The sequence below is a fragment of the Falco biarmicus genome, chromosome 8 (genome assembly GCF_023638135.1).
Source record: "Falco biarmicus isolate bFalBia1 chromosome 8, bFalBia1.pri, whole genome shotgun sequence".
In the NCBI taxonomy this organism is placed as follows: domain Eukaryota; kingdom Metazoa; phylum Chordata; class Aves; order Falconiformes; family Falconidae; genus Falco; species Falco biarmicus.
Window position 1 is genome coordinate 23,934,598 of NC_079295.1, and position 108,488 is coordinate 24,043,085.

Sequence of the window (108,488 nt, forward strand, 5' to 3'; positions counted from 1 at the left end):
AATCTTCTTGGCATTAGTACTTGCCAAAAGAATTAGACGATACCATACATTGGTTTTCAAATGAGATTTTAAAGAGAATGCTACAACAGTTCCTTATGGAGGTCCAGTAATGTTTATTAGAACGGATGACATTGCAGCAACAATTACCAGCTGTAATTATTCTAATATACAATCAGCTACAATGGTCTTCTATAGATTCAGCTATAGTTGAATCATCTCATGCCTTTCCTACATTGGAGTTTCATTACATTTTAGAAGATGCAGTCACCTAATGGTTTTCCCCAAGAAGTATCTGGTTGGAAACATGAAGTTCTTTTGTACTTAAACCGAGGCTACACACTGAAAGCAGAAAGTTACCCAACCCTGAGTGCCGGAATAGCCAGTACACAAAGGAATTTGTTAACCTTCTTCCTCACCTGGGAAGTGGCCAAACAATTTGAGGAGCGTGACAACAGAAGTGGACTGTCAAAAGAGAAAACAGGTCAGAGCTTTACGTAAGGTCTTCAGTAGGATTGCTCTTGAGATTCTTCTTACTGATCAATTTGTTGAACACCTTCTCTTTGAAAACTGGACCATGGGAAATCCATCTGACTCATCAGTGATTAATTTTTTGTCTAAGAAACATACACAGATTAGTGGGGTGTGCCTGATAATGGCATGTGGTTATTCAGGGTGTGAACCACCACTAGGGTCTGTCAAAACAGGCAGCTTCAGGGTTATTCAATCTCTATTGAAGAAGCAGAAAATAAAAGCAGAAGAAAATATTCAAGAAGCACAGTACAAATGAGAAAGGTGTACAGGGAGAAGCAAAATGTTATTGACGTACAGTATCTGTATTGTACCGTGTACAGTAATATTCTAAACAATGTTCATATTATGAATCGTATTAACATAGAATGGTCAATTATAATATTTTTTCCAGATGTGTGATGTCAGAACTAGTCAGGGCAAGGACATTTATACTAGAATGCAATGTTCTACTCTTTTCCTATTAAAAAAAAAGGTATAAATGCTTTGTCATTGGCTGTTTTTCCACTTCTGTTAAGCACTGGCCAAAGCATCACCTGCATAAGGAGCTGTTTGGCTGCGCAGTGCCATCCCCCGGCCCCACGGGCAGGGCGCTCCGTGCTGGCACGGCTGAGGAGCGCGGACCGCCGGGTCCGCTGGCTGGACGCTGGGAAGGGGCAGCTTGTCACGCAGAACAGACTGAAGTGCCGTCACGCTCCGAGAGCAAACTGAAGATCCAGCTGACACCGCTCCTAGCACGGTAGTTAGTCACCCGTGGCGTGGGCAGGTCACGCTGTGCCTCAGCCGCCGCAGGCATCCGCGGGGCGCAGCGCTGGTCCCTGCGGCCGGGGCGGGGGGCGAGCCCAGGGGGGCTGATTTAGTAGCTTCATTAATGTTCAAATCACCATAGCTGTTTCCAACATGTTCTGGTCAGGGTGATGATGCAGAGAAAATGGTTCTCTGGCCAGCGCAAGACACACACCCGGGACAAGTCCCCGGCGCGCTCGACGACAGGGACAGGGTGACCCGGCTTGGTGGCTGCGCTTTTTTCCTGAGGGCGCTGGATCACACCGCGGGGTCTGGCCGCCCCGGCCGGCTCTCCCCACCTGCGGGGATTTCGGCCCGCGCCCTGGTGGCTGGAATGGGGAAGGGCCGAGCCCGTGGCGGCCGCCGAGACGCTTCGCTCGGGGAGAGGAAAATTCCAGCCGGGAGGAGCGGCCCTGCCCCCGCTGGCCGCTGACAGCCCGCGGCCGGGGCCGAGCGGAGTCCCCGCACGGGCCGGGCGGCCGCTGGAGGGGGAGCCGGTGTGTGGAGGCGGGTGGGCGGGCGGGGCTGGGACGGGAACAGGGAGTCTCTGTTCCTCCGCGGGTGCCCGCAGCGGGGAAGGTTCCGCGTTTCAAGTTTCTCGCCACGAAGTTTTTGTGGTGTTTTGGTTTTCTTTGGTGTTGGGTTTTTTTTTTTTGGGGGGGTTTCCCCCTCCGCCCAAGGTGCGGCTTGGCGAGCGGCCGCCCCGGCGCAGGCAGCTCAGCGAGGCCCCGTGCGCGGCCGCCCCCCCGGGAAGGCGCCCCAGGGCCGCGCCGTGAGCAGCGGGGCATGCCCGGGCTCGGGGGCGAGGCGGTGCCGGAGCGGGGCCGTCTCCCTCAGCCCGCCCCGAGCAGGTGAGGCGGGGAGCCGAGGCGCTGTGCGGGCGGATCCCAGCGGCTGCGCCCGCCCTGCCCCGGGAGCCGACCTGCGCTCGCTCAGCCGCCGGCATGGACGGCAGCGCTCCGCAGGCGGCCGCCCCGCCGCCCGCAGGGTAAGCGCAGCTCGCCGCAGGGTGGGGGCGCGGGCAGGCCGGGAGCGCGGGGGTCGGGTGAGGTGAGGTGCGAGGGGCAGCTCGGGGCGCGGAGGCGCGGCCGGCCGGGAGCGCGGCGTCGGGGCGGCGGCCCGGGGCGCTCGGCGGCCGCCTGGCGCGGCCGGGCCAGTGCGTGCGTGCCCCTGCCCCGGCGGCGGGAGCCAGGCGGCGGCACCGGGAGCGGAGGCAGGTGGAGCAGCGCGACCGTTAAACGGCTGCCGGCGCGGCGGGCGCAGACAGGCAGAGCGCCGCCCCGCGCCTCGACGGCACGTCGGCTGGGTCCCCTGGCCGGGAACGGGCTCTCCGGCGGGACGAGGCCGCGGGACGCGCCCGCCGAGTCTCCGGCGCCCTCCTCGGCGGTGCCCGGGTGAGCAGCGGCGTGTGCGGCTGCGGGCGGCAGCATCGGGCTCGCCCCTGGCCGCGGGCATTTCCGCAGGGACGAGCCGCGACCCGCCCGCCGGCGCCGCCGTCCGGGGCCTCTGCCGGGCTGCGGTTCGCCAGCAGCCGCTAGCGTCGTACCCCGCCGCCCCGCCGTGTCCGTGTGTGCGGGACGCGCCCGCCGGGCCCTCCGCAAGGTGTGCGAGTGCTGGCGGCGGCGGCCCCGGGCGAGCGGGGTGCTGTGCTGCTCGGGCAGCTGCCTGCGCGGGGGGCGTGCGTGGAATAAACAAGCAGGATCTGTTAGGAAAAGTAAAAGGGTTGTTTTGTTTGCTTTTAAATGTTAGACTCCTCTGAGGAGTTGCTTATAATCTGTCAGAAAATGTAACTTCAAAGAATGTGTTTTTATATCTAACCTGCCCCCTTTTCCGGACCAGGAGGAGGAGGGTGGCTTCCCACGAAGCATTCAAGTATGTGTGAAGAAAATTAATCCACTCCATAACTTCAGAAGCAAGTTGAGGGATTCAAAATACTATTTCTGGAGTTACCTGTAAATAGAAGGGGCGAAATACATGGTGACTGTATTTCTTTAACACCAAGATTTTTTGGAAGCTTCTATATTATATGCAAAAGTATTAATTGGATTTCTGACCAAGTGACTGCAGGGCAGGCGGGTGTACCTGGTGGTGGGTCAGGTCCCTGTGGTGTTTGCAGTAGCTATCAGTTCGGATGGGAGCTGTGGCTGTAGGGAATGTGGAAGGCTCATGGAGGAGTGGGATTTATTCGCGTAGGGCCTTGTGGAAGTGCCACATTCACGTATGGCCATTGAGAAATAAAGTGGATATTGACTGAATGGCTAAAACAGCACGTTTTGGAAGTCCGCAGTTTTACTTGTGGGCAGGGGCATGAAAACAAGCACAAAAGCACAATTAAGATTTTGGTTGTTCTGACAGTTTCTCTAGGCCTGTTGCTTGCCATGAAGCTGTTGGTTACGCTGGATTTTGGCTGCTGCTTGACTTACTAAGTCAGGAAAAATAGTTTGTTCCCTTAATGTGACTTCAAGCATCTGTCAGCATTCACGTCTCTGTTCTAAAAAAACACGTAGCTAACAGCAGTGCTCCTTTGCATTAGTCCTGCAGATATATTTTCAGGCCTTTTATCATCTGTTCCTATGTAATTTGGTACTTAGGAAATCAGTTTACCATTCCTTTTTTGTTACAACAGGAGTTCTTTATTGGCAGTCTTAATTATTTCCTGAAGATAGGCTCATTTGCTCATCGAAACGCTGGATCTGAGGAAAAAAATCTGGATATACCAGCAAAAACGGCAACTCCCAGTTTACTGAAAATGATCCACAGATATGTTTTTGAAGAGTAAGCAGTACTGTAATTCTCTCCCTGAGACGATAGGAAAAATTGTGCAATCTGGGAAGAATTTCAGTTGAAATAGCAATTTTCTTTAAATGTATTACCAAATGATGTGACAGTGCGGTATATCTCTTAACTTGTCTAGCCAGGTGGAGAATGCTGTTAATCCACAGCTGAAAGGTGTTTACCAGTGAATGTGTTCTTAAATCACAGTTTGGAGATATGTGGTGTAATTACTGATAACTCTTCACAGCTTAAAAGTCTATTTATGCTAACTGCCAAGAAGGCCAGAGGCGTTAAAGGTGTTTTGTGAGTTTTCAAGGATTGATGTTTATTTAGCCTTGGAACTTCTATATAACCTAATAATCGGTGGCTCTTCAATGTAGAATTTTGTTATCAGTTCTATGGCGACAAGCTTTGGGAAAGGATCCTGTAATTATATGTGAAAGACAATTTTTTTTGCATGCAGAATTATGCTGTCCTATTGAAAAATTGTTTATTAAAACTGGGTGTGGATAAAAATGTTTACTTGAATTTGGGGAAAAATATGCCAGTGCGATTTGCACTGTACAAACAAGGTAAATCAGTGAAGATTTATTAAAAACAGTCTCCGCTGGATATTTTTTTTTTTAATAGGGTGAATAGAAGGTGTGCCCAGTAACTAACTGGAATTTTTGTGGAATATAGTGAATAGGAGGTGTGCCCAGTAACTGGCTGGACATCCCACATAGTTTCTTCTGGTAGCAGAAGAAACTTGGCTGGACCTACTTTTAGGCATTTTATAGCTCATCTATCTTGCCCTGAGTCTGGGCAGCACTCATAATTCTGTGCTCCTGCTAGGCCAGTGACACAGTCTGCTCCTGTTCGTCACAGAGCTGAATTGGCTTTATGTATTGGCTGCATTACAGGATGATAGGAAAATGTGTGGTTTAATACTTTAAAAAAAATAATGGCTGTGGTTGGTATCCTACCTTTTGAATACAGTTTTCCTGCTGTTGCTGGATAGCAATCATGTACCCTGGAGTAAAAAATTTTTACTTTATCGAGTAGATTTCACTACATGATACAGGCTTTTATGATGAACTGCATTGTAAATTAATATGCTGTTAAAATATTGGAGCAGATACGGATTTCGGTAAATGGACAGTTGGTTTCCTTTGAAATATTAGAATGCACATTGAGGTTTGCTTTTAATTCAACTCTAATCAGTTCCTGATAATTTTACATTATTTCATTTGTTCCTTTAAATCACATTTAAAGCTGTATGCTTACTTTCAGAATAACGGCTTCTGGCCTGCTTTACCTAAGCAAAATCCCTTTGTTTTGTCATTTTCTTTTTGTGTCTGATGAAATCTTGCTTAGGAGATACAGCTGGTCTCAAGGGGCTGAAGATCAAGATGGTTGGGGTGGGGAGGGGGCAGAGCCCAACTGAGCTTTGGTTGTTAGCTTACTGTGAGAAACACTCCTTGTGTGTTTTCCTGCTCCTGTTCCCTGGTTGCTTGGCCCAGTGAATGTATGTGAAAAGTTTAATAAGATCAGGAGAGAAGTCTTTTTTCCATGGTTAGGGCTGTGTCAGGAATTGAGAGATGTTTTCAGAAAGAAAAGAAATTTATCTTTTCTCTTGTGTGTGTAACTGTTGAGTTTTTATCAAATTATTTCCATCAGAATATGGATCTCTGAAGACATCAGCTGTGGCTGTGTTAAGAAGTATCAAGCATCAAGCTTAGAATGTTGAGGTGAGCTCTCTTTTTCACGTTGTTGGATGAGCGAGTTCACAACGTTAGCCACAGGTTTGTTCAAGTAAAAGTGAAAGTCCTCCCTGTCCTGGAGTGTGGGATGGGACAGAAGGTGTAGAAATAACTTCAAACCAAGCATTGTATTGCCAAGCCACAGGAGCAGACTGTGTGTGTGTGTGTCTGAATTTGCTCAGTTTGGTGAAATTTAGGTCAGGGCTAAAACTACGTCTTTTTACCTTGCAATGAATTAGCTGTTGCTACTGCTCTGTATACTATGTTATTGTATACACTTACTTATGAACAAATGCAAGACCTTTTGTGCTTGTGGTTAGCACTATCTAGGATCAGAAGTCAGGCTGGGATGGGTCTAACAAGTAGTCTAAACTTAGATGTGCTTTATCTCTTAGACTGAGGAATTCAGGATAAATAATTTGCTCATTTTTTCTCAGCCCCATGACCCTGATGAAGATCAACTAACTGAGCAATAACAAAATGGAAAGAACTTTGAGTATTTGTGACCAGAGTTTGCTGCATGTTTGAAATGGGGAGTTAGCCACTTCATGGGTGGATGCCCATCAAGAGCCACTTGAATGCTAATCATTCCAGGGGGTAATTTGCCAGCTGAGTTCTGAACATATATGTAATACTTTGAGGTGATTATGTTGTTCTTTTTAATGTATCTGCCTTAACCAAGGCAACGTCAAACAGTTACATGACACAGAGGTGCCATGAACTGAATGTTGAGTTTAAAAACTGGTCTGATTACTCAGATTTTGTCAAGTCTGAAGTCATAGCTGTGTGCCTATGGAGTAGTCAGTGGTAATGTTCACTGTTGGAGCGTGTTGCTGTGGGAATGAGATCAAGGAAACATCAGGGGGTTGAGGAATGTGGATACTAGGGTGAAAAAATGTGTGGGAGGGTAATACACAAATAGAGAAATCAGCAGAGTTATTTCAAAGCTTTGTCCAAGTCTGATGATATTTTGTGAAAAGCAAAAGTGAGAGCTAGTTGGTGAGGTATCAGAGGCATGTGGGGGGGAAGAAGTGCTTGAGACTGGAAGGTGGGTTTCAGTGTTGTCTTAGGACAGGCTCTTTGTGTTGTTACTAGAGGTTTTTTTGTTTGTTTTTTTGTGGTGGTTTTTTTTTTTTTTTTGTGAACTTTAAAGGAGACTACAGTGCTTATGTAAACCTGAAGATCAGCGTTTGTGTTGAGTAGGTGCATCTGTGTTGGGTGGAAGAAGAAAAGAGCCCATTGTAGAGGACTAGAAGCTTAGATTCCAGAGGAAACTGAAGATTTTGACAGGATTCCTGTCCTTTGACAAATAAATTAACTCACTAGGGATATTTTGGTCACAAATAAATGGTTTCTCCTGTAATCTGGCGTAACAAAAAAAACCCCCAAAAACCCAACCCCTCCCCCCCAAAAAAAAACACCCAAACAAACATATAAATAGCTCTCCCTTCATGAAGTCCAGTACTGCTTCTGACTTCCTTGACTGTAGCTTGGAAGAAAGTTTCTTCTAGCTTGACTGCTGTTGTTTCTAGCTATGGCTCTTGTAATTTTGTGTATGCTGGGGGCAGCAGGTGCCAAGTTATCCAACAGTCATTTGAGTTGCAACAATGTTACACTGCTCAACTAAATATTTTTGTTTTTCTAGCAATTAACAAGTCAATATGATCAGTTGCTCTGTTAATGTAGCCGGGTACAAGGAATGCTGGGTGTTCTCTTTTATGGCTGCTTGCAAGTTAAAACAGATCTGATTGTGGCGTGCTTTGCACCTGGCTCTTGCTTCCCCCACAGCTGACCTGCTGCTCTGATTTAAGTTCACACAGCGCTCTGCTGTTGGAGAAGGAGTTGCTCTTTACTATGAGTATTTGCTGTCACTATATACTACTTTAAAACTCAGAGCTGACGTCAAGGTGTTCGAGGATGACAAGAAGCCAAGATGTTGGCTCCTAGGCTCCTGTAGTGTTCTGTGGCCATGCCCAGCATTAGCACAATGAAGAGGAAACTCTGACAGTGCAGCATGCGACAATGGAGAGTTCAAGGGGGAAAACCACCCCTGCTGTTTTGAGCTGTAACAAGCAGCTAAAAAGTTGAGGTTTCACCTGAATTCTTTCCTGAGGTAAGGTCCCACAATGAAAAATGCAACTCTTTGTATGAAATTAAACTTAAACATTTATTAACTGGAGTTCCAGTAGATGCGTTCTGGCTTGAAATCTGCATGGTGATGGGCTAGTAGATAAAAGTGCATTTTTTTCATAGTTTAAGAAATGTTTTTTTTTTTATGCATGAGAAGTGGAATACCATGTGAATCTTTACAGAATTGGGAATTCCTGGATTAGTTTTTCATTTGCTAGAATGTTTTCCAGTTCAGAAGGGGCATGTACATTTATGTGTGTCTTTTGGTGGTTGTAAATGATTAAAGTGCTGTGGGTGGTTGAAGGATGGATCCCTAATCTATCTATGAAATATGTCCCTTGGGAGCTTGCATATATGTCGACTGAGATGCAAGACTAGGGTTGTCAGGATTGCTATTTTCAGTTAAAGAAAATAGAGCACGTGAATATTTTTAGCTAGGCATAAGCTTTCTTCCATGAGAAAGCATCAGTTTTCTTGGAAGCTTTAGTTTTACAGAGGTTTTCATTAAAGAAATAGCTCCCAAGCTGGACTTTCTTATCTGTATTTTAAAAACCCTTTCTGCACATTTCTTTGACTTTTATTTCTCTTCTGGAAATATAGCTACTTGGTTTGGAAAACACAGATAAATCTCATTTAAAAACAGACAAGCAAGCAAACCAACCTCTCCTCCTCCCCAAACAATGCAAACAATTGCTCTGTGCTAGAAATGTCATGAGCTTGAATTTTTCTCAAATACCAACAATGGTACAGTTTTGTTCTTTGTCCTATATCTCTCCTATGAAGTGATATGGTCTTAATTAAAAAAAAACACCACCACCACTCTGCCTCAAAATAGCAGCATTAGAAATGTGGATATCCTTCTTTAAAATAAGATTTCCTTTAAATTCAATATTCCTGAATATTGATTTACTGTTTTAAAAATCTTGTTATTTTCATGGGCCTTGGTTTCCCATTGGGAATTAATTTTTCATTTTGGTACTTTACATGGCTTTCATGTCAGACCTTCAGGTGGATTTTCTTCCAAAGACTAAGGCTCTGTACATGAGTTTTTAGCAGGTAACTTTTAAATGTTTTGCTATGGGTAAGGCATAAGCATCTATTTCAGTTGTCCCTATAATACAATTATTGACAAAGTTGCCTGAAGGGACTGCTTTTTCTATTATTTTTGAAAAATTGATTTTTTTTCATTATATGTTGCATCCAATTTGACATTATTTTTTTTCCTAGGTTGATGTGCTGGGGGCTGAATAAAGTGAGTTAAATAAGAATGTCCAAGGATAAGGGACCATCAGTAGGGTAGCAGTGCAAACTTTGGGTTACTGTTGCCCAGATGCTTTTCATGTGTAGGTATCAGGGGAATTAGAAGGACAAGAGGGAAGAATACAGTTTGACAAACTTGGCATTTGTCATTTATTATTTTGCCGTGTGTTTAAGTATCATTGTATTGCTCTTGACTTTTGTAAAACCCAGCGCAGTCCCTTCTGTACTGTCAAACTAGACTGACTAAACAACTGGATGTAATGCTGCAGGTAGAAGTTAATCTACTACTGAGGTGTCTGTTGTTTGACTATTCTTGTGACAGAAATGCTGAAAGCATTTTTTACTTGGGAGGAATAATGTTTTGCCTTTCAATCTAGTAAAAGAAATAAAGGAGCCAAAATGTCTGTTAGTTAGAAAGTTAAGAAAACAAATGTTTATAACTCATTGTGCTCAGTTGTAACCCCTTCAGGCAAAAATGACGTACATCTTTCTTCGGTAGGAGCTGTGGACTTAAACCTTTTGTTCTTTTCATTAAAAATGCATGTTGTGCAGAATTAAATATGAAACCATTCTGGTTTTGAGAGCATAAAAACTATTTGCATGGATGGATTTTTGTGTGTGTGTGTGTGTGGTTTGGTTTGTTTGTTTTTTTTTTCTTTTTTAGTTCTTCAGTTTGAAAGACAAACAAGGCCCAGAGTGGAATTTCTGATGATTTTCAGGAGTTTGATTGTGTAAAATCACAAATTCAAGCCATAACAGAAATCTGGGCTTTGACTCCTTTTGATTTTTAGTTCAGAAACTTTTAATTCCTCAAAAAACATGTACCACTATGTTGTCCCTAGGTTCTCAAACTTTCATTTCTGAAGAGTTATTGCTTTCTCCATTTATTCTATGAAGTCTCCAGACTCAAACTTTTCTGTATCCTCTGCTGGTCTCTGATTCATGGTCTCTCGCTTCCCCTTGCCTGCAGTTGTGATCCTTTCCTTCCACCCACACTACAAAGCAGCCTTAGTAATTCCATCCTTGGCACCCTCCTTGAGCTATTTTTACCTCATTCAGTTTTTAAAGTACTCACTACTTGGAGAAAGTCCTGTTTTGCTGAATCCTAAACTTTGATGTGCTACTGCTTCTTTCCTAAAAACCTTTCTCCGTAGATCATGCTTAGGAACTTTGACGAATTTTAACCGTTCCTAAGGCACCTTAACTGTAGTGGTTTTGCAGATTTGGAAGGCAAGGTGGACTTTCTCCATTGCTTCATTGTTGGCAGATACTCTGGAAGACAACACTTGGGTTTTGGGTGGGTGTTTGGTTTTAGTTTTGTTTGTTTTTTTTCTCTTTATGAGGGGTAGTAGATTTCTTCCTCCTATTACCTTAAACTGTTTTGAAGTGCATGACCCAGTCCTTAAACTCTTTCATAGACTCCTTCTATTTCTAGCTTTTTGGATTCTGTTTTTTCACGTTCTTTTAAATTTTGAGATTTAAAAAGAACCTGGCCCTTCACATTGGTCCTTCCATCTTTTTTTTTTTTTTTTTTTCCTGTGTCCCATTGTGCCTGTATCTGATTTCTCTTCCCCTGACTTCATGCTGAAACTATAGAGTTGTCTTTTCATAAATGTGGCTTTGTGTTTAAATATTATGTATCGTGTTTTACCTAGGTTAATACATCTTATTCCCTTGTATTTACATGGGCGTGGAGGCTATTTTTGCTACAGCATTTAAGGGGTGAAGGGCTTCGCAGGCCCTTTCATATAAAGCTTTAAGGAGGGGTCATTGGCTGTCTTTGCAGTTTTTGTCTGCTTGCTTATCTGTGGTTGATGCCTTAGACATCACAGGACTTGGAGCTGAGATCTTAAGGCAGCAGTGATAGCTAGAGACATGAAATAGGGTTTATTTTATTATTTTTCTACTTTCAACTAAATCAGAGTTTACTTACAACTTTGTTGTGACAGTAGCAGTAATTTTCTTAATGTATTAAATGCTGTCCTTCCTCGGAGTTGTATATATTGATGTCTGCATGACAGGTTATCAGGACATTTGTTGTAGAAGTGAACTGATGGAGCGGAGTCAGATGTGTCTTTCTTCCTTCAGCTCCTTAATGCTTCTCTCTTGTTTCTTTTCGGTTAGTTGACTGGGTTTTTTTTGGGAGGTGGTGAGAGGGCTCTGTTTTGCTAACAGATGATATGTACAGGGATCAGAGGATTTTGGAATCTGGGTAACTTTTGGGGTTTGTTTTGATTGCTCTTCTGCAGTGTAGGGCACATATTCCCCCCTCCCCGTAGGTATCGTTGACCTTGACATGTCAGATAATGCTTCTTCAATTTTATAGAAGAGCAAGGTGAAAATCTAGAAGGTATGGAAACCCAAAGCATTTTATAAGCGCTTCTTCACAGCTGATTGTCGATAGTGAGTGGGATAGGAGAGAATCTGAAGTAGCTTATTTTGGAAAAGTAATAAGGATCTGACATCACTGTCTGAACTGTTGGAATCTCTGTCTTATTTCTAAGCATCTTTCTTTGACTGTTCTCATATTTCCACTGCCCAAACATTCTTACAAACTTTCCAGTCATCCTCCCAAAATACACTGCTGTAATGCCTCTTTATCCATAAATCTCAAATGAATAAAGGAGGAGGAGAGAAACGCAATGAATTGTAAATGTTAAATGAAACCTTAAAAACATACAGTGATTTAATTTGGGAAAAAAAAGGGGTTGGTGCTATGATAATTTTAGAAATAGTCAAATCAATAGATTTTTATTTTTACTTTTTGATGGTGTTCTTTAAGATACTGCTTATAGGCTTCTGTCTCTTTTTCTTCCTGCTTGTACTTACCAAAAGTTTTCCTGGATTCTGTAGCTCCAATATGTAAAGCCTGCCAGCTAACGGGTTTACAGGATTTTTTTTTTTTTTCCTAACGACTGTTTGCCAGCACTTAATCCAGTATAAGTTTTTATGGTAGAATTGAGAATGTTTGGAAATAATGACACATAACATAAATGCTGAAATTTCATCCTGTACAACGCCAAGCAGTATTTTATACGCTTTGACTGTAGATGAAGATATTTTAAAATTACTTGGTACCCTGAGTGGTCTTGTGGAAAGATCTGTATGGTGTCTGTCAAAGCTCTGCCCCTCTGCAGAAGAGACAGATGTCCTGCATGCTGTCTCCGCTAGAGATGAAGAACTGGATTTTCCTTCACATTTCCTGAATGAAATCTGTCCACACTCTGACAAGCTGATGCTGCCTCTTCCTGCTCATGGTGCAGAGATCCGTAGTAGGAAATGAAGTGCTCAGTGAATTATTTTGTAAATAAATATTTGTCAGAGTCACTTGGAAGAACTTTAGCAACTTAAGATAGAAATACCCTTGCAAAATCCTACCCTGACTGAGAAATGTGCGGTTAGTTTGTCAACAGCATGCTCTCAAGAGAGGAAAGATGGTTGAGTGTCTGAAGAGTTTTGCTACGTGTAAAAAAAAGCTCCAGGATTAGAAATAATCATTTCATGAGGTTTTAACTTTAATTAAAAAGAAAAAAAAAATAGTCTGGAATGCTCTATCTACGGTTACTGGCCTTTCCCGCATCCTGTCACATCGTGTTTCACCTCTCAGTCATACACTGAGAGTGTTTCCTTGAGTCAGCTTGTGGTATCATGTGAATAAATGCTCAGTGTGGTAGGAAGATCTCCAGTCTGTTTGTGAAAGAGCTCGTTGTACTTTATCAAAGGTAGGAAGAGATAGCTAAACATGGCATAACATTTGTTGAAATTGTGAAAATGCAGTTATTAAGCTTAACCCATTAAAAAAAATTTGGCTTCTGACACTAAAATGAGAACCATCAGAAAACATGAATCACATCCTCAAACTGACGTCACTGTACCAGTATTATGTACTGTTGTGTTTTTCTGTGGCTTTGATTAACAAATATTTTCAGTTAAATATTGAAGTGGCAGCGAGAAATAAGTAGTTTGGTGACTTTAACGAGAAAGACTGATTCATTCAGAGATCTGGTGCTGGAGCTGGATAGGAATGTTCACTTTCTCCCCCCCCCCCCCCCCCCCCCCCCCCGTTTTTTTTTCTCCATATTTTTTTTTTTAACAGTAGTAGAATAATTAACAGAGGTTGCATAACTATCTCCTTGGATAATCTAGGTGGAAGGAAGTTTTAGTGTCTGCTTCTGAGTAGGTTTGTGGCTGCTGTTGAGCTGGTGGAATGTTTGTTGCAGCTTGGAGAAGTCAAGCTGTTTGTAATCACAGAAATACACAGAGGTAATTCCTTTTTCTCTTTTTAAGGTAAGGCAATGCTTTTGTTGCTTTAGGCCCTCTTCCCTTGCCTGTATTCACCTTAGGATATTCTTTTAGTTTGGGGATGTTTTTGAAGTGTCGGCTTTGAATTTCTGGATCCGAAGAAAGTCTTTCTGCTTTAAGCTAGCGCTGTTGGTAGTGACTTTATATCCATGTAATAACATGACAATGACCAGATTTTTTATAGTTTTTATGTGTGTCAAAAGAACAGCCGGATGGCCATCAGCCACAACTTGAATTTCTTCTCTGATGTGAAGCCAGAGCTTTCCATGGTTTTCCTCCTTTGGGTGATGTTCGAAACCCAACCCTTACTTGCTGAGAGAAAGAAAATGTGGCACTTAGGAGAGGTCAGTGGGGTTTTGGATTACTGGCATTTAGAGTTTTACTGGGTATAGTGAGGGTGGACCTTTCAATTTCACAGAGTTTGCAGCTGAATTTTAATGCTCTCTTGTTTGTGTCTCTTTCTGCTTCTATCATCTGTGTAGATAGCTGCCCGTGAGCTTTTTTTTCCAGATTCACGGACTCCTCTGCTTTTCAGCACGCGAACTTTAGTTTTATAACAACATTCTGTGAAGCACTGACCGACTGCAGTTAAGTTTGGGGAAATTTGAACAAATTTTGAAGACATTTTGTCAAATGAACTATCTGTAGCTTGTCCCTGGCATAGCTTCTACCACTGAGGATGAGAGCTGAAACTTTGGTCTAGCTGATCTACACACCTTGTCACTGAAGCTTCTGTTGCTGTAGCTGTGTTGGTGGTAATTTTGCCTATTCTTTACCCCACCACCCCACCTCCAGGCCTTTTTTGCCCACTGTAGACAAATTCAAGGTTCTCAAGTGCCCTTTAATCAGGGTCAATACTTTCTAATTAAGAAGTTTGCACTATATTGGTGTTAGTAATTGCCTTTTTGTTTCCACTGGCATTCTGCTGGAGTGCTACTTACCACTTGCTTGAAGGTAAATCAGTAAAAAATGTGGGTGACATAACTAGCGAAGCATAGCTCATTTCATAAGTTTTTAGTGACTTAATGTATTCAACAAGCAATGTTTTCTTCTAAAACTGTTTTGAACAAGTACAGTGGTTAACAGTTAAGCAGTCTTGGTCTTTTTCTAAAGTATGACAACATGTCAATGGCATGTTCATGAGTTACTGCATGGTTACAGAATAGGAGCGTGTAAATCAAAATGCGATTTGGCTGGTAGGAATGTGGAGAATACTGGATTTCTGACAATATTCTGACTGTTGTGATGGCACAGGAGAAGTATGAAATATTTGAAATAATCTGAGAGGTATCTAATAAAAAAAAAAATCAATACATACATTCTTTTAAGCATTTTACAGAGATTCTGTGTTATACCCAGGGAGCACTTACAGAAATAGTTTCAGATCTCAGGAATGTGTGTGTGTGTTTTAAGGGCTTTATGAGATTTTACAGCTTAGATCATTCTTGCAGTATTTCTGTCCTTTCCTCTGAAAACCATAAAGTAAGAAAATCCTCTTCCTCTGAGTTTTCTTTGGAGTTTTTAAATGACTTCCTGGGTGGGAGAATATTACTTTTTTTTTAGTTAATATTTATAAACTAAGTCACATTGTTTCAAAGCACTTTGGCTACTTCTATATACTCTGTAGATCGGGTAGGTACCATATTAGAATTTTCAGAAGGAAAGACCCAGAAAGTTTGAAATGCTGCTAAATTGGAGGGTGCCCTCTCCCATAATGAGAAGGCGCTCAGTTATAGGAACTCTGATAAATAAAGCCTGTAGACTAACTGCCCATCTGTACTTTTAAGATGAAAACAGGATGTTGGTTGTATTGCTGGAGGACTACTGTATAAATCAAAGGATATGCTATTATTTCTGGGTAAGGAAGCTGTACTCCCTTAGAGTAGTTCTGTATATAAAAGAATGGTAATTGCCATGCTTATCAAGGACTGGCAGCTCTCCTTTGCTAATTGTGACCTGGTGAATCCACCTCTTGTTCATGACTTAGAACAAAACGTTGCCAGTTATTTTAATCCCCTATTCAATAGGACAAAGAGAATGTGGTTATTTTTATCTCTTTATGGTTCCTTAGATTATACAAATAGAAAACCCCTTTCCTCTATTCAAGCCAAAGGTGGTTTACCAAGAGGGATGTGGGTCGTTTCCCCAGTGCCCGTTAAATCCTGCCAGTTCAAGTTGTGTCCACTTAGTCATGTCACCTGGAAGTGGCCACGTGGCTTTCTCCCCTCGCTGATGTCTGATTATTTCCTTCTGCTAATTGTGGTGGTTTTTTTTGTTTGTTTGTTTTATTATTATTCACTTCTAGCCCCTTTACATTTTTGTTTGATAGGCTAAGCTGTTTTTTGTTTATTCTCAGAAGGAGCACTTCTCTGCACCTGTTGCGCTCTGTGTGCTGTTGTACTGTTCCTCAATGCCGACTAGAATGATGTTGCCTTTAACTTTCTTTTTAAAATCGATTTTATAGTTAAACCACAAGAAGTTTGTATGCTTCTAACCATTTTATCCAAATACACTTTCTCTCTTTAGGAAGGAAATGTGTCAGATTACTTTTCTGCTTTTGTTTTCCACCAGCTTATTTTTCTTTTTCAGAGAAATCATAGAACTGTTTGGGTTGGAAGAGACCTTTGAAGATCATCTAGTCCAGCCCCCAAGGTAGATCTGCAGTACACTGTAGGATAGTCTAGATTGTTATTTAAGAAATGTAAGTTTTTCTTAGGCAGAAGTAGCTGAATCTGGAACAACAATAAGTGCATGGATAAATGTTAAATTGATGATCCTGTAATATTACATGTGTTTTTATAGAAAAATTTTTGGGATGAGTCCTCAAAATGAGAACTGTTTTGGTAGAGTCATTTTAGCATAGGTGTTTACACTGGTTAGTATAGAGCTGTCAGCCTCTCAGTATTTGTACTCAAGTGCAGAGTTAGCCTCCCTGCAGTAAGACTCCTGACCGTGAATCAAATTTGAAACAAGCCCATGCTGCTGATGCCTAGATGGTAGAGGAACGGCCTGATAAGAAAGTGAGAAGGTGGCAATGGTAAGTCAGTTGTGCAGGACTGTAAAGGAAAGCAGACACGCTTCACTCCTGAAAGAATCTTCACTCTGGAAGCCTTACATCATAAACTTAATATTGTTTTAATATTGATTTTACATTATACTGACTTATAAATTAATCTTTCAGATTCATAATTTTCATGAAGTTTGATATTCAGAGTGACTTTTCTGTTGTTCACTATCGCTTATCTACAGTTCCCTGAAGTTCTGTGAAAGATGTTGCAGGAGCTGTTCAGGCTCACGTAACAGGTCATTGTAATACCTAAGGAAAAATATGCCTATAATGTAATGTTCTGAAAGATGTTTCAGTTTTGTTCAGATGGTAACGCATTTGCAATAGCAGCTTCTTTAAAGGGCTACATAGTGCTGTTATTTTGGAACACTACTCATTACTCCTATAAATTTTTGCAGCTGAGAGAACTGGTTGTGTTAGGTTAAACAAGCTACACACCCCGTGGTTGAGCTGTTTTCTGAATCACACTTACATGGCCACAGATACCTATTGGAACACTTTCTGTCATTTTTTTTAACATAAATGCTGATGGAATAACTTCAGATTTAAAACTGGAATATAATTATGCCAATATCAATTAACAGATATATTTTTGAAGAAGTAAGGCCTCGCTAATCTGCTGCTTTCTGCTTTTTCACAGGGGTGGATTAGGAGGCAGGAGTCTCAAAATCTCGAATTTATTTCACGTCTATACTAAATAGTTATAGGAATTAATCAGGAGTGAAGTCTTTTTGTTGAAACACAATGAGTTCTGTAGTAGAGATTGAATCGTATCAGAGGTACTTGGGAGGATACCGTATGACATGTAGAGATATGGGATTTCTATGGAGGGAGAACCTTTTCTGAGGCCACAGACTAGTTTATATGAAAACATATTTATCAGTTATCAGATGACTTAATGTTTGCAGTCGTTCATCAGATAAGAGTGGCTACTGATTTAGGGTAGACCAGTGATTTTGAAAATGCATGTGACTTTTTAGTAGTCGTGCCTGTGGTCATTAAAAATAAATCTTAAATTTTAGCTGTTCGTATAAACACATGGCATTCTTTAACAGGCCAGAAGCATGGTTATTGGGAGACATGCTGTGGAATTACCCTGATGTGACCTTTAACTGGTGGATTTGAAAAGCATTAAGCATTATTTGAACTGGTCCAGTACTCTGAAGGCCCCTTAATTATACTGCCAGTGTTATTTTCCTTAAAACTTCCAATGAAGGGGAATGTGTTCTGGAGTGCTTGTCTCAGTTATGCACTCACAGTTTTCACTGTGCAGGTTGTATTGTACCTTAAAATGGTTTTGATTTGTTTGTTTTTTAAAATTTTAAGCTAGTATCACAACTTTTCACCCACAAAGCAAATAGCTGTTGCTTTTGATTAGTAACTTAAACCTTGGCAAGTATGTAAATTCCTCAGCAGGGCACTGGTCTTGAAGAGCTACTTAGGTTCCAGTGAGAAATCTTTTGAACAGATTGCTTTAGAACATGTGATTTTTATTTATTTTTTTAAACTTTTTTCCTGCTTCTGTACTACATTATCTGCACTGATTTACTTCTTTCCTCCAGGAAACACATTTGCATTAAAGATCCGGTCTTCTGTTTATTTTGTTCCTGCTGCTTTTTGCTTCCATGGGGTCCTCTTTGACCTTACAATTAACAGAAAAATAACTGTTATCCTGGGAATTAGATCAAGAAGAAATTAAGTACAAGGGGCTGATGAATTCTGATGAATTCTTTCACTAATCAAGCTTCCATTTTGACATGCAAAGATCCTCAATTATAAAAATAAATAAAAAGGTTAAAAAAATACTCTTAAGGAGCACATTTTTATAGCGTCTCTAGTGTTTGCTGGAGGGCTTTACAAGTCAGGGATACCACAGGTTTCTATTGTTACACGTTGGCTTTGTCAGCAGAAAAATTCGAGTATATTTGCTGGAAGGTGCTCTATCCTGGCCTGAGCCATTTTTTATTTATCTGATCTGTTTTGGCTAATTGCCTTCTGGGTAGAGTATTTGCATTGTACTGTAGTGTTTCATTGGCCCAGCTGATATAGCCCGACTTGTATTTTAAATTGATCTGCAGATATAAGGGTTCTTGCTGCAGTTATGCAATACTGAAAGAGTAGTAAGTGTAAGAGATCAGATCGCTCAGTATGCTTTCAAGCTTAATCATGTACAGCAAATCCATTGAAAGAACATTGATAGTTCTGAGGTCTGCTTTGTTTGTTACTTTATATCATATTATGTTGTTATAACTATTTTGGAGATAAGACTGGTGAGAGATAAAACTGGCATATCAAAGAATTGAAAGGGTTGATTGCAACGTTGTCTGCTTAATGTCTCTTTAAATGGCTAGGCTTGGTAATTTGTCTGATTTGAACCTAATAGTGTCAGGTTCGAAAGCAAAGGATGTCAAGAAGGGAAGGAGATGATTTACATCCTTTAGCTTCAATAAGTAGGAGATTCAGATTGGAGTTTTGCTGTACGATATTCAAATTTTTCAGAAAGAGCTACATGATAAAACAGCATGGGGTACCAAGGCCTGCAACTGGATTCTTTGGCAACAAGGCTTCTATGTACGTTTTCCAAAATGTAGGAAAGGGTCTACTCTGTGTTGGCAAACAGCCAGTTTCTTTCAGGATCTACCTGAGTTTTACAATGTACTTGCTTGTTTAAAAAAGCCAAAAACCTTCAGGCTAGTGTCATAAACATGTTCTACTGTACATCCTCAGACTGGACTCTCTTGCTACATACTCAGACTAACCTTAAATTCTGGTTAGAAGACCAGAGGTAACAATACCAAACCCTAGCATTGGTGAATATGTGGAGTTTTGTTTCATTGTGCTGATGAAATTACTCTATCCATTCTTCCATCCATCTGTGTTTGTTTGTGCCATATAAGCAAGAGTATGTTTTGCTGGTGAAAGGATCTAATTCTAAATACTACTAGAATCACTGTTTACTTGTTCGACTCGTTCTGTTGATTTATATGTGCTTACATATACTTATATATGAGCACTCACTGACAGTTTTTGAGTTCAAGCATTTTCCTCTGTGTTATAGAGCTTCATCTTTCAAGTTCTGCTATTTTCAGATAACAATGTTGTATATCTTGTCACTGTTGGTAGTTGCCAACAGTAGAAATAATCTGCCAAATGTTAAAATAATGCTGATTACACACTTTTCTTAACACAATGCCTAAAGAAAGCTAATTGTCTTGAATTATAAGTACGTAAACCGGTATGCTCAGTATACATATTCTTCAGGAATCTGTGGTTACAGCTGTCACTGACCACAGCACGGAGCTACACATAAGCTCAAGAAGAGTAGCACATTGTTCTAGTTTCAATTTTTGTTCTTGTTCACTTCCAGCCCCCTCACATAAGAAGTGCGGCTGGCTGGGACTTCCAGCCAGCGTTACCCAGTGCGATGTTGTGGGTTTACCCACTACGAGCAAGCAGGGACAATTTCCTGTCTTCTTTAAAAAAGAAAATCAAAGTAATATGAACAGGAGTGGACTCTATGATCTTAAGGTTTTTTTCCAACCTAAATGATTCTATGATTCTGTCTTTTCCATCACTAGTCACCTAGCTGCATCACTTGGCATCAGTTGTGATAATGTTATGCAGCCATGTAATGGGCTGAAAAAGACCAGAGGAAAGATAGAGAAATGATAGCTTGGCCTAGCTGTAAACTTCATCTTTCCATTTTTCTCAGACACTTAATGTCATTGTTACGGTTCTTAGCTTTTGACAGCTGCCTGGTATCCTTATTAGCCACCTTTGACCCCAGAAGGCTAGTGGTATCAAATATTTTAAAAGAGTGCTGAATCATACTTAAACTTATGGTTTAAATAAATGCTTCATGTTATCTGCAGTGTTACTGTGACAGATGTGTCCCCTGTTCAACCATGTTTCACATCAGCGGATAAGGAGAAAATAGAATTATGAGACTAAAAATGATGCTGAGCTTGAGGAATTGTGTGACTGCACACACAGGAATAGTGAGTGCACTGGTGCAAAGTGTTTTATGAACAACCATTATTTAGTTGTGTTAATTTTTTTGGTTTCTTAGAAAACCGATTCAGCCAGGTTGTTGTGAGTAGTTAGAAGGTATGGCCTAGGAATTCGTACCGTGATTAGCAGCGGGATCCAGTGAGACTGTCTAGCCAGTGGCTGGTCCTTGGATATAGAAGATCATGAAAGGTTGGTGGACCTTATGAAGAGGAGGAGGGTGCAGACATCCAGAATCACATTGTCTGTTTCCTCTGTTTACCTACTGCAGTCCCCAATTTGACAGTTGAATTCTGGTACCTCCTAACAGTAAGTTATAGCTTGTTCGGTCCTCTATACTTACCTGAAGTGACAAATAAAGCTGTAGCTTATCTTTCTGATCCCTTCTGTGTGTATGAGTCAATGCTAAACCAACTTTGTCTAATAAACTCAATTTGTGGCTGTTCTAGCACTTTCAACACAAAACCACTTACATATTATGATAGCTGCAGTTACATGATTATATCTGTTTTCCATGCATGTTCACTCCCTGGTTCTAATGAAATTATTAAAGAAGTCTTTGTGTATGCAGGCTATGTTTCAAAACTGAGCAGAAATCCAGGAGTGGAAATACCTTTTTTGATCCATTATGTAATCTTGATAGCTGTTATTAATCTCCCTTTTAAGTAGATGATTAAAATACATCTATTTCCACTAGAAAAATGGGGAAAGCTTGCATGAGTTTTAGTCGTATGTCAGCAAATGACAGAGACAAGATTGTTGTAGTGTGATATGGTTTCTACAACATAGTTTTTGGACTCCTCCTGGGAGTGATCTGATGATAATTGTCACCTGTCAAAACTTTCTGATTTGGCAGAATTTGTACTCATAAGATACTCCTGGTACTGTTCAGCGAAACAGGAGCATTGTATGATTTTTAGCTTATGCTGTCAAGCATACCATACTAGCAATACAGATATTTTTGTCTTGTCTGGATTTTTTTTTGATGATGCAGTAATTGGTTGTTCTTTTAAAGGAAGACATTTGTGTTCCAAAAACAAATGACACACGCAGCTGTGTAGCCAAGTGACCTAGAGAAAATGAGTTCCCATGATCTATGTGTATGTGCAAGTGATGGGGACCAGAGCTTGTTCTTTGTCCAGTAGTTCAGTTGTGCATGGCCTCAAGGGAATATGTGGCAGTGTTCCTTGTACTATTAACTTTCTGTGGGAATGTAAGAATGTGTCTCACAGTGCTGGCTAGGAGTAGTTGTGTGGAGTATTTTGTTTCGCTGTTTTAAATTTGTTTTCTACATTGCTGTGGGTTGTATAGAAATTTGGGCTATATATTGATTCCACTTTTGAGGAAGAGCATAAGATTGTGTGATACTGTAGATGTTATTAATTGGATATAAATGACTTGCATGGCAATGAGAAAAACTATGCAGCCATTTGATTTTTGTTCTTTTATGTTCTTGAACAAATACTTGTGTTAAAGGATATTTGAAAAATGAAGGGAACTGTTTAGTCGTCTGCGTAAGTAAATAGATATGAAGTTCTCAGATACCCAAGATGTGAAAATACAGGGGTTTTTTTGTTTGTTTGTTCCACAGTGGATGAGACAGGAATAGGATTGGCAGAATCCTTTCTTTGGTATTTAATTTTTGGGAGTTAATTTTAGTATTTCTTTTTTTTCTTTTTAAGAAAAAAAAGTGTGTTTGTATATAACATCTCATCTAGAATTGAAAAGTTTGTAATAGCAGATCATAGACAAAGTGCTGTTCAAGTTACTAAAGACCAACTAGGTAAGCTTAATGCATTGGTTAGTTTTGGAGTTATGATTAGCAACTTGATTATTGGTAATATGATTAGCGATTTAATTGCATAGGGTTACTAGTGCCATCCTGAGGCGTTATTCTAAACTTGTGCAAAATATGTACAAATAACTATGAACACTTCTCTGCCGTAAGGAAATGGAAAAACAAGAAAACAGAACTCAAACAGAAGACATGCTAGTTACTACTTCCATATACCTTATTACACACAGCTTTCTCAGAAGCTATACTTTTAAGGGTATGGCCTTAATGAGCAAAGTACCTGCTTCCTCAGTTTGTCTAGTTCCATTTAGCTTTCCATGAATAATGGTATAGGTGGCAATAAAAGTGGACATAAAACCTATTTGAGGCACTATATGAGATTGTATCCAGTGTATCTTTTAAGCTTAAATAATTAATTTTATTTAGAATGGACCTCACTTTCGTTAGTTGCATCAGCACATGACCTTGCTGTGTTACATGTAAACAGTGTCATAGTTGATGTAACTGATGAACTGGGAAGTTACTGTATGAAGTGGTGAAAGTATAGTTACTCACTGTCTACAGGCAAACGCTTCAGCAGAAGCCCCTGCTTTCCAACCCAAACAGAGAAAATAATAATAGCTAAATCTTTTCAGTAGTAAGTATTTCCCCCTGTGTTTTGTTGGTGGTTTTTTTTGTCTCTTAAATACTTTTCTACTAAATATATGGTTTTTAAGAAATGCTGACTCCAGGCATTGAGGTTTTGATACCAAAATCAATATATTTTACCAGGTTACTAACTTGTTAATTTAGTATTGGTCAGGCACATGTTCTGAAACCATTTATTGGAATGTAGAATGCTTCAGTATACGAGACAGTAAAATACGTCAATAATATGCTCAAATCAAATTTGCAGAGCTTTGGACATCAGTACTAGTATATCATCATCTGCCCTATCCAATGTTAAAGTACCCACTATCTTGTCGCATTTCTTTGTCAATATATTAATATCATGCTATTTAAAAACAAAATAATTTCCACATACAAACAGTTTAAAAAATACAAGCACCGATCTTGTAGTGGAAAGAATGGTTTATAGTTTCTTGGCAGTTGAAACAACTACCAATCCACTCTTGAACTTATGTCTGAGGGATTAAAACTTTCTGTGTTTTAGAATTCTTGCCCTCTGGGGTAAGAATAATGACAGCAGGTGAATTGGTGTTCTAATTTATAATATGATGCAACTGAACTAAAATACAACTTTTTGCTTATTTTAATTTATTTTTAGAAACATGGACAAGGAAGACTGTTACTGTTCATACCTTCAGACTGAAAACTTAAAATGATCTAGGACTTCAAGAGACTAAAAAGGTCATGCATAGTCATTTATTATCTGTTAGTTTAAAATCTACTGAAATATCAGGTTTATACCTTGAAGGAACCTTTTGTTTTATAAAGTGGAAAGTAACTGTTGCAATCTTGGATGACCTCCAAATCTCCTTTGAAAATCAGTTTCTTCATTAAATGAACGGGAGTAGGTTTTCTTGCAAATGTTTTTGCTTTTAACTCAAATGCCAGGGATTTGAAATTTGGGGGAGAAGCTACCAACAAAGCAGATTAAATAGACTGCTAAGTCTAGCTTTGAAATACTGCTGTAGTAAGTCTTCTGTTTTGGATAGAATGTTGTTTCTTTTATACATGAGAATGAAAATGTTTTAAAAAGGATGTGGTAGGGCTGAATGTAGTATTAAGGCTTTTTCACAGACATTCATTCATTTTCTCATAAGTTAATACTGTCTGTCCTTTCAGAGGAGAACTGTTTAGAGATTTTGCCATCTCAACTTTGATAAAAAGTTGTGGTGTGAAGCAAATTCTTTATTTTTTTATGAAAATGCACATGCTTTATGCAGATTTTTTCTTAATTCATTTCAGAATGAACTGACAACCCCCAAATATGTATCAATTATTAGAGCACCTTTACAACAGCGTTCTTGTGTTCATGTTCTTAAATACCATTTAATGAATTTGTAAAATCTCCTGGTATCTCTGCAGTAGAGTACCTTTTTTAAGATGTGATTCATATTCCAGGGATGTTTGTGGCTGGACAATGCAATGCTTGAAAAACTAATGAACCAGTCTGCTGCTTTATACAGATGGGATTAGATATGCTCTGATTTGCCTGGAAAAGAGTAAGAAGCCAAATAGTTTCACAATATAGCCTACCTGCAGTGCCACCCTGTGGCTTTTATTTTCATGGCTTCTCTTAAAACTAAGCAGTTTCTGTTCCCTCATCCCCAGCTGGAAGATTACTTGTGAACTTCTAAACTCTCTGTATTCGTGACTGCAGACCTGGTCTAACCAGGACAGTACAGCACATTTCTTTGCCTAACTTTTGTGAGATGGCATTATTTTTGTCCCTGCTGAAACCTGCTTAGATGGAGAACCAGAAAGAGGATTCCTGAGCAATATTGGTTCATTTATGTACTGCATCAAATTGCTAAGCAATGGATGGTTTGGTCATTGAAATGGAAAGATCACATTGGAGCTGGAAAGCAAAAAATGTGTCAATTCACAGTAGTAACTTGAAGGAGCGTGTTAACTGGTCTCATCTGTTCCAGCAGTGCTACGTATGCATATGGTTTATTTCCAAGTAGTCAGTTTTCTAGAAAGATGGTTTCATTTTAAAATTAGACTGTCTAGGTAGATGCAGCATTTCTTATGGAGATAGTTGATATTATTTTGCATTCAAGACATCTGCATTTTTGTTGACTTTAACTGAAGGATGTCAGAGGGACTTTGCTCTTAAAAGCAGCATTATGCTTTGAGGGATATGTTGTGCTTTGCCTTGCACCATTTTGAAGAGTTGCTCAAATCCTGGTGGGGTAGGTACCTTCAGGTTTAAGACTGTGGTTTTCATGTATAGAAAGTAATACAATGTTGAGGATATTTCATGCCAAGTAAATATATAGGAGGGAACTTTCCAGCACTTCACCTGCCTGGCCTGCCTTGAAGAGCAGAACCTCTTTTCTTCCTCACAGCCAGCTTAGTTTTAGCACCATCTCTGGATGAAAGGCAGGGTTTTTCCTGTCGGTCTTTTCTTCCTGCCTTTCTGGCAGGGAACAGAACAGACTTTCTTGCCCCTTCTGCTTACGTGGCAGCAGTAACATCATCATTGAGTGCAGGTGTTGGCAGCAGCTCCCTGTCATACCTCTGCAGCCCACACTGTCCCCAGTGTACCAAAACCTGACGGGACACTCCCTAGTCCAAGGAGAGTGTTTGGCTACATTTTTGAGTGTTTAAAATAGGTGCTTTTAATGTTTGAAGAGTTTTTATTGTAATGCTTTGAACATGCTTTCAGTATTTTCTTGCTACAGAAGTAGTTACTTCATGAAATAAACTTTCTATGGTTTCGTTGCTCTGCTGCTGCTGCCTCAGTTTCCTGGCTTTTGCAGCGCACCCGCTGCCTGCCGCGGGGCTACCCGTGCTGCGTGGAGGCTGGGCCAGTGACTAAGGGGACAAGTCGAGTCTGGGCTAGCAAAGCCTTGGTATGTGTTAATAGGGCACTTCTGGACTTTGGCATCTTCACTAAGATCTTTCTATTTTTCTATAATAAAAATGTAAAATGCGAGAGCATGGTGAGTATCAAGCTGTGTATCTAATGTGTGTAGGCTTTGTCTGATGAGCAGATGCTTACATCCACGTTTGTGTCCCAATTGCAGAAGTTACATGTGGCCTTTTCTAGAAAGTGAGTATTTCTTTTTCTGCGTTTCATATATCTTGCTTGTAAACAGTAAGTAGAGGCATGTGAATGTGGGCTCTGAGTTCTTCCAGAATCTTAAAGCCAGCAGTAGAAATATCTGGTACCACAGTCCGTACCTGTAGACTGTACTGTTTGTTATGTGGGGTTGGAAAGTCTTACATAGTGAGAATTAAAAATGGATTTCTTTTTCCAGTGTGGGAGAAGGATTTCCATTCTTTGGCAAGTGTTGCTCTTTTTTAATTATTTTAATCTGAATGCAGTGTCTAAGCAAAATGTTGAACAAAAGGCTTTAAAATAGTTAAAATGCTGTACTTTATTTTTATAAAACAGTTTTAAGTGGTTTAATGCTTGCAATTAAAAAGATGCTTTTGGAAGCCTGGATTTCTAGGTAGTAGCAACTAAAGTTAGAAGATGTGGATATGAGGGAAAGTCACAGAGACATTTTCAATTGCTTGTCTTTAATTAGGAAGCTTGTTTGCTGCTTTTGCCACACATCAGGTTTCTGTAGTATTGGGCAAGTGTAAACTAAAGTGTCAGTGATTTGAGGTAGTTATTGCAGAATCTCTTCAGGCTGCTGTAAACTGCAATGGAAGGAACAAGTTCATGTACTTTAGATCTTGGGTTTTGTTCAGTGGGTGTTTTTTCAAATGACTCAAATGTAAGTCACGGACAATTCTGATTACTCTTTATTAAAACAGAAAACAGAATACAAAAGCGTACATATACATGTACATTCTTGTGTATCACAGGTCCTGGCTTGAGTCCTTCCTTTGTTAGGATTTTGGCTAGCAAGATGCCTCACTTCATACCCTAGATCACAAAAAGACTGCAGTTTTATTTTAAGAAAATGCATTTAAAACATTGCACTTGGTGTGATTCAAGTTCTGGTAAGACTTCAGTGTTGTGAATAAAAGCCTTTTGGTGTCTGTGATGGCACCTCATTTCATTGGGAAAGAAAATCTGTACTCGCTGTTGTGAAAGTGAAATTCATGACCTTGCCGTATGCTCTTCCATGTCTTTTTAATAGGTACCTTTATTTATATCTTTCTTTATAAAAATATTTAAACAGTTGTCACATGAGCTCATCTATAAAACTGTCTTATCTTTAGGAAGCTTTATGAAAAGATGCTTTCTGATTTTTATGGACAATCCACAAGGGGAGGGGAAAAAAAACAAAACAAAAAATCCCGCCCCCCCCCCGTTGGTATATGCTATTCCTTCAGTTCTTTGATACGCTAACTGGGACTGTTTGATAGAAAAAAAATATATGGCAGAAATAGCCACCTAAAATAACTGTTTGTCTTTCTGTTGAAGGCTTGCAGAGTTTACAGGGTTAAAGTAGAACACTGAAACATAAAAACTTGGTGTATTGTATGCCTAAGTTTAGAAGTAGATAATATTGGCTAAGCAGACCAAAAGTTCTGTGGCTGGTATATTGCTCTACAATAATGTAATGTGATTTTAGCAGCCCATCAAGAAAACGTTTGTGAACTTGCTATGGCATAGGAGGCCTCTTACTGTATATGTCAATATTTTCCTTTTTCTCTCCCCCCCCTCCCTTTTTTTTTTTTTTTTTTTTTGGTCCAGCAGAACTCAGCTTTGTGGAACTGTGCTGTTGGCATTTCTTCTTTCCTCCTGCTTTCATTCATTTTGTTCTTTGTAAGCTTTCTCATTTGACAGGATTTCAGTATTTGCACTCCATACAAATAGAAGTGTTTGAATACTTATATCACCTTTTTTTTAATCTTTTCGGAGTCAGTAGAAAATAAAGCTGACAGTCCTGCTCTGCGAAGAGCTTATAAGAACTTGGGATGTTTTAACATACAACATATTGTTAAGCATCTGTTTTGTACTGTTGCACAGAGGAGATGGTCTGTACAAGTAGCATATAGCACTGTGTGATGAGCTGTACACCCATGCAGTATAGGGTGTTGTACCTAGTTTCTAGAATATCTGGTTCATCTAGTAGCAATTTCAAGGAGTCTATGAGCTTCTGTTGTGGTAGCACAAGGAAGGTTTCCACATTCAAGTAGGTGTTCCAGCAAAATATTAGAATGGTGGAAGATGAAACGTGAGCTCGATAAATTTTTGCTGATGCAAAATATGGATTTTTTTTTTTTCCCTACATGATAGCTCATGGCAAGAGCATTTTTCTAGGATTAGACTGGAATATAAAATAAAATAAAATACAATATAAAAATAAAAAAGTAAATTCCCCATTACTAGAACATCTGTAATAGAGATTGAGTATGACTAGAACAATTGCACTTCTGAATATTACTCTAGGGTTATGGTTTGAAGCAGACAAAACTGAACTTGAGCCTTTTCTTTTTTAATTTTAAATCATAATGGTGCAAATAGCACTTTCAGGGTGCTAACCTGTTAAGTTTCATCGTCTTGGAGATATTTTAAACTGTTTTGTTAATGGTACCATACCATCTCTGCTATATTGAGAACGAAGCCTGTATTTTGGAAGACATTTTCTTCTCTTTTCTTCAACGTTATTTGAGCTTTCTTCTTTTGAATGCTAGAGAGAAATCCCAAACAAGCTTCCCCTCCAGAAGCTGGTGTGGTACACTCCCAGTTTAGTTGTCTGTGATACTGATTCCAAAGATAGGTGCTTATTTGAATTAAGAAGTTTGTGTGTGTGCCTATTATGTAAGAAGGAACACTTATTTTTCTTCCTCATTCCTGTCTTATGGGTAGTAGGGTACCTGAGGCATGTTCTTTCCCACATGCCATCTTTGCAACCGTGAACTATTGCTGCCCAGATGATGTCTTACCCCTTTGGAACACAGGCCCTCCTGTAAATAAATTTCAGTGCCTGTAAAAGAAACTTAGGTCTAAATGATTTGATATCATCATTAAAAAGGAGGGTTTTTCATTACAAATTTTAGTATTGATCCCAGTGTGATTAACTGTATAATTTTTCCATTGTCTCATGTTTACTTCAGTTTGAGGAAGTACCCGAAACTTGCATGACAAAGTTATAACTGTAGAATAATGTTTGCTTTTGTTCTTTTTTCTATTGTTTTGGTTTTTTTTTCTTTCTTTGTAATTTATCATCTGATAAGCACAGGAACTCAAAAGATGGAGAACGCCACCACTTACATAGTTCTGAAGAACAGAGTGGGGGAGTGCTGGATGAAGCAAACACAAGGTGTCCTTGCTTCACAAACTGTTTAGCATTGAAATATTGCAATTATTTTTAACTTTTCATTTTAGGAGAAGAGTGAGTGTTACTGAACTTGAGCAGAGGTACAGATTTTTAAAAACAGGATTATACTACGTGTAAACATTCAGAACAATGTAGTCTTAAACCTACATCTGAAGTCCTTACAGCAACAGTGTCATAAAAAGATCCATCAAAGTACAGTCTATTCAGTAAAGGAATGGATGTGATTATGAAAACTTGTATGTGAAAGTGGATCTGAGAGTTTCCAAATTAAAGCATGGGATTTTCCACAAGAAAATCATTGTGGGAGCTTTATTTTCTCTGTCATTTTTTATTTTTTATTAACTTCCTAGGCCTCTGAGCGTTTTTTAAGGAAGCGCAGTAACTGTTTGGAACTGTAGTTCTCGGATCTCCAAGAGCACTGCGTGTGTTTTTTGCTTGTCTGTTTTTGGGTACATTTGATTGTGGAATCCCATAGTGACATTTTAGTGTTCCAGAAAGTCTTTGTTGTGCGCAGCTACTGCTTCTGCTGGTTAAGGACGATAATACTGTTTCAGTTCTCCTTAATGTTGTATAAATAAATTAAGAAGAAATGGGAGGGCTCCAGAAACTTACAGAATAGTCATAATAATCATGTGTTTGTTAAATAATAAGGTGTTTGTTAGAAAATCCGAATTCTGTTTCCCTGCGGTTCTCTGTCGTAAGTGATTTTGAGGGCTTAAAAGCTACTTTTGGCATTACAATTTTTGAATTGTTGTATGCGGTCCCTTTTTAACTATGTAACTTCAGTCACAGGTCAAGTTCTCCACATTATGCTCCTCTTTTGTGATGGCTTGGCAGTAGCTGTCCTCTTTTCAACCTCTAGCACCGCAAAAAAGCGGTACGGTTGTTTCCCTTGGTCTGTGCCTGGTAACCTGCTATGTTCTTGCTTGTACCGGAGTGCTGCGTTTTCTCGGTGTCGATTTTTGGTGATGGCAGTTAAAGAAAAAACCCAACAATAATATTCAGTAGTTTTGGGGACCTGGTTCTGCCATGCTACCGGTTTCCTTGTGCCATAGCACCATGTGGGTATCAGTTACGGGGCGTGGGTAGGGCTCTGTGCCGCAGCGGGAGTCCTGCAGCATGTGGTGCCATCAGTTAGTAACCAGCGTGTGGATTGCTAAACCCCAGAGGGCTTTTAGCTGTGAATACCACATCCTTCACTACTATTTTAATCATACTGTTTAATTTACAGTTAATGTGATGTCTGTGTTAAAGCAGCAGCTTTGTTTACAGAAATAACCGGAGTACAAGATTTGCGGTGATTCTTTTTTTTTCTTTTCTTTTTTTCTCTTTCTAGATCCCAGATTTAGTGATACCTTGGTGTGCTGCTAAGCATACGTCGTATTTGAAGCTTTTGTGGAGGATTATAAACTGGGATTAAAAAAACCCCAGGAATTATTTAAGCATTAACCAATGATATTATAATAACTTTGTAGCAATAGGCCAAGAGTTGTTGATCCTAGCTTTTCTGTAGTGTTCCATGTAATGCATGTTTGAAGAATTCTGTAAGTGTAAGTTAGTATCTCTAAAATAAAACAAGCTGAAACTTCCCAGGGGCAGCTGAATTAGGCCTGTTCATGGCTTTCCTGCCTACACACTCCACTAAATAAAATAATTCAGTTGTTCCACAAACAGAGGGAGGGTTATAAAGGTAGCTTTACTGTGACATCAGATCTTTCTGGAGAGCTTTCCCAGAAATGTGAATATAGTAATTATATGATTAAACAATAAGGAAACTTTTTGGGTTGTGCACTTCCTCAGGCTATTAACCTAACCACTAATTAACCAACAGGAAATTCCAGACCTGAAAGTTTCATTATTGCTATGCTAAACTGTGAAAATATAAGTGTGCTAATGAGGATTTCATTATAGCCATCTGTAGCTTGTTTTTAAATTGTGTCAAAGTAGGAAAAACATAATATACCATCTGTTACCTAGCCATATCAAGTTGACATGAAAAATATTAGAAAAAAAAAATAATCCCCCTGTTGGTAACCTCATTTGTCTCTTATTTCTTATATTTTATTTGTGGCAACCATGAGTGCCATGGCAGTACTACAACCATAGTAATGTGTTTCTTACCCCTTAAAGGATGTATTTTGTTTAGTTTCCAATGTCTATGTTGTAATTTCAATATTTGGGGAGATAGAGGTGTTAACTTCCCAAAATGGTACTTTCTAGGCAATTAAGACCCCTCAGTTTCAGTGTCATATTCTCAAATATGTCTGAATTGCTAGAAATCAGCAGCTGAGGATTGTCTTGCCATTTACAGTTCTTTTTGGCTTTAAGTATATAAAAACTTCTGGATTAGTATTCTCTCTTTCTCCAAATAGTGAATGTGAATTGAAGCTTCTTGCTTTCATCAGACGCTGGAGGTTTTGCTGCTCCTTTTACCTTAACCCTTGTGTTACTCTATGGAGCTTAATCCATACAGAATTTTTTAAGTCTCTTGATTTGGTTCTCTTTGACCTTAAAAAGGAGGGAAGTTGTAATGTATTACACGCATGTGCCAAGAACTATTATGGATTCTTAATTGTCAGATGTTTGTAGTTATAATGCAAGTCGAGCCTTAGGTGAGGAGGAGATGGTGGTCGTGTGGAAAAAGTTACAAAACCTGCTCTTGGGAAGAAGGCTGGCATAGAAGAAAATACTAAAACAGCTGTGGGGCAGTGGGGCAGATCCTTAGCAGCTGAGATGAAATATGACTAGGTAAGATCATAAAAGTGCTAACGTTTGTATATTACCTGTTGTGCTGAGAAGAGAAAGCAGTGGTCTGTGATGTGAAAATGAGGATGAAAGGTTGTAATTGAGATAGCAAGGTGGAGAGGTCTCGCAGCAGTTTAAGGGAAGTCACGCTGTGGACAGGCAGCCCAAAAGGTGGGCTTGTCCTTTTGTCCCCAAAAGTTTTCTGAGTAGGCACTCTCTTTCTGTACTGAATTTGCACAGCAGCTAGGACAGCTTTGGTGGGGGCTCTTAAGAACTACCTCAGTATTCAAGATAAACTCTATGTTTGGTGGCTGAACTTACAAACAAAGTCTGGTTTTCTGCAGATTGTGATGCAACAAGAACACTTAGAATAAAATAAGGAACTCTGATATATCAGTATAATACAGTGTAAATGTCTTAATGCTGTAAAAATATAAAAAGAATCTAAGTGCTGTGCTGACTAACTGAATGAGGAAAAGTCAGCTGGCAGTCTTCCTGGTCCTTCAAAAGCTTTTGCTAGTCTCTAACCTAAAGCCTTGTAGGAAAATTGAAGAAACATGACGTAAGATGGTAGACCTTGCATAGCTAAATAATTTGCCCCAAAATAAGAACCAGAGGTATGGGAAACTGCCTACTATGAAAGTGAGGGAGGCCACCTTGGAGTTCCACAGGGATCTATGCTGGAACTCATAGTTCAACATGTTAATAATCTAAAAAAGCGGCTGAATGACAGTTTGGTGACAGTAAACATTTATTATACATAGTAATGAGAGGAGACATGACTCTGAAGACTTGCAGAAGGATTTTGCAAAAATAAACAGATAATAAAATGATACTAAATTCACTTCAGATAAATTTAATACAAATCAGTTTGCCATGTGTATTAGTAAAGGAACAGAGAAGAAAAGAGAGAAAACATGATTAGGTCACTGTATCTAAATCTATAATGACATTACAGCACGCAGTTCTGGTCTGCCATGTCCAAAAGGAAATAGCAGAACCAGAGAAGGTTCAGAGAGGGTTGACAGGGATGGTCAAAGGTGTGATACAGTTTCCATATAAAGGACATAACGACGTGGGCTCTTGGCTCATGTTCTTACATTCGCCATTTGTACATGTACCAGTTTGTTGTGTTCTAGCCGTTCCAAGTAAGTAAAAGGAGAACATACAACAGAATTGTCTAATGTTGCTGCATAAAATCCTCAAACCAATGTTAAATAATGGAAAAATAATTGCCTGCCTTAATGTTGAGTGATTATACAATTGATAATCAACTTTTGTTGTTGATGTGTGACTTGCATAAGAAAAACAAGTTCTTGGTCTGCTTCCAAGCCATTTGGAAGCCTCTTGTCTATGCTCTCTTCTCCAGTTCTTTTTGATAGAACGAAAACTATTTGCCTCTCCCTGGAGACTTGAATGTGTTGATCCATCACAGATAAGATGTCATCTCAGTAGGTACAAAGGAACTGAAGAAAAGGAGTATTTAATAAAGCAGCAATTTAATCTGGAAGAATGCCTATTTTTAGTCTAGTAATCCAGGTTTCCTGCTATTATTGCTGCTTTCAGACTTTAGTTTCTCATGGATATTATTTTTTTTTTTTAAATAAATAATTACTGTTTCAGGGTTAGATTAAATATCAGATAGTTTTAAAAAATAGTCTTTTGTTTATAACAATAGAGACAATAGGTTCAAAGAGCTCCCAACTTTACAGATGTGTCCATATTGGGGTTTTTTAAAAAACAGATAGTAACTCTGACCAGCTTTTCCATATGCAGATAATGGATACATACCTGTTGAGTTCTAACAGCCTATTGGGCTTCTAGAGTTTGGTGGGTGGTTTTTTTTTTTTTCCCTGCAATGCAGAAATACTTGATGCTCTGAGAAATCACAGACAAGTGAATCTGAAAGTATTAAAGATCTAAAAACGAATATTGGGAAGCTTTTGTTTTACTGCCCTCACTAGTATGCAAATCTTTGTATCCTTTTGGTCTTGGAAGCAATTCTGTGAATTAAAGAGCATGAAACCTCTGTACTAAAAATGTGACCTATACAGGGACCTTTTTAGAAAGTGTTTTGTATTTATCGCTATAGTGGCAATGTGTCTGGCAAAATTAGATTGTTTACTTCTTTTAAAACATACACACAAGAAATAAAAGAAATTCCATGTTTATGATCTGTTCACATGCATTCCACTTTGCTGCTGATACTAGTCAGTTGATGATTCCTTTTTAGGGAATGTTTGCTAATACAGCAATGCCAAGATGAGTAATTTAAGTAGATGCATTATGGAAAAACGAGAAGCATTTTAATATGCTAATCCTAAAGAAATTCTAACAGAACATTTTAATTCCATTCCCTTCGATGATGCATTGGTAGGTTTGTTTTTTTTTCCTCCAATGCCCTGTCTAAGCTCTCATCCCACCCCATCTTTTAAAACTCCACATTTTATGTTTCACAAGTTTTCTAGGAAGTTACAAAAAAGAATAAAATAGTAGTAGCCTATGTTGAGTGATATCGGTGGGGGGAAAAAGTAACCTCTGTAAGATGCAGGGGAAATAGCCAGGTACATACTTGTAGAAATGGAAAACATTTCCTTTCTTGCCTTTCAGGTTATCTGAAGTGTTGGGCACTTGCTTATTGTGGTCAATAGTATTACACTCCATTGGTGACTCTCTGAATGAAAAGCACATGATTTTTCAACAGTGATAAAATTACTGCTTAATATGTGAAAGCCATAAGAAGGGAATTGTAAGTAGATAGTGTGTAAGATTTATTACCTCAGGATACCAGGAGGACAAAAAATAAATCAGATATTTTTTTATTGTGACTATAAGTTGATTATTTCTAGCTACAGCCCTTAGACCCAGATAGTAATTAATGCTTCCAAGTGGAATTCCTGAATGTTTTGTCCTGTTCAGGACACACTAGCCATAGGGAATGTGTTGGTATTTTAGACAACATCGATACCCTGTCTGCACTGAAACTTTTATTACTGGTGGTCTAGTCCTGCAAGCTTGGCTGCATCTGTGTTATGGCTGTCCCCAGCTTTTTAAGCAATTGAAATTGCTTCAAGGATTTCTGTGCTTGTATTCTTAACTCGGAGTTTGGTCGCAGAGTGCAGTTGACTTGGAACACAACCAACTGATCTGATGGTTTCATTCAGCCTTGTGTTAGGTAAAACAAGAGTTAGATTCCTGACTTGTCTGACATAATGCGGGATGAATGCTGGTGACGAGACTTCTCAGGTAAAGAGGCTATATAAGGAATGGTCAGTAACTTCGCTGAGCACATGCACACTCGTGCAGGTGTTACCCTCTCACTGAAGTGGTCACCAAGCCACTTTGAAATACTGTGCCCTGATCCCAATCCAGAAGCAACATTTACCAGTGATAGAGTCCTGCAGGTTGTTGCTGTTGATGGTAGTGCGTTAACTGCATCCCTTCTCGGTCCCTGAGCAGACTTAATTGTAAGCAGGCCTCCCATGACTGTATGCGTTAGGTTTGACTTTGGGAAGAGGTAACTGAAGTGAGAATTGCTTTTAAGCAGCTTCTGTTTTTAATTGACAGTGAGGTCAAGCTTCTATAAATTACCCTACTTTCAACCACTGCTAAGTTGTTTTTTTGTTTTCTGGATAGCATAAATACTGTACTTCTGTTTGTGAAATTGATTTGTCAGGATCTTAAGCTTCAATAATTTTGTAGGTAGTACTGATGATCAAATTAACTGGATGTAAGTGGGAATTTGCCTCTGCTATTCCACTGCTCACTAAACTTTGCCTTCCTGAACTGTTTAGCCGGGTGTCTTACAGACAGAGAAATAGGGAAGGCTAAAAAGCATCAAGGGAAGGAAGAGTGCTAATTCTAAAACTTCCCATTGAAGTTGTTTTGCAAAAATGAGTGCAGAATACAGGATTGGTTTCTTTGTATGGTATAAAGCCACAGAAGACATAACAAAGCTACTTAATACTCTTTTGAATTGGCTGAAGTAGGTATGTCAGGATTAAGGGCTATACAAATCTCTAGATGTACTCTGTAGGCCGTTTGGTCAGGTGGTGGGATTATAAATAGGTAGGCTTACTGATGTCACCAGCAGCAGAAGGGAACAACAGTGAGCTTGCCATGCACACGCACACTCCGTCCCTTCTACCTACATATGCTATTGAGAGAAATTCACTTGATTTTAATGGAGAAGAAAAACCTGTGTTATTTTGGAGGTAAGCAGAAAAGTAGTGTAATCAGTTGTAGCTGTTCTTCCCTCTCCTTGTGTGGATGATCAGCAGAATGGCTGCAGAGCAATACTTGTGTAGGTATAACACAATAACAATAATTTTGTTTGCTATACATGGATAAAACTTTGACCTGCAGAACTGTTTTGGTTGCTGTACATGGGTTTCTGGATGCGTTTGTTGATGTGAAGTGACACATATTTTACAAGACTAAGAATGCAGATGTTGGTGTTTACACAGCGTTTCCTTGCTGCTCTGGTTGAACTTAGGGTCCTAACACCTGCTGTGAGGAAAAATATTTACCAATAATTACATATCTGCAGCAGCATTTAAGTCATTGTTTTTTGAGGAAAGGGAGAATTTGGGTGTAAGGCAGAACATAAATTGCCAGAACTCATAGGCCTGCAAAAAGAAGGAAGAATTAATGTCTGTTGTCCTGTTTTCAGGTAAAGTATGTAATTTTTGTACACCAAGTTATGAAGGCTTTTTTTTTAATCCCATTTCTGGCTCAAAGATGAGGATGTATAAAGACCTAAAAATTTATCACTGCAGATGGACTACTGAAATTTCAGTGGTGCATTTCTGAGTATAGAGGCTGTTGCATGTTTTATTTTGAGTTGATGATGGGGGGCCTAGAAGCTCAAATGAGGTTACTGAGATTATTTTAAATGAGAAATGTTGTTATTTCATGCAGACTGTAAGGCTTTTCCGACTTTGTCTTTCATCTGATTTTGATCTAAAATTTTGCTTGGAAAAGAAACATTACTTGTTTGTAGTAACCTGTAAAAGTCAACGCCTTTAATGTTTAATATAGTAGAGTCCTTGCTGTGTATTCTGTGTATTTCTTGAATATTATATATCACTTATCATGGAAAGCATTTAATCAAATTGGTAGTACCTAAACAGACTAAATCCCTGAATAGCAGCAGAATGCCAAGATGCACTTTGCTTACCGTAACAAAGAAGGAATTTAAGAAATCTTGTTCCGTTGTACCTCTTGTAAAAGTCAGTACTTTCTGGCACTGAATTGTATGTTAATATATGTTAACAACTCAGCAGGGAAAAATACCGGGTGTAAACCTGTGACAGTGAAATTTGAAAAGGGTGGGGGGGTGAATACAGGAGCGAAGTGCAGCAGTTAGAGCAAATGATTCATCAGCATAGTTGTAGAGGAGTTTCTCTACGTTCCCCAGAGCAGACTGCTGCTGCTGATTATAATCACTATAAAGGTTAGTAAGAAGTATGCTTTTCCCTTTCCTAAAGAATTTTTTCCTACTTTATAGTTAATGCTGAAGTCCTGTACCCTTTTTTCAGAAAGAGCAGAGGCTTTCTGACAGAAGTAATGGGTCATCCAGAATAGCTCTTGTGTTAGAACCATCGTGCAGGGAGCCAGCTTTCTTTGAAGGAGTATCTTCTTTCTTCCTTGCCTATTGCAAGAATCCAGTAAGAAATGAGTCTAGGGGATGTAGAGTGTGCAGAAGAAAGTGGAGAAGGGGGCTAAGAATAGCTCTTGTATGTAGAAGGGGATGAGTTTGGGGAGGAAGCAGCATCCATTTGGGGCCCTGAACTGGCAGCCAGTGGGGGAGCTGAAGTAGGTAGGACAAAGGGCAGGGAGCTTCCACTACCGGCGAGAGCAGAGGTGCTTGTGATAACTGTTGGTCGTCTTACGCTGTGAAGAGAGCTCGCATAGAACTTCTGGCTGTGCTCTGTACCCATCACCCCTCACACAGTGCATAAGATATCAGGCTTGGGCTCCAGCACAGTGCTGACATGTGAGGAGGTACCAAATGCGACCCTGTTCCTGAAGGTACGAGGATTTCCCACTTTGGTTTCTGAGGAGGATGCAGGGAGGGGAGTGGGTGTTGAGGAAGAAGCTGTGAAAGATGGGCAGGAGAATGTGGTGGCACGTAGGTACACAAAGCATTTGTTCTTCGTTCTGGAAGAAGTGTTAGCTTGAGATGCTCAGTGCTTTTGTTGGGGGAACTAAAGCTACGTTGGTCGTACTCCAGGAGAAACCTCTTTATTACATTTTGGCTTTCAGGATATTGGCTGCCAAGATGCCTCTCTTGCAATCTAGTAATATAAATGCTTGGTTTAGTACAATTTCTTAGCCTGAACTTTTTCATTTTCTGTCCTGTAATGATCTAGGGTACATTATTTGCTGATGTAGTTGTGTAGGAATTCTCTGTCCATTCTTCATGTGTCACACAGCATCTGTGTGCATATATATATAATTTATTTTTTAAGCTTCTTGTTCAGGATGGGAAAATTTCAGTGCTTCCCATTCCCTTCCAGTGCTTAATGTCGTGTCTGTTCTCCAATTTACTAAACCCTTCTATTTCTTGGTTATGCAAACATACAAAACATTTTGAAGTGTTACCCAACTAGGTAGCTAAAGGACGTAACTGCAAAGAGCAAACTCCCGAATGGCTGAAGAGCTTTCTACAAGGGAAAAAGCTTGTTCTGTTCCAGACACCTGCATGAAAAACAGAAATTAGCTGCAGCGCTCTCCAAACTTACCTTGCTGCGCTTGTCTCAATTATTATTCCTGTATCTGAATCTTGAGTTGGGAAAGGGAACTGCTGCAGTTGAACTCAACCTTCTATAGCAGCTTAAAGGAAGAGGGAGCGAAGTTTGTCTTCCCTGTTGTTACTGCAGAGCTTCCTAGCTGCAGTCCTGCATTATTTTATCTATTATCTACCCACACCAACACCCACGTATCTATATTTGAGGTATGTGTGTATGTGAGGAAAACGGGAAGGGTCTTTCCTGGCTGCAGGGGTACTGAGTGGCTCTGCTTTTATTTTTCTTACCTTTCCCAACCTATAAATGCATCCAGTGCCTGCCTCCAGTGTTACATCTGAAAAATGATTTTGGATAGGAGAGAAAAGCAGCAGCAGAAAAGCTTGGATAAATTGCCAATTCTGACCTCTACTGATGTTCAAAATAGAGCTGAAAAAGCCATGAGCAGAGTCAGGTGTTTCATCTGCAGGCTTTGAAAAGACGGTGGTGTTACACCTGCTTTCATGACTAGGAGATAATGGCCAGAAGGGCAGATTCAGATTTTGTTCTGTTTGAGAGCCCTTAATTGAACTTTTCTTACTGGTCATGGGAGAAGAACATCTGTATGAGCATCCTTTTATAGCAGCTCTTGAAAAAGGTTTGAAGGTTTGTTCCTAGTGGAGGTAACATATGTTTGTTTGAGTTTTAAGCATTTGTTAGATTTATTAGTGTATCAAAGGTTAAGCTCCCCCTTCCAGTTCAAGCTGCTCTTTGTTTTCTTTTCCTGTTTATTCAGCCAGTTATATATTACTCAATTACTGTTACAGATTTACTGCTTTCTCTTCCCTGCTGCCTTTCTATCAGGCTGTTTTGATAACTGTAAATAAAGGCTAAGCAGGTCATATGAAGTTTTATTAGTTTTGAATGTCATTCAAGTTTTTTGCACTTTCTTTTGGTAGCAAATCTACATTATTTTTTACATTTTATACTTCATGAAGAGGTTGCAAATAGCTGTAAGTATCTGCTTACTGCAGAGCTATGTTGCATGTGGATATGCCAAGCTTCTATTTGTATTTTATGTTAGCCCTATTTACTTCAGAAGTCTATGTTCTTAACCTCCTTAGAAGTAACATCGGTGGAACTGCTTTTCCACTACACCTCTTCTTTTTGTTTGGGTATTTACTTAAGGAGGAAAAAGAAATACTTGCTTTGGCACAACAGAATGTGCTGTAAGGGAACATTTTTATTGGAACATGTTTCTATAATTTCTCAGTAATAATAGTAAACTTTATGCTATTTTGTAGCGTGAAGTATTTTTTTATCCTCTGTTGCCTGCTAGGATTCTGAGCTCTTGGCTGTCTTCCTAACAGTGAGGCAATTCTTACGCCTAGAGAGGAACTATGTTTTGTTGAATGGTGTGAGACAGCACCAACTCGGTGGTGCTCTGTGCTCAAAAGCTTGGGTAGTCTTTGGGGTGTTTTAAGTGAGCTAGAAAAGGTCATCGTGATAATAGTTAAGATTTCGCTTTGAAGGGCAATGAATTATTTTTCTAGGAAAGTTTAAAATTTGTATTTGATGTAATTTACATGTTTATGCTGGAGTTGGTGCCCTATAATGCTAGGAGGGGCACAATTAAAAACATGCCTGTACTGTACAGATTTGTGTTTACATTGCTGCTGAATCACCCCTTTCTAGTAAGGGAAAAAGTTGCATGAATGATGGCTTGAATACAGTCTCTTCTGTTTTAAAGACTGCCACTGCCATGGGGACAGACAATCAGACGGGCAAGTGTCTGTTCCAAATGGTCTGGAGGGAACTGAAGGATTCATTTGCTGCTTTCTCGCTTTTAGTGTGAAAAAGACATCCAAAGATTCCATTAAGCTTTCACCTTACTGTCATGGTTACCATCCCAGTCCCGTGATTTATTTCTCGCTAGGATAAGACTTTTTAAAAAATTCTTTTCTTCAGAGCTATGAGGCTAGTTAGGGGGGGTTTTACACATCCCAATGACTAGGAAAAGCTTTTCCCTAGGAAGAGTTTTGAAAACATGCCTTGATTCCAGGGATGCCTTATTTTCTTGATCCAATTTATTTATGGAAAGAGAGTGGAAATGCAGGTATTTTACATTTTTTGCTTTGGTTGTAGCAGTCATCTGAATATAGGCAGAAGTAAGAGAACATCTGCATAAGATTTGTTGCTTTCTGGAACCTCACTGAGTAAACCCATGGAGATAATCTTCAAAGATCAATTTATTAATAATCTCATCACCTATAACATTACTACTGGCTTGTGAGGTGGTGTATTAGTTACACAACATGTTTTTGTGTTGGGAGAGCTGTTTACCCAGTGCGTTATTTCTAGTACAATCTTACCCAGTATTTTTAAAATATCAGTATTATTTGCAATATTGGTCTCCTTTCAGCCCTGGGAGTCTGTATAGAGAAGTGCACTGTGAAATACTCCATTATCAAAAAAGATTTAGAAATTGTTCATGCTTGTTCCTCTACCTGTAAATTGAGCTTAAAATGTGGTTCTGAACCTTGGGGTTTTTGTACCTAGTGAGCCACCTGCTAGACACAATATCTATACAATATAAACTCAGAATCCCCCTCAATAACTAAGTGAATGAACATATAACCTGAAAACTCGTATTTCTCTATGGAGCAGCTACAGCAAATATTTTCCCTTTTTGTCCTACATGTATCATAAGCCTGGTTTGAAGGGGTAACCCAAGAGTGGACAGTGCTTGACCATCATTGATCCATACCTTGATGTTAACATCCAGCTGGTGCTTTTATAGTAGAAACAGATAGACGGTGTACCAAACGGGTGAGACTGATCTAGATATGAAAGCCTAGTATCAAGGCTGGTAGGCATGCTATATAGATGTTATGAGGCTGGTACATTAGGTACTTGGTCTGCTTAATGTTAAGGAAAAATATCAGAATACCACAGTACGTTAAAACTAACTTAAAAGTAACCTTTTTTGCACCACTTCTGGCAACCCAACTTTTGTGTAGAAGTCTGTATGCCTGGTAATAACTTAGTCAAAGTGAACAGAACGTGACATTTCAACTAGCCAAAATTCAGTTAAAAATCATTATTCTAAGTTCCACAAAAAAGAGGTGCCTTTCATGAGCAACAGCAAACTATTTTTTGAGCACGATATTTAAACATTACCTTGTCATATATTCAGTCAGCTCTAAAAATAAAAACCTAGTAATTTTCAGGAGCTGTAGGGAAATAAATTCAGTGTAAATTCTCATTTATTGAACTGGTATCAGAAATCAGTAGGCCTACTAAATTTTAAAAACCGTAGGTGATTACAAGTTAGAGACTCTGGAAGTCTTCAGATAAATATTAAATGTTTTGATTTATCTTAGTGTAAGAACGCCAGGTGTGGTGAAAAAGCCCCATTAGCAATAAAATTAGATAGTTCTTAGATTAATTTTATGTTTATAGTCCCATTTGGGTCTCTGTTATTACAAAACATCAGCCACAGACCTATGAAAGAAGTTCGGATGTCTGGTTAGAGAGTGGGAAGAAGTGTTTCCAGTTTAGAAACTGCTCGTTATGGTCTGCTGATACTTTAAAAACAAAATTGTAAGTCTTCTAATATGTGGAAAAAATCTTACTGTTTTAGAATAGCTTTTCTGTCATGTACCAGAAGTTGTTTGGTCTTAAGGATTGTGATTAAGAAAACTGTATTGTTTTAAGACCCTCATTAAAAGATGAATGTGGACAGCGGATTAAAGCGTTAGAGAAGAAAGCAACGTACTGCTGGAGGGGTCTCTTTTCTGTGATCCAAATGCAGTTATGTGAAAACAGAGTAATCGGTGTCCAGAGGAAGACACGATATTATCAATTTTGTGATTAATTTTTTTTTTTTTGAGATTCTTGGAAAGCAGTGCTGGAATTGAAAGCAAAATCTGAATGTGCCATTCAAGACTACCTTCTATGTTTCATTTTATTTTCTTTACATAAGAAAAATTTGGACTGTTTTATGTAAAAAGGGAGGAATAAAGAAATTTGGTGTATATGTACAGCCATAGATCTTAAGCAAAGATAAAGATTCATACTGCGTGTAATGATTGTATACCTATTTCACATATTACAAAAAGGTGAGTCAAAGCTGGGAGTGGTTGTGATGCTTTTGGTGCCTGCCATACTGTGGTACTCGCTTGAGATGAGATGTCTGGACTCTTCAGTTCTGTTTTTACAACAAAGCTACTACAACCACGAAAAAGCGGTCTGTTTTTTTCCCTTTACATTTTCAGCATTTTAGTTTGTTTGTTTGGCTTGCTTGGTTTCTCTAGCCTATAGTTTATTTCAAGCTTAGTTCTTGATCTCCGTGGAGGTTGTTGTGATTTGCTTTCCCAGTTTATCTGAGAGTTTTTCCTTGTTCAGATGTTTGTTTGTCTTACTCTCTCAGTGCAAGAACTGAACACACTATGGACTCTACCAGCAGGCAGGAACTTCACCTGAAGAAAGGATATGTATTCACAAATGGCAGCTGCTTAAATTGAACCATTGCATGGGCTTCTGCTGTAAACCCTACACTGAGGGTAGTTTTCAGGAGTTGCCTCAATTCTGTATCTTCATGCCCTCCTCAAGGCGGGAACTCTGGGTCTGAGGAGCAAAGCCTGCTTGTCGACTGTTAGTTCTGTGAGTTTGTCTTCATAGCCTAATGTGCTTAGCAGGTTGTAAAGTGTCTTGATCATTTCACATACCTCTACTGCATGGTGCCCATGGCCTGCTATGGAATGGTCACGGTATGACTTCTGTTTTGTAGCAGCTTTAGGGCAAACCAGCACTGAGCATCTGGAACTGACAAGAGTGACTGACGAAAACAGAACGAGGAGTGGAGGTGGTGTATTAGTCTCTGAATGGTTTGTTTGGTGTTCTTTATCTCAGAGGTTTTCTTTCATTAGGAGGTGCTCTTAAAAGCATACTCTTCTGCAATAATTATTCTCAATTAGATTTGGCTTGCAGTCTTATTTGGAGGAGTATTAGAGATAAAATTGGGACAATGCAACTTTAAAGGTAGCAGAAGGTGAGTAAATTTAGGTACTTCTCATTTCAAGCCCTGATCAGAGGACCTAAGCAGTGAACTGTAATTTGCCAATGGGTATGCCATAACATAAAATGTGTTGTATAGAGCAACTGTATTTTCTCTAAAATGTTAAGATATGTGCTTGCAGTAACTGTGCACATACGCCATTGTAGCTAGATGCAGTGTGACATTGTTGACTTTAACTGATTTTGTGCAATGTTTCCACATAATGATGAACAGATAATTTAGGAACATGGGAATTTTCTGCTCTTTGCTAATAGCACACAGGAAAATACAAACTTGTATATTGTAGGATGTGAGCTATTAAGTAAGGTTTTGTTTTTAAATACAGATTTGTAATGAAAATATGTATCTTGTTACACATTACTCCTTGTTAAATTCTGTGTTTTCACTGATCTCTAGATTTGTTTTCCTTTAAGAGACTAGATGCCAAATATCAGATCACAGACAGGAAAAAAAGCTTCACATGCATAGAAGATAAATCCTGTGCTCATATGTAGGCTATTTTGCTGCACCAGTGGGTATAGGGGTGGGAAGAGTAACAGTCCTATTTCTTGAGTATGTTAATTTTGGTCTATCACGAGGTTATGCAGAGTGTCTTTACAACACCTGTCTCTATAGCTACTATAACTACAAAAGCCATATATTCCAGTTCCCAGGCTAAAAGAAAAATTCTCCATGTGGAATACGTATGTCAATGCTATTGTTAGTATTCAGATTAAGAGCAATAAGGATGAAAATAAGAATGAAAATTGCATTCACTAAAGGAAAGAAAACAAAAATATTCATGCTTGTACTGCAGATGAAACCGACCTTTCAGACTGGCCCATAAACAATAGACACTTATTTTAAATACTCAGTTTTTCATGTGTTTGATTATGTAATTATAAAGTCCCAGTTTGGGAGCTCTGCCTTGCAAACTAACTTAATGTGGTTTACTGAATATTTATGTCTTAAAAATACTTGCCCTCTATTTTTCTTCTTCTTTTTATTTATTTATTTTTAATATAGAAGTTATCGATACATATGCCCTGAAATATATATAGCTGATTTTTTGAGTGACTTGCCTTGATAACTTCAGTCATTTGCTGGACCATGGTGAGCAGATCAGATAGTAATGCTGCAGGTGTTGTCTCCAAGCTTTTCCCTAGCAAGTAGTGTTTGATTTTGAAGATGTGCAGTGGTGGTGCTATGAAACCATAATCCCTGAAGAAGGAACTGAAGAAACAGGAGGAAAGCTGGTGCTTCCATGGTCTTTGTTTAGTGTAGAAGACAAATTTGTTCTGTGAGTATTAAAGATGAGTATTGGGCTGGGAATGCTTATAGGCAAAATTAGGTTTAAATATTTTTTTATAACTGTTGACCAAAACTGATGTATTATTGTAAACAATGGTAATTATTGTGCTTAATGTGGGTTTGAACCCTTGTTAGCTGTTCCTTGGTTGATTTGCGAGGTTTTCGCTGTGTGCTATAATGGTGTAGCAGCATTACTGTAATAATGGAGAAAGCATTATAATAATTGCTTGGGGTGAGAGGTCAAAGGCAAGAAAGAGCTAGAAGAATTTTATTTCAGTGGCCTTTTTCCTCTTGTGATGTGATCTTAGAAGAACTTGATCCTTTTCTGACTTTGAGAATATAATGAAGTACTGCTCGTACTTTTGGCATACATAATTTTGTAAAGTTTGATACAAAAGAATGTGTAGTTGCTCATTGCATAAACCAATGCTCTTCATGATGCCATAAGTCAAATTAACAAATAAATCTATCTGTTTTGCAGTAGAAGGTGTATAATGAATTTTTTCAGTACCTGAGAGATGACTGAATTTCAGGTGATGGTTCCTTATGACCTTTGCTGTCCTGGGTGATTGCTATAGAAAACTTGAGAGATGGTGAGGGGACTGTCAAGCTGTCTTTGTATAGCGTCTCATGTAATTGTGTTCAAAATGGGAAGTGTTGTAAACGTTAGTATTTCTTGATGCCAAGATTTGAAGAGGTAGATTTTTTTTTTTTTAAAAATGCTGTAGTCTTTGGTTATTTACAAATCTGGCAGATAATTTCCTCTCTTTTTTCCCTCTATTTTTTTTTGGGGGGGGGGAAGTGATCCTTATCAAAAGGAAATGCTTGCAATAACTGGAACATCCAGGTCACCGTCAGTTCAAGTATTTCTCATTATTTTAAAGTGTATTTGTCTAGTTACTGATGGTTAAAAATATACTGCTTGTAACTTTCTAACAGGAATTTTTTGAAAATCAAATAAATAGAAGTTTTATTTATTTACTGTGCTGGACCTTTATTTTAAAAAGGGCTTCCACACATTCAGATCTCTGACACTATTATTTCGTTTGGCAAGCAGGAAATACGCTGAGATACAGCAATGACACTTTATTCTGTAGAATTGGGATCTGAAGCACATAAAATGTTGACTTCATGGCCTTGCATTTGATTTTAAAAGATTTATTGTTTTTCTTAACAAAATAATGAACTCTTCTACCTGTATTTGGCTGAAAGAATTACTTAATGTCTTTACAGAAACTGTATTTTGTCACAAAGACTGGTGGGAATTGCAAGTAGGACTTCAGAAATTTAAATTTCTAAGCAATATAAATCAAATACCTTGGGAACAATATAATCTCACAAGATGAGGGCTAGCTGAAAGTCTTGGTATAAGCAGTGGGCTCCAGGTGCACTATTACAAGGGAAATAAAAACTCTGCCCAGGCTGCACCAGCTTGTGTCTGTGGGACCCTGTGAGAGTGCTGCGGGTGTCCCTTTGGTTGCCTTTTTCAGGCCAAGCAAGAATCAGAGAAGAAAGATTCTATTTACTGCTTTCCTGCTTTGTTTTAAGCAATGGATTAAACAGAAGATGACATTCAGGCTGTTAAAGCATAATACGTAAGTGGGATTGTTTATCTGGTGATAAACTGTGGAGAGCACATCCCTTCAGTTGAGTTGAGATTGGCAGTTTTAATGCCTGGTGTAGGGAAGGTCAGGCTGGTGACGGGGCTGGACCCTATGGAGATAAGGAATGAGTGAGGACCCGCATTGTATAGGATACTGCAGCACGATCTCCAGAGGAGTTCTTATTATGAGCTGTGGCTTTATTTGGTTACAATTTCTCTTTTAACTCCATGTCAGAGCTAAATAAATTGGACTTTGATTCTCCCTGCAGCTTTCCTGTAGTTCTGTAGTAGCAACGAAAAGAAATAGTATGATTTTGGTTTTTCTAACTCCTCGTAATGTTTACTTTGAAAATTAGAATAGGTCTGCTTAGCTCCTTGCACACCTGGAAGTTATCTGAACATCAAAGGTGCTGTGAACGAGACCATTTACTGAACCTCTTTTTTCTGACCTCTGAAGTGTTGTTTTTATACGATTAGGAATTTATACTCTTTGTTATGGTTGTATTCTGTATTGCTAGAAATCATGAGTTTTCTTTTCAGGAGAAAAAACTGTCTTAACCACTCTGTCTTTTTAGCAGCTCTCTTGGTTTGCCAAGTATCTGGTAGAGGTGAAGAGGCAAAAGAGAACTGGGCTTTTGTTTGTTTGTTCTTTACAATGGATAAGTGTTTGAAATTACAGCATACTCGGAGTTACTTGGATAATGCTGGTTTTATTTTTTGAATAAAATGCCATGTGGAGGATGCCTTTGTCAGAGAAATCATTTGTGTCATCTTCATGGAGGCCCCAAAATGCAAAAGAGGAGGAGAGGGTTTGTAGGTTAAAACTACCCCTGCAAGTGTATTTCCACTGTCCTGTTGCTTGCTGCTTTTGATTTGCACCTGTAGATGTAATCATGGTAAACCTGGATTTTTCTTGCTGCCCAGTACCAGCTGTGGGGCACAGGAGGTGCAGGCCTTCTGTGGCAAGACAGAGACACAAACTCAAGAAACAAAAAAGCTGTAAGACCAAATGTAAATACTTTGAGCTCAGAATGAGACATGAGTGAATTGGTAGAAAATGAAGTAGAGAGACACACAGCATCTGGAAACAAAATGAATGTATTGGCATCCCTGTTGTTTAATAAGGGTTTGCCAAAAGCTCAGTGTAACTTCTGAGAAAGTATACTTGGAGATTTTTCCTCCTTTGTGTGGGGTGGGAAATGTTAGCATAACTAACCATATAAGAACACCCAGACGTGCTAGAGATGGGCAGGGTGCATAGCTCTGCGGTGGTGTGTGTGGGGATTCAGCTGACCTCACTAGCAGACTGACCCCACGTGTTGTGTGTTCTTTGTAAGTACATGCAACCTCAGCTATTTAGCTGTTGCACATGAGTTTTGACAGGAGTATTTTATTGGTTCTAGCTCTCTACAGTGTAAGTTAGTGTACAAATAGAGCTGCATTTTACTGATGTGGACCATGCACGTATTGCCGTGTGTGATTAAGCACTCACCAATGATTATGGAGCTCCAGCAATGAAATTGCAGTCAGCTGCTTAATGGAAAGTAGAGGCCACTGGCATTTGCAAACAAATCTCTGTGGCATGTACTCTTCAAAGATTAAAATCTGAATTCAGACGTGATAAATACCTTTTAACAGTTGTTTGAAATCACTTAAAGATATAAGAATGAGTAAAAAAGGGGAAAAGCAGTAGTGACTCACTTTGGGTTTAGATTTTTTTTTTTTAATTCATGTCATACGGTAAGGATTTTTTTGTTGTGGGTTTGGTTTTGTTTGTTTGGGTTTTTTTTAAGGTTTTATTGATGCTTTGTATTGGCTAATAGTTCTTTTTGGTAGTTATATGAAAGCTAAAAATCACACAGAAAAAAAACCAAATGAGGGAGGAGTAAAGAGTTTGATTCATACATTTTGCAATGTTCATGTAACCCAGAAACAACCCAACCAAGCTGCTGTAGAGACAAAAGTTAAATTTGCAGCTAAGGCCATACATCTTGAATTGTATGCAGAATGCACCAAAAACCTAATTTAAAACATTCATAGAGAGGAGGTATCAATTTTGATGGCAAATTCTCATTCAGTGTGTGTGGAGGTCTGTGAGCACTCCCGATCAGTCTGAGAGGCTGTGAATAGTTAATTATTCAGCTCGGAGTTCTGAAGTTCAAAACTCTAAGCACTTTCAGCAACGGATCGGTCATGTGAAGTCTCATTACACAGTCGTCTTTTGCAGTGCTGCTCTGGACCTTGTTTGCTCTTCATTGTGAGTGACTTTAAACTTTTTAATTTTCCCAGGGAAGATGTGTGTTTCGAATTGTTAGATCTAATTGTTGTTCTTATTGCTAGATCTTTTGTTTCAATTCTGTAGGACAATTATAGAAGTTAATTTATTTTGTTACATTTAAAGTAAACAGACTTTGGTACAGCTCCAGAATCTAAATTGCCAGCGTATTTTTTGAACCTTTGTGCGTTACGTTTGAAATGTATTTTGAATTTTGGTGAATGTGGTTCCATTCAAGCCTTTTAAAAGAATGGATAAAAAATTTAAAAGTTCTCATGAGGTAATGTGTCTCTGTGGTGTGGTTTTGGTTTTGTTTCTAATACTGAAATTCTTAATAATAGTAGCTATTCGTTGTGGCAATATCAGTGAATTGTGTAAAGTTATTTGAGTAAGAGGGAATGCCGGACTATATGTTGTAAGAAGTGATAGTCCTGCCTTCAGATTTTACTGTAACATAAACATATTTAAGAGATGTAGAAAGTTTTCCTTTTATACCATTTTGGATTTTTTTTTTTTTTTTAAAGTGAAATGAGTGAAACCTATTTAGTGGTCACTCTGCATTCAGGAGTATACTGGTTTTTCTGTAAGATGGGAAAGGATAGTGAGAAAATTAAAATAGGAAATCAGCTTTTGTGAGCGGAAAATACAAAAGCATATTATGACTGAAATGCCAAGAAGTATTACAACACAGCAGTATTGGTTATACTGTTGTTTTATTACTGTATAGAATTAAATAGACTACAGCTGGTACGATTTGTTGGAATGATTTTAATAATCAAAAGAAAAAATTTGGGGAGGAAAAGTGTGATTATTCCCTCTCCTATCCATGCTATATATTAAACCTACTGTCAGTGCCATGTGGCTTCATAATGCATAGTACAGTGTTTCTGTTTATACTAATCCATTAAATCTGTTTGGAGAACACACAAACAGGTCTTTGCATAAGTCGAGGGAAAACAAAATAATTTACCTTTTTTAAGATATATTAAAAAAAACATTTCTGTTTGGGGTTTGGTTTATTTGGGTCTCTTTTTTTTTTTAATATATATATATATATATACACATAATGGATACCTTAGCCTGTTGTATCTTCTGTCACCACTGATAGTGTTTAAAATATTCTGTCATCCCTTCCTTGCAAATATCACTTACACAGTCCGGGTGAAAAGAATGAATTGTGATTCATTCCTGTTCTGACATTTGTTCGCTGGTATGGAATCATATATATAAAAACATACTTGACTTCTAATATTCATCCATTTATTTCAGAAGAAAATCTAAAGCGCCACCGCCTCCATCTGAAACAAAGCCCATTGCTGTTTCTCCGTTTGATAAGACGGAATCAGCCAACCTCATAATGGAACAGAAAGAGGATGTGGTTGATAAAGATATTGAACTATCCGTGGTCCTGCCAGGAGATGTGATCAAGTATACTACAGTAAATGGGAGGTAAGTTACACGCAATGACATTTTTTTGTTTAATCTTCTTTTCTTGCTACAATTTACTGCAACCTTCACCCAGGTTTTAATCACTCAGTAAAATGCAGGAGTTGTGCAAGCCTGAACATCGAGTGCGTCCAAAGAATGGCAATGAAGCTGGTGAAGGGTCTAGGGAAAAAGACCTATGAGGAGCGGCTGAGGGAACTGGGGTGGTTTAGCCTGGAGAAAAGGAGGGTCAGGGGAGACCTTATCATTCTCTACAACTGCCTGAAAGGAGATTGTAGTGAGGTGGGTGTCAGTCTCTTCTCCCAGAGAAGAACAGACAGAACAAGTGGAAATGGCCTCAGGTTGCACCAGAGGAGGTTTAGGTTGGATATTAGGAAAAATTTCTTTGCTGGAAGGGCTGTCAAGCATTGGAACAGGCTGCCCAGGGAAGTAGTGGAGTCACCATCCCTGGAGGTATTTAGAAGATGTGCAGATGTGGTGCTTAGGGACATGGTTTAGTGGTGGACTTGGCAGTGTTAGACTCTATGACCTTTAAATGTCTTTTTCCAACCTAAATGATTCTATGATTTTACTATGATTTTTGGGTAGGTGTGGAAACATACACATTTATCTGCCTTTTGGGAAGACTGTATTTTGAGATTCAGAAATTCCGTATGGCACCTATCAGGATGTATAGCCATACCGGTTGTTCTTTCTAGTCACTCCACATCTCTAGAAAAATATTGGTTTGTGTGAGTCACTGAATTTTCCCATGTGTTTTCCCTGTTAGACTTAAGGATGAGTTCTCGCATCCTATTTGGGTACAGTCATGTGTTTGGTACTTGCTCAGCAGTGCAACCTATAGACTACTAGCAGTCCTAAAAGAAGGTGTCATCACTTCAGGCAAGATCTATAATGCCTCAAGGAAATAGTTTCTAGCTGCAACTTCGGAAAAATTATTTTTTAACAAATATATTTTGCTTAATTTGGTTTTGATCTGAAATATATATTTCAGTCTGCTAATTGGTATTATACATTGTGTGTATAACTCAAGTCACCTTTAGCTGGGAAAGATGTGGACATTGACTGGTGAGGTGAAATCGTAAATCCTGGGACTTAAAATGTTATATTAATTATCATAGCAGGTCTACTAAGAAGGCTCCTATGCAAGTCCTTGTATGGATCAGAACAATTAGGATGCCAGTTTGTTGCTTTTCTAAGCTGAAATAAAGAAAACTATTTGTATGTGTGCTTGTGTTAGTGTATTGCCAGTGTCTTTGCAACTGAAAGCAAGCAGGCTGATTTGTTTTATCTGTTCATTCAAACCAGGTAATGTAAGTGTGTAGTTACACCTGCTTCACTTCTTAATGAGCGATAAAGTCTGGCTTGAGCCTGTTTGCATGTTTTGTCATTTGCTAGAGTTCATGAGGTCATTGCTTAGACATCAAATACCAGCTTGTTCACAAGAGCTGCAGTGGAGGAACTTTTGTGGATCCTCACACACACACCCTCCTACACACCCTGACCTACACACCACCTGTGATTTTCAGGATAACTTAACTCTGAGGTTATATTTCTCAAAAGAAATTATCTGAAGTAATTGATGCCACTATGATGCTTTATGGTATTCTTGCTAGTGTGTTTGCAGCAAGGAATATTGCTGTCTGTAAATGTGATGCATCACTCTTTTTTTTAAATTTCTTAAAGGTGAGACTCCATCTGTACACTGTCAGGCACTTCTTTTAGCTTCCTTTGCCCACACTTAGGAGTACTGTGTGCCCTCTGTATTGCTTTACTAAGAACAAAGTGCCAGAAAGGAACGTTGTATGTATCTTCACTCGGTCAAATTATGTTGTGTATAATTACCCAGTGTTCATGACAGGCCCTAGGCTTATCAGGAGTTGCACACATTTCCCAATCAGTTTTATTATCCCACAGTTACTGGTTTTTTTTTTTCACAATCAAGGTACTCTATGTGGTTAATCACATAAATGGCTCTTTTGCAAATAAGATCCTATATTAGCACTGCTAGGCTCCCTCAGAATGAGAGCAAATACTGTGCAGGACCTGCAGCTCGCTGTGAAATGTACTTCAAACTAGTTTTGCTCTGTCTAGAAATGACATACAGATAAATTGCTAATTTGTCTCTTTCCTGTTCATAATCAGGGATGAGCAGCTTCAGAGCTCCTGAGGAGAGAATACCTTATTTAAATCTCATACTAGAAAAAGCAAAACTGTCAGTTTCTATAGCCATGTGCTCAAATGTCATAGTCCCCTAGAAGAAACTTCTCTAGTGTTCTCAGATAAAACTGTGTTGGCTTGCTCCCTGATTTGGCATAGTGGATAGCAAGAGCTACGTAGAACAAAGCAAGGTGTTATGTAGATGAATATCCCAAGTGGGCAGAAGTAGGCAGAAGAAGATCAGAATGAAATCCAAAAGGGGTTTTAGAGAAAAAGATTACAAGAGAGAATAATTTTTGATCCTTGATTTGATCTATAAAACTAAAGCAAAAACTGAGAGACTTAAAAAAGGAAGGAGGACTGAAATAGCACATTTCTCATTCTGAAACTTCAGGCAGGGGTGGATTCTTTTATTTAAGCCTGGGCATCAATTTGTATTTTGTATTAGTTGGTGATAGTGATTCGATTAATCTGCTAGGAGAGTGCAAATGGCACTGCAGATTCTTATCACCAGGATTCCTGGGAGGGAGCTCAGGCAAACAGTTATTTAAAACCAACCAACTCCCCCAAAAACACAGTAGGAGCAATGAGTGGTAGGAAGTGAAGGTATGTTGCTGCTCATGGTAAGGAATAAATGAAGCTGCCTTTTTTTTTTTTTTTTTTTTTTTTAAGTGGGAGTGTATTTCAGAGTGAAGTTTCTGTTTCTTCTTCATTGGTTCTAAATACAGCATAAGGCTGAAGAATTTTCTGTAGCCAAAGAAAAAAAATAGCCTGAAGTATTTTATTTAGCAGTCTGATCATAAGTTAGTTTCTTGTTTTCCCACAAGGAAGAGATGCAGAGTTTGAGAAAGTTTTCTTGAGATTAATTAGTTTCAGTTGTATGCATAAGTAAATTAATGTAGAGATTTCAAGGGCCAATATGTTAGTGATGTGCATTTTATTTGGAAATTGTGTCAAACATAGTTTTGCAGGGTAGTATGTTTAGGGCTTCAGTTTCAGACACCTTCCTGAGAGACCTTAGCTTTGCTGAGTTTGTTTCTTAGAGACCTTTGTGTGTTTCTATTTGATCCATTCTTGAGTATTTTCAGTCATTAGGGTATTCTTAATAAACTGTTGATTTACTCCGTATAGCTAGCTAGTGAATAACAAGCTTTGTGGTGTTGCCCTACTTTTCAAAGCCTATTGTACTTACGTTTGTTACTAACAAATTCGGGGGGGATTGGTGATGTTTTTTTGTTGTTGTTCTCCATGAAAATAAATGTCTTTTTCTCTTTAGAGAGTAGGATTAGTAAATATTTTGCAAGGAAGGCCATGAAGCCATAGGCTTACATGATCAGAGTTCTATAGAAAGCCACACTGTGTATAGGTTGGTTTCTTCTCTACTCCCCCAGCCCCATTCCATCCCTACCTAGGAATACTTCTGGTGGCTTCTCAGTTTTGTTTGTTCAGTGGTGCTTACAGTGAGTCTCGTGATAGCAAGACCTTGCTTCGAAAGTTTGACTGTGTAAGAATCTCACCTTAAAAAAACAAAGTAGCAAATATCTAACCCTTGTTTTTGGAAAGCAGTGTAGGAATTTGGTGCATTTTTTCCTTTAAACAATTAATCCAGTAGTTGAAGTGACACCTTTCACTGTTGGTTACAAACATGACATGGTTTGAGACATTCTACGCGAAGGTTCATCATTTAACTATCAACTGATGTAATGAGAGGCTGCTATTAGCTTAGGCAGGTAGGAGTGACCAGAGGAAAACAGATGAGAGGTGGAGGGGTGCAGAAACATGTACGTAAATTTATGATCAGAGGTTTCCAGAAAACTAGGTAATGTAATGAAGCTAAAGAAATTGCAAATAAAGATTTTACTGAAATTAAAGGAAGACAAGTAGGTGGTGAACTCAGAGACAGCTGATGGCTACTTCTTTGCGTTTTACTAAATATTAATTATGGAAGTCATTAAATTTGCTGTGATACATGTATTCCTCTACCTGCAATCCTTGAAGCCTTTAGCAGAAAATAGTCTTACAAGTTTTGGAGGATGTGATTTCAAAAAGAGATTGCTTTTGGTACCACTGTAGGAATATCTGTCTAAAGCAGTTGTTAAAAGTGTCTTGGCCTCCAGTGGAGGGGGGGAATTTAAAATCTAGCATCCTCCAGTCAAGCAGGTAATTTCTGGAAGTACCAGCAGAAAGCAAATTTGCACTGAATCGCTGTTTTCATGTACTAATTTGCATGTACCTGTCTGTTTGTGAGCAGCTATGTTTCTTGCTTATCGTTCTGTCACTTCTTGTGACTGTGCTTAATGTGAGGGCTTGCCCCTGTCATCGTGGTGCATTTCCACAGGACGGCTTTTGGCAATCTTTGCGTGTGAATTCTCGTCCTGGTCATCTTTATTGTTCTTACCCTTTTCCAATAACTGAAGGCCAGAGTAAGGGCAGCTTTTAAAGCTAGTCAGTGTATAAAAATGCACCAGAAAAAAAGTAATGGGTAACCTATTGGACAGGCTGATAACCAGAAAGGTCACTGCAGAAGTGGTGTCTGCTGTCTGCGCTGGCTCCCTCCTCCCCTCCCCTGCTCTGCCCCACTGTGAAGTGGGGGAATGACATTCTCTGCATTTGCAGCTTCGTTCTTGTTAGGGTGAGATGGATGTACTTGTTCTATTATGGGTTAGGCTAGAGTAGTTCCTTCTTTCTTCTAACTGGAGCATGTTGTGATATGTGTGAGAGAAGAATTGAAATAAACTCTCTGGTTTAGCTATGTCTGCAGTGCTCAGTGTTTTTCTCACGGTATTCCTCAAACTGATACATATCACCTAGACAAAGGCACAGGAATATATTACATTCTTCTATACCTCTTCAGACCATCTGATAGCTGCTTTTTTGACACCTTGGAGCATTATTTCTATATGGTTTTTTTGTTTTATTGTTCCTTTCCTCCTGCCTTTGTCTCCTGAGGCAAGTATTCTGCCACTTAAGTAGGTAGAAAGTTCCCTCTGAGAAAAAAAAAGAAGTAACAGGTCTGCAGTACCTTTATCTGTCACCTTTCCAACTCTTTCCGTCTTCTGGAGGTGCAGCATGTACACCAGAGAGTCCAGCCCTGCTTCTAGTAATCAGAAGACAATTTGCTTAAAGACTGCTTGTTCTTTAAGACCAGGTGAAAGCAGACATTATATTCTACTATATATAATTTTATATATATGTATATATATATAAAATTAAAGGGGGCGTGGGGAGAACAACACAGCGTGCACAGTAATTTCTAATGCTGAGTCATTCTTAATTCTTTTTACAGAACTGTATCATATGAAAAGTCTGGTTTAACTTCCTACTTAATAAAGGTATTCACAGTCTTATACTAGAGTTCTGCCTTGTTTGATGGCTTTTTATAGAGAAGCTATCTATTTCTGCATTTGGCTATACTACCATAATACTTGCATCTGTTATGAGATTACATCAAGATATTAAGATTTCTGATAAAGCCATACCGGACAAATCCTGTATTAATTTTCTTAAACACTTGCAGTGTTTTTTAACATAGCATTTGATTGCTTCACAGACTTTTAAGTTATTTTCATAATATCCCTGCCAGACAGAGCAGGTGATAGTTTTCAGTTTGTAGCTGTAACTGAGAGGTGCAGAGAGCATCAGAATGAAATGCTTCTTATGGGTGATTACCTCACTCTAAAAACTGAGGAAGGACCAGTTCCAGTGATGTGATAGTTCTATAACCTTATTCAGTTGTTGTAACATGCAAAGTTAGGATACTCTTCTTACCTTTGATCTCTTTAAACTTTTATGACACTTCTGTTTAAAGTATAGCTTTAATAAATTTATTCTAGTAGCAACTGGGTATGTTCAGCCTATCTTAATATGCTGTTCTGCACGTTCTTCATTGAGCACTGAGAGAGCAAGGATGTACAGTTAGTGACTACATATGAAAAATTTGGTTTGCCATACTTCATTTTGAAAAGGACATCTGTTGCATCACACAGAGCTGCTCAAGAAAATGCTTTCAACTGCTATATAGTCATTTGGCTTCCTTCCCTCTGTATTAAACACCTGGCTCTCATTTTGGGATCCCTAATGCAGGACCTCTTTTAAAGGTGACTTCCTCAAACTTTATTTCTCCTGCTTCATCCAAATGGCTTACACTCAGAATTTCTGAAAATAGAGTCCCTTGTAACCTCAGAATGGATATAAAAATTTCAAGCTTTGGAAGGAAACTGTTCTTAATGAATAGCAGGGCATTTATCACCGCTGCTACAGTTCTTATTGAATGTCAAATGAGGTGGCTAATCCATATGTCCCTGCTGACCTCAGGGAAAGCAGCACTTCACACAAGCAAAAATATCCACCTTTATTCAAGTGCTTGGCATACTTTTGTGCAAACTATTTTCATTTTCTTTTCAGTGATTTTTCTTGGGTTTGGTGCTTTTTATTGTTGAAGATATTTAAATTTGGTGCCTGGCAGTAATTATTTAGTCAGGGAAGGATGCCTTGAGTTAAATGTTTAGCAGCACGTTTTTGCTATAGCCTGCTTAATTGTCATCAGTTGTGACAGTCTCATTTGTCTTTCACAGGAAGCCCGTGATGGACTTGCTGATCTTTCTGTGTGCACAGTATCATTTAAATCCATCAAGTTATAGTATAGAGTTGGTATCAGCAGAAAATAGCCAGATTAAATTCAAACCCAACACGCCAGTGGGAACGCTTGAAGTGGAAAAGGTGATTGTAAAGCCAAAACAAATGGATAAGAAGAAACCTGCCCCAGTTATACCAGAGGTGAGAACTAAAATTAAAGCATATTGAGAATTAGAATCACTGTTGTATTCAACAAGTTTTGCAGTTAGCTTGGCTTTGTTTCAGCTTTTCCTGTTGTCTCCCATGCTCTCACCACTCACTCCTGTGAAATGCTCGGCTCCATGTTCTTCATAACCTCATCTTAGGTAAAATGTATCTCAGTTTATTGCAGCAAACTTCTTTGTTGCCGAAAGGAGGAAATATGACAATACTATTTGAAATCCTACACCTTACTGTCCTTTTGACAAATTATGCAGATGAATTGTGGCTGAATACAGCCTTCCACAATCTGAAAATCAACAACTTGTACCATCTTTCATGTTGTGAAATATATGCTCTTCTGATTGCGTGTTCATTTTCCTTTAATACATACTGTACTTTTTTGGTTGTTACTGGGCTTTTCTTTATATACCCTTAAGAAGGCAGGAGGAGCTTTTAGAAGTACTAAAGCAGCTTCTGGGTGTTGCCTAAATCTTCCCTTCCACTTCTGTCCTTCTGCTGTATAGAACAATCGTAATTAATTTATTTAGTAATAGTAATTAATTTATCTAAAGCACTTACACAGGGCCAAGGTAGCTCTGCTGCTCCCCTTTTTACCTTCATCCGATGTGTGTGCACACAGGCATGCACTCGTGGCTCCTTGGCTGACTCCTACAGCTGCCTAATGTAACCCAGTAGGGCATCTCACTCCAGGCAGGTGTCCTGCTGGACAGGCAAGGGACAGGCGCTAGAGAAGGAGCAGGCTCTTTCATGTGTCCTTTCACTGCGTAGAAGGGAATTGCAAAATAGTTTCTCTTGTAGTGTTTCTGAATCTGTAACACTGCTGAAATTGGCCGTTGGTGGAATTTCTGTGATTATTGTAAAGCTGTTATAAAAATACCAGTTGTTTCAGAAGTTGTGCTGGTATTTATTGTAATTTTCTTCTCTTTAGCAAACAGTAAGGGTAGTGATAAACTACAAGAAGACACAGAAGACAGTAGTAAGAGTCAGTCCACATTCACCCCTTCAAGAACTCATACCAATTATCTGTAGTAAATGTGAATTTGAACCTTCACACACTCTGCTGTTGAAGAATTACCAGTCTCAAGAACCCCTTGATGTGACAAAATCTCTTAATGACCTTGGACTAAGAGAATTATATGCCATGGATATCAGTCGAGGTAAGACAACTTTTATAAGTTGCAGTTACAGAAAAAATAATTGCTTAATATTTCAACAATGTGTATGTTTTGCTGGGATTTTTTTTACTTATGAAGAAATTAATTTCTAGCAATTTAGTACATATTTCATTAGTCTTCCGCAAAATTGAAACTGGGAAAAGTTTACTTGTACTTATGTTTGCGAAGTACAATATCAAGGTTTTATTTTCTAACAGAGTGTTAGATACCAGCCAAGGTGGCCAAGTACAAATAATCCCCTAAAAGCAACTCCTTCCTTGCCTTCCCCCAAAAGGCCAAACCCACCGTATTTCCCGTAGCTCACAGAAAACACATAGATCATGATAAGCTGAAAAGAACAGAAGCATTGGAGAAATTTAGTTTTGTTTTTAAATTATTTATAAGGTATTAGAATATTGTGATGGTGTTCATACATGTTTCTGAGTGCTGTTTGCTAACTTTGTACGTTGTGAAGGAATAATAATTCTCTTTTTAATTGTGGTCCAATGGGGGCACAACGAACTAACTTCCTTATATTTGTACAGATTCCTATGCATATTTTCAGCTTCAGCTGTAAGCCTGTCTTTCATGAAGGGTTTATTGTACTGTGATTAAAAAATTCTATAGAGTGTGGTTTGTTTCAGAGACCTATCACAGGAAATTTTATCTCAATATAGAATGCAGTAATATTGGCTCACTCCTGTTCTTGACCACTGCACTATTTGCTTGTTTTAACTTCTGCTCTGAAATGCGGGTGTTTGGGTTTTTTGTTTGTGTCTTTTACCTCGCTTCTACCTAAATACCATAACCTTATCGTTTGGTGTTTACAGTTTCAAGAGTTCACTCAGTTACTTCCCAAAGGCTAGTTACCTTGAACAATGGGAGAATGACAGATTTGGAAAATATGTCCTTTTTCCTGTGGAGAAAACAAAAATTTAATCTCTCTTTCTTCCCCACTGGAAAACAACATATTTTTAACTTGCCTAAACAAGTTACTTGAACTACATGTGCCCATGGTGCATTGCCTTGCTTGTTGTCTGGCTACTGCTTTCATTTACAGGCTGGCAGAGCTGCCTTTTGCACAGTATGATGTGTGCTTCACTTGAATCAACAGCCAGAAATCCTTAAGAGAGAATCTGAGGGCATATATGCTTCCTACATGGCAGTGCTCCGCTGGGAAATTCAGATACACTTCAGTTCTCTTGATACAAAGTAGTTCAGCATCATTTCAATTTTGCAGACATCTTCAAAGCTCTGAATTTACCGCTTTCTTTATGAAAGTGAATGGTGAGGTGTACCTTTTACTTAACAGAATTTAAACTCAAATTTTATTTTATTCAAATCATATTTTAATTCTACGTTCTTCTTTGTTTTTCAAGTTTGGACTGCCAGACAATCCAAAACTTACAGAGCAAACTATTCTATCTCATTCCTTAATTACAAGATTCCAGTCTGCGTTACTGTCTTCAGGCTCAAGTTCTTAAATGGCTTATAGCACTCAGTAGTACAGATACACATCCTTTCGCTGCGGGAAAGTACCCAGTTACTTTTTCCTAATGTTGAAGATTCAGCTTTCTGTGTTTGTAAGTTATAACTGCATCCTTGATTTAGATTCACATTTTCTGTCTTTCTTTTTGTCTTTCTGTAGCCACATCACCAGTTGATTTAAATTTACCGTCTTTGCAAGGTACGATTTACTGAAATAGGCAGTGAAACTGTAGCATTTAAGTTCCTATTATAACATCTGCTCAGCTGTGACCTGTGACACGAGTAATTATCTCTGTCCTGTCATAAATGCATATTTTAAAAGATAACGCAGAAGTGGTTATACCTAGCTATATATAAGTATTTCTGTGTAGTTTTAGCCGAGATAGACTGATTAAATTTGAAGTCATGTTTATACTGACATGTGTACCGTGAACCCATAGTGGCTTTGCTGATTTCTGTTGTTTATTGCATTTGTATTCAATGGTATTTCTTTAAGAAAGTTAAATCTAGTAAAAACTAGAGACACAACCTTTAGATTTACAAATAGTCTGCATGAATACAATGTAAGGAGGATAAATTCTGCAAGATACCAGAATGGACTTGACTGCCTTTACTATGACTGCCATGCAGTTACACAGGGCGTCTGACAGGTGTTTCGGTGATCTTCCTCCATAGTCATACCATGTGCAGGTGTATGCCTGACTTGTACCACTTCACACTTTGCCATGAGTTTAAACTGCTAGGAAACTGCTAGGAACTGAGAACTGGAGAGGCTGATGTTCTTTTTTCCTTTTACAGCCTATGTGATATGAACCATAACATATGACAAGTAGGATGGGCTGTATTATGTGCTAGGGGTATAAATAACAGCTGAATCTCACCTATTCAGAGTTCTGAGAAAGACAGGAAGACCACGGGTGGTAGGAAACCTGTTCATTTTGCAGTGTTTAGAAAAAGTGTTGATGCAGGTGATTTATGATGTGTTTTGTATATCCTTCCAGGAAGCTTATGACAGACAGTGAAATAGTAAGAATGCAGGAGAAATAATCTGTGCAGTAAATAACATGTAGAACTGTTGTCTTCTATTTCAGACTCCTATCAATCTGAAAACTTAGATGTTCTGAAGGAGAAAGAAAACAAAGGGTTCTTCAGCTTTTTTCAACGAAGCAAGAAGAAAAAAGAACAAGTAAGGTGTAATTTGGTATAAGCAAAACTTCTAGAACTATATTATAGAACTATATTGAGCAATCAATACTGTTGATTGTTTTCCAGAAAGTGTAAGTAACGTGGATGTTTTTTCTTTCTTCTCCCTGTACCCCAAGGCTGCCAGTGCCCCAGCAACTCCATTGATGAGCAAGCCAAGGCCAACATTTATCACGAGATCTAACACTGTTAGCAAGCAGTATGATTCAAACACTCTGCCATCTGAAATGCCAAAGAAACGGAGAGCTCCTTTGCCACCTATGCCGAATTCTCAGAGTGCTCCCCAGGACCTTGGACAAGCCCAAGTCAGACCAGCATCTGATACTGTGAAATCTAACAGCCTTGATAGGAACGAACAGGTTAGTTACATTTGTTTCACTTTCTTAAGAAGTTTAGACATAATAATCCTGATAACCCTGTCGGTATCTGCTGAGGCTTGAAATAAATGGGAAATAAAAGTATAGTACTTGCATTTAAAAATTTTAGTTTGAAAATAACTATGGAAATTGAAAGATTTGTTCCTTTTAAACTTTATAACCTGTCTCCAAAGTAGCTGCCGTATTTTGAAAAGGTAAAACCAACTTCTTATATAAGTCAGTATTGTGAGCACCTTTTTTTCTTTTGGATGAACAGCTTATGTATTTAAATATGAGAACATTGTCTCGCTTTACCTTGTAATTATGTTTTGATATTTACATGGGATAATGAGTAGTTTGTTCTTTACATTACTGGAAAAAGGTGGAAGTCTTGGGGAGTAGTCAACATTCTTGTGCTCCCAGAAAGTTAAAAGTAAGAATTTTATTTTAGTCAAATAAGGGTGCGTGTTTAATTGAAGCTATGAGATGTGGACTACGTATTTAAGTAACCTATATATCCTATGCATTGCAGAAATTCTGCCAACAGAATTTGGGAGAATTGATGCATTAAGTATTATCTCGATATTGCACATATTGTCAATTGTGAATTCCAATTGAAGATCAAGGCTAAAACTGTTGTTATATTTTTTTATTATTTCATGCTTTGCTTTGAGTGCGGTATCTAAAGGTGGTCTTTAGTGAGGTAATTGGCATGCTAGAAAAATAAAATGCAGAACTAAATGAAATACAAGTCTGAGGGATTAATTTTGTGTTGGACTCAGAGACAAGAAATTTCAGACTGACTATACAATTATTTACTCTTTCACTAATGTACGGAACCACAAGAGAGCACTGTTTAACAGAAGTTCTGAATTTGTGTATTGTGTCCTGCTGAAAAGCTTTATCATTTGAAGAAGACAAAGGTTTCTTTCTGTATTTTAATAAAAGGGACCTGGGGAGGGAAGAACTTTTTTTTACCTCATCATGTTTGTCTTTTAATTGAATTCAACTTTTTTTGAAAATAATTTATTAATGTCAACATGCTTTAAATGATTAATATCCTATTATATCTAACAGTAATGTATGACTGCTGGGCTAGGATCTGTCACTCAACAAAATTGCTTAGATTTATTATTTTGTACTGACATTTCTTATTCATCTAAAGTGATTTGACTGAAGTTGAATTGCTCACAAAGAAAGGACAGAAGTCCAGAATAAGTTATATTTCTGTGTGTATTTTCTATTTTGTGCTTCTTTGTGCACGTCCCTTAGAAGCCTTTGACATGTGTTTTTTAAGGTTATTTCTGTTTCCGATTTGATTGCACAGTGATTTTTCAGATAAAACAGAGCTTGGGACTTAAATGTGGGTTAATATTTGCTCTGTGCTTTGAATTTTATTTATTCATATAAAATACTTTGTCTTTTTAGTACCTGCTTTCCAATAAATACCATGTAATGAATGAATTTGGACTGCATAGTACATACTGCTCAGCTTGATCAGGGAACTCTGAGGAGTGTTCCTATGAGAGACTTCCTTGGAGGATAAAGCTGCTGCTTGGAAGAGCACTGAGATATTTTCAGAGACATCCTTCCTGCAGCACAGGAGTGGTCCATTCCCCTAAGTGGGAAAAGGAGTAGGAATAAAAATAAATAGTCTCATTTGAACATGCTTCTGAGAAAGCTCAAGTGCAAAAAGAAGCATATGAGGTATGGGAAGGGGACAGAGTAATTCCCAAAAAGAAATGCATTGATACTTCTTTGACATGCAGAGATGCTGTTAGGAATGCAAAGGCAAGCCTGGAGCTCAAAGTGGCAAGAGGTGTCAAGAATAACAAGAAAGGCTTTTGTAAGTTAGCGGCAAGCAGAAGTCCAAGGATAAAGGATGCGGTCATCCACCTTTATTTTAGCACGGTGTTTTTCACAGTCTACCACAAAAATTTTTGTTGAAAAAATAAAGTATGGACTAGACCCATGAACCACAAGATAGGACAAAAAGCTGGCTAAACAACTCAAACGGTGGTGGTTAATGAATGGCTCAAAGTTGGACTGGTTGTCAGGTGGAGTTCCTGAGGAGCTGGTAGTATGGCAAATACTGTTAAATACCTTTATAAACAACCTAAATGATGGAATTGAATGCACCCTCAACAAACTTGAAGCTGACGCGAAACTGAGCAGAGAGGGAGGTACACCAGAAGATCCACCATTCAGGGAGACAGTGGTAGGGAGGAACTGAATGAAGTTTAAAAAAGATGCATGTGAAATTGTCTGCTTGGTATGGAGTAATCCCAAGTACCAGTACAGGCTGGAATCTGGGTGTGTGATCCCCTTTGAATCCAGTGTACTCAATACTTTTTAGGTCACAGCTGTACTGCTATGTCCAGATTTGGTTTTTGCAGTTCCAGGTAGAGATTAAAAACAGGCAAGAGTCTAGTGGAAGGCCATTATGATGTTTAAAGAGAACAGATCTAATTGCAGTCTTTCTAGACACCTAGAAGGTGTTACACCTAGAAGGTGTTACAGGGAAAGTACAGGTATATGCTTTGCCTGGATGCATGGTGACAGGGTGAGGACCAATGGGCACTAGTTGTCAGAGGAAATGCCATTCAGATACAGAAGGAAAACTCATCACTGTGAGAACAGCTGAACACTGGAATAAATCACTCAAGTGGGTAGAAGCTCCGTCACCAGAAATATTTGAGACATACCTTGACAGGCTCCTGCAATAACCTTTTCAAGGACCTTGTGTTCAGCAGAAGATTGGACCAAATGATCTTCAAAGGTCCCTTCCAAATTAGACGTTTCTATTTCATGTGGGTGAAACAGACTCTTGATTTTTCAAAACTGTATGCACGTAATTAGAACAGAAAAAATATGATAGGGCTCCATCACTAACAGAAACCAACAAATACTTGTTTTTGCTGTGAGATCAACCACTGCATGAGTAGTACTGTCAAGGGAAAGATTCAGAAGCTTGTTTCTCAGAGTTTCTGCTGAAGTCTCTAAAATAAGCAAAAAGGTGTATCTAGCTATTGGGACTTCTGGTTTCTCTTAACTGTAAAATAAAGGGCAGTTCTTTTAAAAACAAGGTGCTAGTCAAGGCACAATGTAAAACATTGTTACTTAAATAAAAATGCCATTTACAGGAATTGCATCTTCATAAATTAAATCGGGCACTATTTAGATACATAGAATCAGTCTTTATTCAAAGAATTGGCATCATAAATATAGAATTTGAGGTGATACATAAGCATTGTAAAATAAAGTCAATTTTGATGGTTGGACAGCATTTTTTCATTTGTATCATGTGAATTAATGTTTCTCAACCCAAAGTGACCAATTTATACTCACTTAATCCAAGTTAGTTCTCAGTAATGAGGCAAGTACAATGGTCACACTAGACCACAGTTATTTCATGGTAAACAATATAAGAATTTGGTTTCTCATATTCCCCACTGTTGAAAATGTGCATCCTGCTTAGTAGGATTTAAAGTCTTTTTTTGGGTTGCTCACCAGGCTGAATGGTGTGTTTGCTGGGATAAATATAGTATGCTTGGGAATTTCACTGTTACTGCAGTGTCCCATTAAGTTAATGTACAAAATTTAGGAGATAATTCTGCCCCTCCCCCAAGGGTTACTTTTTATCTGCTTTTGCCTTACAAGAAGCGTTTTCTTGCAACTCGTATTGCTTTTAAGAATGCCTAAATTCTGAAGCCTGCCCTTCAGTTTATTTGGCAGACTGGATACATACTTTATTTCTTCTATGGACCAGGATGACTTTCTGCATGTGCCTTATTATAGACAAATCTCTTTTGTAACATCCACAAGGAAGACAAAGTGCAATGTCAGTTTTGCCTGGATAAACTGTTTGCCTGGTTTTGATAGAAACATACCAAAGCAGTAACATCAGACAACAGTGAAATGAGCCAACTTTAAGGGAACAAAGTTCTCACTGTTGTCTGTCTTCAAATTCACAGTGTATTGTAGTCCAGTTTCTCACAGTATGAAGAAGGGTTTTAATGTTTACCTCCTACAGCTTCTCCACTTCTTTTCTCTTAAAAAAGAAACTGCTTTCCCTTTATATGAGCAGTTATATTATGGTACAAGGGTTGGAATTTTTTTTGCCTCATTTTCAGAGTGATTGTAGCATTAATTTTTGGAGATATGTTCCTACTTTTAGGGGGTGCAATGGATGTAAGGGTAGGTTTTACAAGCTATTATGTAGCATGATTTGCTCATTCTATAGGAGACTCAGAAGATGGCTCATAAGCCTAAATAGTTAATGTTTGTCCAGCAAATTTCTGTGTTAAACCAGATTGGAAATGAGCATGTTGGTGTCTAATATTGAAATAGCTCACTTATTTGTCACTTTTGATTTTGGGTGAGATGATGGGTCTTGTGAGAAGTATGTTTAGAACTAGCAAGTTAAAATACACTTGCAAGTAGAGAGGACTCAAGGGTTTTTGCAAAGTGCTGTTGTATAATGCACTATGTGTATCTTCAGAATTTTCATACAAGTGGATGCAATTTTCTAGTAATAACACTTCTTTATAAGAAATTTTCTTTTAAAGAAAGAGAAGTATTTGATTATGTCCAAAATGCCATTGCTGATTTTCTTCCTAATGCTTTATTTATAAAAACTAGACTACAATATCTTCATTTTATCCCATGGCTGTTTGTCTCCTTACACTGTTTTCAGTTATTGTAAAGGAGTGTACGTAAGCTATGCTTGGGTAGGAACAATTAAGCGGAGATTTCTAGTCAAAACACTGAAGTTTTAAATGATGGATCTCAACTCTAGAAATACAGCTTGCTTTTATTTACACAACCTTAACTTCTAAAGAAATTTAAATCTCCAGTCTATCCCACTGAAAAGGAATGGATAAGATGGGAGAATGGGGGAGGGATGGGAAGCAACTAAACTTTAAAGTATGTCTGAAAAGGTCTTATTAGCCACTGCCACAGAACAGCTTGGTTAAGATTTCTGGGAGGGATGAGTTCCATACTTGTGAAATTACACCAGAGGCTCAGTTGCCTGAAACTTGATGGTGAAAGAAGTTCGGCAATGATGCAGTGAGCGCCACGAACATCAGGGAGGTTTTGCACAGAGCCAGGGTTACCTGGGAGAAGAAAATGCTCAGAACTGCCTGTTTGCTCTTGGTGAAGTTTGCATGAAGATCATTTGATGTGATTCTGATACGATTCAGAATTGGTGGTGAACACTGTATGCATCCACTTCTTAGTATAGCAAATGCATAACTTTGTCTCCTTATTGTATTTACTTCTGTACTGGCAAGTGTGTAGATAAATCATAGGAGAGAATAGTAGTATTGGGTGTTTGGACAGAATAACACCAGCTGAGTTTCTCGAAATGTATTTTGTATGTCCTTTCTTTCGAATAGGTCAGAGGGATATTACTTCATCTGTAGTACTTGGGCTAAATTTAAGTATTTTGGGAAGCTTAAGTCATGTAATAGAAATTGACTGCGTTAATCTTTGTAAGAGCAAATACAGTTTTTCCCTGCCCCGTTACTGCATGGACATACATTTACCTACATACTTGTACAAAGGGAAGAAAGAAATACTAGCAATATGGATAGCAGTGTGCTTTGTTATCCCAGTCGCCTGTATATTTTCTGTTAAATCTAGTTATCTATGGAGCAAAAGAAGTAGGTACTGGTCATATGAAAATGTGTATATAGTTACCCTTGGTGTGAGGTACGCTTTCCAGCATGCTGAAATGCTCCACTACCACTACATTCTTTCCCAAATACTTTTCCCCCCCCTTCCATTCCAGCTGCAAAATTACCGTGGCTGAATTACCTTTCTTTTGCTTTTTGAAATTGTAAGAAGGACCAGGCACCGTGTCTGCTACTGCTTGCAGAGGCTGGATCTGGGGAAGCACTGGCCTCTATGTGTCTGCTTGGGGCGATGTGGGATTTGGTGCCAAATTTATCAGTACACATTTGAGGCTAAAAAGCTTCATATCCACCCTTGCTTATTGCAGGATGAGGAGAGTGTACAATATTAAAAGTTGAACTCCTGCATATGTTGTGGAAGTTACGACAGAGTTCACTGGTGTTTCTGCACAAGCATGATTAATTACTTCAGTGATGCTAACATGAGTTTTAATTTAAGTGTAACTGATAAAACAGTGGTTATCACTGGCAGTTGGTGTGACACATGAGCACCCAGATGTATATTCCAATACTTTGTCAGATAAGTCTTAATAACATTATTTTAATCTTTTTCCATCTGTTTAAAGTACTATTTTCACATTACAGCCTTTGTTAGGATTTGAAAGCTCTTAATATTCATATGTTGAATAATTCCTGAGAAAATCTGTTCAACACTTGAACCTTAACTGGAACATTTAGTACTTTCTCGAAATCTCTCTTTGCAAATTGTTTATTTCTTTGGATGCAAAGGGCAGTAGAAAGGCTTATAAAAATCTTCTAGTAGCATTTGTGCTCTTATGCTGAGAACATTATTTCCCCCCTACACACATACTCTTTCTGTGCAGGAGGGAACTCTGGTGACATCTGTTTAGCTGAGCGAGTATGCGCAGAGCTCTGTGCCAGCTAAGTCAGCTGAGGGAGCCTGTGTGAAGCAGATGAGGGTGCAGACCTTTGGACAGAGAAACCATGTCTCTGTGCAGAACAGAGAGGCTGCATCCTCATGAGCAGCTACCGAAGAGGAAAAAAATAGAATTGCCCAACAGCAAGGAGGAAAACGATTTAACAATAAAAAAAAGCCTAATTTGGGGAAATAATATTATATTTGACATCTCCTCCTGCATAAATTCAGGTGCTGATTTTTTAAATTATGATTATTTTTAGAATTATTTGGGAACCGTAAGAAGCTATAAAAGCATAAAGCGATTTTTGTTCTGTGACGCTTTAATCTAGAAACTGATTTCTTTACTTCTAATTAAAAAAAACTTGCATGCTTGAATAGTTTTTAGAGTGCTATGTCCCTATCCTTTGCTGCTTTTCAAAGAACATTTCACCTGGTGCTTTGTTTTGTCTCCTTAAAACCCTGAGTCCTGCTTCGCTGCAGAAGGTTTGAATTGGTTGCTTTGGCATTAAAGTAATTGGTAGTAGAATTTTGTGAACATTTTGGATGGTGTTGCACTGTACAGTACAGTGAAGTATCTAAGGCATCTGTCATACCTGACAGTGAGGTGGGACAAACCAGATGACAGTACGCCTAGGGAAGCTCAGAGGATGGTTTTCACCATCCCAGTTCATTCATTCTGGTATTGTACTGAGGTCTAACAGGAGCTGCCAAACACTGCTTCACAGACATGTGGTGCCAGTATCTTTGCTTTTGTGAGTAATTCTCTTTATACTTTTTATTGTGTACAACCAAGTACTCTAGCTCTTGGTCTTTAAAAGCTGTCTTACTGTAGGATGGGTATTTGTTCAATGTTAGCTTTCTAATGATAAGCATCTTAGTCTGTGGATATTGACACAGTCAACAAATCTGTTATCAGTGATGTTTTTGAAAGGATGGTCAGTGAAACAAAAACTTGTAGGTGTATTTGTGCCATCTCTGTTCCTCAGTATTCTTTCTGAAGTGGGCTGGTTAATTGAAGCAGAGAGAAATTCTCTGAAGATGACCCCACATCCAGTTGCTGTGTGGATCCTTTTACCCAGAAATGAATGTCACTGCAGGATTTTATTATATGGCCGAGTAGACAGGTGATAGGGATCAGAATTACTACAGAAAGTCAGCTGTGTCTGGTGCCAAAATCCAGTCCTTTATTGCTGGCATCCTGAACATTATTATTTTAATAGGTGTGGAAAAGCAAGGTTCCTTCAGCATATAAAGCAAACTGCAGTTAGTAATGGCAGGCAAATTAACAACCACTGTCTTTTTGAGAAACAGAACGTATTTTTAAAACAATTTAAAATGAAATTGGATGTCTGTATCATAAAACTATGAAGTCTTCAGCAGGCAGCCTTTGTCCAGTTTTTAATGGTTTTGATTATCTCTGAATTAGGAATTTTTTTTGTCTTTTGCTACAATAATGAGGACATTGTTGAACTTCAACATCAATAGGTACTATAATTATTATTTTTATAACTTATTACAATTTAACTTCAGTAAGTATTAAGATTCTAAGACAGTTGTACTTTCCAAGATAAGTTTTGAAGGCTGGCATTCAAAAAATGTGTATAAAAGTTTAAGTATTTAAAGTAGGGAACAAAAATCACAGTAATTATCTATAGAGCCTAATTAGGACTGCTGTTGAAGGAATGAAGAAGGAAACATTGTGTCATGTCATTGCAGTGGGGTGTTGTTGAAGCTTCTTTCCGCAACAATTTTTAGCTACTTTTAGAAAAGAATTGTTTGGAGTTTGTAGAATAACCTTTGGGCATAAAGAATTCAAATTCTCTTTTGTACTATGTGTAAAAACTGATTTTTTTTTTTCTTGAAAACTCTACTCCTTGGAGGAATTAAGACGAGAAACATAATACGTTGGGTAATAGGTATATATTCACTCTTTCCCAAGTGTATTTTATAAATACCTTTGGAGCGTAATTACTAGAACTATTTTGCTGTTTTTCTTTGATTTCTAATAATCTTCATCCTCCCCTATCTCCCTTCCTAGGCCCCTCTGGGATTAGTACGGAAAGGTTCTCTGCCGCTCAGTGACACAGCTTCCATCAACTCCTCTCTGCGGAGGATGAAGCGCAAAGCACCCTCACCACCCTCTAGAGTACCAGAAGATCAAAGTGAAAGCTGTAATGAGACTGGTAATCTTTTAATGCTGTTTAATTGGGAGGCAGCAGAAAGTATGGCAGTTTGGCTAAACTTGAAAGGAAATACCAGCTCATGAGATAAGAACATCAAGTAAAAATATGTGTGCCAAACATCTTCAGGTTGTAAGGCACAGTAAGACTACTTTATGAGATTGGCTCAGGTAGTGTGTGTGTCAGCGGGAAGCAGGAGCAACCACAAAACCAGTGGTGAAATGCAAAGAGTAAATTCATTTTTGTTACCTGGCCAGCCGGGGGATCCCTGGAGCAGTGCCCCGGCAGAGGCGCGGAGGCACAGGTGCAGGCGCTGCAGAGCGCTGGCCATGCCACCTGTAATTCACCCAGGTGTGGTTTACCACTCTGCTTTGATCTTTCCCACGGCAGGAATCTCAAGCATGATCAACAGGGTGCCTCTCAGGTCTATCACAGGCCTGTGTTAGCTCAGCGCAGATGTTCTACTTCCCAAAGATACAAGTCTAAGCAACCATTAGTACGGTATGCGTGTTTTTCTACACCCCAGCTACAAGTCGCTTGAGTGTGTTTACAAATCCTACTCGCCAATCTTCTGTTACTTTCCGACAAGTGTGAGAAAGTAGGCGGGTTTGAGGGCACGCAGCTCAGAAAAAAGCAGAAATTACCAAATTAGTTATAATTAGGTTAACTATAACAAGACTGTGTTTGTGTTAATCAGGTGGACAGCTTGAGGTGGGGAGAGAAGGTTGGGATCAGAGAGGATTTAATAGGAAATGGACTGAGAAGAAGAATTTTAAAGGATGTTTTGTATCGTTCTTTTGTAATTCCGTTTGATCAAAAATCAATTATCTGGTTCAAAAATACCTAGGAGTTGAGATTAAATAATCTGAGAAGCGTGACAATATGCACCAGATGCTTAAGAGAAGGTGCATTTTTGGAAGAACTCTATAAGATCACAAGTCTAACGTTTTATCTAGAACTTTTGTTGGTACAGAAATTGAGAAGCAATAAAAAAGCCTGTTACTTGACTTTGCAGTGACAGAGTCAACAGAATCAGCCCCTGCTAAAGTGGAAGAAAGAGCCACCAAAATGCAGTCTGAAACAGGTTGGTTTCTTTTCCAAATGCATTGACAAAATCTACTTCATAGCAAGCTATGATAATTCATAGTAATAAATTACTATACTATGGATGTGTGTCATAAGCATAGAACTAATTTTAATGTTTCAGATCAGCTAACTTTTCCTTTGAAGTACAAATACGGCTTTCTAAACCACAGATGTTTTACCTTTGCTGTCTACATTTTGGATTGGTCTCTGTGCTTTACATTTCATAAAAGAAACATCCCTGTTTTCTCCCCTCCCCCACAAGTTGTAGACAAGAACAAGCCAGAACTACTGTGATGTGATTTTTTTTTTTTAATATACCTCTTAACAAGCCTTTCAAAAGCCTAAAGCCCAGTCTTGTTTTCAGAACCCTGCCTCGTGCTGACCTTGAGCTGCATAACCTAGGGATAAGGGATAGGAGCGAATCTGTGTCTGTCTTTTGGTTTGCATCTGAACAGCCTTTGAAAACACAAGTTATAAATATAACCTGCGTGCATAAATGGTAGTTCATACCTTAAATTATTTGTTGGGTGCTATGGAAAAAATGTGCTATATAAAAGTATAGCTGTTTAAAATGAAAGACTTTAGCTGCTGAACATAATACTTTTTTTAATTTATGCAGTTTGTGCTGTAAAGTACAGTCATTTTTTAGCATCAGACTATAGGGTTCGGATACAAGATATGGCATTATGAGCATTCTAAAATTTGTAAAAACTTTTTAAATAATCATTGGCGATACAGTCTGGAAAAATCACTCTTCAATGATGAAAAAGAGAAGGAAAGAAAAATCACTCTTCACTAAGAATGAAATATATAATCGCTATAGATGTGGCATGCCACTGGCATTATGTGAGGCGAAACACTCAGTTCCTTGCTAGTTGACAGGAGCTCTTAAGTAGTTTTCCAGCTGTTTTATTTGGCATGCCAATCAAATTGTTTGGAGTGGTAAAACACAAATGTGCCACAACAAGAGTTAAAAAAGTCACCTGCTGTCCTATGTCTCTGGCAAAGGGGAAATAATTTGTAAAGTTGGGCTTGGTTTATATTTAGGGTAGTTTATATAAATGGTCCAAAAATAACTTTGATAGAAATAACATATAACTTAATAAATGGGAAGTATTGACTTATACTGGGCAGTCCAAGGCTGAAGACATAATGATGCTGTAACCTTTCCTTTTCCTAGCTGTTGTAGCAGATGAAAGAGGATAGTCGTGACTTTTGTTAGTATTTAACTTTCTGTGTTGAAGTCTGTGTTTATGTGATGGTGTCTAAGTTGATGAGCAAAAGTGATCATGCTACAATTTAAAATCAAGATTTTTTTTATTTTCTTGAGCTTGTTTCTATCTTAAGATTGTACATCCATGCTAGAACTGCGTTTACTATCACTGTAATGTCCAACTGCTGCATAGATAAACAGCCCTGAACTTCATAAAAATGGCTTCTTTGCTTTTCCATAGGTTTAGCAACCTCTGCTTGAGGCGTTTGAATTTTGTAATTAAATATTTTAATTTAAGCTGTAATAGAAAGAAATAGAAAAATGTCATCTTCTTCACTGGGGTTAGAACAGTCTGTACTGAGCCCTGGGATTTACCTCTGCAGTTAATGCCAGTCTTCATTCCGTAGTTCTGCTGCTGATGTCTTCATGCAGTGTCCTTTGCTGAAGACCTAGTACAATACATTTGGTTTTTTTTTTAAATGCAGAGACAAGTCACATAGCACAGCTTCACTGCCTTTTTTTTTCTTTTTTTTTTTTTTTTTTCTCATGGGATACTGCTGCTCTCTGGTGGCATCTCTGAAACTGTCCTGAGGCCTAGAATAAAGGGTCCTTTTAGCAAAGCCCATTGTGCTGTGAGAACCAATATTCACCTGCAGCAAAATCAGTTGCAGTACACTTGTCCTATTTGTAGTCTGAAAATTACACACATTTGGGTATTGTTTTAAAAGGATAAACCAATTCAAAATCTCTTTAGTTGCTAAGTTGGACATAATTTTAACTTCACAAACTCAGTAGTGCTTTCCTCCATTTGGGTTGTTACTGCTTTGATTGTGAGGCATCGAGAAGTGTTGTGATTTTTTGCTCAGCTGTGACTGGCATTCCCAAAGGAGTTCTGTTATGTGTTGTTGCTACTTTATCAAATAATCAAGAAAAGTTGCCTTCTGCCCTATAATGAACCATTGCAAACATTCAGTTTGGTGTCTTAAGTAGTGCATAGCTAAAAGACATATATACGTTAAGTGGAATTATGCTATATAATTTGAAAGAGGCAATATTTCTGCTGTGAAATGACAGTTTTCCCATGGTGTTAAAACAACCTGTACCTTGACAAAAGTGGTTTGAAGGCATGCATCTACTAGAATAAACATTGACAGAGAATTAATTTGAACATTTGGGATTATAAACAACAATTTATTTTCTCAGTTATGATTTTTTCCCCCTTCCCAAAGTTTAATTAAAGCTCAGTCGTTTTTCTAGGAAAGAGGGTGAAATGTTGTTTAAAAAAAATTGCAGATTTTTAAATAATTTCCAGTCAAACAAATCCCTTGATATAGTCTTGGTTACAGTATCTCTTAAGAACCTTTTTAAGGACTGTTGTGTCAAGAGCAAAACGACTGGCAGATTTGCATGATGTAGTCAGGCTTTCTGACTGGTGCTTACAAGCACAACAGCTCGCAGAGCAGCGTCAACCTGTTCTCTGTTGGGCAAAGAGTGTTCTTGCCGTGGCAAAGGAGCCTTGTAGTTGGTATGTCAAGGTACGTCTTCACAATGTCATCCTCTAGGCTTTTAACAATACTTTTTAGGGCTAGTTAAAACTCTGTGACTAATGTTCATAGAGAATAATTTATGCATAAACAAACCACAATTTATATTTTATGTAGACTTACATATAGCATATATAAGCAATAAGGCAACTGTATGTAGCCAGTATAGACATCAGTACTTCCTAGCAATATGTTGCATATAAAAACTAAACTGAGGGTTTGGAAACAAGTCATAAAACCTGAATTGTTCCTCTGGGGAGTTAACTGCATGATGTAAGTGAAAGATGGCTGTTAAGTGTTGCTTATGTATCAAATGCATGCAGACTTTATTCTGCTGCAGCAGTGGTGGCCCAGGTCTGGAATGAGATCCAGTAACAGATGAAAAACTAGATGAAATTAACTCCAAGCAAGGCCGGTATCATGCTGACAAATGAAGTAGAGCATTTTGGAAAAAACTGTGAGGGTGTGTTTTGTTTGGTATTATGTGTTTGTGGGTCAGGTTAGTCTACTCCGAAGCTTGGAAGTGTTTCTTGCACAGCAAAGGACAGACTTACACGTAGCAAGACTGTCTCCTACCAACATGTTAAGTTTCCATCCCATCGGTTTAAGTACAACCTGGCCTTTGTTAAACTCCTCTTCAGAGGAAGAGCGACAGAGATGACAGCAGGGTCTGGGCACAAAGCCATAGCAACCCCAGAATGCTTCCATTTGTCTTGTGAGAAGCCCTGGCTGTACTTTGTTGTATAATTCAGGTTTCTACAGAGTATTTAGACCGAAGGTCTTTAGTCTCTCTTTGTTCCTGTGGCTGGTGATGGCTCAGGCCTATGGCATAGTAGTTCTCATTGGATCAGGAGACAGTGTTCTTGAGAGCTGGTTATGGGCTGTGGAATAGTCTCAGCGGGTTTGATGTTTGCCCACATTCTGTTATGCTTTGTTTGTGCCTTATGACATATGTATTTATCTTTGCACACATAAAATCATATTGCTATCACTAAAATAATCTCCCAAAGTACAAGGCTGCTGGCATGACTTTTCTGTAGATAGAGAAGAAAGGATTTGGTGGGGGGGAAGAGAGGGCCCTTACTAACAGTAAATTCTTAGGGAGTCCCAAGTCCCTTTAATACTGGTGTGGTGTATTTGTATAAACCTGTGCTTAAATCACATGGAAGGAGCTCACCTGCACCACTTTGCAGTCTTGCTCCTCTTTCCCTGGGGGTCTAAATCACCTCTGCATTCAGTGATATGACACATTGATCACATTGCTTAATGTGTAACCACAAAGCATTACTACAAGAGTGCAATACGAAAAAATGGAATTAAATAGTAAAATGTTTGGCTTTTGTAGTTGCCCTGTAACTGTGAATGAGTAATTGGTATTACTGAAATCTTAACTAATGATTCTGTTGGGAAAAGCAGTTTCTGTTCTGTACTGAGACTTTTTTCTACATCTGCAGTCCTCTGTTGTGTTTCTATAACAGTGTCCGTCTCTAGAAGTACTGGAAGCATTGTAGGATACCAGTCTGTAGAAAAAAAAGGCAATCTAAGATTTTTCATACTCTGGAATCTGCTACTTTCTGGTATTGCTTGGTTGAAGTCAGTGTTTTGTTTTCAGTGTCAGCCTTGGTTTGCACTTGGAAATTTACTGTTACAACTTAGAAAAGTCTGAAAGCTGGAAGCCCAAGTGCAAGGCGTGTACCAAACAGGGACTGGTGTGTGCAAAGCTGGCAGGAATTTCCCTGGTCAGGTCAGGCAGAGTGCGTTGCTTGTATGGCCTGGTTGTTTCCAGTAGCCTTCCATGGCACCATATTGCACTATATAGATGGAATTACTGTCTTTGTATTATAGAATGCAAGTTGCAAAGCCAAGAAGTTAATTGTATGGTCTGTATCCTACTATTTGAAAAACGTCAATCATCAACTCTTTGTAGGAAGAGTTCTGGCAGGGGAAGTAAAGCTAGAGATTGTTAATCCCTCTGGAAATCAAAATAGGTGGATTTATTAGTTTAACTTCAAGTACACTTTTATGTGTGCCCTAATGCAGTTACTAAACCTTTTAGTTTAACTGTGCTCTAGCTGCAAACTTCAGTATTTATGTGGATTAACACTTTTCTATACACTTTGTTTTTGTTTATTTCTACTGTAACACAGGGCACTGCACAAGACACTTCTGTTTTAAGACATTAGGATCATTACATGAAATTTTTGACAGTGATGATCAAACTTGTTCAAACCATGGGCAAAACTGAGATTTGCTTCACTCTTTAGTCCTCTAGCATGCCTACTCTGATATAAAAGAACCATTTATTTTAAACCTTATTGAAAACTTAATGTGGAAGTATTAAGAAATCTGGGTAAAATAAACTGTCTGCCTCCATGAAATTTGGGATTATGACATTTGTTAAATGTATTTTGATCTATCCTATTCCAGTACTGTTAAACAGGAAAAATGTTATACAGCAGTTACAGATGCAGAAACAGATGGACAGGAGCATGGCAATGAGCATGTTCTCATGTAAAAAGAAAGAATTGGAAAGCACCAGAAAATACTGTGACGTATAAATTCTGAATGACTCTGTCTTTTTATGACCTGAAGTATGAAAATGTCTCAGTTTTCCTTCTTCAAACTACTCTAGGCTGATTTCACCAGTCCCTTTGCATCTGCACCCTGCATTGAGAGCTGTGGGTTGGTTCGTTGTTTGGGTTTTTTTGGTTTGTTTGTTTTTTTCTTTCTGTGAATGTAGGTGTAAGGAGCTTGGAATACAACCTGGAAGAAATTGATGAAAGGGAAGAGACGAATGTGCAACAGAGAGAGTACAGTGAAAGTACAAATACCTCTCTTGGGATAGGAGAGGTTACTGCAGCCTTCAGCTCTGCCGAGGTACCACTGGAAACTGAAAAAAATGATCCTGCTTCATCAGCTCCAGCTCCTGGCAGTGTTTCTGTAGACAACTCGCAAAGCTTCCAGGAAGAAAAACAAGAAAATATGAGCACAGATGGCAAGTAAGTACGTTCTGTGACAAAGAAAGGAGCACTGGGGAGGGAATGAGGGAGGCAAATAAAACGTAGAGTGCTGTTTCATTGTGGAGTGCAGAACAGAGAATTGTGAGAGAGGAATGAGCTTAATATGCTTAGCTTTCATTGTAGCACTCATCTGTGCACAGTAATTCATGAAGCTTTTCAACAAAAATGACAAAATGTTCTGCAGGCTATTCTGTGTAAGCCTCCTTTTCCTTACTACTCAAACAGCTGGGCCCCAGAAGAGCTGAACCTGGCTCTAAAATACCCAGCATATTTACTAGAGCAGCATGCTGTGAAAAAATTTGGATTGATTAGTTAAATGAAAACTTACAAATTCATTCTTATGGTTGGGGAAAAGCAGGTAGCTTGGCCATTTCTGTTCTTCTGGGCACAGTTATCTATTGCTTGGATATTTGTTTTGGTTTTAATTTTTTTTTTGTCTTTTCCTTGTATTGACCTGGCTCCTGATCTGCTCTTAGGAAAACAAGTTAATTCTGCCTTTAAAAAAAATAAACATGTTAATTTCCTTATTCAGTCTTTCTTCCCTTCTGGTGATACTATACCTTTGCCCTTCAGCATGTTTGTTAAACTACCTGACTCAGCAGGTTTCCAAAGTGAGTTAGTGCCTGCTTGAAATAAATGTTGATTGTCCAGAGAAGTCCCATTGTGTTAATGTAATTCACTATTTCTCTGTTCCCTGGGGCAACTAAACTGGCTACTATTCCCAAATCAAACTAAAAGAATTATTGTACTGAAGCCGAAATGTGTGACAGCCTTAGTAACCAAGAACTTTCATGGTAGTACGTAGAGCTTTGACTTGTATTTCAAGGGTCTTTTTTGTCAGTCCAAGGCCAAATGGGGCTTTGCAAAAATCTTTGGTACTCCGTCCTGACAAGTATTGTGCCAGTTGCTTTGGTGTCTCTGCTGTAATGGGGATCTGCAAGGAGAAGGATCAGCCAAGTGTTATTTTTTTTTTTAAGTTGTGTTGAACTTGCAAATTATCAGGCCGGTGTTATTGGGCCAGTTTGGCCAGTTGTCCAGGGGATGTTTCCCACCCCCCTCCACTAACTTGTAATAGCCTGTCATGGTCTGTGATCCTGGTGAGTATCACCGAATATGTGCTGCTCTCTAACCTCAGAGTTTGGCAATCATTTATTTTCTGAAATATCACAGGGATTCCAGAATGATGGCTAGGGGGTTTCTTTGACGTTATATTTCTGGAAACCTCTTGATAATTCAGACCATTTATATAAGATCTAGTTACTTTGCAGAAATGCTTTTTAATCAGACCAGGGATATGTGTAATATTCCAGTCAAACCCACTGATTTCTATAATGATACTCTGGTGTTCTGTGGTGGTGTGTGTTTGTTTGTTTGTTCGTTTGTTTTAACAGTTCAGTCTGTGAATACATGTAGTTCAGTCCTTCAGCTGTGTTCAAGGGAACGGAGATAGGCAAGAGTACAGAGTACAGGACTGAGCTTTAACTTTCTTCCAACAATAATTTTAAGAGTATATGCTCCTATTTAGTGGTTTATTGGACACTTACAGTGCATTTTGGATTGTACAAGCAACATGAGGTTGGATGGTTTTTGAGGAATTTAACATTTTAAATGATTCAAAGCAGGTATTTCAGCTCAAGGCACTACTTCCTGACAACCAATACACTTGATGTGACGAATTGGAATCTTCATAATCGCAGCATTTGTAACTACAGAAAATAAAACTATCTTAAACAGAGATACAAGTTTGAAGTTCTAATAATGTTTTTGAAGAGAAATTTTAATTATTTTAAGCCTTTAAGCCTTTTTCATTTACCTTGTTAAGCCAAGGACAATATTTTCCACCAAAAAGATGAGGGTTTTATTCAGCACTTGTGCAGTTCTCTTGTCCCCCGTGATCTGAAGACAGAAATCGTATGCACTTGCAAAATGTTTGGTATGCAAGTAACATGTTTGATGTGTGCTTCTTTGTTGTTCTAAAGGTATTTCTTGAAAGAGACAAAGTTTTTCATCACTATTTTGAAAATATAGTACTGCACAGTTCATACGCAGTCAGCATCTTGTGCAGCTTCCTCTGTATTGTGGCAGGGACAAACGCAAGGGCATGTTTCTGAATGCTGGGTGTGTCAAAAACACTTCACACTAAGAACAGTTATGTGAATGATAAACCATTGCGGCTTCATTGAAACTTGAGTCGTGCAGTTTGAACAAGCCCCTTTCCAGTAACGAGTTTGGAGGGGGAGAAGAGAAAGGAAAACTGATCGTCTGCTTACACAGAAGAGAGCGAAGCTGCATGTCATTTTGGTAAAATACCATAGCAGCATTTCCTCTTGTTAAAAAAAAAAAAAAATATATCTCTTCTGTTGAGTACTCCAATGTTTGGCTGAGTGATTCTGTTTTGTCCATCTGTGTTTGGAGAATATTGCCAGTTCTCTTGTATAGTTCCTAGTGTTTACTGAAAGGAATGATACCAGCATATTTAATGTACTGTTGTGCTTTGCAGAGGACTACAGACTGAGATAAGCAGTGAGCAAGCTGCATTTGAAAAAGACAGGAAGCTTAGAATTTTGGATCAAAATAAAACTGATGGTGAGTAGTTCCCACTCATTTTTAATACTTCAAAGCAAGGTTGAAGGGAACTTTTCTATTCCTTTGAAAAAAATGACAATACAATCAACTCTTGAATTGCTAGTATGAGATTATTTGCTTTGTACTTTCTATAGCTCTGGCGTATCCTCTTTGAGATGAGGTGACAAGAATTGACTGCAGTTTTGGATTTTGGGGGTTTCATTTTTAATATTTTTTTATTATAGTGGTAGTGAAAGCTGCATTGTGCTGTTGTAGGGCAGTATGGTTGGAGCGGTGTGGAGGAGAGGGAAGGCTGGACAGAGTCCTGGCACGGGGTGTGACATGGGCATTGCACCCCAGCAGGGAAGGAGGGGTCATCAGTTGTTCTTTGCTTACTAAATTAGCATAAGTTTTCTGCATGAAAATATTTTTAAACACGAATAAAACAAAGTGACATGCTGATTTGTAAAGAAGTGACGCCATCCTGTGCATCTGATGGATCATAAATTTTTCTGCGGATTTAGTGACCTGACTGATTTATTTTAGCCTTTTGTGACACTGATTTTCAGATTTATATATTAGGCCTTCCGTAGTCTTTTATATTCAGCACACCTCTCTTTATAAATCATAACAACATACTGCATGAGTCCTGTTTATATGTGATATAAGTTTTAACTGCCATTTTATAACCTACTTGAAATGAAGACTTCTTTCTTTTTTTTTTTTTTTAATACCACACCAAATGATTGTTTTATATTTAAAACAGTTTGACACAAATATTGCTGTGTTTTGGAGAGGACTATGTGTTTAGTCTGAGGGTAGAAAATTGAATTATCTGACCTGCTAAACAGTTGGAAAAATAAAGTTGGAAGATTGCTGTTGTCCCTATGTTTTCCAGTTGTTCCCATGTACAAATACATAAGGTGTAGTTGACACATAATATTTATAAAGTTAAAACTAAGGAACAGAAACCACAAAAGTATGGAAATAACTAAGAATTGCATCTAATTTAATATTGAATAGTCCTTGAGCTCTTGAAGTCACTGATGCCCATATAATCAATTGAAATTCATTAGCACTTTTAAAATGTTTCTAGAATAGGTTTTCTTATTAAGTTGATGCATGACACCAGTAGCCTGTTAATTAAGGAAGAATACCTGAGTTAGAATACTATTATTTGGCAATACTAGTCAAAGATACGTATATCTTAAATACCCTTTAAAAGCAAGTGTTAAGGAAAATCTTAATATTAGCGAGGAGGCAGTCCTTGTAGTTAAATACATCGGATGTGGGGCTTTGTGATGTAAGGGGGAAGACTGAATCTTTCTGGCATTTGTATTAATTTTGGAATCTCTCTTTAACTTAAAGATCACAGTGATACAAAACTCCTTACAACGACGGAAGAAAGAAAAGAACTTCAGACAGCCAAAATTAAAGCAATCGATTTTAGAGAAAATAACAAGCTTGAAGTTGACAGACTATCAAACTGCCAGGCATGTAAAAATGACATCTCTGCAAGTCATAGGAATTATCCTCAGCTGAATCCAGAAAAACAAGATCAGAAAACAGATCAAACCACCCTGAACGCTGTAAAAACTCAGGATGTTGCAATCCAGACAGGTACATCGGATAGCAGTTTAGGAAGGACTACACAGAAACAAATTGTTGTTCCTCAGGACTGTGAATCATCCACATTCAGAGGACTGGTCCCTCAGCACAACACAGATACAAACAACCCCCTTCTTCAAGTGACACATGGAATACAAGAGGATGAAGATGATTCAATGGAGCAAAATCTTGAGAGACAAGAAGTTACCCATGAAAAAGTAATTTCCATAAAAGATCAGAGTCACATTTGTATACATGAAAGTAATTTTGCTTCACCAGAAACAACTGTAAAAATTGCAGATGGCTCTCCTGTAAAAGGTCACCCTCTTTACAGACAGGACACCAAACCTAAACCCAAGCCTGCAAATGAAATTACAAGGGATTACATACCAAAAATTGGAATGACTACTTATAAAATAGTGCCTCCAAAATCCTTAGAAATAATGAAGAGCTGGGAATCAGAAATTCTGTCAGATCATAAGGAACAAGAGGTATCTACTTTGGAAAACCCTCTGAAGCATGAAGACCCCAAAGAATTCCTAGTTCAAGCTGAAATTCCTCAGCTTCCAAAAAGTGTGGGTCATTTACAGGCTGTTTCCCAAAATGAACCTGCAGCAGCAAATGATCTGCTAGACAGAGTCAACAGGGTTTCTGAACGTGTGATATCTGGAGCTGAGATTACTACTGAGAGCAATCGGGTGGAAACAGAGTCTTCCAAACAGCGTGTCCCATTGATACTAAGCTTGGATAATACAAATGCTTCCTCTGAGACTCAGGACAAGGCAAATGCATTAAGTCCTACAATGAAGCCTAGTTCTTTTTATCTGCAAATGCAACGAAGAGCTTCAAGTCATTATGTGACATCTGCAATTGCCAGAAGTAGTGTTTGTGCTCCTAATTCCATTCAAAATGAAGTTAAGAATACAGAGATGGGAAAAAAAATCTCACCACCTGATCCAATTTCTTTGTCTTTACGTAAAACAAATACTTCCTTTCCTCCAGAACATGAAGAAAAAGTTGATAGAAAAGAAACAGAACCCTCTGCTTCTCCTGTTAAAAGCAATAAACCTTCAAGTTTTCCCTCCTGTCCACCAGCACCACTGAACCTTAGAACTCTAAGAACTTTTGCAGTTCCAAAGCCGTACTCCAGTTCGCGACCATCCCCTTTTGCTCTTGCTGTCTCATCCGCAGTCAAAAGGTCACAATCATTCAATAAGACACGTACAATCGCTAGCCCTGCACCGAGAGAGGAATGTCCTGTTGAACTCTCCCCTGCTGCTTTGGCAGCTGAATGCTCTTCAGCTACCTCTGTGCCTCAAGTGAAAACCCCTTCCTTACAGACCATAACAGGCGGGTCACAAAATAGTCTAATGGAAAAGGTAAACTTTATTTCCAATAGTGGTTGGTTGTTGATCCACTGTCAGTCCTGTGAGGAGCAGCTGAGGGAACTGGGGTGGTTTAGCCTGGAGAGGAGAAGGCTCAGGGGGGACCTTATCACTCTGCAACTGCCTGAAAGGAGGTTGTAGGCAGGTGGAGGAAGGTCTCTTCTCCCAGATAACAAGCAATAGGAAAAGAGAAAACAGCCTCAAGTCGTACCAGGGGAGGTTTAGATTGGATATTAGGAAAAAAATTTTCACCAAAAGGGTTGCCAAGCATTGGAACAGGCTGCCCAGGGCAGTGGTGGCGTCACCATCCCTGGAGGTATTTAACAGACATGTAGTTGTGAGACTTGGGGACATGGTTTAGTGGTGGGCTTGGCACTGCTAGGCTTACAGTTGAACTCCATGTTTTCCAGCTTAAATGATTTTATGATCTAGTGCAACCAGTCTAGAGACTACTGTCTGAACTGCTTCCTGGTCAGAAAGTGCTGTATTCACAGTGTGAGCACCTTGTGGTGTCTAGCAGTAGCACAGCATCATAATGAAATACAAGAATACATGGAATGCAAAAGTGAAAACCTCATTCAGGTTATTGGAAATAATTATTTCTTGTCATAATTAGCATCCCCCACTTCAAAGAACACTAAACCAAATAGAATCATTTATAGGCTGTGTACCTATTTTTATGTCTAGAGTGCTTATGGTTTGTTCTTTATGGTTCTGTGTTGGTTTCTTAAGTTTAATTCTGAGTAGTGTGATCAGTTTGGCTTCAAGTGATCATGGCACACACACACTTGAACGGGGGTATAAAATTTTCCTGGCATAATTTTCTGAAGGAGAAACTATGTGCTATAGTGGAGATGTGGCTGATCTCTGAAATCTTGAACGAAGCAAACACCAGAAAGGTGGCACTGACATATGCAGCCTTGTGCCAGGTTGACTTCATTTTCCATGTATGACTAATCCAGATTAAAGGGTTTTGTTTTGCTTTTCCTGCCACTTCCTTTATAGAAAGGCAGCAGTGTGAACAGTGAGCAGAAGAGTCAGGCACAGTCAGGTGTTTCCACTGACCACCCACTCCCTGTCACTAAGAGACAAACCACGATGCCATTCCAGCGCGCTGACCCAGAACAGATCCACCAGAGCTTGCTAGCTGCAATCCGCTCTGGAGAAGCTGCTGCCAAATTGAAAAGGGTGAGTTTTCTTGGTTGCATCCCTAACAATGAACTCATGGTACTTCCTTCAAAATTGCCATATTAATGCCTGACACTAAAAGCAGTTAGCTTCAGCACCGAGTGCTGCCAGGAGGTCTCTTTAACAATGGGAAAGGAGGTAGGGAAGAGCGTTCAGTTTTGCAGACTGAACTTGCACACGCATAGTTTCATACGTCCATGTTTCCAAACAGTACAAATCCAATGGGAAATATTCCTGAAATTAATTAGAAATCTGTTATCAATTCAGTATCTCTTCCGTAAAATCAGGAGCATAATTATTTGTTTGTGATTCTATAGTTTGGAGTAGTATGGTTTTAGACACATGCTAAGCAGCTTCACCCTAGACCTGATATAGCTGCAATCTTTTGCCGGCAGATGACATACCTGAGTTTTGAAGGTTGTATTTTTCTATTCATTCAACTCTATCAGATCCTTAATTCTTCAATGTACTTCAAGCCTCCTGCTGCTTTTTGGTGTTATTAGTGAAGTATTTCTTGGTGTTTTGTCAACAGTCCCGATAGTACCATCTTCCCCCACCCCCTCAAGTTGAAACTGTGGCTTAAATTTTCCTTTCTCTCCTAAAATTCACCTATACTTCTCTCATTGGGCAAAACATTGCACACTTTAAAAATCTGCATTGTTTTAAATTTGTAACCAGGGAATTTATTGAGTGTCTCACACAAAGCTGTCTTGACCCAGCATTAATATTTTGCATTATGTATTGAGGAATAGTTTCTCATTGCAGAAGGTTAAAGAAATTCAGTAGGTTTTGTTTTTCCTCCCTTCCCACTTGAAACTTGAAAGAAACAAATGATATGTGGTGGGTGGATGCAAGGAGTGTGTTTGTTGTTTGTTTCATGGAACTCTGTTTCCCTAGGGTTGAAATCTCTTAGTATGATGGTTGATGTTAGAACAAGCCATTTCATATGTAAGGTTTTGCTTCAGTGTAGCACTGCAACAGCCTCTCTGAGGCTTGTAGACCTCCCATCATTTCTACACTGAATAGGAAGATTCAGTTTCCCAGAAAGGTTACAGGCATGCTCAAGTAGTTTTTTGACCTCTAGTCCATAAAAGTGGTACATAATACACCATAGTGTTACATGTCACTAACCACAGCCACTTTAAAAACAGGGTAAGATACAGAAAATGCTGTATTGTTCAGTCCACTAGAGGTCAAATCTATCTGTTCTACCAGAAATATTGTTAGGATTTTGTTTGTGTATGTTTTTATTGAGGGTGGGGCTTTTTCCCCTCCAATGCATAATTACATTTTCAATAATACTGAACTTTATTGATTTTGTGTAGTGTGTGAACTTTTGTTTTATGATTCTATGGAAAATATGCATAAGCATGGCTGTTGGCCCGGTAGCTTATAACTGTTTTAAAACATAAAGTTTATAATGTGCTTTTCAAAATCCAAGAAGTCTGTTTTTACTAGAAAGAAAATTAAGCAAAACTTCATGATGTGGTTATTCATTCTTTTTAAATAGAAATGTTTTGGGGTAGATTTGACCCATATACTCTTTGTCACTCTAGGTACAAGAATGGCATTGGAAAGAAGTGAGAGATGGTGATTAAAGTCCTTTTTCCTCTCCCTTTCTTTTCTGCGGGCAGGAGATATTCTTTCTCAGTATAGTACATGTTGAGACAGGGGGTGAGGCAAGGGCTAGACTTCCTAAAGAGAAATTACAATAATGAAAATTCTGTAGCCGTGAAGAAAAGCTTTCTGCAACACAGAAACCCGAAACAGGCTTCAGAAAAACCCTGAAACAGGCACACACAAAATGCAATGAAGAACCCACTGAAATTTTGCCAAACATAAAACTGAACATGCTGTTCTTTTTCACTCTTACCCAAAGCATGTGTGCTGTGGTACAGGTATGTCTGACGACAGAAAGAGCTTTTTTGGCCCATGGCAAATTTAATAAAAACATGGTCTTATTTTGTGTTTAACATGGAGGACTGGCAGTAGGACACAGAAACAAAGCGTTTTGTATCAGTAACTTATTAGCACCCAGAAGTGATTTCCAGTATTGAGAGGACTTTTTAAATGCATTCTCCTCATAGCTTCCGCTATCGTTCTACACTCATTAAAAGGAGTAATGATGTGATCCATTTGAGTTGCGAAAGAGGTCTGTCAGGTACTTGCTTCTCTTTTTACCTCTTAACACAATCTCCCTTCTTTCAGCTCTGTGAAAGAATCGTTAGAAAAATAAAATGTTGGCACCGCTAGCCAGATTCTTTATTTTTCCCCTATTTTACTTAATATGTTGTGAATATGCAGTGCTGAGATCTGTGGCCTTTTGTGTTGCTGGTCTTTTCTGTTCAATAGGGCCCTCAGTAATTACTAACCTAAAATGGGTCAAGTGAGGTTTCTTTTTAACCATTTTTCTTTTCAGAATGTTTTCATTGTGTTTAGTAAACTGTGTGCTGTGGTATGTGGTTTGCATAGCTGTTGAGCATCCACAACTCCCGTGACCTCCAGCTGGAGCTGTTCGTTATGCAGCTCCCTTGAAAATCAGGTCTTTGCTATCTATTCTAAAAGTTACGGTTTGCTTCTGATAAAACAAACATTACCATGGTATAAAGGAGTGTTAGAAGATTTTATAAGAAAGCAGCCCTGTGTAATATTTTATAAAAAGTGTTTGGTTAAGTGATGTTTTTTCAAGTATTTCTTTGCAGCCAGGTCTGGAGAAGGACTAAAGTTATGCGTGTTTTCAATAATTACACACAGAACTTTTAGATACAACAAAGTATGTTTTTAAGTAATTTCTTATATTACCACTTCCATACCATCTGTGCTTTGTTCAGAAATCATATAGGAGATCTTTCATTGCAATGAGAAAAGTGCTAACTGAAGGAACGTTATTTTTCTTTCCTTGAAGTAATACTGTGTTACATACTACAAAGAAAAGAATCTGAAAAGTTAGGTTAATATTTCTTTTATCTTGTTTTCCTCCCCTGCCTCCAGGTTGGTCCTCCATCAAACACCATATCTGTCAATGGAAGAGCCAGGCTTCCGCATTTGTGCTCCACAGAAGCAAAAGCTAATCACTAGATGCTGTACCAAATATTTTGCACTTTACTACTGCTTCATAGGCCAACTTAATACTAACTACACATTTTTGAAAGTGTAAATGCAAGTATATGTTAATATATTTTTGTCAGTTATAGGAATTTAAAGCTGGGTCCTTTGATGCCTTGGAAAGGTTATTAGAATGTGTAAATTATGTAATATTTTGCCTTTTTCTCTTTATAAAGCTGACTATGCTGCTAAAAAGGTTTAAGAGAAGGTGCAGATGAGCTTTCCTTATGTTAGAATGAGAATCAAAATTTCTTGATTTTAGCCTTCGAGACTGAACAATATGTAGCACTATGCTGAAAATTACAGATTTAAAGCAATCTAAGAATTTTAGATCATTAATTTTCAATTGTTCAATTTAACAGATTATATGCATTTAAATCTGTCACATGCTGCCTCCATAATCCTTAGTTAAATTAAATTTGTAATTAATAGAAAAACTTAATTATAGATTGTTTTGTTCCTTCAGCTGAGAATAGTTGGGATAAAGATCTTGATTTTTCTAATATCCTTCAATTTTTTCCTGGTAGCACACACAGAAAAAAAAATCAGGACATAAATTATTGGAAATTTTTGTACTACTTTTCTTAACAGTAGCACTACATGACGTTTCTCATCTACTCTTTGAGCACCTGTATATAGTATTTACCTAGTGCTCAGATAAGCAATACTTTTTGTGAACTAGGTATATTTTAAAGTAGTCATCAGCATATAGTCACTTACTGATAAAATGAAAATTCCAATTTTGATATGTAATGGAATACAAGAACATTTTTTTCACTGGAAGTGTGACTAAAGAATGAACTGCTTTGGACTTATTAATGTAAAATATTTTAATCTTAAAACAGCACAATAACACACTTATAAAGCATTCTTGTGTCTGAGAGTGTCTATTTATAGATTAAGCATTAAATACCAAAATGGCAATATATATTAAAAGAAAATGCTTCATGTTATGTTTTATCTATTTTTCATTTCTTGTCAAAGTTATATATTTTGGGGAGCGGGTGGAAATACGACCACACTCATGAAATAGCTACGCTGTGGATGCATGCAGCAAGTGCTGGGGTATTTGCTATATTTTCTTGCTGGACTTGATTTAAATAAACATAATTGTGTTTAGTTTTTATTCTTTAACAATATATTTATTTTGTACTTTGGAGACATTCTGTAACAGTTTCAGAAACTGATCTGTATGTGTATTTCAAAGGGTTATTAATGGTTTGCTGCCAGGTTTTTGTGCAATAATCGCAAAGAGGTCTCTTTACTTTTCTAGTATAGAGGCAATTATTGATTACAAATAACAGTGTTAACTTAATGCTGAAACCCTTCAAGGAATGTTTTAGTAAATAAAAATTCATGAAGAGCTGATGAACGTTTGTTCACTGCTGTTCTCTCCTGCACCTTAGTCCCCTGTCAGCGCCTGTTAGCGCTTCCTTCTCCTCCTTGTTCTTGCCTGCAGCCAAGGGCTGGGGGAATCCACATGGTAGTTCAGAAGATCTGCTTCAGGGTGCAGTTGCAAAAGAACGCTTCGTCCTTCACTTGAAAATAGTGAGGCAGAAGAGGTAAGCTTTTTTCTGGTTTCTAACTGGGGCTTACATTCTAGATTCACTGTGTCTTGAGGGACAGACTTGAAAATTGTACCTGGCTCCCAGGATTCTAGTGTCTGTGTTCATCACGGTAGTTGAAGCCCGTGTTTCAGGCATTGCTGTACGACATGCTGGTCTGTAACTGCCACAGAGAGGTTGCACTGGGAAAGGAACCTCCGTGTTTGTGCTTTGGGTGGGAGGGGGTTACATGTTTTTTCTCAAACCTTGGTATTCTTGCCAGTGTGGCTGAAGTTATTTTAAAAGACTAATTTAATCTTCATCTGTGGTAAAACAAGTCTATATGACACTTTTTCAACCAAATCAGTGGAGTCCAATTATTCTGGCTTGGGGTAAAGTTCAACTAACTGTGTTTTGTTGTTTTCTTTGGTTTTGACTACAAAACTATACTGCTGTATGTTCCTTATTCCCATATGTTGAAAGTACATTGCCCTTTTATGTGAACTTCTGAAGGCAAGTATTGTCTTATGTAACAGAGATTAAAACTAAAACCACTTTGCTTGAATTTTAGTTTCTTGTCTGTGTAACTGAAATTGCTTGATAATTAACTGAAATGTCTAGACGCACTATAGTACTGTGAAATTCTTCAATGAGATTTTCTATTACTAACTGGCAATATTGTTTAGCAAAACTTTCTCTTTCCTCCTTCTTCCAACATACATATGTAAAACATTTTTAAATATTGCTATTATATATCTAGAGACTATTTTTTTCTTACACTCTTTTAGTAAATTCAACCAGAAAAACTTTTTTATGAACTTGACATGTTTATTCATTGTACAAACAAGAAAACATTTCTGTTCAAGTAACAAGTGTTTCTAGCAACTTCAAGCCTAGGTTAGACAGCAGTAAACTTTCGTTGTGGATGCCTTAAGTGCAGGGAAGGCAGACTTTTACAGGGGCAAGAATACTTACACTTTGGGCAACCTGTATCACAGATGTCTTCCAACAGGAGGCAACTGATTATGCTGTATCACTGAAAATCCCCTTGCTGCTTTTGAATGGCAGGTAAAATATTTAGGAAGGAAAGTCAAGATATTGTAGTAAATGAAATGTCAGTGAAGTTGTGCAGACAAAAAGCAGGACCCAATAAAGGTGACTTACTGTCATGAGTTCTTTGAAGAAGCATCAGATATCCATGTAGCACAGTGGGATCTTGACCTAGTTCATACTCCAGGACTTTATAAGCAAAGGAGGGCTAGGAAAAAAAAAAAAAAAGGCAGTAAAAATTCTTATTAGTTATTATAGGTGATATATTTTTTATTTATTTTACAGAAGGGTAAAACTAAGGCTACAGATGCTCCCTTCTCCAGGCACAGTTTTGGTGGTAGAGCATTACCAGATAATAATTGGAAATATGATTAGAGTTTTAAGGCTAAGACAAGAGCTGTCATACTTGCAGCTGAAAGATGTTAAACCATTGGGTGTCTCCCTTTTTGGGACATCTATTTAGTAATCAGTGCCCTAGTTTTTCCCAGCTACTTGTAATTTGTGCCTTAGCATATTGTGGCATACCTCATGAAGGTTTCTAAGGAAGACGTGAAAATGACGTGGATATGGCCCAAGAGGCATGGGATCACACATACTAGGTAAAAGATGACAATATAACATGAGAGCAGCTAATGCTTTCAATTTTAAGTTTGTACAGACACCTGTTAGCAGCCAAAGCAAATATTTTCAGTTGGAGCTGCTTAGAATCCTGGTTTAATATACAGTTGCTGAGAAGGTTGAAAGAATTCTGTTAAATAGAAGCAAAGAAAAGATGATGTTGAGCAGTAGGGTGTACATTCTTGAATTCTTGGCCAGAATGCATCTTATCACTACATTGAAGAGTAACTGTGACTTAAGTTGATGGGCTGGTAGCCAAGCAAATAGAGCTATTGGCAGAGCAGAAGATGAGCCTTAATCTAATTGTCTATGTCCGTGTTAACAGAATGTGTGGCTGAAATCAAAATCATGTGTTCAGACCACAGCTGCAATCTTCCCAGGCACAACAGCTGTTTCTGGGCACTGTGAATATCCTGAGGCTCTGAAGCTGTGATATTCTATGAGCGCTTGGCTGCTGACTGGGTAGCTGAATCTGAAACATCACTTGTTACAGACGGATTTCTTATGATGTCTATTTCGATGATTAAGCAAAGCTGTAGCAGCATCAATGGAAATGCTTTACAGCTTTTAATTGAAAAGGATGCTTTCTATGGAATATTTTATACAATGCAGTTGAAAACCACAGCTAAGGTAGATTCGTGCCCCCCCCCCAATTTCTTATTAGGTAGCTTTGTGAGAGGGAAGGTGTCCTTGTTAAAATGATATGAAAATTGCAAGTAACAGGAAACTACACTTTTAAAAAATACTCTTTTGCTTTGTCTTCCTTGAAAGAGCTATGTGATATGGTAACTAACACAATAAACTGTGTGTTGAGCATCTTATCACAATGTATTCTACATAAAATTGCATTATTTTGTCAGCTGTTCCTGCTTGTTAACACAAGCACTTAACACCTTAACATTTTTGGTGTGTATGTGTCTTCAAGGAGCTGATTTGGAAAAGACTTAGTTTTCTCTTTCTAGCAGTATTAAACCTCACATTCACATAACAGTACAACAGCTAGTGTTTAAGTGAAAAACTGAAAAAGAAACACTTCTTTCTCCCCTCCCTCCATCACCCTGGAAAGACCACTAAAACTGTTAATGGACTTAGCTATTCCTAAATTATTCAAGACACTTAAGAGAATAAAATTAATGGGAGTGGGGAGGAGAGGGGATGAAGTAGAGAAAAAGGAATTCTTCTTTTCCTGATGTGGAGAATCACCACTTCTGTGAGGACAGGCAGAAGGATATTTGTACTCCTCCCCTGTTTAATCCACAAAGGAGTAATCTTCTGCAGGCAAATTATCAGTTGAGGATCGACTTCACTTGCTTCCCAGTGGAAGATGTTGAATGAGTTTGGTATTCTTCATCGGTGTCTTACAAAAGGAAGTGCTGCTTCTCCCCCCACCTTTCACATCTTGTGTTTTCTGTTTTGGTTTCAGGGTTCTATAAATATGATACCATTTTGGAACATGGGTACAAGCCAGAAACTAAAAGCTTAATTCTGAAAGCCTGGTAACTTGTGATCCCCATTCATGTAATTAGTGCGATGATGAAAATGCCATCCTGCTCAGGACAGGCGTTGTTCTGCGTTTGCTAATATAGCCATGAAAGAAAATCCCTTAGCATTGGCAAAGGGAGAAAAAAACTCTATCTAAAAAGAATGCTAAAACTATTAGGAAAATTGAGTTACATCTATTGGTAATCATTTCAGATTGTCTGTGTATAACTTAGGGCCTGGAAATAACAAGGGCTGTATCATCTCCAACAGAAGTGGATACAAATCTGGTACCAGAAAGATTCCGAAAGAGTTGAATTTGGGATGTAAGTTGCTAACTCCTCTCTGCACTTCTCAAACTTTGAGAACAGTCTTGTGTCAATAACGTACTACAGCCAATGTGAGTATACACAACTGCCAGTGACTTCTACCAGTTACCAGTTTCTGATTGCATGATTAGTGTATTTTTAGTAGCTGTTTTGTTGATATCAGCTGCTGCATGTGAAGAACAGCTGTCTTCTGTTTCAAGAAATGATCTGCTTGGTGATTTCTAAAGCATTAGTTTCCACGAGTGGACAGGCATTCCCAAACAGTGCTTAAAACAGGAGTTTAGGGTCAGGGTGTGAAGCTAATTCTTAGGTTCCTCCTTAGTCATTGGAATACTCCTCAGAGCAACTGGTAAAACAGATGAAGAGTCTGAAGAAAACTTATTCCATCAGATTGGAAGACTAGGCATTTCTGAAGAATACACTATAGTCTTGCCTTATATGAAATGTAAGGTAGCATTGTTTTGTTATTCATATTAATAGCAACCCAACTCAGCAAAAAGTGGGCATCAACAGGTGGGGGAGGTTGGGGTGAGTGAGGGGGAGCTTCAAGATCAATGTAGTTGAACTCCAGGAAAAAAAACATAACTTGCTGATTGAACATTCCCTTGTTCCTTCCGTTGAAGAGAATAAACTGAAATGCCTAAAATTCAAAGCCTTCATCTTTGTTTTCATTGGATTGGCACGATTCTTGACAGTATACCTAACTATGTGCTATGTATGAATTAAGTATCATATTCCTTTAGTTATTTAGTGGCAAGAAATGGAGATAGATCACCATGTGGAAAATTCAAAAGTGCAAGAAATGGAGATAGATCACCATGTGGAAAATTCAAAAGTATTTACATAGCTATCAAACAGTCACAGATTTAATCTTAGGATTTTTCCACATTTTTATGCAGCTGTGTTGTCTAGTTGCATCAGGTTATATGAACTGTAAATCTGTAAAAGTCTCCTATATCTCAGTTTACTGTGAAGATTAGAATTTGCAGTGTGCCAAGAAATGCTCATTAAACATTCTATCAGTCTTCAAAGTTTCAAGCTAAACTTTAAAAATAGAGCAATTGTCAGTATAGAAGGTTCTGCTTCTGCTGTTGCCATGTTCAGAGAATGTTAAAGCGATGGGGCATCACCTTGTTACAAGTTTGTATCTATTTGGGTTTTTTTAATCTAAATTTCATAATGAACTTAAATGTTGAAAACATGTGCAATTGTTAAAATGTTTTAAAATCTTCAACTATGAAGGATCCCCAGATCTTTAACAGTATATAATTAGGTGGACCTAATCACTTCACTCATTAATGAAATACTGTCACTTAAGGTATACAGTGGCTTTGATTAGAGGGATTCTGTTATTAAATGGACTAGAACAGCACCTGAGGATGTCTATACCATGTCAGTGATTGTTGAAATACTAAGCTATTCTCTGTTTTTAGTGGTCACGGCTCCCTTACAGCTGTCTTTGGTCATTTTTAACTTGTAAATTCAAGACTGCTCTCATTTATGAATGAGAACGGTGTGCTGCTGACACTAATGCAAGAGTAAGTGCTGCTCCGTAACTTGCATAAGGAAGTCAACATTACTAATGTGAAAAAAATAACCATTAAAGCAACTTCCCACAAAAACAGGTTTAATCATTATTTACATTCTGTATGTGAATTGAGATTTAACTTGATCACAAATTACAGGCCTGATACAGAGATTACTGCATGAGGTTATGTAGTATTACCATTGCACAGGGTTAAATGGTCACAGTGGTACGTTATTTTCATGTGGGTGTCTGATACTTGAATTCCTACATGTAATAATGGAAAAAAGTGTACTCAATATACATATCAGAAAAAATTGTTAAATTTGAAGTAAGCTGATACAAAAGCAGGGAGAGAAAAATAAAACATCATGATGTATAGCGACTTTTAACTGAAAAGACAAAACATCAGGTTATGCAAGTACTTTAAGGAAGTCTACCAGCTGACATTTTTTTGTTCAAATAAGGATTGGAATGATTTCAAATACTGAAACTGAAGTCTGTGGATAATTGTTTTGTACTTATCAGTGAAGTGTATACTGTAGCACTAAACTGTAGAAGAATCTTTTGCAAGTATCAAAGGAAGGTTGGATATGGAGAATATAGTTACTTAGAATAAAATATGGCTGGACAGCTGATGTTTCCATCTCTACAGAACTGATTTTGGCATGTCTAGTGACTGAACAGAGCTCTTAGTCCTCCTCTTGTGTCCTGTTTTTTTATAAATAAATTTTTAATGCAGCAGGGTTTTCCAGAATTTTTACCAACCTGTAACACAGTAAATGAAAAAACAAAATACCAGCTACAGGTAATGCAGCACCTCTCCTGTACCACGCAGAGGGTAAGGACTCTTGTTCAAAGTCTTCCCTCTGAGTACTAAGTGGGGCTGGCCTTGCTTAGCCTGTGATATTTTATATAATCATAGCCAGAGCAACAACAACACCCTAAAACACAGTACACACAAGGAAATTTTCGCAAGTGACAAAATAGTTAAGCGGGAATATGAGAGAATGGGCTTGCATATGTGATAGTGAATATCCAGAGGCGTAAAGGCATTGAAGCATACAATCAGCTCTGGGCAGGGGGAGAATTAAGTCCACAGAACCTGCCGTTGCAATAGCAGTTGAAGGAAAAATCTGGCCAACAGCATCTATTTGCAAGTACTAGTGTACTAGTGCTGGTGTATGTTAACCAATAGTGTACTTAATAATGGTTAATGTATTTCTAGTTGAAAAAAAAATAAACCATAGTTGGACTCAGAATTTCATAATTACACACATACACTCGCCCCCCCCCCACACACACACCCCAGTTATATGTGTGTGTGTGCCTGTTTACTATCTTCCCCCGCTGGTCCTCCACCATGTGATTCTGAGCGACAACGAAGACATGATGGCTACAGTGGTACTGGAGTGGTAAAGCAAGGACAAATGGATTTATTTTCACAGTTGCTTAAGGCTTTATATAGCTCTGATTTATCAAAAATACAGTGGAAATAAATCTTTAATACAGTTAAACTGTTTTCAGTTTTCTAAATGAAACACTCAAACTAAACAGGGCAGGGGGATGAGGGGGAAGGAAGGTGGAGAGAGCTGCAATTGGTCACCTTGGTTAAACAGCATGGCTGATCCCATCAGCAGATGATATTCCATTTCTTAAAATGCTAAAAGCTAATTAAGCACTTGTGTTCTGCAAACTGAAGTGTATATGGCCACACATACGTGGATCACATCGGGGGATACCTGCAGCTACAAAGCGCGTGTACCAAGCATATATGTCCCTAATGTATGCATGCCGAGCTGCTGCAGTTCTGAACTCCAGCACCTAAGTGATACAAAGAGGTGAAGCAAAGGCTGAAGGAGCGGATTGCAGATTTCCTTTTTCAGTAGTAGAGGACTGGGAGAAAGGTGAGCACCCAGGCAGCTACACAAGTGCCTCGCTTTGAAGGATTGGCATACTGTTAACCCTTATTAAAAGCTGCAGTACTGCTAGGGTTAATTCTTGAATGGTCAGAAGGTCTGTTGGGAGACAGCCAACAGGCAGTCGAGCTGATGGTGGCCCCAACTCTCAGATCTGGCATGTTTTAACCATCTCCAGAGTGCTCAACACAAAGCTGTGACACTGTTTACCTGAGTCTCCCTTTACCAAGATGACTGAGGGGTGGGAGCAGGAGAGCATTATAGTTTGTGTAGCTGGTGGTAACTGTATAGTAACTCTTACACACAGCTGTGTGAGAGAGCTCTACCAGAAGCTATCATGAGATGAAGGCACGAGCTGTATGCATGGTGTTCACCTGGGGCTGGCCCATCAGGACAAGGGACTTTAAGAGGGGAAGGTTTGGAGGAAGTGGACTTCAGGGCTCTACCTGGAAATGGTGTGGGTTTTCAGTTGTTTTTTTGGTTGGTTGGTTGGGGTTTTTTAATTATTATTATTACTATTATTCAAACTATGTCTACCATTAATGTTTGGTTTTTTTTAAAAAATATAATTTTCAAACTGGAAAAAAAATATTCTGGGCTGTCAGGTGTGCTTACAAGTTAACTAGATATAAAAGGCATATTCCTTGGTGCCCACTAAAGATAAAAGGCTGAAAAGAGAGGTAAGGAAGGGTCTGCTAGACCATGTTGTCAGGAAAAGGAAGTGAGTGAGGCTTTTCTTGGGTAACTATTACACTAATTTAAAAACAGTTTGGTGGGAATGTGAAATGTGAGTTGCCTGATGATCAGTGGGGAAAACAACATAGCAGAAATCAAACTGGAATGATTTTGTTTCAGAAAGTGGAAAAAAAGGCGGTTAAGAGCAGCAGATATTTTAGATTGAATTCTGACTCTTTAGATTGATAATCTAAAGGTGGAAGGCAATTTGGGTGAGAGAGAGAATAAAACAAGAGTTATAAGACCTTTAGAAAAGATGTCAAGAAAGATTAAAGGAATGGGGTCGGTTTAGCGTATTAGAAAAAAGAAAAGAAGACTGATCAGGATGACATAACCATGTTTCAATACAAAAAAGTTGCTATACCAAGGCAAGTGATTAATCATTGTATCTTCAAACAATAGTCTGTTCCAGCTTCAGAGGATAAAGGAAGCATGGATGTACTGGGTCAGACTGAAAGTTCATTTAGCCTGTTACCTGGCTTTTGACAATGATCAAAAATTTATGCCTAGGTTAAAACCTAGGATTATAAAACACACAAAGTAATACTTACCCCAGGTACACTCCACCTTCAACAATTTTTAGTTCTGAGAATACCTAAGTGAAGATGATTTTTATGTATTAGTAATCTTAAATAGTCATCTTGTTCAAGAGCTTGGCTACTCATTCTTTCAGCTCCTGTAAACTTTGAGCAGTGACAGACAGTACTGTGTGGTAAGGAGTTCTTTGACTTAATGACACACTGTCTGAAGAACCATTTTTTTGTTTGTTTGTTGTGAACTTCCACTTGCTAGCTTAATTTTAGCCTCTCCAATTCTTTTTCTGAAAAAGACATTAACCCATCAATCCCCATTTGTGCTCTCTATGCCACTCATGTCTTTACATGATGTAAGAGGTTGCACCATAGGCATTTGTGACTTGTTTATTTTTGCCATTTTATCTGTTAGATGTCGTTGAGGTTTGTCAAAGCAAAAAGGTAGGTCTGACCATGCCTTATGATTCACTTCTCTCAAGATCTTGAGAAGAGGATAATTTGCCTTAGCCACACTTACTTTTCAAATCTGTCTCCTTTTGCAGCTATTTGCCATAGCAAGTCACCTGCAGGATACACCTATCCTCCCTACAAGATCAAGAGTTTGAGAGAAGTTTGTGTGTCACACTTCTAAAATACAAAATATCCAGATGAACAGAACCTGCAAAGTCCTCTTTATTTACAGATGTGCTCACCCAATTAACATAGCATCTTTTCAGTTCTCTGGCCAGTGAACAAAAGACTTTAAAAACTTGAGAATATTGCTCGCTTTACTGTGATAGTTGTTCGTTAGTTTCAAAATAAAATGAGAATCCTTTGGCAGCAAAAATGTGCCATCTTTACATGTGAAATTTCAGTGTTTTCCTGATAAGAGTTTCTATTGAAATTCACTACCAACATACAAATATCAGAATAGCTCATCTAACGTTTCTAATTCATCCATTAGCAAATTTCCCAGGAAGTTAGCAAGCCATAAGTTTATAGTATTTCCAACAGTGAGATGAGAAATGAAGAAGCTTAACAGTAAAAAAAAAAAAAGCAACAAACAAAAACTACCCACCCTGGGCAAGCAAACATTCCTGTTGCCTCCCACCTGAGCACCACGAGCTGGCTGTTGCTCCCAGAAGGCAGGCAAGTCAGAACCCAGCATGGTAACACAGGGCCCCTGCTGGGCAGGGCACTGTCCCACCACCCCTGAGTGAGGGAGCAGGGCAGGTCTGGAGACAGCAGCCAGGGTCAGCCAAGAGTCCAGGCTACCGGACAAGTCCATAGGGAGGAGGAAGAGGCTGTGGCTCTGGGTGCAGACCAGCAGGTCCATGGCCAGATGCAGGCATGGGGTCTCAAGTGGGGACCAAGCACTAGAGCCTCAGACCAAGAGCATCTCCCCAGGAAGGGGACAGCCAGCCCTGGCTGCAGCCTCCCCACTGAGCTGTCTGAAGAGCCTTCCCAAGGTCACCAGCTGCAATTCCTGGCCTCAAGCTCAGGCAGCCAGACCCACGAGACAAGGGAGGATGCGCTCAGGGCCTCCCTACTTTCCATCAGGGCCAGGTATTCCCTGAGTGGAAGGAGCTACAGCAACATAGTGCTTGAGATATGCTAGAGTGCACCCCTGGAAAAACATTTTGCTAGCAGATGCGCACCAGGTCTAGCAGGAAAAGCAAGGAGTTGTGGGCAAACTACTAACACTGCTGTGGTTTTTCTCACCCTGCTTCAATCCCCATCCACCAAGCTGAATGTGGCAGGCAATCTGACCATATTTCACCCTCCCTTTCCCCTTTTTTAAAATCGTAATTGTGCTACACTATGCTGAAGGATACTGTAAAGCATCAGTTAAATGAAAACCATGTACTTGCACGATGAGCACATTTTCCTACAAATACAGATAGCCATTCAGAAATCTAGAATAGGGAAAAGTATTGCCCTAAGTTTAAATGTTCTTTCTAGTCTGGCTTGCAATCAAACACAGTGTTTTCTCCTGAACTATTTCTGATGATTGACTATTAACTTTGTATTGCAGTGTTAAACTGAAACATGTTTCTTTAACTCTCTTTAAATGAGCTACCTTTGTGGCAGTATTTTTAGATGGGTCTTTTGATGCGTTTTTAATGGTACATTAAAACTTAATGAATGCTGAGTAACAGTAGAATCCCTATGGAAGCACATATGGTATCTACATTAATACTGAATGAATGCATAATGATCAGTAAAATTTCTGTGATTTCCACATGAATCAACACTGATGAGCCACTTAGTGTTACACTCAATTACATCATGTTTAATTTATGTAGCATTGTTTGGACATTGTGTTTAAAATGTCTTTAGTAAATCATTGAGACTCTAATTGAGCCTCCATTTCAGTGACAAATTGCACTGTAAACATTAAATTCAGTTTTTTACACAACAATTAATTTATGTCGAAGCCTGCTTGCAAAGGGTCAACAATTTGATATATACTCACTATTACTCCCTGAAAAATGGAATCCTAGTATGAAAACAAGTTGTGATAACCTGTTAAATTATTTCTGTTCCCTTAGTTATGCCACAGCCGGACACTGGAAATGCATTAATTCCCTGAACTCTGGCAACAGAGGCAATACCTCAGCTGTTCCATGTGAGTGCTGCCACGCAGTTCAGAAGACCTTTTCAGGTCAGAGCACCTTGTCCACATCTATGCAGCAGACTCAGAGTTCTCCACAATGCCTGCCTCACCGTGGTATCACCCCACTTCTCATGTATTTGGGAGGCCCTTGTAGCCCATCCATGACTCAACTGCAGTGTATATACGGCACAGCAAGGTGGGCCAAGAGCTTTTGAAGAGTGACTGTACCACCGGTCTGCCAGAGGTAGCCAAAGAGGTGGTGAGGGAGCCCACAGCAAACACACATACTGTCTGTCAGCTGTTCTCCCATCCTTTGCAGGACCAGTAAGCAAACACTTCCTCCCATGGTGTCGATTGCTTGACGGCCTGTGCAGAGGAATATAATCTTGCCTTGCTTCCAAAGCGTTACAAAGGTGTGAGGGCCCACTATCTCACTTTGTCTTTCCTATTCTACCTTGTCACACACTGAACATGGGCTGTTGGTTGCATAGGCCCTGGCGTTAAGGCTCTCTGGAAGGCTGCCAGTGGTAAGAGGACTCTGTAGCAGCAGCCCTCCACTGAAGTTTTCCACAGTAACTGCTGCAGCAACAGGATTTGGACAGAAAGAGGGCAGAGGCTTATCAGGGGATGCTGTGCTAGGCACCATCTTTCCAGACTGGCTGCACGTGAAGACTAAAGATATGCACATATCTGATGACGGTGAAAAATAATACAAGTAAACAGGCTTTGTAAAGGAAAACCGGCAACAAAATATGCATACTTCAACCCTCCCTAGGAACAATAAACATCTGCTTGGCTTTCAGTATTTCCTGTGAGGTACTTCCAGCAGATAAGCTCCTCACACAGTTTCAGTGGGTGTCTGCTTGAGCTGGTTTTGGAGAAATTCCAAGGCAGGTCTGTAAAGATCTCCTCTGAATCAGGCTGGGGTTGCCTGTTTTACTCAATCAGCTCAGTTACCTGAAGAGCCATCTGAACTTGTCTGACTTCTGGCAGGGAAGATACCCTCTTCCACTACTCTAGAAGGGATCTTGCACTTTGTTCTCTCAAGTTGGTCTTTCTTACTTCTAGTTCAGGCCAGCAAGGTCTTATCAAGAGTCTTTTTTGGCTTTAATATTCTTCCTCAAATAGCTGTTCAAAATACAGTCAGCTTGAGAGGTCTCGGCTTAGGGGAGTTTTTAGTCCTGAGAGGTTGTCCAGTCCAGCTGTCTCAACAAGAAGGACTGGGGGGGAAGAGAAAAGGATTTGGAGAAAAAATCTGATCAGATATTTACAAACAAATCCATCAATATATTTTTAGCTTCTTAAAATTTCCTGCATTAGCTTCTAGCATGAGGCACTCCATCCAGTTATTTTAGTTTATAGAGGATTTACCATCTGTGAGTATACAAAGCTATCATTTTAATTTGCTGTTCTTTTTGATCTGCTATGAGATTATCTGATAACTGGCAAGGCATCTAACAGACAGCTGACCAACAACTTTGTTAGAAGATCTACAGACAAAGAACTTTATAATGGTAATGATCATAACAATAGCTGCTCTCATTTCTCTGGATTGCTGAAAAATGCAAATTCAGACCTTTAATAATTGCAGCTCAGGCTTTCATTTCTGACAGCAAAGTGAGGGAGTAAAAAATCTTTCCATCCTAAGAAGCTAAGAAGCTGTAAAGGAGGCTATTAGATTATTTTTTTTTAATTATAATTCACTTCGTTCTTATTAGAAGAATTTAATAAACGGAGTATAAGAGAGAAAAGATACTTATGGAGAACCTTTTCATTTTGTTTTAAAAGTCCTTTTTTGGTTTATGTTGATCATTTTAATGATACTGTTCCCACGATTCAGGAATTCTATTCTGTGTTAATTTAATTCAGCTTTAATTTGAATTGAATGAAATATTGGCTAGCTTGCTGGCTGCAATGATAAAATGCATGTACTGCTTAAAGTGTTTGAAATATATAAAATAATCTGAAATACACTTCTCTTCAATGTATGCCTAATAGATTTTAGTGATGTAATTATTTCTAATTTATTATGTAGCTATATATTTTTAGAGCCTGCCATGTAAGACTGTTTTTTAAAATTAGATGTAATGAGGTTATAACCACCATAGCCTTTGGAATAACACCAATATAAGAAACAGTACAAGAAAATAATTGAATGTATGCCTTGAGCTACATGATGACTGTACAAACAGACTTCACGGCAAATTAGATTTCTTTGACTAGTGTTGTGGTTACAGTGATATAATTCATGTTTCATAACTCTGAAGAAATAATGAAGACATTGTAACCAGAAATGTGTCAATTTGAATAAATTTATTATGAATTGCTTTGCTTCTAAAAGCTCCCAATATGTTATAATAGAAGCCTACGTTCTTGCTTGAGAGCCAGCCAAACTCTCTGTAGAAAACGGAATGGGGTTTTAATGTCTTAACAAATCACTTAACGGTATATTTTCCCTTCAAATAAACAAAAGCAGAAATCTTCTGAAGGAACTGTGCTAATAAAAGAGATTGGAATATATTCTAAAGCTACTCTGAAAGTAGAGTGTTTGGAGGCCTCATATTTAGATGGTGGCTTCTTACTCTGCACAGAAACTCAAAACACTGTTAAAACTGTACATCCACTTTTGCCCAAATCCAAGCTGCAATGAAGGAAAAATTAACCCATGCACCAAGTAACTCTCTTTGCCCATTGCTGAACCGCAATTACATTTGGATTGAATGCAAAATTCAACGGGCTACCTCCAGCTACAGTACAAAGTAACTTCTCCAACTGAAACCATGCAGACTGGTGGAATTTAGTTAAGGCACCACCTTAACTTGCACAAAGTACAATTCATGAGCTAGGAAGTTTCATGTGTCACCTTCAGTGACACATTCGGCTTTAATGTGGTTCCTTGGTCAGAGGCTTGGGATTGGCTTTGAGGCCATGGCTTGACAACATGCTAAAATGGGCTTGAGGCCGTGAAGAGTTGCCACAGGAATCAGAATCCTCAAACCCACTTGGTTAGTTCAGATTTGTTAAGAGATTTTTCTTTGGGCTGAATTTTTACCAGTATGCTTTCTGCCAGGTCGGATACTTTCTGTCCTCCCACAGCCTGTGTAACGTCAACACAGAAACATAAAGGTGCTACAGATTCTTTATCATGCGCTGTAGCTAATTTGGCAGAAATGTGGCTGTGTGCTTATTCTTTCTGTGGAATGGGTATGTCATCTCAAGTGATCCAGTAGTACAGAAATGCAGTCATGAGAAACACCAGCTTTTGTACCTAGTGTGGATTTCTAAAAGCCTGGACTTTATGAAAATAGAACATATTAGTCCAGTAGTTCTTCTTGGATGACAGGATGAAAGTTCAAGTGGGTTAAAAGTCTGAAAACTGCAGTGCTATTGTTTTCTAAAGTAAGTTCAAAGGATGTAAAAAAAAAACAAACCACCAAACTTATATTGCTTTGTCATATTTGAATTCTCAGACAAGTACAATGGATTGAGCTAAATTTATGGAACTGATGGAGAACCCTGAAGGTTGAAATTAAAAGGGTTGAGTGGCTATAGCAATTTTCCTAATTTTAGATGTGATCTCAATTTGTACTCCTGCTTCACAAATGCTTCAGATACATCAGATATTAAATTTCTTTGAAGTCAGTTGTAAATTATTTATGAACTTGTTCAGTAGCCAGCATTTTTCTCCTCTCCCCTCCCACCCCAAGGGAAATTTTATAAGACTTTTTGACTTTTAAGTAGAATTTACAGGGCCACTATGTGTAACACAATTCTCTGGAATTACCTTGTACGTTATTATTCATGTGTTGTGTAATGTCCCCTTCATAAATACACAAAAGTGAACTACAAGGTTGTTTACATTCAGTGTTATGAAATTGTTCTAGTTGTCACAGTAAAGTTAGGACTATTAGAAAAAAATTGCTTTTTAAATGGAGTAGCTACTAATCAACTACAGAGCACAGCTTCAGTAAACACGAAATCAAAGGAAAAAGTACTTTTTTCTCCAGCTCAAAGGCAGACCACCTTTTGGACCAGATTTAAAGCTGACTTATTGTCAGGAGTACTGAAGTATTAATACATTTTACCTTTTTTATTTTTAGAAACAAGAAACCTTCATTGTATTTACAAAGAAGGATGGCCTGATTGTTAAAGTACTAATTTTGGACTAAGAGTTTCCATTCCTTACTCAGCCATAAATTCCATTAGGTCTTGAGAAAAATCACTTAGCAAATTAATTGTGTTGCCTAATTTCCAACAGCTAACTGAGATGCCTAAGTTAGAAGACAGTCCTCCCTATGTTTCCCACATAGTCAGAGGAAACAAAAAGTTATTTGAGGATGGCTGTCAGTACTAAAACCTGTATGTATTTTTTAGTTGACCTTTGGAGTCTTCTGTTTCTCTCCATGGAAGTTCTAAGTCCCTATGTTAATGGCCAACTCTAACGTGCCTAAAGTCATGTACTCTGAATACCCACACAGGGTTAATTTTTAAACATCTTCAGGCATATAAAGATGCAAACATTTACTCATCTGCAAGAAGGGAATAAATACATAAAAATGTTAGGAGCACTGATGTTGTGATAATTATGTTCATAATAAGTGCTGAGATTGTCGCTGTATTTAGATAGGGTTCCTGAATTACAGACATTTGCATGAATAACCTTTTAATAACTTCCAAGTAGTCAACACAATGCTTTTAATACATGAACGGTAGGTTGGTTTTTCAAGGTTTATTGAATACCTCGTTCCCTGAATATAGACTTCTTGGAAACACTCTTGAGACAGAGCAAATACCCCTTCTCTGTATAAACCCCACGGGATAAATTCATTCCAAAGAGTACTAAATGTCCTACCAGGGGATGTATTAAAATGGTGGCAGATATATTATCATACAGTGGCACCACCTTAGGAGTTCCAGCTGGCCAAATAAGCATTTGTTTGTTCTGCTTTCTGTCATTTGGGAGGAACATGATGACTCCATCATTAAGGTTCAGCAGAGCTTTTCATTTCAGAGTTCATTTCCAAGGCATTTTAAATTGCACATGCACAGGTAGATTGATTTGGAAATTGCTTTGCTCGGTCAGGGCTGGTGGAAATTTGGAGGTGCAAATCTAGGCTAAGTTATCCTAGTGATTTTGGAAGAGTAAAATTCCTCCTCCTTTCACCTGTATGCAGATATGTATACAATCACGTTTAAAATTTCTTACTATTCCCAGAATTAGAGAAAAATCTCCTTAGATATATTGAAAGCTTCCAAAAGCCAATATCACAATGCAATACATCTGAAGTTACTAGACTTTCATTATGTTTCCTAAAGTCATGGATAGCCATTGTGAGCTGCATGTTACAGAAGCAGGGATGAAACAATATGACTGAAAATCAGGCCCCTAAATACAAGTGTCTGGTGCCATATTTCATGTCCAGTAACATCTGAAACATCCAGACTGGGCTGTCACGTGTGACATAGGATGAACAGGAAACCCATCCCTTCTTAAGGCACGGTAGAATAGGTATCTATATTGGAATTAGATACCTACATTTAGGCAAACAAATTTCTATACATAAGTCTTTCAAAATACAGAATTCATTTTGTCTTTACATTTCATGTGTCAGCCTTGTACTCTGATAACAAAAGTGGAATGTTGCCTGCCTTGAGTCTGACCAGGTACGTTGTTTCTTTTTGCCCAAAATAACTCTACATCTCCCTTCCTCTCAGCATATCTCTGGAGAGTCATTGTGCTTTGTCTGGTACTATTGCTTCAGTGTCCTTGGCAGTAGCTCAGACAGAAATGGCTGAGACTTATGAGTGGTGTGGCTGTTTGGGAAAAGTCATTTTAGTTAGCTCTACATTTCTTGGGGTTTTCTTTTTCTTTTTTTTTTTTTTTTTAATGCTTGTATTTTGTTTCCCACTCTGCAAAACAACTAGTGTTAAAACGATGTCAAATCTCATTTCCCAACAACTCACATTATGGAAACTGAACTTCTGTGCTGGATAAACACAAGGAGTACCTTCCCTCCTTAATAATTACATGTTTCTGTGCAGTATTCTGAAGGTATATAAGGTCAGAAATTAAGTTCTTTGTGTAAAGTGGAGTTCCAGAAAAAGGGCTGTAAAAACTATCAACAGTATCAACTCTGCCATTGCATCGCCTGTTTAATTTACCTAAATAATTTATCACTCGTGATGTTTAAAGTTGTCCACTCTTGTCAGAAGTTATTTCAGAGGAACTAATAAAGCATTAAATTATCACAAATATTTACAAGGGATTAATAAGAACAGAGAAATGTACTAAAAGAAAAATGTTCCTTCCATTACAATACTATCATTACAAATGTTTGGCACTGCTAAATCAGTTCCCTGACATTCATCAATTCACTTTCACAAATAACTGCAGCAGTGTATTATGCGGTTCATTCATCTTTAACTCTCCAGATTATATCTAGTCCAGTAGATTTAGACCCATTAGATGAAGACCTAGGCACTCTAATCTATACATATGTAATATTCACCCTTGACAATTACAGTTGTCTCTAGGAAGGAACTTTATGCCTTCTAGAAGTTCAAGGTTGGCCAGTGCAGATTGCATCATCTAATGCACAGTTTATTATAGACACTGCTGAATGATTGATTTCATGCAGCCTTAGTGCAAGGGAGCAGAAGCCAGTATGTCACATCTGACCTGCACCTCAGAAGCCCTACATGCCACTGAGTCAACTCTATGCTGAACCTAATTATTTGTTTTTAGCTACAGTGACCTTTCAGAAATCATAAGCTCTTGATTTGATGTGATTGGTTTGAAGGGTATCATTCTCAAAACCCTGCACAGAATTTAATTCTGTTCTTGTGTTACAGTTCAAGGCAAAATTCCAGCAGGGGGATATTCTCGGCTGAGGACAAAGCTGTCACAGGGAGTCACAGAACTTGCTATTGAAATAGCAAATGCTGTTGTCAAAGCTAGCAATAAAATCCATCCCTTTGCTCAATTTTCTTATGCAAGTATGCTAAAGTATTTGTGCTTTTCAACAGGTAAAAAATTCCAAGCCCAAACCAAACAACACAGAAAACACTGTGAAAATCTGCTTCTTGATAGTAAGTGCAGAAAGGGAAAATAAGTCAGGGGAAACACTAGGGTGTTACTGTGCTGTGGCTTGTGAAAGTGCGTAACAGAGGAATTTTCTGATTAGGTTGAAAAGCAGCTTCTGGAAACAGCTGAGACTAGTGGTACTGATTTAATCCCTTGGAACCTTTTCCTTATCTGCAGCGAAAGATACACATTTTAACAGTCATTCTAAACTTAACATTCGGTGCGAGCTGTAATAACAGGCAAGACTCCTCACAAAACATTCAACCACAGATAATTTTCGGAGTTATGCACTACTGCCAAGAAGTCAGCTACTGGTATCTCTGCTTGTGCTCATTGGCTAAATTTGGCTCTTGTGAAGTACTGCCCAGACAGATGGGCCAGTTTTCAAAGTTAAAAATGGGCTTTTGCAATACTCAAGAAGGAGCAAGGATGCACAGCTCATTGTATCAGGACGGTAATAAGTGTAAGTGTTCAACATATTTGAAGTACAATGAGATAATAAATACATATAAATTACAAATTCAGGCTTGCCTCTTGGGACATGCCTTTTTAACTGGACAAATAACTTTTTTTTTTTTTTTTTTTTTTAGGTGATCCTCTATATCATTACATTTGATGCAGTTTCTTTTGGGGTGCTTATAGAGAAAACATTGTATTTGGAGACAAGACTTGGGCCTGGTTATAGCCTTGCACTGGAAAAAGTATCTATTTCTGTGGCCTCTATCTAGTACTTCAGTAGAGGTTATTTTTTCTCTGCTACTGCAGCTATGACGGAAGATGGTGTAAGATATGATATTTTTTGTCTTTGTGTATCCATCTTTAAGAAATTATAATGAAGCTTTTTATGGTGAAGCCATTACACATATAAAACCACATTTAAAATAACTTGATAAAAGTAAGGGGGGTGGTGTGGAAGGGTGAAATAAAAAAAAAAAACAACCCAGCAAAACCCCTCTACAGTTCTCAGAGATAATCACAAATACTTTGAATTTTTTGAACCTTCACTTTGTCAGTAATAGCTGTGAAAATTTACTCTAATTAAAGGCATAATTTTGTCACATTAATCAAGTGCTGTGGTTCTAAATAGCGCACAGGCTTTTGAGAACTGGAGAGCTTGACTTTCTGGAAGTGGGGTGCATACTGAATAGCTTGACTCCATTGGGTTTCTTCTCAATTTATATTTTTTATTTTACTTGATAAACACCTGGACCTGATCAGGGCTATCAAAGATTAAATCAAAAGAGGAAAAAACTACTGGGTTGAGGATTGAAGAATGGCCAGAAATTTAGTTTTAGGGAAATGTTAAGTCTTAGAACAAGGACTACTGTGCTGCAGAAGTGTAGCAGGTATCAAAAACCAGACTAGGTAGCTTAGGTGTATTTATGATAAAAAGGAAACCAAGTCACACAGCTCAACAAATATTTTTGAGTCAGGCCTTCGCAGAAACCTGCTAGCTTTTAATATCAACACTATTAATAGTCCAGAGATTACTGGGCTTGTTCAAAGAGAGAGTTTAAAAAGTTTACACTTAAACAGAGTCTAGGTCAAACGCTCTCAGATATCTTTAGCCAAGCTCAGGCAATCTTTTTTATCCTTGCAGTTGTTTGCAAGGAGGGACAGGAAGCCAGGAGAAACTTTAGTTTCACATTCTCACCTATGCAATGCTGCCAGTGCTACACTGGAACAGTCACGTAGATCTTTCTGTGCCTGTTTTCAAATTACTGTATTTTTCTCGTACAATGCTATTCCCACAGAAAGCACAGAAAGCAGCAAGCATCAGGACAGACTACGCGTAGAAAAAAAAAATTAAGTCAATTTGTTTCTTAAATTACTACATTCAAGTGAAATTATAATAGCATTTCATTTTTTATTGATCTTTCCTGCAAGTGGCATTTTTGCTGTCATGACTCAATCCGAGCAAAGTTATTTTGAAACATAGAAGTATTTAATTTGTTTGCTAATGTTCCTTCT

General features: G+C 38.6%; 1 protein-coding gene across 5 annotated transcripts; it reads left to right on the forward strand.

Annotated features, from left to right (window-relative positions):
• Positions 1 to 2,085: 2,085 nt before the first annotated feature.
• On the forward strand, positions 2,086 to 88,473 carry COBLL1 (cordon-bleu WH2 repeat protein like 1). 5 transcript variants are annotated; one of them, XM_056349136.1, is made up of 14 exons: positions 2,086 to 2,165; positions 50,301 to 50,480; positions 57,212 to 57,413; positions 58,363 to 58,591; positions 60,237 to 60,275; positions 61,168 to 61,262; positions 61,399 to 61,638; positions 70,250 to 70,394; positions 71,407 to 71,475; positions 76,975 to 77,233; positions 79,755 to 79,840; positions 81,188 to 82,806; positions 83,818 to 84,000; positions 86,992 to 88,473. In XM_056349136.1, exons 1-14 carry the CDS (start codon positions 2,101 to 2,103, stop codon positions 87,076 to 87,078), a joined length of 3,498 nt encoding a protein of 1,165 aa, XP_056205111.1. In that variant the 5' UTR covers positions 2,086 to 2,100; the 3' UTR covers positions 87,079 to 88,473. The 5 variants fall into 5 exon arrangements, with proteins under 5 accessions (XP_056205111.1, XP_056205113.1, XP_056205110.1 ...); XM_056349138.1 differs by lacking the exon at positions 2,086 to 2,165 and adding an exon at positions 2,176 to 2,302; XM_056349135.1 differs by lacking the exon at positions 2,086 to 2,165 and adding an exon at positions 36,161 to 36,269.
• Positions 88,474 to 108,488: the final 20,015 nt, after the last annotated feature.

Excerpts from the sequence above, each read along its gene's own strand:
- COBLL1 (XM_056349135.1), top strand. The coding sequence starts at position 36,175 with ATGCACACGCACACTCCGTCCCTTCTACCTACATATGCTATTGAGAGA. Across the intron at positions 36,270-50,300 it reads AAACCTGTGTTATTTTGGAG|AAGAAAATCTAAAGCGCCAC; the intron begins GTAAGCAGAAAA and ends CATTTATTTCAG. Across the intron at positions 60,276-61,167 it reads AAATTTACCGTCTTTGCAAG|ACTCCTATCAATCTGAAAAC; the intron begins GTACGATTTACT and ends CTTCTATTTCAG.